Below are 144,179 nucleotides of genomic sequence, written 5' to 3'. Positions count from 1 at the left end.
TGTCCCTGTCCTGTCCGTGTCCATCGAAAAATCATAATCTTATTGTGTTTGGTTTTGTTGTGTTTTGTGTTTGGGTGTCCTAAAAAGGATCGTAAATCGATGTGCTGGCTGGTGTTGGTTTTATATTAAGTATATCTTAAGTGAAACCTTTATCACTCCTGATGATTTTATTTCCAATATTGCTGGATGTTTATGGGGATTCGATGAGGAAGGAGCGTAGAAGCCAGTGATGCTCTTCTTCCGACAAAGGAGGTATGGAAGTTTGTGGCTTATGGTCCAAAGTATAGCAAAAATGATAGTGTAAGAAATTATTAGCACAAAATCGGTGTTGTAAAGTTATCAAATATGGCAAAACAATGAAGAAAATTAATGTGTTTTATAAATAGTTTGAGTTTTTTTTGTACAGAAGGATAACAAGCAGGATAATAATTTACTACAGCCATAACACAGTCTGTACGGTTGTGTGGTTGAAATTTTCCTTTTTTAATTGTGCTATAGTTAGGATCACATTTTAATTGAATTTAAACTAAACACATTAAAAGGCGTACAAAAGGTTAACAAAAATCAACAAAAAATCATAAACGAAAGTCGTAACGTTTAAATGAATTTTAAATAAAAGAAATCCCAAATTGTTATTTCTTTTGACCAAAAAAATTTTTAATTTGGCTTTTATGACGTTGGGGTTTTGCTCTGTGACATTTATTTTGGGCATTACGACGATTATGATTTCTATCGTTTCTTATATCTTATCACCCTATAAAGTATAACCCAAACTTTAACATGACATAAAGCCTTATAAGAGAAATGTTGTAGAAAACATCACGAAACCCAAAAACAAACAAATATAATATCACAAAATGTCAAAACAATGCTTCGTGTAAAGAGTGAAATGTCTATGCGTACTTTTTTGAAAATGGAAGTAAGACAAACATATATTTCTTACACTTCGTTGGCTTTTCGACTTTTTGGGCAATTTGAAATATTTCTTGTTTAATGGTTTCGTTTGCGCAATAAAAATAAAAAAATTCTAAATGTCGTAGTGTCCAAAATGAAAACATTTTTTGTCAGAATGCCCAAATGATGAAATGCATGACATCTTTTGGGCGATATGTCAATAATTAATTTGGGCGTTGTGATATTTTGAAAATGATGTGGGCAATATGACATTGATTTTGGGCTTTGTAGCATTTTCTTCTGAAATGTTTTTTTGAGCGACGGAATCATTTATGGGCGATTTTACTTTTTTAATATATTGGCGTTATTTATTGGGCGAAAACAAACCAACCTCTTCTTTTCTTTTGGGATTTCATAAAACGAAACAAAGATTTAAACGTCCAAAGGTTCGGTGATATTGGTCGAATTTTACAAAAAAACGTTAATAAAATAGTTTTGTGGCGTTATGAAAATGCGTTTTAACTATCAAGGTGAATAATCTTAATTTCTCAAAAACGGCGTAAAGGTAAAAAACCCATTGATAGTTACACTTTTGGTCATGAAAAGCTTTGGGTCTTCAAGATATTTCGTAAGCTTATGGTGATAGCTACATCACGAGGGAAACAATCTTCTTACATCAATAAACCCAAAACATTTCGTACCAATTTTGTGAAACTCATACGTAGAATCTTGATGCACATGCTTGTATATTTATTTACCATATATTTTAAAGTACGAAAAATTACCGTATTTATGTAGTGCACGAAAATTAAACAAAACGTAAGTGCAAGTACAAAACACAGCTCTAAAAAAAGGAAGTGCTCGCCGAAGTGAACCAGAGTCACCAAAACTAAATTAAAAAAGAGGCTGGGATGCGACCCACACTGATAATTTTCCAACCCGTCTATCGATTTGTCATGCTTAAAAGGTTTGTAGGTTTTCGTGTTTTGTTAAAAAAAGTTGTCAGTTGAATTATTCTTAAAAATTTCAAAATTGTTCCGTATGATGTAATACTTTGATTTCAAAATTTGGTTTAGTTACAGAATTTTGTAGCGTGTTCCAAGCTGAAATCCTGGCTATAAAAGAAGTCCTATCATGGCTTAGAGAAAACGTTATATCATCTTATGATATACGTATCTTCTCAGATAGCCAAGCTCAACATTCACCTTTTCTGGGAGCCGGGCCATAGAGATATTCGAGGAAATTGTAAAGCTGACGAACTTGCAAAAAGCTGAACAACTTTACCTCTGCTGGCTCACAATGCTAGCATAGGTATCCCCTTAGCTACATGTAAACTCATGCTAAAGCAAGATACCATAGGGAAAACAAACTTCAGGTGGAATAACACCACCACCTGTTTAGCGACAAAATTAATTTGGCCGAATCTTAGCGCCAGGCGCTCAAAACAATTAATCTCTCTGAGTAGATTGCACATTAGCTACGTTATAGGTGTCCTGACTGGACACTGCTTAATAGGAAGCCATGCTATTCGACTTGGAGCCCCTGCAAATTATTTTTGTAGGAGTTGCATGAGCGAGGAGGAGGAGGAGAAAATCTCTCATCTTCTGTGCACGTCCCCTGCCTTATCACAAAGACGTAGAATCCACCTTGGAGACTACTACTTCAACGATACCAGCGATCTAAGAATTCTGACATTATTGGTCTCCAAGCTTCATTTGGAGCTCCAATTGGTTCGACGAGTTAAGCTGATCAACTGATCCATTTGGTATCACAAACACAACGAAGCATACTTTGGTCTAAGTGTGTTGGACTTCCCAACCAACAGCCACTTTAACCTAACCTACCGAAATTTTTAGTCGAAAACCAATTGTTACAAATTTTTTGAAGCCAATATTTTTAAATTTTGAAAAGATATTTCATTCGAAAGTACATTTTTACCAGCTTTGAGTAACTGTCAATTCGGTTTTTTCAAAATTTTACTGAACAATTCAAACAATATTTCTTATAAAATTCAATTAGTTTTAAATCATATTCTCAAATTTTTGAAAAATTATTTGAGTCGAAAATCAATTTTTAGAAACTTTTAAAATATTTTTTTTAATGTTTTTATTTTCTGTAAACATTTTACCGAATGTTGAAAACAATGTTTCTTATAACATAAAATTAGTTGGCAGCCAAAATTTCAATTTTTTTAAAAGATATTTGAGTCGAAAGTAAATTTTTTCCAACTTTCAGTAGTGTTTTTTTTATTTTTTTATAAAAAACACACTTTAAATTTGATATTTAATAAAATTTTAACAGATGTTGAAAAGCCATTTTTCGTTGCACACAATTGTTTTGGAGATAAAATCATTTTTTTTCGTAAAATTTTGAAGGTTTTTTTTTGACAGAAGGAAATCTTCAAAAGACACTTGGCAGTATTCGACACCAAGTAGTGTGGGACTTTTAACCACTAAAACCACCTCTTCATCAGGACCAATCTTGAAGCATCGACTTCCGATTTTTCTTTCTTAACTTTGTACAATCACTTTGGGGGAAGTTTAAACTCATGAGGCTTGGTTCTTCTTAATCTCCGAACATAGTTTCTTATAGTCAAGACGGACTCAATTTCAGAACTAGTATGACTTTGCAGTCTCTGGTTATGCGATACAGCGTATTTTTTAACAACTTCTGTAACCATTTCTATTTGTAAGTCACGTACCAAGGTGCATTAACTTTTCCATGAAGGACTTTGTTTTGGAATTTTTGGATGATTTTGGTATTTGTTTTCTTTTTACAGGCCCATAATTGGATTCCATAGATCCAAACAGGCTTTAGTACTTGATTATACAGCATTATTTTGTTTTGGATTGATAAATCAGAGTTGTTACCAAGTAACCAGTATATTTTTCTATATTTCAAGTTTAGTTCTTCTCATTTCTTTTTGATGTGCTCTTTCCACTTAAGCTTTGCATCCAAAGTCATTCCAAGCTATTAAGCCATATTAGCGTAAGGTATACAGCTTGATTATTAATGATCATTAGAATATTGTTTATCTTTTTATTTGTAAAGTTTATATGTGAAGATTTTGTTTCATTGAGTTTGATACGCCATTTTACGGTGTAAGTTTTACTGCTACCTTAGAGACACATTTGTCGGGTACCAAAATTGCGGTATCATCTGCAAAAGTAGCCATTATGGTGTGATTACCAACTGGAATATCCCTTGTGTATAGTAAATACAGGGTAGGACCTAGGACACTTTCTTGTGGTACACCGGCTTCTATTTTCTTCAATTCCGAGTATTCTTGATCGTACCTTACACTAAACAATCGGTCTGAGATGTACGATTTTAATATTGTCTGGGAAGATCCCTTTGCAGTTTGTACTTAAGTCCCTCAAGCCAAACCTTGTCAAAAGCTTGAGCAACATATAAGAAAATAACTGAACATTTTTCTTCTAATGTTCTTTCTATTACATCCGATATTCTATGAACTTTGTGTATCGTGGAATGTTTATTTCTAAAGCCAAACTGATGGTTTGGGATTAACCTTCTTTCTTCTATGATTTTTCTAAGTCTCTTCAGAAGCAGTTTTTCAAAAAACTTTTTCCATAATTGGTATAAGCGATATTGGTCAGTAAACCGTAACTTCTCTAGGTGGTTTACCTTGCTTTGGTATAACAATTACTTCAACAATTTTCCAATGGTGGAAGACATACCGGTGCTTAAGGCATGCATTTATTATATATTAGAGTTTTATGAAGGCATTTCTTTCATAACCTGAGCTGTAATTAGATCGTAACCTGGTGATTTTTATTTGATAGTTGATGTAAACACATACTTTTTATTTCTTTAAGTCTTACAATTGGTTTTTCACTTTCATCTATCTTACCAACAAATTGTAGGCTTTTTAGCCGCGTTTGATGAGTATGGCTTAAAAACATTCACAAGGTTAGCTTTTTCTTTCGGGTTAACGATCCATTTTCCGTCTTGAGATTTCAAGGGCGAGTTTTGTAACTGCGGTCTTTTCAGGCACTTGGCTGCTTTCCATAGAGAAAAATCGGTTGAATCATCAGTCGTTAAATTCCTTAGGAATGTAGTGAGTGAATCATTTTTTAATTTTGTTTTTTAAGATTATTACTTTTACGGTTAAACGTTGTTTTATTATTTTAAAGGTGACAAATATTTTTTCCAGTTTTTTTTATTTATAAGAATAATAGTTACTTGGATTTTTTTTTCAAAAAATATATTTGTTTTGTATCACGTTACAATATATATTTTAAAATTTAATTCAAGTCTCTAGCGTTATTGTTTCGTGAGATATTATGCGTTAGCCAATATTTTTAAAATAGGTTTGGTAAAAAAAACCAGCCACTCAATTTTTTGAGAGCTCTTTCTTCATTTTTATCTGTATAACAAAATGTATTTACAGTAAAATCTTCTTGAACTATGGACGATGAAAAAAAAATCCCGAACGTACGAACGTGTGCACAGACATCTCTCTAAAAAAGACTCTAGGGGCCTTGAAACGTCGAGAAATGTCAACATTTTCAATTCGTCAAATCGAACCAAGTACAATATCTTCCTATGGGAAACAAAAGTTTGCTTTAAACAAATAGATTAAAGCTTCCTTTAAAACCACTGACAAGATATAAGAACAGTAAAGTTCTTCTGATGGAATTTTTATTTTCGTCAACCGTCCACTCAATTTGACATCTGATCTTATCTGTTTCTTGGATAAACGGTTTATTTGTTTGTCTTTTGAAAAATGGTTAAACAATTTTCATAGACTTTACTGTTTCCTGTGTTCTTTTAAACACCTTTTAAAGATTTTGATAAATTTTTTGGAAATTCTTGAGATGTTACTTTCTCAAAAAAAAATCGCTAATTGCTACAAATTTTTGGTATCGCATTTGTTGTACTGTTTCAAATTATATGAATACGTAAGAGATTTTATCAAAAACAAAAGGACTCGTAATAATACATTTATTCTCTCAATAAACAACCGTTGAAAACATCCTTCAACATGCAATTACATCTACATTACATTTCAAAACAACAACAACAACATCCTACAAAACATCACCTTTACCATCACCTTACTTTCTTCTAAAGAGCAGCACTTACTATGAGCCTTTCTACATTCTATTCATCAAGTTGTGTGTCTCTCTTATAACCAAATTCTAGGTAGGTACATACTCGTAAGGCATAGGTATACAATAGAAATTGCAGGTTAAGTGAAACACCAAAAACCCATTTGTACCACTCGATGTTTTTGATGAGAGATCTTGGCCTCTATGGCTATGGTTATGGCTATGGCTTCGCTATGGCATATCCTGAGCAATGAAGCAAAAGGAGCTTCTCGTGATGGGCCTGATGTGCCACCACCTCCTATGGTAAAACACACAAACCATCACCATCATCATCATCATGCATAGATAAGTGAGTTGTTTGTATAAGTGTGGAAAATATGCGGCACCAGGTAAACGGTTTATTTATGCAAATTACTATGGGCTTAGTCGGATTGTACGGCTTTGAGGTTAAGGAGAATTTCAGCAAACTAAAATTTGGTTTTGTTAAAGATTCCCAGTGTTTTTATATTGAATTATTTTACTTGTGAAATTCCCATCATCCGGATATACGTCAGACGAATTTCCCACTTCTGACTTTTGTAGGTATGTTGCCTACGTACGTACGTACATCCTGGCGTGTGCCTCAAAAGTTATATAAGCCTACACAATATGTTGGCTTTTTTGTTATGCTAGGCGAAAATGCTTTATTTTATTATTACCCTCGTTCCTCTTCCCCTTCCCCCTTAAAAAAAAATATACCTGCCTACCTTTGATTTGAATTTGGATAGACTCAGGTTAAGGATGGTGTGTAGTCTAGGTGCTGGAGGAGCTGAGAGGATGAACGTCAGTCAGCCATCAACCGTCCGTCGCTCGTCGTCGGTTGTCGTCGAGTCATCACTTTGTTCATCCCTCACATCAGCAGCATTGGCAGGCCCTCTAAACTCTACAGGGAATCAATTAAATTAACATTTTATATCGTTCGTCTACCCTGGCACCTGCTGTGATTTTGGTCTAAACGAGATACCTGTGTCTCACTCTATACACAATATTGTTTGAATGAGTATATAAACCGGCTTCACAACATCCAGGTTATAAATTGTTCAATGGCACATGGCTCATGCCAGGCTAGTCCCCGGCCAGGCTAGCTTGAAATTAGATTCTATAGAAAGTACTATGATCCTCCTCTAATCACGTGCGGTGATAATTGGATAAATGGCTGGAAATTACTTTCAATTATTTTGTGTATTCAAAGCGGGCTTGATTCTGGTGGTGGTGACGAGGTGGTGGCGTTTCGGTCGGTCGGTCGGGGAGGACTGATGGTGGTTAGGTTATGTGTGGTGGCTATTTGGATCCTTGTTTCCTTGTTTGTCTAACTGCTGCTGCTTAACTTGTTTTCGAAACAAATAAAATAAGAAAAAAGAATTTTGTGAATAGAATGCCTAATGATATGAGTATAGTAAGGAATAGTTATATAGACCAATTGATGCATTGCGGAGTTTCGTTTCTATTTCCGAATATGATGAGACCAATTATGTTTTATTGTTTGTCTCTAGACTATAAGGGGACTTATTTTTCAATTTGATGGGATATATGTATCGGTGATATAACGTGGAGATAATGTTGTTTAGGGCTTGGGATATGTGAAGTTTTTGGTATTTAAAGCAATTTGCAATAAGAGGTAGGCAGCTGTCTCTTTCGAAGGTATCAGTTTTGAAATTTGACAAATTAAGACTATTTAATTATCGCGAATTTTAAGATACGATCATTAACCATGCAATAAAATTGTTAAAATTCACTACAAAAGTGTTCAAAATTTTGAAGCTACGGAAAATTTAAGAAGTTTGGCTCGGCTTGAAGCACGAATCTTCTTATGTGATTTTAAGAATGGAAATCGTGTGCATCGCTTAAAAACAACTGAGAAAAGTGCTCCATGTAGCCCGAAATGTTAATGAAAACCTTAGTTCCTATATTCTTCGTTGATCTTTAGAATAAGTAGTTACACTAAATTTTTCATAAAGATATAGAAAAACTTTGAAATTTTTGATGTTCTATCAATGCACAAGAACTCAAAATAATCTTAAGTGATGTGGTTAATTTTTACTGCGGAGGCTACATCAACACACAGAAATGCTGTATGTAGGGCTCGAAAATTCAAAATTGATTATTGAAAAATCTCTTAATGTTCAACGTGCCACTCTTAGGTGCAGTTTTTGGACAGGTGGTGTAATTGCACCTTATTCAGTGAGGCTGAGTGAATGGAGCTTTGATTAATGAATTTTTATGGCCCAATGCTCTAATGATTTTTTAAAAAAATCTAATTAATGAAGGTTTTTTGAGAGACAAGATGGCATTTAAATTTTTGAGAAAAACTTCCTTCGCAGGTACAAATTCAAATGTTTAAATATAGGGAATATTTGTGAAGAGACTTTTTTGAAGAAATAAGAAAGTTCTAGCGACTCAGTCATGCATTATATTTCTTTCAAAATTGATTTTCTGTTGAATAAAACTGTCAAGATCTCAAATGATTAAGGAGATCCACTTTTTAAAGTGAATTTGCTTTAGATGTTCTAGAACTGAGATTTAAGTATGAATTTCAAGAACATGAATGTCCCAAAAACAGCAAAAGTGACTTTTTGATTGAAAACACAATGAACGTTTTATATCTGTTAGTATAAAAGCTTTGAATCTCTTAAGAACTGAAGTTAAAATGCCTTATATCGATGTGCTTTGAGGATGCGTGATAAACGTTGTTTTTAGATATGTTTATTGTTTATTGCACTCTTGTAATTGCATTGCAAAATAAGTTTTTGATTCCAATTAATTAGTTCTCGTAATAAAGATTGAAGCCAAATTGCTTCTTGAGATTTTGAGGCTAAGGCCATATACTCTGTGGTGGGGAGAGCGAAAGGAGGAAATATGTCCTCCTTGGTATTTAAAGAGATAACCTGTAGTTGATTTTCTGTCATCTGAGTCACTAGCCCAGTCAGCATCCGAAAATCCTTCTAAACATCCTTCAATGTCTCGAGTGTATTCTAGCTTGTAATTTATTGTTCCTTTTATATAACGGAAAAGTCGTGTAACCGCTATCCTATGAGATTTTGAAGGATTATTATTGAATCTTGATAAAGCCTCCACTGCAAAGGATAAATCTGGGCGACTTACTTGTGCTGCATATAAAATGCTTCCAATAACTTCTTGATATGGAACGGTTTTCATTTAATCAGTTTCGTGTTTGCTTTGTTGATGTTTCTTTTATAAGCTTTTGGTTAATATCTAAGGGTATGTCCAGGATTACAATCATACATGTTGAATCGCTTGAGAATATTCTTTAAATATGTCTGTTGGTCTATCCATAACTTTCCCTTTTCTCGATCGCGAGTTATTTGCATACCAAGCACAAATTTATAGCTTCTCCAAAATCTTTCTTCTCGAATGACTTAGCCAAATTTTCTTTGATAATTGTTTTTTCATCTTTGTTATTTGTAAAAATCAGTTTGTCGTCTACGTAAATAGCGAAGAAAGTTGTATCTGTTCTGTTTGTCTTATAATAAATACACGGATCGGTTTTTGATTGTTTAAGTCCAATTTTCTTTAAAGTTTCATCCAATTTCTTATTCCAAACTCTACTAGCTTGTTTGAGACCGTACAGTGATTTCTTGAGTTTACATAATTTATTTTGAACATTATCAAAACCTTCAGGGAGATTCATGTAAATTTCTTCGTTAAGTTCACTTTGCAGGAAATCAGTCACAACATCCATTTGATCGATATCCCAATCATATCGTACCGCCAAACTTAAAAGTACCCTTATGGACGTGAACATTACGATGGGAGGAAATATTTCTTGATAATCGATCCTTTACGACCAATCTAGATTTATATTTTTCGACATTATTACTTGCATCTTTTTTCGTCTTAAATGTCCATTTGGAATTTAAATCTTTCTTTTCTTTTGGTAAAGAAACTATTTCAAAAGAGCTGTTTATTCATCGTTCATTGCTTTTTCCCAATCAGACATATGTTCGCTCTTCACTGCCTCAGCGACTATCTTTGTATCTTCATCATTGTTGCTGGCCACGTACGATAGATAACCGTATCTTTCAGGTGGATTTCTTATTCTGGTAGATTGTCTTATTCCTCTCTCAGATATGTCTCCTTCTGAAGATTCTTCAACAATGAAATCCAAAAAACTGTTTTCACTTGCCATTTCGTCACTTATTTCGATTGGTATTTCATTGCTTGCTTGAATTAACTGATGGAATTTCGTCTTCATTCCCCATTGAATCATATTCTGTAAAAATATCACAATAAGATGTATCGTTTGTCTCACCATCTTTTGGAAAAATTTGCTCATGCAAAACTGCGTCTCGACTTATTATGACTTCTTTTTTCATAACGTCATAGAAGCGATATGAATTTAAATGTGTGCAGTATCCGATAAAAATGACTTCTTTTAATCTATCATTGAGTTTCTTCCGCTTTTCTTTTTGAATGTGAATAACTGCTTGACAACCAAAAACTTTAAGATGCTGCAGATTCACTCTTCTTCCACTCCAGATTTGTTCAGGTGTTTTTTCTTTTGTACCTTTGCAAGGTGTTCTGTTCGTTAAGTAAACTGCCGTATTTGCAGCTTCAGCCCAAAAACGTTTGTGTAAACCAGACTCGATGAAAAGACAACGCGCTTTTAAAATATGGTTCTATTCATTCTTTCTGCCAACCCATTTTGTTGTGGAGAATATGGAACCGTTGTTTGATGTTGAATGCCTGCATCTGCTAGAATCTTCTTCATCTTAAAATTGCAACATTCCTTTTTCCATTGTCTCTTCTAATGGCCTTTATTTTGTTACGAGTCTGATTTTCTAAAAAATTTTTGAACTCAAAGAATTTTTCCCCTACCTCTTTCTTGCTTTTAATGAAAAACCCAAAGACTTTCCTGAAAAATCATCAATGAATAGGAGCATGTACTCTGAACCTCCAATTGACCACAAAGATCTGTGTGTACTAGTTCTAATATTAATTTTGCTCTAGTGCCAATTGAGTTAGATGGCAGGCGTGCCATTTTACCTTTGATACATGTGATGCAATTGATTTTTGAACTATCGCAATCAATATTCTGCACCACTTTCGGAATCATAAGCTTGTGTGGTTTCAATACTTGGATGTCCAACACGCTTGTGCCAAAGTTCAAAGTGTGAAGCTACATTTTTTGTAAAATATGCACTGGTTGGGTGGTCTGTTGAGTCGGAACATATTGTTCACCAAGCTTGCAGTTGCAACAATATTTCCCCTTTGGTCTTTCACTAAACATCCATTCTTGGAAAAAATTAATCAAAGATTAATGCATAAGTCAGGAACGTAAAGGACTTCTTAAAATTCAACCTCACTTTGTTTGAAATTTCCAATAGATACCTTCATATCGACTTTACCTATACCTTAGACTTGCATTTTTGAATTATTTGCAACAATTACCTCAGAGTTTAGATTTTCCATCTTACTTGAAAACCATATGTGAGCTCACGCTCCCGAGTCGAAATACCATTATCCTCTGTCAAGAGCCGAGACGAAAAAACATCCTAATATCGCATTCTTCTTTTCTTGATGGTTCTTATTCTTTTTTGGACATTTAGCAGCAATATTTCCAAATTCGTTGCAGTTGTAACATTTAGGACCATTAAAGTTCTTTTTCCCAAAGTTTTTCTTGTTCTTGCCAACCACAGCAGTATCTTGACGTGCATCCAAATTAACGTCTTGAAGAAGTTCGGTCTTAATACTGTCTCCTGGAATAAGAATCCCAGAGCTTTGGATTCCAATTATCATTGGCTTGTATTCTTCGGGAAGACCAGCTAAAAGCATTGATCCTATCCATTCTTCATCTAGGTTAAGACCAACAGACCTGATTGTACGATGTATTTAAAACATCGTTAACGTACGCATCTACTGTAGAGAAATCTTTCAATTTTGTAGAACAAATTTTTTGGATGACCACAATTCTCCTCACAAGACCAGAATCTTGAAAAATTTTCTGAGAGAATCCCAAATCTCCTTAGCGGTTTGCAATGTCTTATATGAGGATAAATGGATCTTGCAAGAAGCAATATAAGCTCCGATTTTCCGTTTAAGAGCTTTGTTGCATCCTTCTATGTCTCACTACCATCAAAAACAGCCTTCCATAGACCTTTCATTTGGAAATAAGCTGCAATGGGAAATTTCCATTCTTCGAAGTTTTCGCTTCCCCGAAGCTTTTCAATACTGAATTTCTATTCAGAAATCTTTTCTCAATAAAAATTTCCTTATTATTTTGTATTTTGATCGTCATAAGGCCCATTACCTGATGTTTTAAGATTCTGAACAGTAATAATATTTATTTTCAATGTTTTAACAATCCAAATCCACCAAGTTTCCTCCCAACTTATTTGTTTGCCTTAATTTGGTTTTATTTAATTTTTGGGAAATTATGTCTTAAATTAACCTATTTACTTAAATAAAGAAACTTAACATTTTTTCTCTCCAATTTTTAGTTTAGTTGACCTTTAAGATCAAAATATTTTTAAGCATCGGCTCCAATCTACGAGTGAGCAGACTGATAGCGATATAGTAATACTACTGAGACCGAAAAAAAACTACGTGAAAAAAGCCAAACAATTCTTAATATTAGATTCTTTCTTTTTCTCTCTATTAAATTTTTTAAGCGTTTTTGCATTAATATAAATGGCAGCAAAAAAGAATATATTCTTTTTGGAAAAAGCTAAGTATCAAAACAATTTCTTACATTTCTCTGTGAAAGCAACAGAAACCCTCAAAACTATTGAGTTTTGGTCTTAAATATGGCATATTTAGAAAACTCTTGGAATCTTGAAATGCTTTCATATGTAATATAATAATATGCTTTCAAATTAAATAGTTAGACTACACCTAGCTAGACAATAGCGTTCTAAAATAATTTAGTGACTAAAGTTGTCACTTTAGCCCTTGAAATGTGTACATTTTAGGTAAGGATACACATTACGTTATTTAAATTTTGTTAGCCTTCTTTACAGTACATTTTTAAGCGGTAGGTAAAAGCTCACTCTAGCGTGTGGACCCTCCTGATTAGAAGTCTGGGTCCGCTCTTTATGTACACAAATTCAAAAATGTAATTTGTTATGAAAATTTCATGGAAAGAAAATCATTTAAAAACACAGAGGTTTAAAAAAGGATATTAATCTTATTGTACTCAAAGCCAGAGCAAAAAGTCTGCGCAAAAAAGTAAGATCATATTGTCATTGTGTTTAGTGTCATACATTTTTGTTGGCTTTATCTAAACCTTTGTCTTTAAACGGTTTTATTTTATTTAATTTATATAGAACTCAATTTGGGAGCATGGATTCATGATTCGTCAAATGGGAAATACTGTAAACTCTTTCAAATTCATCTTGAAACAAGCAAATTATTATTAATACTCTTTTATCTTGAAAACTTCAAAAAAATCGAGTTCACCAAATTTATCAGTGCGTTGAAGCGTTTTTTCCAAATAAAATGTAATAAACTCTCTCCTTTTAAGTTAAGAAAAATTATGTTTTGTGTATCCCTTTGTAAGCACATATAATTTTATTTTTTATTTAAAAAAATAAAATATATCGATATCGAAAATGTCCTTAAAGATATTTACAAAAAAATTCGTCAAAGAAAATAAATAAATAGAAGAATTATTATAACTTTAGTCGAAAAACCACAAAACTGATTTTCAAAAATGGAAAAATAAGAAAATACATGAAACTTAAAAAATAAAAACATTTTATATTTTTTTGAAACATATATAAAGAAAAATAATGCACTCATGTGTATTTTCTTGTGAGTTCAAATAATTCAAAGTTTGTGTATGTTATATGAAGTGTGATGAGGTAAAAGCAAAGCCCGAGGAAAAGGAAATTCAATATTAATATTATCTTATCTCTGGATGGAAGAAGAAGATTTTCAAAAAAAAAAATAAACTTTCAAAAAGCCCCTCCCTTACACGATATGATGGTTATAATTTGAGAAATGAAAATGTTCCGGGAATAACATATCTTTCTTGTATCTTTACATGTACGTGTTTTTATTCTACATATCGCTCCATATTTACCATCTGGAAGATGCTGTAAAAAGGATTTGAGTTAGACTTCATAGGTATACCCGTATATATGGAAAAAATAGCAAAGGGAATACACAAATACCCAAAAACAAGTTAAGCAAATATGAGAACTAAAACCAACGCCGCCGCCGCTATCGACGACCCCTTGCACACTGGGAACATCAATCCTTCAAATCCTGCCAAAGGGATAACATCATACAGATACACGCTACATGCATAGATGAACCAAAGGAACATTTTTGCTGATTTTAACAGAATATTCTTTGTCTAGAGTTTTTGGTTTTGTTTTGGGTTATGTTTTGTGTTGTGGTAAATGAGGATACGCGTGTATCATGTCGGTCGAAGGGAAACGGAAACAGGAACAAAAACAACAAAAAACTGTTCTTAAGATAATGTTTCATATATTTTTTTTGGTTTCTCTTAAAAACACATTTTCTTATTTTTTGATAAGAACATCATACATCTCACCATAGTATAAAGTTTTTGAAATGTAAGTTTATTGATAGTAATTTTCCATACACAAAAATGCACAGAATGTGCAAATATTTTAAAAGGATTGCAATAAGTCAAAAGAAATGTCAACAAAGTAAAACCAAAGAAAAAAGCAAATTATGATCCAATTAATTTAAATTTTAACCAAAATCTTTGAAGGTGGTTGTTTTAAAAAACTGAAAAAGAAAGTAACATATTATATTTTGGCATAAAACTATAGTAGACCGAAAGCTGGGAGATTATTTTTCGAGTGAAAGAATTTAGTTGATACAAAAGTTAGAGGAAGTCCTGGTAAAGATGATAACAGAAACACCTATTTCCAAGAAAAAATGCAAGGTTTAATTTCACTACAAAAATAAGTTCTCAGCTTTAGGGTTATAAGTTATTCTTGTCTAAAAACCAAAACTTGAACGAACATATTTATTAAAAAATACTCGCACACAGGAATGGTTGAGAGTTGTAAGTCACTAGGCCCTGGTTCACAACGGACTGTTGCGCCACCCCATTTGATTTGAGTTTGAGAAATAACAAGGCCGAAAGTTTTCAAAATGGCGATTGTATAGTTGTTTGTGTGGCATGTAGCCCAGTACCTTCTAATTGAGAATAAATGTTGGGAACATTTTTGAATTTCATCCTTAAAAATCCTTTACCATATCTCCATTCATAATAAGAGGCTCACCAACCTTATTTTAATTTGAGTAAATTCCAATAACGGAGAAGCTCTTTAACAATCGTTCTTGGATATACCGAAGTCAAAATGTATTATTCTGCTAACTAACAACTAACTTAGCCTCCTCAAAGAAAATTGGCCTCATTACTGAAGATGATTTTTTGAAGAAAAACCGTATTTCAAGAAATTAAAGAGAGAGGTTACGAAATTGCTGATGATCGATTAGATTGAGCTCTGAACTTTAAAAGCCCGTAAGCCTTAGTGTTTATGAAAAATTCGTTGAAATAGCTATTGCAGAAGGCCTATTTCCAAAGGCAAAAAAATAAAACACCTGAGGTTTTTTCAAAACTGGACGATTAAAGATTAAATAATTCACATCAATAACTTGTGGTAGCAGCTCAAATTTGTTCATAAGTTTTAAAGAAGATATTGATGAGGTTTCAAAAGTTTTTAAGGTTTTCGAACTTAGACTGAAAAATGTTCACCGTTTTTATTGCAAATTTTAACAACTTTATTGTATTGTTGAAGATTAAATTGTTCGATTTCAAATTTTTAACTGTCAAAAGAAGATAGTTAGATTTTCAAAATAATGTCACTTATTGGGTAACCCTTGTTCAAATGGTAGACATGTGCATTCAAGAGGACACAAGCGTACACAGGTTTCTCTCAAAACCAACCTCTGTCTATCAACTCCTACTCTCACCTCCCCGTGGTGAACATCGGGTGCCTAGTACCTCAACTGGAGATTGGGTTCCAACCCCAGTGGAAAGTTGTTGGGGGCAGCAAACGAACGTGGAATGTAAGGTATCTTAACAGACCACGTGCGGCCGAAGAATTAGCGGAGGCCCTAGACCGCTATAAAGCAGATATCAAAAAGAGGATGAAAACTGCGATATTTACTATGGTGACTGCTACCACAAAAACCAACATCGCTTATTTGGATGCGGCTTCGTCATTGGAGCCAGACTTAGGCAAGAAGTCTTGAGCTATAGGTGCATAGCTCAAGCGCCTAATGACCATACGCATCAAGGCTAAATTCGGCACAGCAGATAAAGACGACAACACTAAAGATATGTTCTTCGAGCTCTTAGACAAAACATATGAGCAGTGTCCTAGCTAAGATATTATAATAGTCCTGGGCGATTTTAATGCCAAGCTAGGAAGGGAAGACATCTTTGGTGGTATAATCGGGAAAAACAGCCTGCACGACAACATTTCCGACAACGGATTCAGGCTCAAAGATTTTGCTGCGGGGCGAAATGTCATGGTAGCCAGTACGCGTTTTCAACACCTCAACATCCACAAAGGAACTTGGAGTCCTCCAGATCAATCTACCGTCAACCAAACTGACAGTATTGCAATCTACGCCAAACACGCTTCCAGCATCATGGATGTACGAACTTTCAAAGGAGCTAAGATCGACTTGGACCACTACCTTGTTGTAGCCAAGGAACCTCTGGTTTGATGAGGAATGTCGGCAAGCAAATTCATCCAAACAACAGACGCGCAAAGTGGCGCTGCATAAAAGGACTACAGCTGCTCATGACCTCTATGAGCAGAAAAGGCGAGAGGCACGTCGACGTCTCAGAAGACGATAGTGGAAACATCATAGTGGATTTGCAGTCAATACTGAGGATATGGAAGGACCACTTCTGCAGACTGTATAACGGCCACGACGGACTGAATTCCACTGTCACTGTCAGGCAGGATGATCCATGCAACATAGACGAAGAAAGCCAACAATACCGTCCTCCCGACATAGACGAACAATAATAATAAAGCCGCTGGAGCGAATGGCTTCAATGCCGAGCTCTTTAAAGCAGCTGGAGATAAGTTGGTTGGGAGTATGCACCAACTTAGCTGTGAGATATGGTTGGAAAAAAACATGATGAATGGAACCTCAGTATTGTTTGCCCGATCCTGAAAAGAAGAGACCCTCTAAACTGCACCAACTATAGAGGAATCGGTCTACTTAACATCGCTGTAAACGCAGAAAACAACACCAGTGCTGAGATCAAACGCAGAATAACTCTTGCTAACCCCTGTTTCTTTGGACTAAGAAAGCAATTGAGTGGTAAAATCTCGAAGTACCAAAGTGTTGCTCTACAAGATCCTTATCATCTCCGTCCTGCTATACGGTGCAAAAGCATGGACTATGACAAAAGCGGATGAAAGCACCTTGGTTCGGTTCAAAGGAAAAAAGTTCTTCGTGTGATCTACGGTCCCGCATGCATCGAAGGGAATACCAAGGGGAGGAGAAGATGAAACGACGAGCTGTACAGCGACGTAGACTTAGCCAGAAGGGTAAAAGTCCAACGACTAAGATGGCTGGGTCACGTAGAACGCATGGAAACCAATGCTCCGGCCCGGAAAGCCTTCGAATCCACACCCACAGGTCAGCGCAGTAGAGGAAGACCGCGGATCAGGTGTCGCGCACAAGTGGAAGGTGACCTCACCCAACTTAGAGCGAAACTGGAGACATCTAGCTAGGGACCGAGCTAGATGGCGTAGTTTGTTGGGTGAGGGCCTAGTTCACACAGGACTGTAGCGCCACCTTAAGTAAGTTACAGTTTTAAATCGAATCCGAAGGGTTAATTTGAGGAAGCACTTTTTTGACAAGAATTACTTTTTGAGAATTTTTCAATTCCTCGCAAGAGGCAGTACCAGTGACACATTTTTTAAATGGCTGATCGAACCCAATACCTCTGGCATGACAGTCCAACGAACTAACCATCATAATTTTTTAGTATCGAAAACTATCACCATCTATAAATTTATAGAAATTCAAATTCAAATATAAGATAGTTCGCACAGAAAAAAAACTTAAGAACAACAATTTTGATATTTGGACAAAAATATTAATGTCATCAAGTATTAAAAAATAATTTTTTCGTTTGGCATTATTTTTTCATCGTTTTCTTCCTCAGTAAAGTTTTCAATCGGAAAATCCTAACAAATAATTGCATAAGTATCATTCCTTCAATTCCCCAATCAATTTCTGGATGAGCGTCTTTTTTTTGTCTATTTCCCCCAAATCTGAGTTGAGCATGAGAAGTGATCGAAATTTCTTCAGTTCCAATCCATTACAATAAATCCTCGCATCCATTAGATAAAATCCATCGTATAATAAACGATTGCACCATACCGGATTATCCTCGGTTCTTGAATGTGCACAGACATACAGTTTTTCTCCTCCTCCTCCTCCATCTCTCAAAAAAACTTAGCATTTTAAGTGTCTTCTGTTCCTTAGCGAGCGCAATGTGCAGGGAACAATCTTTAAAGAACCAACAAAAAAAATCAAGAAAAAAGGACGAAATTGCAGAAGAAAACAGAAACTCAAGTCATAAAATGTATCCTGACTAAAAAGCTACACATAGGAGTAGTGAGTTTTCTTATTCTATCTTTGAAGCAATAAAATACCAACAACTCGGGTTATGCACCGTATACAGTTAGTAGTTCCTGAAACCCCAAACTGAATGGCTAACAGGATATACGCGGAAACTTTGGGTTCGGCGTATGCGGCGGCGGCGATGGTGGCCCTGGTTGAAGTGGTGGGATCCCGTTTGGCGCTTTACTCCTAATGTTATTAAATAAATCGAAAATGACATCTAGAAAATCCTTTTTAAATTCACATTTCACATCCTTTTGCTACGTTTTTTTTCTGTTGTTGTAATTTCCGAATGTTGTGTTGGTGTTGGTGGTTTTGGTGATGGTAGTAGTGTTGTTAAGTTTGATAAGTGGCAAAGCGTCATCGTCTGCAGCAATGAAGAAAAACCCTAAGAATATAGTTTTTCTGTTTCGCTTTTTTTTCGCCTCATTTTCTGGCGTCCATATTAGCGAAATGTTATTAAATTGAGCTGTGTGCAGAGCAAAGGAGGTTATAAAGTTCACCCTAACTCTGACTGATTGACTATGAAGGATTATTTGGCAATTTTGCATTGAGCAAGAGGTTTTTTGGGATAAAACTTTCAATGACGGGATAAAGTTTTGTTTTTTTTTCTTCTCAAGATATAAGAATATAGGATTTTTATGAGAATTTTTGGCATACGTACCTTGCGTTGCTCGTACATATAAACTTTTTGTAAGGAGATTTTCGTGCATTTAGGTGTTATACCAAAAGTTCAGCCTTTTACTCCAGATGGGTTCTAGAATATTGTGGTGATTACTTTTGTTTTGTTCAGAAGTTAAACGCGAGTTTCAAAGAATGAAAACGTGAGCAATTGAAAGTGATTCGGGTTTTTCTTTTCTTCAAATAACCAAAAAAAACATTCAAACTTTCAACTTTAAGACTGAAAAGGCACCATTTGTAGGCATTCAATTGATAGTTCAATTTAAACTTTGGCAAGCGGGGGTATTTATGACATTGAAAATCATTTTATTTAGAATCACAGGTCTTGAAGGTTTGAACACTTTATGGCGAAAATTGAAATCTTTTGTAGTTATTTATTTTTTTTTTTCAACCAAGCGTTTATAGTTTCCCTTTAACTTTTAAAATTGAAATTTTAAAATCTTAGACTTGTTTCTTCAATATTTTATTTTGAGTAGGAAATCTTGAGCCTTGTAAATCATTCGAAATTCGTTTGCAAAGAAAGAATCAATGTACAACAATAGGTCCAATATTAGGCTCATGGGTAAACTGATGAGCATTCATAGAAGAACGTGTTAATTTGTTTGAGGGCAGGAATAAGACTGGTTCTTTTGCTACAGCATTGTTTGCGAAAATATGTGTCCACACCTAAGTGGCTTTAGGAGAGAGTTTTGGCTGAAACACAAACATGCTTCAATTCGGGCTTTGTCTGCGTTACGTTGGGCCTGCTTCGAGGTTGCTTTGAATGACACTTCCAATATGACATTTCTTAAATAATAACCAATGGGAATCCCTCCAAAAGCAAATGTATTTTGTTTGTTGACTTTTTACAGCTGTTGAGCTGTCACACAAAGCAAATGTTCAGCAAATTTGAACTTGAACTTCCACTTGGAGTCACATTACGCAACATCATGTTATTTTCTTGAGATTGTCAAATGAAACGTGAGGTCGAAACTTCATTGTGATAACATTGAATTCCTATGGCTAAAATCGTAAACATCAGGCGAAGCCGAAGCTGAAGCGTGTTTGTGTTTCAACCATTATGCTTTTGTGACTGTAGATGGTATTGGGCTTACGAAGCGTCACATTTTAAAGTTAGAAGTTTCAGACAAAAGATCATTTTGAAAAACGTGGAAGAGTTTTGGACACACAATGAAGCCCTGGGGCACACCAGCTTTATTTTGTTAATAACGATACTTAATTAAGCGTACCGATAGCTAATTTCTTACCCAACAAAGAAGAGATTCATCAATAACAAATGCACGAATTTTTAACTAAAAGAGCTTAGTGCCAAACTGTACCAAATGCCTTTCAAATATCGAGTGCAATAATTTTACTTTCTCCAAAACGATGAAAAAATGTGTTTCACTGTTAGGATAAACCATAAGATTTCCAGTCGAAACATACTGTCGATGATTAAGAAGCTTTTGTTCTTCAATATATTTTTTAAGCTAGAAGTTTATCAGTGATTCTATGATCTTGGACAGAGGAGACGTAATAAATCTGAAGATTGTTAAGGGATAAATGCTTCGATCCATTCACTCGGAAAACACCTATAGAGTAGGACAGATTTAAGAGTTTACGCAGTGGATTTGCCAGCGATAAAGAACACCTCTTCAGAACAATAGCGAAAAACTATATGGGCCAGCAGATTTGTGAATGTCGAGATTTTTGAGTACTCTAGCAACTGAACAAGTGTGAAAGAAGATTCATCCCATAGAATTGTTTACAATTTAAACTACAGGAGGAGTTTTGACACTTATTGTTAGCATCGGATTCACAGCAAACTGTTCTTCAAACAAATAAGCTTTATTAATCCAGCTTACAAAAGAAGAATCATTGTAATTCTTCGAGGATTTCGTAGAGTTACGTTAAATTTTTCAAATGACCAGAAATGTGTGCTGCCTTTGGGATATTGTAGTACTTTCCGTAATGTTTGGTGAAGAATGTTTTTAAAAGAAGTTTCTTTAAACTTGTTACTTAAATGAACTTTTTCATTTAAATTTTAAACGTTTTACAAAACTCTCAACTCCCGTATTTAACTAAAGATACCATAATATTTTAAACCGAATCTTTCGTTCCCTCATAAATCTTGTTCCTGGGCCATTCCTATAATCTTAAAAGCTTTTCCCTTAAAAAAAGAAACAAAATTGAAAATCTAGATAGAGAAAATAAGCTACCTACATACATAAATGTTTTATCAAAAATACCAACCCATACTTTTCATGGTACACATCACTCAATATATGCACTTTACATGGTACTTAACATATCAAACGCCTTTTTCGCCAAAAATTTGCATAAAATTTACCAAATAAATACTCATTTCCCTCCTCAACAAGAACATCTTCTTTGCATTTTTGCAATAAACTAAAATATACAAGACCTATCCCCCTCCCACCTCCTTTCACTCAGCACTTATTCACATTTGAAAAAATAGATGATAATCGTATCTATAGTGTTTTAAACCCTATCTAAAGGAGAAAAAAAAATATTGAAGAAAATAACACCAACAACCGGTGAATGAACAAAACCAAAATCCTTCTATCAAAGATCTACGTCGGTCGGTCGTTTATTTAAAATGTTCTTCCACCTAACGAACAATGAAATGCTACCTCGGCTATCATCAGTTCGGTTTGGTCTTCGTCGTGCGGACGTGCACACTTTCGTCCTTGGTTGAATTCTTGGTGTAGCACTTTTTATAGTGCACATGAAGAGCTTCAGCAAGGCAAAGCCAACACAGGAGGACAGGCTACTCGCCTCGCCATCACCATTGCCACTCGTTTATAGGAATGTAGAAAGGATATAGAGCTTCTTTTTAGAGATCGCCCATAACACTCTGTTTATAGCTTTAGCTTTATTCATATATAGCTTTTTTTTCTTACTCAAGGAACGCCTTATACACACTCTCCGATCCGACTATATCCCTTTTGTATGGCAGCCGTTAAATTTTAGCTGACCTGGACAAAGTGAAATTATTGCTGGTTTACATGATTTTTTGTAGTTATTCGCCTTTTGGTCAGGACTCAGGATTCAGAACTCAGGACAGGGCCCAGGAAACGCATACAGTGCATTGCTTCAAAAATATATCCCGGCCATATATTTCTTCTTTACTTGAGTATATTCGTTTTAGGCTTTTATACGAATTAAATCATTCTTTTGCTCCTATCTTTCCACTCTTGTTTCCGTTTTCATTTTGGTTTGAATCCTTTTTTGTGTACTTCATTCGTCCTTTCTGTTGCACTATTACACTTGCAGGATATTTATTTGTTTTTTTTTTTTGTTTTTATGTGAAAACAAATAAAAATCAACCTTAAAACGTTTTACACAAAAATAGCCTGAGGAAGGATTGAGAATTATTTAAATGTGGGGTGAATTGAGCTGTGAAAAAGAATACTTGACCCGTCAAAGATAAAGTTAAGTGAAATGATATTTCATTTAAATATTTTATTATAATGAAAACAAGAAAACTAGATGTTGATACTTACGTTGGGTTGAATATGCATAACTCTTATGGGGGCTTAATTATTATTGATTGATGCTGAGTTAAATAAATTCTTGTTTTTAGGTTGCTTAAGAAATAACAAGCCCAATTTTTAAAATATTTTATTTTATAAGAAAGTTTTTCAAAAAAAAAACATAATATTCAGAAAAATGCATAAAATTTTTATTTGAATCGATAGCAATGTCCATATAATTTAATGCATAAATATTATTTCTTACAAATGTTGACCTTGACTGAGTCTCAAATGGTCCATCTACTAAGTCCAATGTTGGCATACTCTTTTCAACATTTCGGCTGGTTTCTCGGGAATAAATGCTTCAAGGTTGTCTTCAAATGCGTCAATTAAAGAGGAGTTGTCTGTATATCCAATTACAAGCCCATTATAAAATAGTCTAACTTTGTTAAATCACTAGATTTAGACGGCCAGTTGACTGGTCCCGAACGTGAAATAAAATGTTCACCCAACTCGCCTCTCATTAAGTCCATCGTTGCGCGTGGTGTATGGCATATGGCATCATCTTGTTGAAACCACATGTCATGCAAGTCAAGCATTTTGGGCAAATATCATCTCACGGTAGCGCTTACCAGTTACGTAACGATTCGCATCGTCTTTAAAGAAGTACGGTCCAATGATGATACCAGCCAATATCTAAAAAGACAATATCTAAAATTTACCCTTTACTTTATCAATCACAATGTTCTTGAGTAAAGACATTTATCTTTTATCTTGTTGCTTTAACTGAAACAGTGATATTGCTTATCAACTCCTTCCTAAATATGGTTTATGCTCACATTATTTTTTTTCAATCGATTTTAAAAGCACAACGTTCACACTTGTTTCTTAATTAGAAGTCCAAACCTACATAGAGTATTAATTTCTGGTGAATTTGATGCTCTGTCTGATTCCATCATTCAAAGAATTGTTTTTTTCATTTCCTAGCATCTAAATTTGTTATTACGGCTGTTCCTAACTTCTACAATCGGGTCATTCAACACTCAAAGGATTGTATTCTCAGATCCACCATCACCTTATTCAGCAGACCAACGAACCCACTTGAATCTGAAAAATCTAAAAAATGTGTTACATCTGCTAGTGTTTCGTGCCAAAACCCTCCAATTTTTGAAAGTGCTCTTAAAAGAACCGTTTGATAATATAAGGGAGTTAACCTGCACGACCTGAACAATTATTTCAGGATCTAACGTTGATTTAAGAGCTGATATGATCACAAGTTTGATTCTTTTTGGAATGATAATTTTAGTCACAAAAAAGGTTTAAAGAATCAGCACCAAAGATAACGCATTGTTGATTTGAGCTGCAAAGAAGTATTTAGGACTAATGGCGTATATTTATGTTTCTACAAAGCCAACCGGAAATTGTTCAAGCTAGCCCAGGACGGCCCATATTCGGCGAACCAAATTTATATTTAAACTAAAATTACTAAAAAAAAAAGAGGCTGGGATGCGATCCACACTGATAACTTCCCATCCCGTCTGTCAATTTGTCTGTTTCAATTTTTACCAAATTTGCGTACAATTCTTTGTAGATTTTATTTTTTAGGAAAAAGCGGACTGTTGGATTTTTATATAAAAATTACTGAATATCGAAAACAATATTTTCTGTGAAATAAAATAAGTTTGAAGCCAGTATTTTTAATTTTTGAAAAGCTATTTGACTTGAGAGTAAATTTTCACCAAGTTGGAGTATTGGTTTTTTTTAGAGTTTTATTTTTTGTAAGAAAACTGTCCATTCGATTTTTTTCAAAATTTTACCAAATGTTGAAAACAATATTTTTTATAAGAAAAAATTAGTTTAAAGCCAATATTACAATTTTTTGAAAAGATATTTGAGTCTAAAATCAATTTTTACCAACTTGTGTTGATATTTTTTTTAAGGTTTTTAATTTTTTGTACAAGAACTGTCAATTGGATTTTTTTCAAAATTTTACTGAATGTTGAAAACAATATTTCTTATAAGATAAAATAAGTTTGAAGCCTAAATGTCAAGTTTTTGAAAAGATATTTGAATCGATATTCAATTTTTACCAACTTTGAGTAATGTTTTTTTAGATTTTTATTTTTTATAGAAAAAAACTGTCAATTCGATTTTTCTCAAAATTTTATCAGATGTCAAAAACATTAATCTTCGTTGCACAAAATTGTTTTGGATATGAAATTATATTTAAGTCGTAAAATTTTGGAGGTGACAAATTTTTTTTTCATTTTTTTTTGATTTATAAAAAAAACGTTAAATGAATTTTTTTTAAATATACTTCTTTGATATCACGTTACAATAAATTATATAAAATTTAATTCAAGTCTGAAGCGTTTTTGGTTCGTAAGATATTTAGGGTTAACCAAAATTTTCAACTTTTTTTCAAACTGCTATGGTAAAAAAACCACCCACGCAATGTTCTTGAGAGCCCTTTATGCATCTTTCTGCTTTTTTATCTGATTAACAAAATTTATTTGAAATCGATATCGCTTCTGGTTCTTGACCTAAGGACGACGAAAAAAACGTCGCGAATGTACGGACGTACGAACGTACGTACACACGCACGCACAGACATCTTTTTAAAAAACTTTTATTTTCACTCTAGGGACCTTTAAACGTCGAGAAGTGTCAAAATTTTCAATTTGACAAATCGGACCCATTACAATAACTTCCTATGAGAAGTTAAAAATACTACAATGTGGCAAAGTCTGTGAAAATTGTTGGTCATTCTTAAAAGACACGAGGAGTTATTGCTCTTCCTTAGTTTCTACGCTCGTTTTCTTCAAACCTCCATATATTAGGTAGTTTAACGCCAATTCAACGCTGAGAGACAGTATTATTACTCCTTCTGTACTTGAGGGCTTAAATGATTTGAAGGGACCAATTTTCTTTTTTACTCGTATTGTAGCTAGAATTCTTAAAGATCTCAACATTCACATATCCCCTGGCCTGAATGGTATCTGCGGTATTGTCGTAAAGAGGCGTTCTTCAAAAGACACCGCATAAGATTTGTCATCTATCCTTCTTCACAGGTCTCGTTCCGAGTGGATGGAAAACAGCATTTTTCAACTTTATTGAAGCATGCACAAAAGGACGAGTTTTGCAGGGATGCCGAAACTATAGACATGGCTCCATACAGTTCGTCTTTTTGTATTAATTTCTATAGTAAAAAACACCCACTCACTTTTGTAAAGTCCTTTTCGCATCTTTTCATGCAATTTATTCCAAATCAATAGCTCTGCAGTTCTCGAGATATAGCGGACGAAAAAAACTTAACCCGAACGACAAGTCGGACCGATATATAATTTATCATAAGAAGTTAAAAATATTCCAACCAAAAATATGATTTTATTACATTTATGACCAAATTTTCACTGCCTTAAATTCATTTGACGAAAAGAGTGTATAGCTTGTCGAAATTTGTATGAAGTAAGGCCATTTTTTAAAATGGATACATGTTTTTGTGTTTTTCTAATTTTTTACAATTTTGATGTCTATTTTATTTTTAATGTTTCACCAACGATACTTATATCACCTTGTGTGCACAATTTTAGATCAGAAAATAAATATCGATTAAAAGTTAAAACTTATTTCACCAAAAATTCATTAAAGCATAATTTTCCGTTTAAAAATATTCCTTAAAAAAAATATGAATATAAATTATTATTAAAAGCAACCCCATTAATAAAATTCCACACCCTAAAAAGTAAAAATAATAAACAATTCCTATTTTAAAACCACACGCTTCCAATAAAACCCATTTTAATGTTATGTATATTCCTTAACCATACAAGTTTGAAATTAAAAAGAATTTTTCGAAATTAAAATAAGGACCCCAGGGTCGTTATATTGCAACAACATTCATTTCATCTGCAGAGTTAGATATGTGGGTTATGTATTTTCATTTCCCTACTGTAAATATTGGCTAAACGAATACCTACTATATGAATAGGTATATAAGTGTGTCACATTATGAGCTTTACGTTTACACTTAACAAGGATAATTAACGTCAAGTCCTTGCAGCAAAATATTTATATACCATCCTATAAACGAGCAGTGGATAGGAAAGGTACTTATACAAATTTGCAACAATTTTGGAGTCCTTTTTATTTTTATTTTCAATTTTATTTTTAAACTGAGAGTTTTAGAGGATACAGTTTTACGGGATACAGTGTTGCCAAGCAAATGTTTGTCGTCTTTAAAGGCAAAACGTAAGTTAGTTTATCAATTATTCGGGGCAAATCTACCTTCGAGTTGATTTCGTAGTGATTTCGTAGTAAAAAGGGTTGTTAAAAAAATTGTAGTACTGAATATCCCACTATTTTGCCAACTGTCACTTTTGACGTTGGCTCCCTTCATCTTAAAACACTTCCATTTTTAAACATGGAAAAATGCATTCTTTAAATGTTCTTTCATTACAAAAATTTTGAAAACTTTAAAGTTAGAGCTCGCAGTTTTGCAAAAATAGTTTCTGAACAATTTTATTTTTAACAGAATGCAACTTGTCTTAAAAAAGAATGCAAGAAAAAATTAAAGTAACTTATTTCAAAAAAGTAAATAAGCTGTTTCACATTTTACAAAATTTCAAACCTCAATAACTTCTTCATTTTTTAAATATAAATATTGAAAATAGCCTAGAAAACAATTACTTGCATATCTGGTAATGCTGTTAAATAAAAAGAACATTCATTCTTTCTTTTATAAAGAATCGTGGTTGTGTGCGCTTCATACAAAAAATGTGGAAAGCGAAATTTTATTGTGGTATATCAAATGCAGATGCTGTTAACTTGTTCTTTAACTTGGTTTTGCTTTGGGTAGGAATTTTCGAAAGAGCTGGAAGTTGTGGGTTACCAAATACACCCAAGCCACCATTCCAGCCAACAAGTAGTGAGAATGAAGTAATTGCAGTGCAATTAAAACAACAACATAACAAAAAGCAAACAAAATAGTGCACATAAGTTACTATATTCAAATTGTTGTTTAATAATATTAAGAAAAATTACATTCATATTCTAATATTCAAAATATTAGCATACAACAACTATCGCTCATAGATTTAAGTTAAGTTAAATTATATTAACGCGATTTTTGTTTGTTTTTAACGGTTAAGGAATTTAATATATTCAAATTATGAAAATATTGAAAAAACATTGATTTTTGTTTTGTTTCGAAAAATTCAACTAAATTAAATGAGATGTTAATTTTTAATAACAAACTTTATGTTCTTGAGGCTTTTTTGTATTAATGATTTTTGATGACACTTTTCCAAGTTTTGCAAGCAAAGATATTGGAGTTTTGATTAACTATTGATCATCAGCTCAAGAAATATCACGACGACCGAAATTTCCTTGAAGATGGCAATTACGGCTTTATCAGAAATAGGTTCAGTAGTGATAGCAGTGGCTAATTTCGCCAAACAGTGATAGGGTTAGTCTCCTCACAGAAGATAAATACATTGGGTATTGATGAAGCACTTTTTAGATGGGTTAGAAATTACATTTCGGACTATTTAATGCAATCAGTATTGGACAAATCTGATTTCTACAAAATTAAAGCGTGGTGATCTACTATCTGAAACTTTTAATTCCCTTATCCTATTTATTCTTTTTATTTGTGACACAAAGGAACTATATGGAAAGTATTGCATTTAATTAAACGTGACATTCCGGTGGTAGAGAAGTGATACCGTTCATCAGGTGATACTGTCCATCTTTATCTATCTGTCCTCATTTCTACTGCCTTAATCTTTGCATCAATTAAGTAAAAACATTTAAATCAAAAAGAGGCTGGGATGTGACCCACACTGATAAGTCTCATCCCGTCTGTCGGTTTGTCTTGCTTAAAAAATGTAGGTTTCTGTTTTGGGTTTAAAAAGTTATCAGTTGAATTATTCTTAAAAATTTTCAAATTACTAACAATATTTTTGATATAAAATAATAGTTTAGTTTGAAAATCTAGTTTTGTTAAAAAGATTTTTAGTCGAAAACAAATTTTTACCAATTTTAGTAGCATTTCTTAGATTTTTACGAATTGTATGAATGAAATTAATTTGAGCGATATCAAGAACCGAGCATCGATTTTTACCAAGTTTTAATTTGGTTTTTTTTTTTGGTTTTTATTTTTTGTAAGAAAAACTGTCAATTCGATTTTTCTCAAAATTTTACTGAATGTTGAAAATATAGTCATAGTCTCAAGGTTTTGAAAAGATATTTGAGTCGAAGTTCAATGATTACCAACTTTGAGTAATGTTTTTTTAGAAAAATAACTGTCAATTTGATTTTATCAGATGGCAAAAATATTATTTGTCGTTGCACAAAATTGTTTTGAATATGGAATCATTTTTTATTCGTAAAATTTTCCAGGTGACACATTTTTTTGATTTATAAAAAAACCTTTGATTGGATTTTTTTTTCCAAAAATATACTTGTTTGCTATCACGTTGCAATATATAATATAAAATTTAATTCAAGTCGTGGCATCATTGGTTCGTGAGATTTTTAGGGTTAACTAAAATGTTCACCTTTTTTTAAACTACTATGGTAAAAAAAACACCCACGCAATTTTCTTGAGAGCCTTTTTGCATCTCTCTGCATTATTATCTGTACAACAACATTTATTTAAAGTCTATATTTCTTCTGGTTCTTGAGCTATGGACGACGAATAAAACTTCGCGAACGGACGTACGGACGTACGAACGTACGTACACACGCACGCACAGACAATGTTCGTAGAAAAATCCAATTGGTATTTTTACTAACAAGTTTTGCATACGTAAACAAAAATTTAACTTGAGATTTCAATCAAACATGACATTACGATGGTAGAGGATTTGGAAAAAGTGGGTACCGCGATTCCGGCCGTCTTTCTGTCTACCTGTTCCGGCCCCTACAAGTCAATCCATTAGATTGGGAAACTTCACAAAAAAATGTTTGTATTGCTCGAGAAGGGTACCCCCATAGAACTATTATTTTGTTTTTAATCAACCGATTTAAATAATTTTATTTCTGCACAAGCTCTTATACTGTCTTTATAAAATTTGGTGATCAAAAATGTCTTATTGTTTTCATTTTTATTTAAAAATAAATATAAAATATTTTTTTTTTTCGAAATTTGATACCTTGAAGATGGGGCAAGACTTTTTTACGAAATTGAAATTAAAAACGTACGAGTTTATTAAAAATGCTTTAAATAAATGCATACCAATAATGTTTTTAGCTAAAATTGAAATAATATAAATATACAAATTAATTTAAGAAAAAAAACGCTTTAATTTTTTTCAAATACAAATTTCTAAAAATTTAAGTTTTTTTTTTGAAAATTCAAATAGCGTTTTAATTTTTGAAAACAAACTTTTTATGCAGGTACATTTCTAGATCTTAAAATACAGTAAATATTTTTAAACAGCCTATTTGGGTTCATGAGCCAGATCGTACAACCCAGTCGTGCATTTTGATATTTACAAGAAAAAAAACTTTCAAGAATTGCTACAGAAATTGATAACAATATATTTTCGAATACAAAATTAAAATCAAACTTTATCATATGCAAAATATTGCTGTTAACTTTTAGTCAATTTTTTGTACAAAGCACAAAAAACCTACAAAAACAAAAAATTGATAAAAAAGTTTTCGACTCGAGTATTAACAACTATGCTTTCGTTCTACTCGACAGTTCTGCACACACGTTGATTTTTCAACTCACTCCATAAACAAACACAAAGTTGTCCCATGTTGATTTATTCATCGCTGATCATTTAAAAAAATGTGAGAACTCGGGAAAGGGATACACTTCATATTTCTCAGCAAATATTTGCAACGAATTCATTGATAGAATGAGGAAACAGGTCCTAATAAAAATTTTAGGTGAAATAAGATCGGCAAAATATTTTTCCCTAAGTGTTGATAATACACCCGACCAGTGGACTTATGTATTTCAGTATGATAAAAATTTTGTTCCTATCACAAGGTTCTTTAAATTTATACCTATTCAAGAGCATAAATCTGAATATTTGATGATGATATTTCAATAAAGGATTGCAGAGGACAAAGCTATGATAATGCGTCTAATATGTCTGGAAAATATCATAGTTTGCAAGCAAGATTAAAGGAAAGGTGCGAATTTTCTACCTTTGTACCTTATGCAGAATATTCTCTTAACTAAGTATGCCTTAATGTGGCTGGTTGTGTGCAGGAGGCAACAAGTTTCTTTGAAGTGGTTCAAAAAATATACAATTTTTTTCAGCTTCTACCCATCGCTGGAATAAATTGAATGTATGTTTAGGTTCACATAGAGTTCTTAAAAACCTTTCTGAAACAAGATGGTCTGTACGAGCTGATGCAGTTAACATATCTAAGAAAATTTCAAAACTGGAGTTTCTCATTTTAACAGAAATTGGTAGCACAATATTAGAAAGAATTCATAAAACCGGCAAAAGCCTTCAAAAAGAAACAATAAAGATTGACGTTGCTTTCAAATCGCTTTTTTCTTTCATAAGTGATATAAGGGAGAATTTTGATAAATTTTAGGCGTGTGCAAATTTTTGGAAAAATATTTGAATCGAAAATCAGTTTTTAACAATTTTTGTTAAATTTTTTTTTCGATTTTTAATTTTTTGTAAGAAAACAGTCAATTCGTTTTTTTTTTAAATACTACAGAATGTTGACAACAATAATTTTTAGAAGATAACAGTAGTTGGTATCTAATATCTCAAAGTTTTGAAAAGATATTTCAGTCGAAAATCAACTTTTATTAATTCTCTCGTTTAGGTTTGTCAATTCGATTTTTCTCAAAGTCTTACCAGATGTTATAAACGTTATTTTTCGTTGCACAACATTTTTTTGGATATATCTCATTTTGTATTCGTAAAGTTTTCGAAGTGACAATTTTTGTTTCAGTTTTTTTGATTTATTTAAAAACCGATATTTGGATTTTTTCAAAAAATATACTTGTTTGGTATCACGCTACAATTTATTACACAAAATTTAATTCAAGTCCCTTGCGTTTTTGGTTCATGAGATATTAAGGGTTATCCAAAATGTTCCCTTTTTTTATAAACTGCTATGGTTAAAAAAAACCACCCACGCAATTTTCTTGAGTGCACTTTCTGCATCTTTCTGCCTTATTATCTGTATATCAAAATGTATTTTAAGTCGATATTTCTTCTGGTTCTTGAGCTATGGACGACGAAAAAAAACCTCGCAAACGTACGTACACACGAACGCACAGACATGCTTCTAAAAATCTTTTATTTCGACTCTAGGTACCTTGAAACGTCGAGAAATGTAAAAATTTTCAATTTGAAAAAACGGACCCATTACAATAACTTCCTATGGGGAGTTAAAAAACACAAATTAATTTTAAAATGATAATAAAGACGCCTCTGATTATTGTGTTTCACCACCTAGCCTCTTTTTTATTTTTAAATTTTCTATTGAATTAATAAATTATTAAATTATAATTAATATAAATGATTTTTGACGTTCCAAATTTTTTAGTTTTTTTTTGATTTTTGAGAAAAAAACAAAAAGGTTTTGCAAATGTAATAAATAAATAAAATAAAAATTAATTTTAAACAAAATCAAATTTGAAAAAAAAATAAATATATTTTTGAAAAGTGAAATTTGAGTTAAGTTCAACGCTCAAGGAATTTTTCATTGAAGACAAATCAACATTCTAGTACTGGCGCATACATTAATAATCATTTGTTGTTAAGCTAAATGTCGACAATTGGTTTTATGGCATCATGTATTACGAACAAATTTTAATAAAATTCATTAATTTGTATTATTGAAAATGTCGCTAACCATAAAATCGCAGACAAATTTTGAAGCTTCTTAATATAAAATGTGGAAGACTAAAGAGACTAGGAAAATTTATTTGGGCAATTTCCATTTTTTTTCTTCAGTAGGTAGTATAAATATTATCATTTTTTAAAAACCTATTACAAAGATAAACATTACCTATTAAACATTACTTTAACGAGTACATCGCATAAATAACAAAGTTATGGAATTTATTTACAAAACAAGACATTTCTTCTAACAATCTCGTAAAATTGTAGAAAAATTGACGAAACAACTCGCTTCGTTCAACCCTCATATTCAACTGAAATCCGACTGTTTACAAAACTTAATACCAACTGTTATCTTTGGTACAAATGCCGGTAGGTCCACGTGTTTCGGAATGTCTCAACTATGCCATAACCAAGCATCTGCGCAGTAACATTTTCCTAAAAATACTCACAATATTTTTCGGAACTTAATTTCCCCAACACTTTGCCTTCGGTTATACACTCTGAGCCCACAAAACCGTAGCGAGGGATTCAAAAGGGATTTTCCCATCGTCCAAATCTCAAAAATACTGGGTTTTCGGAATCACACTACTAGAATCTTTGGTCCGAATAATAAATCCTTACAATATCCTTTTGTACACTTCAGTCACACGTTGGATTTACATCGTACCGCAACCAACCCAAAACGAGGACTATAAAGAGTGTTAACGGAAAATCAAAAAAAAAAAACAAGTAAAACGTCTAAAGCCCTAGGGAATAAAAAAAGCCGGAGTGCACCCGGAGTGCATCAAGCAATTTCATTAAATAATCAAGATCTATTTTATTTTACTCTGAATTTTGACAGATAGAAAAAAAGTCCTCGACTCTGGGTTGTTTCGGTCGGGATTTTCGGATATCGAGATATCATCTTCAACGTTAGATACGGTAGATATATTGTGAACGGATAAGTGGATTAAGGAATAAATTCAAAAAAGAAAAACTGTAAGGACATTCAAATGTCCTTTCAGTCTATAGTGTATAGTGAATTATTAATATCCTCTCACCACTCTGCTTCTTTTCGAAAAGGGGTCACCAATCTGACATAGTAGAAGATAGAAGATAGTCCCCTAATGATGTGCATCCCACATCAATAAAAAAAAAAGAATGTAGGAGATAAACCTAGAGAGGAAATCGAAGTCGAGTAACATCTGCTTCCGTGTTAATCCTTGATCAATAGTTAGATATAGGGTTTTCCAAATAGAAAGCAAAACGTAAAAAAATAAAATTCGAAATAGTGCAGAATACTGTTCTAGTGTGTCCTTGTCCCGTTTTGCATGATTTGACAACACACCTGGCATTGCTCTTCCACCTCCATTCATCCATTTATCTATCACAGACGACGACGAGGACGAGAACGAGAACGAGGACGACGACACCACCGCCGCCATCACTCGTCATTGTCACATGCAACACGATGAATGAATGATTTGGCATCAGCCTTTGCATTTCACCCATCATCATCATCGACATCGACCACCGGGATCGGGATTCAGCAGGTTGCTCTTGTGTCCTGTCGTCCTGTCACCCTGTCCTGCTGCTGTTGCTGTTGCTGTCATATAGCGCCGTCAGTCATTTGAGTAGCATCAGGTCCTGCTAGTGCAAAACCACCCAATATGCATCAAAGGACGACACCTGGTCTGCTCACATGCACTGCAATTGTACTCCTTTGTAGTTCCGGTAAGTTTTTCGTTTGATTTTTATTTTTATTTTGTGCTTTTTTTTCTTGTGATGTGATGCAGTTCGAGTGAATCCTGATTTTAATTGAAAAGGAGAAGATTGCTGCAGCTAGATATGGAGATGGGTTATAGTTTACAGTGCAACTTGGAAATTGTGAGATTGATGTTCTGTAACAGAAAAGTGGTGGGAGTTTGTTTCATGAAGTGCACATCCGTACTATCCAATTACTATCTATTTGACCCTTAAAGAACATTTCATATGTGTTACAACTTGTGTGTATAGACCTTCATTTTATACTGTGCATACACCTACATGGTTGAATAAGGTCACACTTGGAGAAAATAAACCATATGTAGGTCGGTTTCTGGTTGGTTTCGTAGTTTCATTGAAATCCTTATAGAATTTTAGGTTGCATAAAAAAACATACATAGGTCAAAGTTTTGATATTTCAAAGAACTCTTAACTATCAAATTTCCAACTGTATCAGATGTGGCAGCACACACAAATGCGTAAAGTTTATTAAATTAAAATGTTGAAGTTAATTGAAGGAAAAACAGAGGTAATATCCTTAATTCCAAGAAACTTTGAGTCCAAGTCAATGATCAAGTGTTTTTTAATTTAGGAGTGGTTTTTAGTAATTCTCTGTATAAATATTTTTGTGATAGGGATTCGAAATGTATATGTATTTCATTTTCAAATGAATTCAAACGAAGTTGGAAAATTCATAATGTCAATTAACATTAATTCATTGGTTTAAAAAAAAACGCAAATCTTGATCAGGTATTTTGTATATATACCAACGTTTAACAATATTAAGTCCTTTTTCACATCTTTAACTAAAAATAAAATACCCAATTTAAGTTCTAAGATCAACCAGCAATCTCTTTGGACAGCGAACTCATTGTCGGTGATGGAATACCACAAGGTAGTCATTTAAGGCTTACACTAGTAATTTATTAAAAAATTTACTCACTTGTTTTTTGTATTTATTGCAAATTTATTTAGTTTCGTATCTAAATGTTCAACATTAAATATTTTAAAAGAAAGGGAAACTGTTTACTTTGATGAATTTTATGATTAAAATATAACAGACAAACTTAAGTAAATAGATACAGATTTATAAAGAAGTACAGTAAAATCTACATACATAGCATTTTCATGGTAATTGTCGTCTGCTAAATTGAATGTTAAGGAAAATTAATGCATTAAGAGTTTAGCTATTTTTTAAAAATATAATGTTTATCAATAATAATACATTATTTTATTATTGTTCACATTCATAAATCTTCGTTAATTATAGCATTTTTATATGAGTGCAATTTTACATGATTATCTTATGGATAATCTTTTCACTACCCGTGAATCATTTATTTTAAGAACGTTAAGTACGAATCTTGTTTGTATCTTCAATTTTCTATGAACTAAGGTGAGAGCTAAGCGCTTGGTATGATGCTTAAGTTTGGAGTTAGTAGTTTTTCAACCGAGTTGTATTTTCTACAACCTGCGATCCATGTAACCTGCGTATTCCTGCGATCCATTTAAAAAAATGTTCTCAGCTACTACTTCCAAGGCTTCAAATTTAATACTTTAAGCTATAATCTTATTGATGAAGCTACTCCTACTGCCTTTTTTATATATTATAAAAAGATATTTCAATTAGTTGTCGAATTTTTCAAAATTTGTGTAAAAAATTGTATTGACTTATTGTTTGAATAAGAAGTGTCATTTGATCAGGAAGATCAAGTGTCATTTATCCCTAAAAACGCTGATGTGAGAAGGCTTAATCCCTCGGATCTGGCTATAATTTAAAAGCTATTATTCATCGAAAACACTATCGCAGTCATATAGGTCTCTTAGGAAGCGACCACTGTCTGACTGAAGAATATCTTGAGCATTGCTGCAATGTTTCATGTATACTCAGTTGGACGCAATGTCAAGTACAAAGATGTTTTCTTCAGCCGCAGTGCAAGAATGTGGAATGCTTTATCTAGCTCAATATTCTAATTCATTATAATGTTAAAACATTAAAAGTGCATCGGACTGGCATTCATAACCCCTTGAGTAACGCACAATATTTGAAATTGTACGACTGGGTCAAATGAACTTGCTCCTGTAATCAAAAAGTCTGTCTTAAAATAGTAACTGCCTTTTATAAAATTTGAAAATATACTTTAATCAGTTTTAACATAAGACAATGAACATTAACTTTCAGGAGCAACAAAAAACTGTTTTGTATAATAAAATCCACAACACTTAACATTTTGAGTATAATTAAGATGCATTTAAAAACCGCCAATTTGTTCGTCTTTTTTTGAGTCTTGACCGGTTCTTAAGTCTTTAAAGTCGCTTGACTTATATCGTTTCTGAAATAAACAAATTTTTTGGTGAAACTTTTGTTTTATTATAAGCTTAAACACAACACCAAATGCTTACAAAAATGTAAAGAAAATAAAAAATGTATCCTTTTCGCAAGTTGACCAAGCAAAAATCTCATCATAGTACTCTTGAATGTTAACGTCTCCTGGTAGATACGATTTTAGTTTTTTTATGTCATTCATCTTCTTAATATTGATTGGCACCTTTCCAGAGGGATAAGCAAGGGCTTGCGGTAGAGCTACCAGTTCATCCCTTTGAAGGTTTCCCAGGTTAAATGTATGATTTGTACAACCGTTAATAAAGTCTCTCGCAACAACTGATTTATCTTAACAATCAGAGTGGGAAAACTGAGTAAATTTACTTATAGTAAAAGTATACTTATTTTCTCTAGCCACATGTCTTCCAAAGGACTCCATTGAAAGCATGTTTCTTTTATAAAAGCGTGGCCACCAGTTTTTTTAGTCGATGATGTAAGCCTTTTTTGGTAAAATGACTGTAAATTTGTTTAATACTCAAAAAGACAGTATCAAATCTGGATTTTCCTGAACAGTGTAATTCTATCAATTTTTTTAATCTTACGTTTTAGGACTGCGAAGTCTCTATCACATGGTAAAAAGGAATGTAATCGTATAGGAAAATACTGTTCAATAGTCTTAAACTTTTTTAAAGCTACTAAAGATGACAAAAATCTTATCATTGTGTGATTTTTATTTTGACCACCACAGCCATCCGAAAAAATATGCAACTCCTGGACATCCTTCATGTTACTTTCAAAAAATTGATTTAAAAAAGAGCACACTTCATTCGGGCCCTTTACCCTTCATGGTAAACAAAAAAAGTGGCTGTGTTTTCTCGAAGATTGTGTATACAAAATACGTTAACAGTAATTTGCCTTAAGTAGATCGTTTACGGTACAGGTATATATGGGATTTGAAGATTTTGCATGTAGTCAATACATATTCCGCCTAAATGTTTGTTTTATCCAACTGCAATTTTTCCTGAATTCACTTAATGGTCGAATAGAACTAATAAGCCCGTCTTAGATGTACGAGTAGTAGTATTTTTTCAGCAACTGCTGTCCTTTTTGACACATCGTTCAAAAAGAGCGAGAACTGTTCATTAAATATCTTGTAATAAAAGTTGAAACTCTAGACATCGCTTTTGGAACATTTTAAACATCATCTTGACGTTTAATTTTTCACTCAAATAATGGAGTTCACCAGATGTACAATGCCCCATTTTTTTTGGAAAAGATTTGATATGATTCCTTATTGCATTAATGACATGACCTATAGTTGCGTTTCCAGAAACATTTGTCCACGTTTTTCGTTAGGATTCTTACAATGAGCAAGAAGAGAACAAAGTCTTATGACGCGTCCAGCGATTATTCCATGCGCTCTATTAAAACCAGATTTGCAATCTTTAAAATTTCCCCACAGTAGTTGTCAACTCGTACGAGTAAGTAGATCCTCTTGATGGCCTAGTTGACTGATCTTCAGGCTTTCGACGCCTCCTTTGAGTAACAGGTAGAACAGAGATGAGACTCTTCAAATAACTGTCTTGTTCATTCTCAAAGTGAAGCTTATAATCTTGGTGAAAACTTCTAATTTTCAAGAATCATTCAAACTGTTGAGGCATTTATTTTACACCTATAAAAATATACATGATTGGGATTATCCTTCTATATAAAGCTTCTAATTGTTAACTTACATGCACAGTACACTCAGTTTTCGTACTCAGAGGGGTGTGACATGTGTAGTATCTCTTCAAAAGACGAATAACTATTCAAAAATGCAAAATTAGCAAAACAAAAATTGTGAAAAGCTAACTTATGTTGTTTCTGAAATAACCGATTCACTTGTAAAATAGGTTTATTAAATTTTTTGATTTTTATTGTAGGTACAAATATTACATTCTTTCTTTATTTTGAATAAATATTGCACAATTTTAAGAGATTGGTATATAATCTACTTTACTACTGCCTAGCTTAAATAAGTTTTAACACAAGATTGAAAGATAAAGTGTTGATAGAGGGAAAAGCTCAAAATGGGTTTATCATTAAAAATTTTAAATTCATTTCATTTCCCAAAAATTTTGTTATAACTTCACTTTAAGGATCTCAAGTTCACAATATTTCCAAAAAATATTCCATACACATAGAAACAAATGCTTCAGTTAAACAGTTACATCAAAAAATAAGAGTTTGAGTTTACAAAGTTGAGTTTCTGCTATATTATTTCTTCCAGTTTTTATTGCACTTTCAAGAATATTTTTCGCAACAAATACAATCAGAATTTCCCTATGAAGCTACCACCTCCACCTCCATCAGGTAGCGAAAACCATCGTAAACATTTTTTTTTAATACCTTCAAGTGCAACTCGCCCTCGGACATCCTCACAGACTTGTTTTTATTTTCATAATTAAATTAGTTTTTCCTCTCAATTTACTTGCAGTTCCTTCGTTTTATAATACACTTGTATTTCATACAAACAATTCGCGATGAACAACTTGAAATGTTTTCATTTCCAAAATAATGTTTTTCTTTTTTAAAAATAACTACCTATAGGAATAGGATTTGCCTGAACACTTTTAGCTTAATGAGATAAAGAATAAGTTCAAAGAAATCATGGTTTTTTCCTGAATCCTTGGAACGGACAAATTAATTGAGTTCAATGTCCCGCCAAGAACTTGAAATGAAAGGTGAATTCCATTGAATTATTTTCAATCAATTTTAATCCGGCTAGACGTGATTCCTATCTCCTAAAATAACAACCATTCAATTAGTATACAAGCCGGATAAATCCAAAGATCATAATCACACAAAAAACAAGTACAAAAAAACAACAATATTTAAGTCTACGCCAAAACCGTTGAAACACCAAACAATTTGTAAACACTGGATCCAGGCGCAGTATTTTATCACTACAGCTTCACTATACTCAATAATTCATTCATCTAGTATTTTATTTGGAAACATCCTGCGAGTAATCCACTTTGATCCTGTGAGCGAGGAGAGTGAGTGTGATGTGAAAAAACCCTTGACTCTTGGCCATAGACCAAGCTTATAAATAAAACAGCTATCGATTCCAAAAGGATATCCATACACACACTATATAGGATAGAGACGTTCACTTCATGTTGCTATAGACATTTCATTGTATGTAATGCCCATAATCCTATTCATTATTAACATTAGATTTGACGCTATGGTGTGGAATATCCTTGCTTGCTCCTTGCTTAGACGACATAATCTCCTCTGTTTCTTCCAAAACAAGAGATTGACTAGATGACCGACCGACCAAGGACAGGCAAAGGACTTGGTATGTTTAAATGAACAAGGAAGCCATAAAATGGTTCTATTCTTCGAGGATTTTTGTTGCGAATGTTGACATTTATGAGGAATTATGTTGTTTGGACAAACAGAACAAAAAGAGAGAGAGAGTGGGGCTTGAAATTGTTATTATATAAGGCTTAAGAGCATTAGTATTATAAGCCTCATATATGATTTATGATTGTTATGTCTAGGTTTCTGGGGTGTTCTTTTGTCAGTAAGAAATTGTTATTGGAGTCAAAAGGTGAGTGTACGACTTCTGTTTTGTCAACAACAAACAAAAAAAAATGGATTAGAAATAACACTATATTCATTTCATATCTGATTACGATGTTTTTAAAGTACTTTATTTAACTTTTAAACCTTTTAAAGAAAAAGGAAAAAAAAACTATTTTAACTGTTGGGCGCCTTTTATAAAAGGTGAAGGTAGGTATAGAAAACTTTTAAAATGGATTTGACATGAAATTTTGCTTTATTTAAATGAAAACTTTTTGATATTATATTTAACATATCATTTGTGGCACGGCTGGCTCGGAAGTCTAATCTTGAAGTCCAACTTTGGGTGACTTTTTGCAACATTAGAGCCCATAAAGTTGCGAATGTTATGTTCCAAGTGGTCAATCGATTCGGGCTTATCGGTGGTCCAGACTAGAGACTTCACATATTCGCACAGAAAAAATCAAGCGGCGTTAAACCGCACAATCTTGAAGGCCAATTACAGGTCCGTTACGAAAAACTATGAGGTTACTGAATTTTTTCCTTCAAAACATCAACCGTGGCAAGAGCTGTTTGACCGCTACCGTCTTGTTGAAACCACAGTTCCCTTGCATATCTAATTTGTTTACGTGTAACAAAAAAGTCAGTAATCATTTCTCTTTAGAGGTTCCAATTGACTGCAACGTTCCGGTTAGCATCGTTTTTCAAGAAGTACGGACAATTTATTCCATCAACAATTGAAGATTATCATAACTCCAAATACTGAAGTTTTATTTATTGACCTATCTGTTCAACCAAAGTGCAATTAATCGCCTAATAAAATTTACACGATACGTGTTTCGAACGGAGCTATGATTTTCAAAATAAATTTCCACAGTCAGTATATTTATTTTCAAATGTTGCTTAATTTTAAGCACTATACCTAAAAAAAAACACACTTTACTTATCCGACTTATGAAATTATCGAAGATGATAAAAAAGAAGTTGAACTTTTTCAACTTTTGGGCGCCATTTAAAGCGTTGATTGGAAATATTGATTTTGAATGTTGAGACATTTTCAAAGACTTGTGATTCTTGTTATTATTTTGATAATAAAGATTAATTCAATTCGACTTTAATTTCAAAGTTTATCCTCATGGAAGTATTACAATTGTTTTCCATAAATAGAATAATTGTGAAGAGGTTCTTTCATATCGAGCTTTTTCTATAAATACTTTTTACTGAATAAAATAATCTCAAATGTAAAATGTTCTATTATAGTGAGGGAGTTCCTTTAATACTTTTATAACTTTAAACTTTTTCATTCTACTTAAATGTCAAGTAAAGTCTTGAGATAGATGAAGTTTTTCATATTTGATTTGAAGTTCTTAATCGGATTGAATTGAAATTTTCACGAACGAACGTCAAATGAGTTACTGCCATTTTGAATTTCCAAGCCCACTCATCATGGAATTGTGGTAATTTTATTTATAAAGACTGCAATTCTATTTTATTTTTATACATAGAAACGACAGCTGATGTAATTTTTTTAATTCAAAATTAAATATAGCTCTAAAAGTTACTATTTTTAATTGAATTCTCAATTCAACTCCTACACCAAACAAAATTGTACTTTTATTAATTTAGATTATTCATATGTTTTCATATGAAACCTACAAAAATTAATGTATAATAAATAAGAAACAAGTAAATTTGCTTTGATACAAAAATTTAAGTGTCATTAAATTCTTTAAGAAACACCATAGCTACAAATATCTTGTTTAAAAATATTTAAAACGGTTTTATTTTATAAAAATATGTTTTTATAAATATTTTAAATTTGAATGTATGTTTAGAAATATTTTTGTTATTTTTATTAATTAATATCGTTTTATATATGCTTTTCTAAAAATATTATTATCCAAAATTCAATATTTTTTAAAAACTCAGTACGATATCAATTATTTTTTGAACAATATAAGATCTTATTCAATCTTATTAACTTGACATAGGAAGTTATTGCAATGGGACGATTTTTCAAATTAAATTTTTGTACATTTCTCGACATTTCAAGGTCCCTAGAGACGAAATAAAAGATTTTTAGAAAGATGTCCGTGCGTGCGTGTGTACGTACGTTCGTACGTCCGTACGTCGTTGTCCATAGCTCAAAAACCAGAAGAGTTATGGACTTCAAATAAATGTTGTTATACAGATAAAAAGGTAGAAAGATGCAGACAGGGCTCTCAAGAAAATTGCGTGGGCGGTTTTTTTAAATATCTTACTAATTAAAAACGCTAGAGACTTGAATTAAATATAGTATAATATGTTGTAACGTGATACCAAACAAATAAATTTTTTGAAAAAAAATCAAACTAACCTTTTTTTAATACATAAAAAAAAAAACTGAGAAAAAAAAATTGTCACCTCGAAAATTTTGAGAATACAAAATGATTTCATCTCCAAAACAAATTGATGCAACGAAAAATAACGTTTTTCACATCTGCTAAAATTTTGAGAAAACTCGATTTGACAGTTTTTTACAAAAAATAAAAACCTTAACAAACAAATTAATAAAAGCTGGTAAAAATTGATTTTCGACTCAAATTTTTGTTCAAAACTTTAAGATATCAGCTTTATACTACTTTTATCTTTTAAAAAATATTGTTGTCATTGTTCAATAAAATTTTGAGAAAAATCAAATTGACAGTTTTCTTACAAAAAATAAAAACTTAAAAGAAAATTAAACAAAAGTTGGTAAAAATTGATTTTCGACTCAAATATCTTTTGGACACTTTGAGATATTAACTTAAAACTAGTTTTATCGTTTCAAAAGTATTGTTTTCAACATTCAGTAAAATTTTGAGAAAAATCAAACTGACAGTTTTCTTACAAAAAATAAAAACTTAAACAAAAAAAGTTAATAAAAGTTGGTAAAAATTGATTTTAGACTCAAACATCTTTTCAAAACTTTGAGATTATGGCTTCCAGCTAATTTAGCTTATAAGAAATATTGTTTTCAACATTTAAATACATTTTGAGAAAACTCTATTTGACAGTTTTCTTACAAAAAATGAAAACCTAAGAAAAAAAACAATACTAAGACTTGGTAAAAATTTACTTACGACACAAAAAGCTTTTAAAAATTAAAAATATTGTCTTCAAACTTTTTTTATTTCACACAAAATATTGTTTTCGATATTCACTATTTTTTTTTTTATAAAAATGCAACACTTCATTTTTCCATAAAAATATAAAATCTACAAAAAATAGTACGCAAATTTGGTAAAAATTGATGTTCGGTTCTTGATATATCTCAAATTAATTTCATTTATCCAATTTGTAAATTGGTAAAAAAAAACTTTGAGACTCAAAATCTATTTAAAAATCGATTTAACAAAACTAGTTTTTCAAACTAAATTATTTCTTTATACAAACAATATTTTTGGTAATTTTAAATTTTTGAGCATAATTCTATTGTCAACTCTTTTAAAAAATCTTAAGAAAGACAAATCGACAGACGAAATGGGAAGTTATTAGTGTGGGTCGCATCCCATGCTCTTTTTTTTAAATATAATCATTAGTTCCAAAGAAAATTTAGAAACAAAATCACGATTTTATTAAAGTACCATTTTGAATACAAATTTTTTAATGATATTTTTTTATATTGATAAAAGGCAAGTTCATAAAACACATTAAGGGAATATTTGTTAAGAATTTGAGAAAATTCGAAAGTAATTCAGTCATGCAATTTCTTTTGTTAGATCGTTTATGAACAAGTATATAGAAAGGCATTGGTCCAATTATGTCTTCTTGAGACAACCGATGGCACATTTATTATTAACGTTGTTGATTTTTAATGTGAGCTAGTATTTATAAGCCCAAAGGAACAAAATTTTTGTGTAGTCCCTTATAATGATGAAATGAAAAAAAAAATAACTTATAACTTACACGCTACGGTGGCAGCAGGTTTATCTTTACAAAAAAATTTGTATGACCAATTCGAAAACTCTTGGTGTGATATTAAGGATTCTCATGCTTAAGCTGGAGGAACCCACAATCCTTGGCATTGCTTGTACACAGGAATAGATGAGATTTCTTAGTCACTAGGTCCTGGTTATTTAATTCAATCAATTGTGGACCAATATAGCATAGACGTGATCTCTCACGTAGTCCCAAATAAAAAGTGTAAGTTTGTACTCACCTTTTCGAGAATTCATGCGGTCAGAAAAATTTGCCTAAAAATTGGAATTGTTTTAATTGCTTGTGTGGTTTATAGTTCCACTGCCAGTCAACGTCATTGCCATCGCAGTCTGGTTAAAAATCATCGTCTTTATTATTGTTATCCAATTCAGTTCATAGAAAATCGCTAGACCAAAAACCTTATACACTTATGTATATGATGAAGAAAACATTTTCCAATTTTCATATGTAATGTTTTTATTACACTTCAGATTTTTTTTAATACACTTCAGAATTTTTTTATTACACTTCAGAATTTCAGAAAGTAGTAAGCTTATAGCAAGCGTCAAACTACGATCAGAGGCTCATCATGAGTGCATGTGTTAGTTGTTAGTAAAAATTAATACTAGTTCTAAACAATAATTTCAATCCCACCTTAAGATTAAGTTGTATAAAATGCTCATTCGACTTAAAGCTTCATTCCCAGAGTTGCCACATTCCCACAGTTAGTTCTATGGAAGTCAATATGTATATAACCAAATGTGCGCAGGTGATGAGTTCCGCCTCGGTAATTCAAATGTCCACAAGATATCAAATAAGGTGCACCAATTTCACCATTAACGAGTTGATGAAAACATACTAACTCATTATTAACACGCCTTTGATGGAGAGATTGCATTTGAAGAAGTAGAATACGATGTTCATAGGGAGGCAGATCATAGGGATCTTCCCAAGGAAGACCTTTTAGGGCAAAGCGAATGAAATTATGTTGAATTGATTCAATACGTTTTCTATAAATTTCGTAATAGGGAGTCCATACCTGCGAAGCATATTCAAGATGAGGACGAACATGGCAATTATACTAAGAAAGAGTAACATAGGTATCATTGAACTCCTTTGCCCAGCGTTTTATAAAACTAAGCATAGAACTTGCCTTATTAACAAAAAAATTAATGTGATGTGTAAACTCTAAGTTGGAACAGAAATGTACACCTAAATCTTTAGATGTGGAGACACGACAGAATTTTTGCTGTGATATACAGTAGTCAAATACGTTAATGATTAGTTTTTTAGTGAAAGTTATAGTCTGTCATTTGAAAGGTTTGAGTAAAAGGCTATTTTTCCCACACCAAATTGTGAAACTATCAATGTCGGCTTGTAAAAGAATACGATCATGGTTGGACTTTATTATGAGAGTTCACTTGAGCCTAGACATGACGATACATCGTTAATAGATAGGATGAACAAAAAAGGTCCAAGATGGCTTCCCTGGGGAACACCAGATTGAGCAACAAAAGGTTCAGAATGACAATTTCTAAATTTTACCTCGTAGGATCTGTTTTTAAGGTATGACTTAATCCAAGCTAAGAAATATGGTGGAAAACCAAGAGCCTTAAGTTTAAATAAAATAATTCCGTGGCTAAGTTGGTCAAAAGCTTTAGAAAAGTCAGTGTATACACAGTCAAGTTCATAACCTTGCTCTAAAGCGTTTGAACATAATATGTTTGAGAATGTGAGAAGATTAGTAACGGATGATCTTTTTTTTCACAAAACCATGTTGCTGTTCGCAAATGATATTTTTATTAAAAAATGCTACACTTTCACAAACAACTTGTGTAAATACTTTAAGAATGCAAGAAAGCTTTGCTTATATCCGACTTGTCCCCTTTCTACTTAGTAATGTAGCCTGAATAGTGGAAGTAAGCCTTATCACTGAAGACGATTTTTTAATAAAAAGTCTGATCAGTTTGATGGATTTCAAGATTCATTTAGCGAAATGCAACAACACCGACGCACTCGAATTTGTACAGTACTTACGAAGTACTAGTAAGTCTTTATACAAATACGATATAATTTCTTTTGTAGAATGTCCAATATCAAAAGTTTGACTAGAACTTTACAAACTTGAATTTAAGCCAACAATACGGGCTACAGCAGCAATCTACCCAGCAGTTTTTCAGCGACGAACACATTTCCAATACTCTTCTTAACATCACTTACTTTTTTCATAGCAGCTCAATTTTCGTTTTAGTTTTTGCGGAGTTTAAGTGAAAAAATGTTAACGTTGTTAATTCGTGTATTGTTTTATTTTTAGTGCAAGTGTTGATTTAACTTTAAAAAAAAGTAACAGCTACCTAATAAGTGGGGATTTGAAAACAAAACCTTAACAAAAATTTTGTACTCAGCCAGATTCCATACATTTATAGATCATTAAAAGTGACACCTTTGTGTTATTGTGTTTACTTATTTATGGAGATGATCCACCCCAATATTTATTCTGTGTTATTTTGAAACTTATTATTTCCAATAATGTTCTATTTTCTTAGAAGCCGACGATTTTCCAGATTAAAGCATTAACCCCATACAAAATTTTCACAAAACTCAACTAAAACTTTTCATTGATTTTCAGAATACCTGAATATCTGAATAATAAGTCAAATCTTTTATTATGACTGAGTTAAGAGCAACATAGCCTACTTCCAGGCCATCACATGAAGTTCCATAACGTTTTATTGATGTTCTTTCATTTAAAAATTTAACTTAAAAAACAAGCCCAACAAGTAACAAAACCAACAAATTTACTCAAACTAATAACAATGTTAACTTTTAGTTCAAGGACATTTTTATGACAGGATGACAGGTGGTGGTGGTTACTGCGCTGTGGTTAACATTGTTGGTTACAGAAACGTACATAGGCATAGTTTAGTTGAGATTATTATTATTTTTGAATGATTCACGTTGCCTAAATTGCGTTTATGAAACATTGTGTTATGTTTTGATTACAAGCTCGGATAAGGATTGCGTGTGCAAGTTCTTGGAATTCAAAAGAATTCAAGTGAATTAAATGAATGGGTATGAAAATAAAACGAAAGCTTCATTGTGTAGTTGTAGTACACTGATTTTTCCTTTATTTTTTGAAAGAATGGTGGGTGATAAATATTTCATAATAGTACATAAATAGTACCACCAATATTGAATAAATTAATTGTAACTTGTAATAGGCCAATTAGGTAATTAATTTCAAAAACATTTAATTTCAAGTTAAGGGGGAAAATGGTTTTAACGAAACGGAAGGGAATTTATATTTTTAATCAATCAATAAAATTAAAAACAAAAATAAATATACGTTGGGATTATTATGCTTTTACGTTTTTGTGGTTTACGCATTTTTCAACGATATTATGATCAGAAAAAAAAACAATTAATTTCCATTTTTTAATTACAAAAAATTAGAATATGGGAGAATTAAAAAAGGATTGGTTTATCAAAAAAAAAATAATAATGAATTAGGAGGTTATATTTTTACTCACGTTTTTTTAGATGTTTTTTAAATTGATTGCTTTTATTGATATGGTATTTAGAGTAATTTCATCAATGTTTGGTTATTTTTTAAATCACTGGCTTATTTATCTGACTTATTTTTTTAAGCATAATCGTGGACCAATTTGACGAGGAAATAAGTTAAAATTGTAGTTAAAATAATTTGAGTTTAAAATCAGGGATTTTTTGTGATAACTTCCCATCCCGTCTGTCAATTTGTCTTGCTTAAAGGTTTGTAGGTTTTTGTGTTCTGTTAAAAATTAACTGTCAGTCAAATTATTCTTAAAAATTTAAAATTACCAACAATATAAATCATATACAAAAATAGTTTGGTTTGAAAATCTAGTTTTGTTAAATAGATTAAAACAAATATTTACCAAAATAAATACAAATAAATACCATTTATTAAATTTTTACAAATTGGATGAACGAAATTCATTTGAGAGACATCAAGAACCTAACCATGAAAAAACGGATTGTTTCATTTTTATAAAAAAAAAAAAAAAATAATGAAAACCGAAAACAAAAAAAAAGTTTAAAGACAATATTTTTAATTTTTGAAAAGCTATTTGAGTCGAAAATCAATTTTTACCAACTTTGAGTAATCTTTTGTTTTCGATTTTAGTTTTTATTTACATAAAAATACTTATTTTTCTTAAAATTTTGCCAGTATTTTAATTTTTTCCCACAAAAATATACTGGTTTAGTATCACGTTTTAATATATGATATAAAATTTAATCTAAGACTCTCTTGGCATTGGTTTGTGGTATAAAAAATGTCCACCATTTTTTTTTTATTTCTATTCTAGGGACCTTGAAACGACGAGAAATTCCAAAATTTTCAATTCGACAAATTGGATTGATAATTTAAAATGTTTGCATTTTTTATTTATAAATTAATATCTTTTAATTAAAACAATATTTCTAAAAATTAATTGTTTTTTGTGAAAAATGTTTAACGAGATATAAGACGATAAACAATTGATCGTGATGTTTAAGTTTTTTGTTTAAATCCTAAGCTTTTTTCGAAGCATACCTTGATACTTGTGATCATTAGTTTTTTTTATTTGAAAAACATTCAGTTGATTAATAACATTAAAAACTTTTATTTGAATCGAAAGTGATATTTATTTGTCAGATATTTCAGAGCAATTAAATTTCCCAAAAATACAAAAAAAAAAAAACGATTATTAATTTTTATAAAATATCCTTTTTTATAACTTCCAATTTTTTTTTAAATTGTTTTATTTTCGCGACTTTTATATCTGCCTGTTTTTAACGTATACAGTGGTGGCCAAAATAATTATATTGAAATTTGTTACTACAAATTTTATTAGAAAAGTCTTTTTATAAAAAAAAAAGTATTAAAATAGTTACATTATTGTAAGGCCGCAAATTCACGACACAAAATAACTGCGAAACTGTGGTTGTTTGAGCGGTTTGTGCAGTTAACTGTGTAAAAATTAAAACAATTTTGATATTTTTGCTCAAGTCTTAAATTTGTGCAGTTATTTGTGTCGTGAATGTCAAAAACTGTGCAACCGCTCAGTATACAAATTTTATTTACGCCACTATACATTGTTTTTTTTATAATGGCTGATGAACATAAGTTCTCGGGCGAGTTTCTCGAACTTTATAAAGATCATCCGGCTCTATGGAACATATAAAGCCCGGAATATAGCAATGAATAATGAAAAGTAAGGCCTATGAGTTTTTTTTTGCACTGAGTTTTCATTTTTTTTATTGCAATATATAAAGAGCTAATTTTGAACTCATGTTCAACGAACGAAAACTTTTTTAAATTGAGAACTTTGCAGTTCACTTGTATCGTGTTTTGCACAAACCGACTTGAGTAAAATTTCAGTTTGCGCAGTTATTTTGTGTCGTGAATTGGCGGCCTAAGTTAATATAATTATTTTTGTATTGTTAATATGAAATTTAATACAAAATGTTCATGCGTTTTTTTTCGGCCACAAAAATATGAATAAATTGAGTTTCTTAAAAATTGCTTCACACGTTCTTGGCATAAAGTCAAATATTTTTTCACATATTTCCAAAGGTGTTGTATATGATTTTTCTTGGGTTTCTTTTCGTACTAGTAGTCTTTTTGCATTTCTCAAAACGTTGTTTTAATTAATACTTATTTACATTTTTCAACGACTCTGAGAAGTTTTGAGAGCAAATCCAAAAAGAACCGTACTTAAAAAAAAAATTGAAGGCTATCACGATAGAATTTATGGAATCAAGAAAATTTGTTGATTAACTCATTTAATTTTGGTCAATACTGTATAATAAAAGGTAAATCGAACGTAGACATATGTCACAATTTTTTTAAGTTTTTTTTTGTACTTAAATCGTTTTTAACTTCCCATACGAAGTTATTGTAATAGGTCCGATTTGTCAAATTGAAAATTTTGACATTTCTCGACGTTTCAAGGTCCCTAGAGTTGCAATAAAAGATTTTTAGAAAGATGTCTGTGCGTGCGACGTTTTTTTCGTCGTCCATAACTCAAGAACCAGAAGAGATATCGATTTCAAATAAATTTTGTTATACAGATAATAAGGCAGAAAGATGCAGAAAGGACTCTCAAGAAAATTGCGTGGGTGGTTTTTTTACCATACCAGTTTGAAAAAAAGGTGAACATTTTGGTTAACCTTAAATATCTTACGAATCAAAAACGCTAGAGACTTGAATTAAATTTTATTATATTTTGTAACTTGATACCAAATAAGTATATTTTTGGAAAAAATCCAATCAACGTTTTTTTTATAAATCAAAAAAACTAAAAAAAAATTGTCACTTTGAAAATTTTACGAATACAAACTGATTTTATCTCCAAAACAGTTTTGTGCAACGAAGAATTATGTTTTTGACGTTTGATAATATTTTGAGAAAAATCGAAGTGACAGTTTTTTTTATAAAAAACAACAATCTAAAAAAAAACATTACTCAAAGTTGGTAAAAATTGAGGATCGATTTAAATATCTTTTCAAAAACTTGAAATTTAGGCTTTAAACTTATTTTATCTTATAAGAAATATTGTTTTGAACATTCTGAACAATGTTGAGAAAAATCGAATTGACAGTTTTCTTACAAAAACTAAAAACCTAAAAAAATTAATAAAAGTTGGTAAAAATTGATTTTCGACAAAAAAATATCTTTTCAAAAATTTGAGATAATAGCTTCTAACTAATTTTTGCTTATAAAAAATATTGTTTTTAACATTAGGGCAAATTTTGAGAAAAATCGAATTGACTGTTTTTTTTTTACAAAAAATCAAAACCTAAAAAAAATTAATAAAAGTTGGTAAACATTTAATTTCTAACCAAATAGCTTTTCAAAAGTTATAAATATTGGCTTCAAACTGATTTTATTTCACAGAAAATATTGTTTTCGATATTCAGTAATTTTTATATAAAATCGAACTGTCCGTTTTTTCATAAAAAGTAAAATTTACAAAAAATAGTATCTACGCAAATTTTGTAAAAATTGATACGAGTACATATAGACAAACTTTTAAGCAAGACAAATAGACCGATGGGATGGGAAGTTATCAGTGTATGTCGCATCCCAGCCTCTTTTTTAAAAATTATTTTGAACCCTTACTTGGCATTCAATTTTCCGTGAAAAAACCTTAAGTCACTTCAAAAAAATATTGAGCCAAATGATGACAAAATAGATTTTTTTTTAAATATGAACTAAATTTATTTTAAATGATAATTTATAATATAGTATAAATAAAATTTGATCAACATAAATATTTTGACAGAAATCGATTCAGTTTTTCAAAAATGATTCTTTGAAAATGAAATAAATGGGAAAAAACTACATCATTCCTTAAAAAACTGATAATTTTAAAGAAAATCAATTGAAACTTATTAATGGAAAATGTTCATTTTAAAGCAGACATTTTTGGAAAATTGCCTCGAAAAGAAGTATTCCTTTTAAAATGTTTTTATAGTTTTAAACACTTTTTCAAGGAAATATAAAATTAATGCGTATTGATACAAATTTATTTAAAACAGAAAAAACTCTACCTTTATGTTCACATACAAAAAGTTATAAGAATGAAGTTTGTTTAACCTTTCAGGTTAAAAATATTAAAACTCTGTAATCCCACTTCTGATTTTATTATAAAACTCCGTTTATATATTCTTTTCTCTTTGTTTCAATAAACAAATATAAGTATAAAATCTTATCACATCTCGACCTAGTAAAATGATGAATTTCCAAAGCTTCAGCATGAGTGGAAATGGCAATTTCACAGCTTAATTTATTTTTCATTAAAACAATTAAAAACCCCTGAGAAGGCTGATGTTGTCTCCACCAACCATTTCTTTGTATCACAGAAAAGAAGTTTTACATTACCATTCAGGGAATCAGACTATTATCAGCGAGCAGAGTTCACAGAGTCCAATAAAAACGAAATAACATTTTACCCACTTAATACTTATCCACCTACCTACTCGTATTTAGTATGTCAGGACCAAAGGAGATGAAAAAAAATCATTTAATTAGCGTTCAAGTGGCCATAGTAAGTAATAAAATCCTTCATCACAAAAAGGACTCTTTTGGTTGTTTCATTTTCTTTGCTTCGAACGATGATGCTAAAAAAAGGAAAGGAAAAGAATTACATTTTTTAAGAGAAGAAGTCTGGATGGATTTTTGCTTTTTGTTTTTTTTTTTATTTTGTTTTGTAAGTCGTCCAAGGATAACATTACCTCATATATCCATTTAGTATCCTTCATCATATGAAACCTTGTGTGTAAGCTAAAAGAGCAGCGATAAAGAAAGATACAAAAAATAAATACTACACCACCGAAAACCGACCGCACCACACGACGAAAAGGACGAGGACGACCATCACCACAGGACAAGGGTGTAGATGAAAAGATCGGGTTTCATGAGATTTTAATTTCCGGGCTAAAAACTTTGTCTAGTCTCTGCCGTGGCCGTCCATCACCATCCGTCCGTCCGTCCGTTTGTCGCCGATGGTGTACACTATACGGGGGATAGTAGTGCCAGAATATGTAGACGTAGAGTCTTCTTCCCGTCCAGGACGAGGTTAATATTGTCATGATGTGGTTTGGCCGTGTACTCATTTTCTCTGTTGTTAGTATCTCAAAAATGTATCTCGGCAGCGGCAAAGGCAGGCAATGGCGCTTAATCCTCCAATGAATTAAGTTTTAGGTTACGAACTAGAAATGGAAATTTTATTCAACCTGCAAGTTGTATTTGTAGGGAGGAGGTCCTTACTACTCGTGGTCGTGGTCATGTTCATGTAGAGATACAGATTAAAATTTGATTCAAATGTATCTACAAATATAGTTTCACATAGGTAACAGCAATTTAAAAAAATAAAATGCTGGACAGCTCATCATTGCAATTGGGTACCTTCCCTACACACACCTACATTTGGAGGACTCGTATTTATAATCCTTACTCCTGTTTGTCAAGCGAAGGCAACCGAATGTGATTGAAAAAGTTATCATGTATGAAATATTTGTTTTTATTTTTTAGATTTTTCTTTTATTAGGTTTTTGTATATAGGGAATTTATAGAAGTTACTTTTATGTCCTTGTTAAACAATGGAACAATGTTAAAAAAAAAACTAAAACTTTTTCGGTGACGAGATTTAATTAAAATTTATCAGAATGTGGCAGCTTAGTTATACCATAAATAAATTGACTGATTTACAGTTAAAACAAATATTTATATGTAAGGACAATGGAAATATGGACATAAATTCTGTTATTTCTATTATGTGAGTAACAATAGGGCCTGGTGTATGGATTTCGTGTGAAATCATAATCTGAGAATTTAATTAAAACTCAAATACAAAGAGGAACTAACTATGGCTACTAAAATGCAAAAGTTTCGCGAAAAAAAGGATTTCGTCGTTTGTTGCGTAAGGCATCCTGTGAATGGGTCTATCATTTGAGCTGTAATTCGATTTGGAGCTTACTAATTTCTTGTGAATTTATTTTTCCCCACGAAGCTATTCTCTCTACCGCCTTTGACATTTACAGGTATAATGTTGAAACAATGTTGGCTAATTGTTTAGCTATTAACTTTCATTAGAAAATATAGTAATGAATAATATTGTTCAAATAGAAAATATTAACATCTCTCCACGTCACTTGAATTTAATTTGTTGGTTTTCAAAGTCTATGAGCGTGTGAGTATGTTTGAGACGTATTTTTTGGTCATACGTAATCTCAAAAACCAGCAAATCTATTGACTTTAATATAATTTAATACAAAGAAGAATGAGATTTTTGATATTTTTTAAAAATTTTGAAAGTTTTTCTTATAGAAATTAAAATGTCTAAAAATATAATAAGAATCGGTAAAAAATGATTTTCAACTCAAATATCTTGGGAAAAAATAAATGCATAAACTTGAACATAATTTTATTATTTTTATTTTTCATTTATGAATTAATATTTATGAATATTCTTCAAAAATAAAAAAAACGTTTTTGGTCAACAGATGTTAAAAGAACAATATATTATAAGAGCTTAAAAAAAAAACATTTTAAACCGTTTCATTAGTTTTTCTGAGGATTTAAACTACTATTCTAAAGGAGGTTGTTCTGAAGCAAAGCAAAAATATTAATATTTTTTATATTTAAAAAAGAAAAGTTAGACAAATTGTTGTTGATAAAATATCATACAAATCTATCTTGCCGTTATAAATTTCGATTTTTCCCAAGAAATTTTTAAATGACTTCTTTTATTTCAGTGTTGGGAATATGAAAAGAAACGCCTTACGACTAATTTCCAGGTTTGAACTCAATCTTAGGCTTACGCTGTACGGAAGAGGTCGGTTAGATCGAAAAAACGAGTTTGGGCGTCACAAAAATTCTGTTACTTATCTAAAATATATTTGAGTAAACTTTTGAAATACAAATATTTTTTTTAAGTATGTATATACAAATTTTGGGAACGAATAGAAATCACTGCGTAAATAAACCTTGGTAAATTTTCTAAGTAAATTTAATTTCATTAAACAGAAAATATTAGGCTTTTTAATTTCAGAGTTGACACACTTACTTTTTTAACTTCACGTGTGAAGTTATTGTAATCGGTCCGATTTGTCGAATTGAAAATTTTGTCATTTCTTGACGTTTCAAGGCATCTAAAGTCAAAATAAAATATTTTTACGTCTGTACGTTCGGGAAGTTTTTTTCGTCGTGCATAGCTCAAGAACCAGTGGAGATGTCGACTTCATATTAATGTTGTTATACAGATAATTATGCAAAAAGATGCAGAAAGCAATTTCAAGAAACTTAAATGGTTGGTTTTTTTTACCATAGCAATTTAAAAGAAAAATTGGCATGATGGTAAGAGCGTTGGACTGTCATGCCATAGGTCTTGGGTTCGATCCCTGCCTATACCATCCAAAGCTTTTTCACGGATACTGCTTCTTGCGTGGAATTGATGAATTCTCCAGGAGTAATTCTTGTTATGAACAAGTGCTTTCTCAAATTTGCAATTCGGGTTCGGCTTAGAGCTGTAGGTCTCCTCCATACCTGACAACAGTACTCACACACAGGAATGATAAATAGTTATAGTCACTAGGCCCCAGTTCTCCACGGACTATTGCGGCACTAAATTTATTTATTTTTATTTAAAAAAAGTTGAAAGTTTTGGTCAACCTCAAATATCTTACGAACCAATAATGAGACTTGAATTAAATTAAACATTTTACCAAAAAAATCTGAAAAAAAAAATATTTGTCACCTCGAAATTTTACGACCAAAAACTGATTTTAATTTTAAAAATTAATTTTGTAATTTTGTGTAAAATAACGATTTTAAGTAAAATTTTGAAAAAAATCGAACTAACAGTTTTTTTAATCAAAATAAAAATCTGAACAAAACATTACTAAATGTAGGTAAAAATTTACTTTCGACTCAAATTTCGACAAAATTTGTCCTCATATTGAAAACAATATTTCTTATAAGATAAAATAAGTTTGAAGCCTAAATTTAAAGTTTTTCGAACATATTTTAATCGATATTCAATTTTTAACAACTTTAAGTAATGTTTTTTTTTAGATTTTTATTTTTATAAAAAAACTATCAATTCGATTTTTCTCAAAATTTTATCAGATGTCAAAAACATTATTCTTCGTTGCACAAAATTATTTTGGAGATGAAATGATATTTGAGTAGTAAAATTTTGGAGGTGACAATTTTTTTTCAGTTTTTTGATTTATAAAAAAACCGTTAAATGGTTTTTTTTTTTCAAAAAATATATTTCTTTGATATCACGTTACAATATATTCTATAAAATTTAATTCAAGTCTCTAGCGTTTTTTTTCGTAAGATATTTAGGGTTAACCAAAATGTTCACCTTTTTTCAAACAGCTATGGTAAAAAAACCACCCACGCAATTTTCTTGAGAGCCCTTTCTGCATCTCTCTGCCTTATTATCTGTATAACAAAATGTATTTGAAATCGATATCTCTTCTGGTTCTTGAGCTATGGACGACGAAAAAACTTCGCGAAGATATCTTTCTAAAAATCTTTTATTTCGATTCTTGACACCTTGAAACATCGAGAAATGTCAAAATATTCAATTTGACAAATCGGACCCATTTCAATAACTTCCTACGGGAAGTTAATAAACTTCTAAGCAAAACATTACTAAAAGTAGGTACAAATTTATTTTCGACTCAAATATCTTTTCAAAAATTGGAGATAACGAATTCAAATTAATTTTATCTCATTTAAAAAATTCAGTTTATAGTTTTTTTTACAAGAAATAACCTAATCAAAACGTTACTAAAAGCTGGAAAAAATTGAGGCTTATGTTATTTTCGAGTCAAATATCTTTTAAAAATTTAAGATTATGGCTTCAAACTAATTTTATTTCATAAAAAAAAAACATAGTTTTCAACATATTCATCTTACAGAAAATATTGTTTTCGACATTCAGTAATTTCTTTTATTAATATGTAAGTCAGTTTTTTCATACAAAATTTAAATCTACAAAAAGTAGTACGTAGAAAAATTGGTAAAAAAGTACGTTCGGTTCTCGATACCTCATGATTAATAGAAGACATTGACTTTTAACTAATTTCATTCATTAAATTCGTGTTTTTTTATACACGAAATAAAAGTTTTTAAGAAATTCTACTAAAATTGGTAAAAATTGGGTTTCGACTAAATATCTCGTTAACTAAAACAGATTTGGAAATGAAATTATTTCATCATATGAAAAATATTGTTGGTAGTTTAATTTTTTTTTTAAATAATTCTAGTGACACCTTTTAAAAAAAACACCAAAACTTAAAATCTTTTAAAAAAATGACAAATCGACAGAAGGGATGGGAAGATATCAGTGTGGGTCGCATCTCAGCCTCTTTTCATATTCGTTTAAAAAAGTAAAGAAATTTTATTGATTTGTTTTTCGACCCTTTAAATACAAGATTGTTCATTAAAGTACATAAAATAGGTGATTTAAGTTTGGTTAGAAGTTTTAATTTAAAATTCAAAACTGCCTAATTAAATAACAAGAAGAAATACACTTTATAGGGTTGCTACTTTTATTTGTTATGTTTTTGAATAAATATTCAATATAAATCAGAAATCCTTTGAGAACTATAAATACCTACTGTTTTAAGTTTGTTTGAAAAGTAATTTTTAATAATTGAAAATAGTTATGCTTTAAATAATTCTGGCAAAAAAGAATAAATTGGAATATTGTACTTATAAGACGATAATTTCTGAAAAATTTTTGCAAAGTTTGGAATATTCTGCTGAAGAGAAAATTCTACAAATCAAGTCTAGAAGATCTTCAAAAAATCCAAGCAAATATGAACGAAACATTTTTGCACCATTCCAACAACACTCTGTGATTTTTTCATTAGTACGAAGCTTGTAGAAGGTTCTAGAAGCACACATTTTTGATTCCTTCGTTTGTGACAGGAAATAATCTTCATCAAATCTTTAAGTTGTCTGGTCTAACTTTTCCTAGAATCGATCACAAACATATTATAAGGTATGAAAAACATTCTCACTTATAGCTGACCATGAAATTTTTCTGGCATGATGTAACCTAAATATTGTATGGATTGTTTTGTTAAGTGTTTCCTCAGCATCATCTGGAAGCTGACCAATTGGTAATATCGAAAAGTTTTCTGTGATTTTCTCTCCATGAATCAATATTTTTTCCACGGAATACTAGCTTAATGTGCATACTTTATAATAAAACTGTTTGAGATGTTCTAAAGACATTGTTTTAGAAAAAAATATCAAAGATCAAACTTTCAAAATCAGAAATGCAATACAAAACTACCAGTTGGAACTAACAGAGAAAACTTTAATTGAATACAATAAAAAACATGACAAATATTCTAAAATAAATTAGCTTTTTTAAAAAGAGGAAAAAACAAGCTTTGAAGATATGACACGCACAGACATCTCTCTAAAGATCTTTTACTATAACTCAAGGGACCTTGAAACGTAAAGAAATGTCAACATTCTCCAAATCGGACCGATTACTTTAATTTTCTATGGGAAGTTAATAAGACGAAACGCATAACACTACAGGTTACTTAATAAATTTGGATTTAATCACTATTTACTTTGTTCTTCTGTAACATCTTTGCAATTTATTTAATTGAAACGTTCAATTCAAAAATGTAAGTTTCTCATCATGAACTTTGACATAACATACTCGTATCTGTAAATTTGTTATTTAAAAAAGAATTTATTTAATATTTTAAGAAAATTAGCACCTATAACTGTAAACTAAAAGGAAAAGTATTTTTTGAACAGAATACAATAAAATAATAAAACCCTAAAAGTCTGAGGATGTTTTTAAGAGACTAGACCAAGACTATTATTATTTTTTATAACAATACAAAAATCAATTGAGGGGATTTTCGTGTAATGTTTACCTTGAAATTTATTTATATTAATAAAAAAAAGATTAAATTTGTATAGAAACTTACATAAAGCGCGTCTCGTGAAAATTTTTTTTGAATAGGCCTTTTCCTATAAAAATGAAATGCTTTGAAAGCGATGACAAAAAATAACTCTTTTATAATTCTTCTTCCAAGAAAAAAAAACATTGTTCAGAAAATGTATATTTTTTTGTATTCACTTCCATTTCCAACACTGTTAAGTTTAGTGGAAATTTAAAATATCCACCGCCAATGAGGGTTGCCATTCTTGCACGACTGGAAAACACTTACTTTTTTTCTAAGCAGAGGAATTAAAATTGGGGTCATGATTGTCAAACGTGCAGCCACCAAATCCCTACGCAGCAATTAAATAAAACACAAAAAAGGTGCACCTCAATAGAATAAGCCCCTTGATAAGATATACAGATAGCTATGAGTACTTAAAAAAGAAGGAAGTCAAGGTAACTTACATCGGCTATGTTGTGTTGGCAAAAAGGATGTCAAAGGACACGCCAAATATAAAGGGAACACGACCGACGCGGCACAACCTCAACATGACGATGTAAAAAACCATTGATAGAGTTTTCATTGCCTGGAGCCTTTAAGGATATAAATATAAGTTTAAGTATAACAAAAAGCTTCCCCGGGAGAGACAGAGAACAGGCCGCCACATAAAGAGGTTAGGTTATGTAATGGGAGTTTAAATCGTGTCTAGGTCTAGACATTTTCGCACTAACTTACACTCTCTCCCTCTTTCTCTATCAGTCTCCTTATCTATCTATCTCTATCTTAAGGGTCGTGTTCTGGTTTCTATTCTGTTGCACAAAATGTAATTAGTATTCTTGGCATGTTAAATGAATGAATTTAATTTAAGTTTGTTATTTGATTTTCGTGTTCTTTGAATTGTGTGAAGTGATGGAGAACATGGGAAATTTTTGATGTATGTATGTAAAGTTTTATGAGATGTAGTCAGGACTCACGAGTCTAGTCTATACCTTTACCTTTGCCTTGAGGTGTCTATTGGATGAGAATTGTGTGAGAATTGTATAAATTGTTTTGTGTTTTGAATATTATGTTTCAAAAGAATCTACACACTCATTTTAGTATTGGGATTTGTTTACATTAAAATATTTACTTGAGTGTTTTTAAAGATTTGTGTATTAGATTTTATGTAAATATCTGTCTCAGAGAAAATAACCATAGAAGATCCTTAGACTAATCACTTGTTCGAAAAAGGAGTCTCCATTGTGTCAATTGAGTTCAACCTTAAAAATCAAGCCTTTGAGCATGTTCATGTTAGGTGCAATTTCAATTGTTTTTTAAAGACCAAGATTAACAATAATCCCCATTATTTATAATGCAAATAATGCAAATGTACCAAAAGTGAGAAACAAGTTACCGTTGACGATGACGATAAGAGAGATATGCTGGATTATCGGACATTTTTTTTATCAGAGTTTCATATTGTTATTCAAGGTTTAAGAGTCTTGTAAAGAAAGTTGTAATTTAATTTTTATAAGAAATCAACTTATTTTACTTATGATAAAATAAGTTTTATTTCAATATTTGCTTTTGTTTTCGAAACGGTTAGTCGAAAACTGATTTTTATCAATTTAGGTAATACGAAATTTAAGTGATACTAAATGATGTAAATTGATGTAGAAAACCACCTACTAACTTTTAATCTAAGTCCTTTCTACATTTTTTGATGCTATTATCTGTAAAACTAAATTTATTTAAAATTGATATCTCTTTTCATTTTTGACCCATGAATGACGAAAATTGGTATCCGGAATGTCCGATCGTACAATAACATTCACACAGAAACCGAATCTAGGGAACTTGAAACGTCAAAATTTGTCAAAATTTTCAATTTGACAAATCTGATTACAATAGTTCCCTATGGGAATTAAGGAAAACTGCATAGCACACTTTTTTTCATTTTCGATGGTAATATAAATGATATTTTTATTGGTTGGATTATTTTAATGTTTAAAAAAGGTTTTTCATAAGGTCAGGTAAATGTTTAAATGAAATAAAACAATCTGTGTGTGAGGTATTAACAAAGTTATTTTTAACTTAACATAGGAAGTAATTGTAAAGGGTCCAATGTGTCGAATTAAAAATTTTGGCATTCTCGAGGTTTCTAAGTACCTAGAGTTGCAATAAAAGATTGTTTGAAAGATGTCTGCACGTGCGTGTGTACGTAAGTTCGTACGTCCGTAAGTTCGTGACGTTTTTATTCATCGTCCGTAACTCAGGAACCCAAATAAATTTTGTTATACCGATAATAATGCAAAAAGGTACAGAAAGTACACTCAAGAAAATTGAGTGGGTGGTTTTAAAGGAGGTGAACATTTTTGTTAACCCTAAAACATTACTCAAAGTTGGTAAAAATTAATGTTGGACTCAAATATCTTTTCAAAACTTTGAGATATTAGCTTTAAACTACCTTTATCTTTTAAAAATATTGTTATCAACACTCAGTTAAATGTTGAGGAAAATCTAATTGAAAGTTTTTTTTTACAAAAAATTAAATCCTAACAAAAAAGCAATACTAAAACTTGGTAAAAATTTACTTACGAATCAAAAAGATTTTAAAAATTAAAAATATTGTCTTCAAGCCTTTTTATTTCTTAGAAAATATTATTTTATACAGTAGTTTTTCTTATAAAAATCCAACAGTCCGTTTTTTTATAAAAAAAAATAAAGTCTTCAAAAAATGGTACGCAAATTTGGTAAAAATTTATGTTCGGTTCTTGATATTTCTTAAATGAATTTCATTCATCCAATTTGTAAAAATTAGGAAATGCCACTAAAATTGGTAAACAATTGTTTTCGACCAAAAATCTATTTAACAAAACTAAATTTTAAAAGTAAACTGTTTACTGATAAGGAAAACATTGTTGGTATTTTTAAAATTTTTAAGAATAATTCAACTGACAACTTTTTTTACCCAACACAAAAACTTACAAAATTTTAAGCAAGACAAGTCGACAGACGGGATGGAAAGTTATCAGTGTGGGTCGCATCCCAGCCACTTTTTTTTTTATTAAAAGGCGCATGTTTGCCATCAAGTGTGGAATATTATTTTCATAGACCTGCGACTTTAAGAATCACAACAGGAAGAGAATCGTTTCTGCAAAATTTGGGCCATAAGGAATTATTTTTGTTAGTTATATAGCGCTTGCTGTTGACGGGACCGCCTCACTAACGTCGTTTTCAAAAAATTACGGACCAATTACACACAGAACAAAATACCCGCATAGGGCGCCAAAATCGACCGCCCTTATTGTTTTTCTTACACATTTTTGTTTTCTCATAAGAATTTTAGATAAATAAGTACAAGTAAATTATCAAGTTAAGTTTACCAAATTTTATTTAAAGAAACAATAAAATCATTGATAATGTCCGAATACTATTTATTTAACTGAGAATTAGACCCTAATTTTGTCTTAAATAAGATAAGCGAAATTTAATACAAAACGAATCCGAATTTTATGTCACTCTTACTGTTAACTTGTTTATATTTAAGAGATACGTGCTTAGCCTTTAGCAAAAAGTCTGAAATCAGTACTTTAATAGAATTTTGGTTTTGTTTAAACAGCGGTTAAGAAGAAATCTATTATTCATGTATTTTATTTTTTCAAATCCTTCTTTTTTAAGAATTGAAAATAACACTGGTCAACACTGGTTTTGCCACACTATTTCTGTTGAGAATGACCATGCACAACCGTTCACTTCTGGTAAATGTGTTGACCAGGACGATGACTTTCAGTTTGAAGGAATTGCAAATAATCCACATTTCAAAACTCAAGGAGACTTAAATGATTTAGTTCTTGATCACAGTTTGTTCAAAAAACAATATCAGGACTATTTGGATCTCGTCTAATTTGCATGGAAGGCTTTTAAAAATGTTGTTGCAAATTTGTTGGGTAACCACAAGGGTGATAGCTACAGGGAGTTGGTTACCGAGCTGCTAATGACATATAACGCTTTGGGTTTCATCATGTCACTTAAGATCCACTTTTTAGACTCGCACCTGGATTTTTTTAATGACAATTTAGTGCCTGTCAGCGACGAGCACGGTGAGAGGTTCCATCAACACATTTTGAACATGGAGAAGCGGTACCAGGGCAAATGGAACATAAATATGTTAGCGGATTACTGCTGGACAGTTAAAAGGGAACAACCAGAAGCGAAAGAAGTCATTTATAAAAAAAATACAGTTTTGTTTAACGAGATCTGTGTTATTTCTCAATATTTGAAATTACCCAATGAAACAAACAAATTTTGTTTAACTATTTATTTTTTCTTAAGATCACCAACTCAAGCAAAAACTATCAAAAAAGTCCGTGTGGCACAAAAAAGTTAAAATTTTGTTGACCAGTGAATTAAGAATTAATTTAATCAACAAACGGTCAAATGCGTACTTTTTAGTATTTAATTAAATTTAAAACTGGAAAAAAAAGGAGATTATATTATTCACCTCACTGATAACTTGCCAAATTGGTGCCATTTGAAATTATTATTATGATTAATTTTATTATTAATATTGAATATTAGCCAAATTTCGATTAACAGAACTTCGAAAGTCAACCTGCTTTTGTCGAGATATATTTGACTTCTAAAAATTCTCTAAAACGTCCAGAAACATTAAAAATTTAATTTTGAGAAATAGAACCGCTTCTAAAATGGGAAGTGAAAAAAAAACTAACTAGTTAGCTACGTTTTTTAAGAAGAATTTTACTTGGCGTTAAAAAGTATAAAATTACACAATCTAACACAAAAATATCTCAGTGAGATCTTAAATAAATAAAAATAAATTGGGTGGCGCAACAGTCCGTTGAGAATAAGGGCCTAGTGACTTACAACTCTCAATAATTCCTGTGTGCGAGTAATGTTGTCAGGAATGGAGGGGATCTACAGTTTATATGCCGAATCCGAACGGCTAATTTGAGAAAGCACTTTTTGTAAATTCCTCGCAAGAGGCAGTTCCTATAAAAAGACTTAAGATGGCATAAGCAAGGATCGAACCAAAGAGCTCTGGCATGACAGTCCAACGCACTAACCATTATGTATTACGAGATCTTATATGTTCTTCTTAAATTCAATGTTTAAGGATTTTTAAGTGATTTTCTCAATTAACTGCATAAATATTTTGGGAATTTAAAATTGCAGTGATTAATCTACACCAAAAAACATCTTTTGATATACATCTCTACTATTGAAACATAAAAAGCTACTCCAAAGAATTTTGTATCAAACACACAACAATTCGAGAAGAAAGTTTTTTTTTTTAAAGAATGAGTAAATTCATCCTTTCAAATTTAAAAACCAAAAATAACTAATGATCACCTTTTCTTAATAGAAATAACAATAAATAAAAGAAGATACTCTTTTTGTTTTTCTTCAAAAGTTAGGGCAGTAAAAATTAATGTTATTCTTTATCATTTGTGTTGTTGTTGTTAAACTCACTTTTCACCACAAAAAAATAAAAATATAAATAAGAATAAATTATATCCCTGTTCAACAATATCAACAAGTTTTTTTTTTGCATGAATATTTTTTGTATTTATTTAAAAAAAAAAAAACAGGAAAAAAAGGATTCACAGGAAACAAAGACATTTATTTTGGTACACAACATCCGTGTACTTTACAGAACACAAACCAACCAAAAACGAAACTCCAAAAGAAATGTTCATTTCCGCAGATTTAAATGGGCAACAAAATAAAAGGAGGAAATCAAATCACTCATCCACAAGAAGCACCGTCTTCCCACAATTTCCCAACCTAATCTTCTCAAACAAAACACGATTCCACCGCAGCAGTTTGGTGGTACGAGGTGCTCCTGAAACCAAAAACCTCCCAAAAAAAAGAAAAGCACCAAGGAACACACCAAAAGAATTTATAACCTTGGATCCTGAATTCGGCAGATTTTTTCTGTTTTTTTTTCGTTGAAAAGTTTGAACAATGTAAATAAATTTTGATATCAATCTTCAGGCGAAGACAACACCAATGGTGCTTGTCAATGTTATTCTTTTTTATTTTATTGTTTTTTTTTTCTCTTGTGTTTCATTTTTGTTTAAATTTTTATTTTGCCTTTGATTTTATTTATTTAGAGATTGTTTTGTTTTATTATTTTTTTTTTTAAGTCAGCGGCAAGTCATCTGTGAACATGAATAAGAAAATCTTCTGAGAATTTATAAATAAAGGTCGACGGACAAATATTTAAGAATGAAAAAGGTGGAAGCTTTTCATCACACAATGTCCTTAAATCACTAGTTCTTAATCATTTAGTTTAAGGTTAATATAAGTTGTTTAGTTTAAACATTTTAATAATTAGTTTTTGCTATCAGAAACTTTGTTATCTTATTAATAAAAATGTACAATTAACTTAAAGAAAAACAAGTATACAGTGACCCTTATTATTTCTCTTATTCTTCTTTTTTTACTGCAAGTATTTTAAGTTATGTACTGATTCTAACGTCCTCTAATCATAAAAAAATGTGGGCCATAAGACAATTACTGAATATAAAATATACAAAAAATAATAAAAAAGAGTCTGGAATGCCCTCATAGATAAGTTTTCATTGAAGCTCCTTAAAGGAGTAATTGTTTTGCAATAAGCCAAGTATGCTGAAGAAGGTTATCAATTATTGAAGTTTATGCTGTTTCTGATAAAGTTTGACATTTTTTGGAACGATATTATGAGAATATATCTCAAGAATCATTAGATTTTTTATACAGATAATAATGCAAAGATGGACTTTGTATTTCCTTGTGAAGAGAACAAGGTCGGTTTTTTTGTGGGTTAACGCCTAGTCCACACCGATTTGTCCATCTGGTGAGCTTATTTAAAGCGTTTTGTAAGAGTTCTTTTAGTGTATTGGAATGTTTACCCGTTACTGCAATAGCAACATCGTCCGCATAAGCAAACACTCTGTATCACTCTCTTTCTAGAGTAATAAGTAATTCATTTATTACTAAGTTCAAGAGGAGAAGGAATAGGAAACTACGTTGTGGCGTACTTCTGCTGACCCCCCCCGACATTTTTAAATGCACCTTCTATATCTATAAGAAGGCAACTAAGGTGTACTCTTTATGATGGAGGGAATATTATTAATATTCGATTGTACGTACTATACTGTGTAGAGCCGTTTCAACTGATTTCCCTTTGAAGTATGCGTGTTGAGCCTTTGAAAGGAGGGACTTATCAATACTTGCCCCTAAGTGAATATCGATCAAACGTTCAAAAGTTTTGAGAAGGAAGATGATAAGCTGATAGGTCTTAGGTCTTTAGGGTTAACGTGGCTGGATTTTCTACTTTTTGGAAAAAAAACGACTTTAACTTGTCTTCAAGACATCGGGGTGTATGCCATTTGAAGACATACCTTGAAGATGTTTTCTAGGATGCGTTTTAGAAAACTTGCATTTTCTTGCAGTTCAGCTGGAATTATACCATCCGGGCCTGCAGATTTATATGGCTTAAAGCTGTTAATAGCCCATTTGAGTTTTTCCCTAGTGATTGTCACAATTATTTGGTACAATATTATTAATCATATTAGAGCTTCCAGGAAAAAGAACGTCTAGTAACAAGTTGAACGATTCTTCACTTGAATTGGCTCAGAGGCAAGAGGGTTTTTTCAAGCAGCTTGACATGATTAGATTTTTGGAGAGGATTTTGCGCAGCCTGGATGCTTCAGAGCAATTTTCCACGTTGCTACAAAAGTTTCTCCAGGACGATCGTTTGGTTTTTCTAAGTTCTTTTTTATATATCTTCAGTGATTCTTTATATGAAACCCAGTCAGGAATGTCTCTAGAAAGCTTTCGCTCTGTTAAAGAGTTTTCTGCATTCTTTTCGAAGTGGATCTAGCCCTGAATTCCACCAGTGTGATTTTGTTTTACCTCTTACTTGTATTTATAAGAGGACATGCAGTATCTAGAGCTATGTTTAGGGCTAATGTTAGATTATTGACTTTGTCGTGAAGATCTTCAGTGTTGGAGCAGGTATTAAAGAGTTCAGGTTTTACTAAACTATTAAACGTTCTTTTGTATTTTGGCCAATTTGTTCTTTTTGGATTTCGAAAGATCGGTTGGCAAAGTTAAATTGGATGTATCTATGATCAGAAAAAGAATGATCTTTAAACACCTTAAAGTTCAAAATATTATTATTAATAAAGTCGGAGACAAGAGTTATATCTTAAACTTCTTGTCGATTTTTAGTAATAAAGGTTGGCTTTTTGCCAACGTTACTTATGAGTAGATTTGTGTTTAGAATGTAGTCGAAAAGAGACACACCCCTGTCGTTTATATTCGTGCTACCCCACACTGTATGGTGGGTGTTCATCACTTCCGATGATGAGGCCGATGTTGAGCCTTTGCGCTTCAGCTGTTAATCTCTCCAGGGTGACACCCTGGAAAGGGCCAAGGTGGTCGTGGCCGAGATACCAGATAAGTCTTTTGTTTGTGTTTTTTGTTTAACAGATAATAACATCAAAAGATGCAGCAGTGACTCTTAAGGAAATTGAAATTTGTATTATAGCAGTTTAAAAAAAAATGATTTTGAAAATATTTTTGTCAACAACTAAAAACAACTGAAAGAAACATATTTGTCATCTGAAAATATTAAAAACAAAAAATGAAATAACCTTCAGCAGATTAACGTTTCAGGAATCTGTTAAGACTTTGAGGACAATCAATAAAACGGTTTCTTTTTACCAAATTTAAAGACAAAGCACTACCAAAGGTTGGTAAACCTTTATTTTGGACTCGAATATGTTATCAAAACTCAAAGATATTGCATTTAAAAAAATTGTATCTTATACAAAATATGGTTTTTAACATTTATTAAATTTTTGTTTAAAGAAAAACCCAATAGCTAGTTTTTTTTTATAAAAATATAAATCTACAAAAAATGTTACCCAAAATTGGTAAAAACTGATTGCCTTTTTGTTGTTAACTTAAGATAATGTGCTTAGAAAAATGTAAACAGTAATTTTTACAAAAAAAAACATGAAAAACTAAAGAAATTTAATATGAAATGGATTTCGACTCAAGTATATGAGAATATATACAATTATTTTATTAACTTACTTTATATGTAATGGGTCCGATTTGTCAAATTGAAAATTTTGACCTTTCTCGACGTTTCAAGGTCCCTAGAGTCGAAATAAAAGATTTTTAGAAAAATATCTGTGCGTACGTTTGTACGTCCGTACATTCGCGACGTTTTTTCCGTCGTCCATAGCTCAAGAACCAGAAGAGATATCGATTTCAAATAAATTTTGTTATACACATAAAAAGGCAGAAAGATGCAGAAAGGACTCTCAAGAAAATTGCGTGGGTGGTTCTTTTACCATAGCAGTTTGAAAATTTCGGTTAACTTTTTTGGTTATAAAATATATTGTAACGTGATATTAAGGATGTATATTTTTTGAAAAGATCCATTTAATGGTTTTTTTTTATAAATCATAAAAACTGAAAAAAAAGGTTTCACCTCCAAAATTTTACGACTAAATATGATTTCATCTTCAAAACAATTTAGTGCATCGAAGAATAATGTTTTTGACATCTGATAAAATTTTGAGAAAAATCGAATTGACAGTTTTTTTTATAAAAAATAAAAATTTAAACAAAACATTACTCAAAGTTGGTAAAAATTGAATATCGATTCAAATATCTTATCAAAAACATTAAATTTAGGCTTCAAACTTATTTTATCTTATAAGAAATATTGTTTTCAACATTCTGAAAAATGTTGAGAAAAATCTAATTGACAGTTTTTTTACAAAAAATTAAAAACCGAAAAAAATTAACAAAAGTTGGTAAAAATTGATTTTCGACTCAAATATCTTTTCAAAAATATTGGCTTCAAACTTATTTTATTTCACAGAAAATATTGTTTTCGATATTAAGTAATTTTTATACAAAAATCCAACAGTGAGTTTTTTCATAAAAAATAAAATCTACAAAAAATAGTACGAAAATTTAGTAAAAAATTGATACGAGTACATAATATAGACAACCTTTTAAGCAAGACAAATCGACAGACAGGATGGGAAGTTATCAGTGTGGGTCGCATCTCAGCCTCTTTTCTTGCATAAAGTGTTGCTATTAATATTAGATACAGCTTTTATAAAAATCGACAGACGATCACGAATTGAAAAATGTGGGTCGCATTCCAACTGCTTTGTTCCTTTAATTACACTAGTAAAGAAAAATCCCCACTAAACTTTCTTGAAACTCCTTTATTCATATTTTGATGTAATTATCCGTATTCAAATATTTAAATATTTTGTATTGATATCTCTGCTGGTTTTTGAGATATGACGTACATTATTACAAAAATGCACAAACATCTTTCTGAAAACTATGGATTTCAATTCTAGGAACCTAGGAAATTGTTCAATTTCAAAAACAGGAACCACTACAATAGCCTTCAATGGCAGACTAATAATAATTAAACTAAGTCACTTGTCGGTGACAATTTTTAAATACTTAAATAAATTTTATAAATTTGATTAGTTTTAAGTCTTAAGCTATAACATTTTAGAGATTTTGATTGATTGTGTCTTAAGAAAAGGTCATTCCAGTAAATAAAATAAATAAAAAATATTTAAATTAAAATTATTATTTTTTTGTATAATTCTTTTTCTTTTCCTGGAAGTATCTTAGCAAACAGAACAGAGAAATAACAGAATTAAACACTTTCAATTTAACAGTTGTTTGAAAAAAGAAGTTCAAAATGTTTACAAAATTATTGTTAACATGTGAATGATACTTGTTTTGAGAATTATGTACCTACTTATGTAAAATATTGTAGTATTCTGTTAACAATATTTTTGTTGTCAAAACGTCTCGAAAAAACTTAAAAAATTATTCAATATACTTCATCACTTTAAACATTTGTTATATTTTCAATTTTTGTTGAGATTTTTTTTTGGTATTAAGTCCTTAAAGCCATTAAGCAGAGAAATCACGTTGAGGATTTTATTTCATTTACCAAAAATAAATCTGTCATGTATGAATTATTTTAATAATTCCATAAACCTCTGGAATTCTGTTTTCATGCTTCATATTTATTCATATTATTTTCAAAAAAAAAAGTTACCTAAAACACTTTCCTCTCAAAAGTAAAGTGTCATAGCCACTTAAAGAAAGCATCACTTTATCTATTTGCCAAACAAACATTTGAAGTCAGTTAGTGCGAGTGCCAGAGTATTTTAATTACTTCCATAAACAAGTTGACATTTTTTGTCTCTCCTTGAAGTTAGAAACAGAGAGGCTGCTATGGCGATGGCATGGCAGTGGCAATGGCCATCATCACGGACTTCAATTAACATACTAAACCAACATAAACAGGAAACACACTCATCTACTGATCCTGCACAAGTGACTATCACTCTGGTTTTTTTGAGACCATCTGCCTTCTATTTATGTGTGTTCTATACGGGACGAATATCTCGAGCGAGCATAATTCCTACTCCACACTCGCCCTCTCTTAAGTTTTCAGGAATTCCATATCCGGTCTGGGGTTGGTGGCGGTATCCCGTTCTCGGTGTAGGAATAAGTTTTTCGTCCTTAATGGTTTTTTCTTGGTTTGCCTCTTTTGCCCAATTTACCAACTCGTATTTGTTTGTGCCTGGGTAGAGTCCTCACGCAAGTTTGACAACATAATCTACACTCCTTTCAATGGATATCGTCTTTTTCCGCCACCCCCATTTGCTCGATTAATATTATTTCGTCCGTTTTCGTCCTTCCACCACAAGCTTCATACATAATGTTCTGACACACCACACAGGCTGTGAGGGGGCAGTGTGTGCATAATGCCACAATAATATAAGCCAAAAGGTCAAAAAATATACTTCGACCATAAATGCTATGTCTATAGAAGGACCAGAGTCCGAGTCCTTTCCGAATCGAAAATCCAAATTCGTCCTTTTTGTGTGTGTGCAAAACAACTGCCAGTAGTTGGGCCGCAATGTTGTGACTGTTATGTAGCAGTTTTTTGATTTTTTGTTGGTATAGTGGTTGTTACATTCCTATCCTTGCTGTTGGGGTTATTTTTGTGTTGTTTGTGGACTTTTCAAAATATTCACAGTCCCTTTGCCGTCTTCGTCGTCGTCCGTTAGTTCGGTGTGTATAGTCCTTTAGTCAGATCCCTTCTGGTCCTAAAGTATAGAGTGTGCTTCCGTTAAATGTTGGCAGCTCATAATGGAGGAGGGTATCACTCTGTGTGCGAAATATAGATGGAGGGAAAAAAGCATTCAATTTGATGGCGATGGCGCCTGACTGACTGGCTGCTGATGGCTGATGTGGCTTCCGTATTTTTTCCGTCATTTTTGTTTACGTTAAGCCGAAGTCATGTCTGTGTGGGAAGATGAAATGAATCACGAAGCGATAAAAATGTGGAAAAGTTGCAAGCTCTCGCCTTCATACAATGACAACATTTTTTCGGTCTGAGTTATGGCAATTCTTTAAGGGCTATAATGTACGTACGACGACGGACGGTTCGCATTCGTATGTTATGTTGGTTGACGGAAACGCATGGAAATGGAAATAGATGGAAACAGGTCCGTATTTCGGATATTGTTCAGATTGGGAAAATAAAAATAAAGTGGTATTGGATTTTTATGAGGAGGGGAAGGGGGGTGTATGAGGAAAAAGGAAAACTATTTAAATAGCTATGAGGGAGCTGAGACTTAAAAATATGTATTATTTCACTGATATGATATTTTTTTAAATGTATTGTAAGAATTTATAATTTTTCAGCAGAACTTCTAAAATTATTACAGACATTGATAGTAATTTTTTCAGTTAAAGCATTTTTGTAAAGTTATAACGAAAGGAATATGTTTTTAGTTATTTTTATGGATGCCAAAAATTTTAAACAAAAATAGCTACTCAGTGTAAGACAAGTCACGTTAGCACTTTTTAAAAATATTAGTTTTGATTTTTGGGTTTGAAAATCGTGTGTATTTTAAATTATTTAAGTGGAGTTTTGTGTTCGTTTGCATTATATGTAGATAGGTAGTAAAATTTTTTTAAAACTCTATGCTTTCAAACATTTTAGACTTATCTTATCTTGAGTCAATACATTATGAATAATTTAAAACAAAAGGCTGGCAAAGAACGATTAAATGAGGACATCGTCAAACAATTTTGTTTTTTTTATTCTATCTAACATTTTAAAAATAATCGCATTTTAGACATCCGGCAATTATCTTTAAAAACATTTCCAAATTGTTGAAATTATTACTATTGAGAGTCACGTAAATCTGATAACATATTAAAACTTCATTTATAGAGCTTTTTATACAAAGTTATTGATGCTCTTTAAAAAATCGACTAATAATAAATCTGTTTATTTTACAGTAAACATTAAAAATTAATTTGTATGTTCAAGGAGACTAAAAGCGTTTAATTATCAGAACAGAAACTCGTTGTTTATTAAATTACTAAATTACAAAAAATTTGTTGGACACGATTATTAGTAGATTAAGTTACACGTTGTTGACCTAAAGAGTCAAATAGCAACTATATATTTGGCATTCATAAAAGTTTTCGAACTCGAGATTTAAATCCAACATCAAATTACGATGTTAGAGAAGTTGAAAAAGTGGGTCTTCCAATTCCGTCCGGCTGTCTGTCCTAGCACTCTACAGCCGAAACTATTGGATCGATGGAGTTCAAATTTGCTAATTAAGCTCTTAGGCCCATTCACATTAGGCGTTTTTTAATATTTTTCTTAAAGACTAAAAATAACAGTATGGTCAAAAATTCGACTTTATTCAGAAAAAAAATGGATTTTTATTAACTTCCCATAAGTTATTGTAATGGATCCGATCTGTGAAATTGAAAATTTTGACATGTCTCGAAGTTTCAAGGTCCTTAGAGTCGAAATAAAAGAGTTTTAGAAAGATGTATGTGCATGCGTGTGTACGTATGTTCGTACGTCCGTACGTTCGCGACGTTTTATTCGTCGTCCATAGCTCAAGAACCAGAAGAGATATCGATTTCAAATAAATTTTGTTATAAAGATAATAAGGCAGAAAGATGCAGAAAGGGCTTTCAAAAAATTGCGTGGGTGGTTTTTTTACCATAGCAGTTTGAAAAAAAGGTGAACATTTTGGTTAACCCTAAATATCTCACGAACCGAAAACGCTAGAGACTTGAATTAAATTTTATATAATATATTGAAACGTGATGTCTAAGAAGTATATTTTTAAAAAAAATCCATTTAACGGTTTTTTTTTTATAAATCAAAAAAAATGGAAAAAAAATTTGTCACCTCCAAAATTTTAGGACAGAAATATGATTTCATTTCCAAAACAATTTTGTGCAACGAAGAATAATGTTTTTGACATCTGATAAAATTTTGAGCACAATCGAAATGACAGTTTTTTTTGTATAAACAATAAAAATCTAAAAAAAACAGTGCTCAAAGTTGGTAAAAATTGAATATCGATTCAAATATCTTTTCAAGAACTTAAAATTTAGGCTTCTTATAATAAATATTGTTTTTAATATTCGATAAAATTTTTAAAAAAATCGAATTGACAGTTTTTTACAAAATATAAGACTCTAAAAAAAAAACAATACTTAAACTTGGTAAAAATTTACTTTCGACTCAAATAGCTTTTCAAAAATTAAAAATATGGGCTTCAAACTTATTTTATTTCACAGAAAATACTGTTTTCGATATTCAGTAATTTTTATATAAAAATCCAACAGTCCGTTTTTTCATAAAAAATAAAATTTAAAAAAACAGTACGCAAATTTGTTAAAAATTGATACGAGTACATATAGACAAACTTTTAAGCAAGACAAATCGACAGACGGTATGGGGAGTTATCAGTGTGGGTTGTATCCCAGCCTCTTTTTTATGATTTTTTAAATAGTTTTTTTTTTGACTACCATTTTTAAATTTTAAAATTTTAAACTTTAAATTACAATTACTATTTGTAACAGAGTGTTTCATACATGAGTCATTTCGAACGATTCAGTCGTGCACTTTAACCCTTAAACAAATTTTGAAGTTATGATTCTAGATAGTGACGTAAATTGACTTTGTCAAATTGCAAAACATAACAATTTTTTTTTAGATTTTTGAAAGAGTTGGTATTAAAAATATGTGTGTTTCAATAAAATTACATCGAACATCAGAAAATAATAGTTCTTCTGATAATCGACATTAAAACCGTTTGTTGAGCAAACATTAATTTAATATCTTGTTTATGTTGTATTATAATTTAATTTTTTTTAAATTTTTGTATTGAGCCTCAAAATTGTAGCCAAAGTAAGGACATAAAAGATATAAGAAAATACAAACATATTTCCAAGAGAACAATCAAAAGAATCAAAAACAAAAAAGTACATACAGTGGACGTCCAATATAACGAATGCCCGATATAGCGAATTTGCGATATAACGAACGCTTTTGAAATTTACATTAACATCTCTAAATAACGAACGATGATAAAAATTTGCTATCCGATATAACGAACGCGTATATATTTGCCTTAAAATGATTTTTTTTCTTGCCATTGTGATCTGTGCATATATTTTTATGTCAACACATAAGTTTATTCTCGTACATATGTATGTGTGTGCGCCAAAGGTTCAAACCGTAACAAGCTTTCTGTTTTTCGTTTAGTCTTCGCATCGCCTACTAAAACATTTTTGTAAGAATTCTTATTTTTTGGTTTGGCTATCGCTATGCAGTTTTGAATTTTATGTACGGTCTTACACACACATATTCAATGACACGACGGCAAGATAATGTTTAAAGTCTCGTCTGGTTGAAACGCTCCGTAATAATTTTGTAGATTTAGTTTTGTGTACAAAATATTAAAATGAATACAAAATCTCAACGTACTCGGCTTTCATTAAAGGACAAAGTTAAAATTATTGATGAGTGCAACAAAGGCGTTTCACTTAAGGAAATTTCAATAAAATTCCGTGTGCCAAAATCAACAATATGTGGGATTAAGAAAAGTCGCACAAACATTTTGAAGAACCTGAACTTGACACACAATGGCTCTCTATAACTTAAAAGTCAGTTCTGAAAGTGAAGATGAGCAAGGTTATGGCAGCAATAATGTGGGAGATCCAATAATACACGTTGACGCTGCCAGTTCTTTGTCGAATGTGTTACAATGGGGACAACAAGTTAATATTGATATGGCTGATATGTTCACTTTGAGGCGGCTTCAAGAAAAAGCTTAACAATTAAAATCTCAACTTGAAGTAAGACAAAGTCTAATAAGTGATTTCTTTTCTTCAAACTTATTTTCAAATTTTGTATACTATAATGGCAGGACCATTCAATTTATCATTATCAATAAAAACATATTAATAAATAAATTAATAAATCAACCACTTACTTAAATGTAAGTTTGAATGGAAAAGGCGATCGATATAACGAACACTCTCGATATAGAGAATGACCTCGAACATTATATCATTCGTTATACTGGACGTCCACTGTAATTGTTTTTAATTAATTAAAATTGTATTTAGCTTTAACTAAATTTTAAAAGCAAATGCATGAAAAAAAAAATATTTTTTTATATGAAAATAGTTTGAGCTTAGTCTGAGAGGATTAATATTTTCAATGCATAGTGCCAGTTGTTTACAGTTATTTAAACCAAATTTACGTCCTATAAATACCTCTCAAAAAGTCACAAGAAACTGTAAGACTTAAAAAACTAACTTTGGTTTAACTTCTTTAGTATATTATAAAATTATTAAAATCTAGAAGTGTATTGTTCCTTCAATAAATTTTGCCCTTTGAATCCCTTTCAAAGACCTTGCATCACAATCTCAATTAACTTAATCACAAGTAAAAAATTGTGACATATTTTAGATGATATCATTCCCAATTTTTGACTTCACTTAATAAAAACCTAAAAGAAACCACGTCCCGAACAGGGCGTTTCACTTTTTGATCCTGCAGTTCTTTCAGAATAATAAAGCAGTACGGGGCAGTACAGCAAATAAAACAGGAAATTTGTATACATTTCTTTTATTATATTAATATTATTTCTAAAAACATTTATTAGGATCTTTGTATTATTTGAAAAAATAAATAAAATTGTACTGCAAAACTCAGTAAATTACTATATTCTTTTATTTCATTACGTTTTCGAATATTTTTTTAACAAATTTGGTGAAGGTTGTCAGTTTTTATTAAATTAACACTTGAAAATATAGAGCAAGTAAATTTCCAATAAAAACCTTTAAGTTTGGAAAACGGATTTCTCCCAAGCCATTTTTTGCCAAAAATACATCGTGCCAAAAATTTTCCAAATTATGTTCTTTTGACATCTCATTGCAGTTTAAAATAGCCCTCCATTCAGAGTCCAAATCTTCTACTTCTAGATCACTAGCAATGCTTGGAAATAAGGCTATTAAGTCAACTAGACTTCCACCTAAATTTTTGGGGTTAAGTTTTTGCACTTCAATAAGCACTGTGCCATCAAAATCAAACAGTTTCTTGATAGCTTTACAAAGACTTATATAATAAATCAAACAATTAGATTTAATTTCAAAACATTTATACTAGAATTATTGTTTGCTCTCATCAGTATTTCGGCTTAAGAGCCGATGTAGATATTTTCAACATTTAAATTAATATTTGTATCATTGAAGTCAACGTCAATAGAGCGGTCTGTTAAAATATTTCGTTTGATGAAGTTTGACAAGAGGTTTTCATAGAAACCTTTTACGGTGCTCATTAAAGTATGAATTCTAGGCTTTTCAGCTTGAAATTCCGTATTTATTTTATTTGTTAGTTTTAGTACATAACTTAAATAAGTTAAATATATTTTGTTTGTGTCATAAAGTTCGGAATTAATTGATTTTGCCAAATCAGAATCCCCTTCGAAATCAGACTCAAGAAAAAAATGTTTAAGAGGCACCAAATCAAATAATATATAAAATACAACAAAACTTTCTTGTCCATGATATTTTTATTTTAAATAGATATAGGTCTAAGTAATTATATATAAGTTTTTTTCTTTGAAAAATTTGCAAAACGATACAAACAAAAACAATATGCAATTGACTTGAAATTGAAAATGATAATGAAGTTTGTGTATTTAAGTTTACCGTTGCAGAAAATCCCAAAACAACAAGGAGATAGAACGGAATGACGATAACTGATAGATATGAATAGTGATCGGACTTCTCTTTTAATTAAAATGTGGAATTTTTTTTTGAGCGTTCCGGGTTGAAAGAAAAAAATTCTGAAAATTTAAGCTGGATGAGTTCGGAAACCAAGCAATTTGGTGAATTTAAAAAAAGCAGTACATTTGGCATGTGAGCAGAAACAAATTGCAGTACAAATACTGAAATGCACGTGAATTTATCCATAACATTGTTTTGCCTTCAATTCAATATGAAGTTAAGTTCTTAGGGAACTAACTCCTACATCTCCCGTTTCAAAAATAACTTAATCTCTCACTTGCTTCAAGGCCAACTCAATTATTGGTTCTACTACTGGCTTATTCAGTAATTATTTTATTTGATTCGTTTCATTATTTCATCATTCTGCACCGTGCTGCCATATTTAAAAAAAATAGTAATACATTTGAAAATAAGAAAAAATCATCATATTTATGGACCTATTGTCTGTGGACATAATAACTGATTTTAAGACAAATAACATCCATTTATTGGATATTACTTGTGCTATGGAACGGACAACGTTAAGTCATTTGTTGTTACATTTTTGTTTGTAATAGGACACGGAAGAAATAATATCCTTGGACCTATTGTCCCTTCTTCTTTGAATAATATGACATAAAATATCTTCGTCAACTTCTTTACAATTTTTAAAATATGACGAACGATCTAAATTTTATAATTTCATTCAAAGAGGTTAATTTTATATTTATCAAAAATGATTCAACGTAGTAAAATCCTTGATGAAGAATTAAGTCCCGCTGAAAAATGTATTTTAATTTTCACCAATAAATGGTAGTTAGCTCCTTTGGTACTTGCACGAAAGGAAAATAAATTGGTATCAATATCAGGAATGATTTTGTCTAGGCGATATTTTCAAAGAAAGTTCCTTTCAGAAATTTGTATTTACATATTGAATATTTCTGAAATTTTAAAAATATTTTATGAAAACAAAATTTAACTGTGTATGAAGATCAAGACTAAGAATGTCCTCCTTTGTTTTTTGTAATATTTCATCCTTTTTGAAACTATATTAAATTTCTCAATCGAGATAGTTACCTATTCTCAATCTCGTCTATCTAATAATTTGATATTATTTTATACAGCTGCATAATTTTTGTCTTAAATAAATTCTTCAAATTTTATTAAAGTTCACTAAAAACCAAACCAATTTCGACAATAAAGAAGAAAAATAAGAAAGCTTTATAATCTTACGAACACCTTTTTCCAATTTTAAAAATAAATTCGGACCTGATTGGTACCTATAAGGACGGGCGAGCTATGTCCTGTGAGTGTGTCTCAAGAAGGATGACAAAGAATTTATGTTTTCTTTTTATTATTATTTTCGTCTCCTATATACTTTCCATCTCTATGTTCTTTATAATCCATACAAGAGCTTGGAGCCCCATTGTCGACCAAAATCTTGTCGAAAATAGCAAAAATACATCCTGGAACGAATTCAATTTTTGTCCTTGCCACTTCCGCTAGTCCCTTCCCTTCTTCTTCCATCACCAATACTGTAGATCCGATTCCATAAGATTTAACGGGGACAGTTATCTTCTCAATAGATTCTTTTTTTTTGTTTTTGTTATCCTTATTTTTTCGTTGTATTTCTCTTATACGAAAGAAAGAAGATAGAGTGTTTTTCTGGCGCCAGACAGGACGGCGGCGGCGTCCCGTCGAAATTGAAAAGTTTCCTTTTTCCATCTTTTTATTTTTTTTCTTCGTAACACATCCTATTTAGTGAGTGTGTGTGTGTATATGAATGTAAGCTTCTTGTCTGCGTTATTTGGCTGATAGCACTTCTCTCCTATAGAACGTCGCATCCTTTTACGCTGCCAGCATCCTTATTCATTCTCTACGCTTGCTTCCAATCGTTGTGTTTATGAATCTTGATCTTTATAATCTGATTGCTCGCTTTTCTCGAGGGTAGAATCAGTAGCATTTGTATTCTTTTTTTGTTGGAGATACTGTGAAGAATATTTTTATATGGATAGAATGTCCTTTCAAAAAAAATCCTTGATACAGTTGACAACAGCAACATCCAGTGACACTGTTGTCACTGATGTGAGAAAAGAAGACTTGGGGGCATGTCGCTCGTCGTCGTCATTGCTCCTTGTTTATATTTATAAATTTTATTTATGTACACTTCAAGGATGTGACTGCTTATATCAAGTTGGTTATTTTTGTTGTGCTTTTGTTGTATTTTACTGAAAATAAAAACTCCGTATTGACTCTCGGACAGAAGGATAATTTATTGGATAAACAATGTCACTTAATTAAAAAGACATCGTTCGTAGGTATTATCCTTTTTTCGCTGTCATATCGACTTTAAATTTAATGCACGTCTGGAAATAATGGAATTTTGCTGATTTGAAGTTTATGTTCCTTAAAGCGTTTCTCACAAAAAAAGCACCCCCAAGTCATAAATCACAAATAAAACACCAGGATAACATTTAACCCCATCGCATTGTGTTGCATATTTATTTCTGTAGAGCCAAGCTGACGCCAACTTCCGACTACCATCGCCACAACCGTCGCCGCCGCGGCTCTGCCGTCACCGATGACACATACGGTGGTGGGGGAAGTAGTTGCTGATAGATCCTAGACCAATGAAGGATACAAACAACAACAAAAAAACAGGACTACGTCAGTGTTTTGCTTTTAGCTACGTTTATTTGTGAATTCAAAATAATTGTTCTACTTCTTGTTTTATTTTTGAACTTTTTTTTCTTGTTTGAAACGGTGGCATTTTGCAATGCAACGTTTGTGGTCATGACGATGACTTAGGCTTCGAAAATAGTTGATTTGACTCGACTCGGATAGTTAAAGGATTTACATATATTTTATTTATTTATTTTTGTGTTTGAGTTAAAGTCCGTGCCTGTTGCTGTTGAATCGAATTGTTGCGTGCATTGTTTTAGAAATGAGATTTGTGTTAAAATATAGGCGTAGGAAGGGAAGTAAATTTAAATTTTGTTCATATGACGTCTGACATAAATTTTAAAATAATGGTTTTTTGTGTCATGAGGTGTTGAATATACACGGAATATATAAAAATCACATTTCCTATGTTTTTGATTGAAACTATTTTTGAAAGGCGTCACGATTTTATATTTATAGTTTTAGATTTCTTATAAAATATGGATTTTTTCAAATATGAACTATCGTCACGATTTAAAGGACGTTTAATTGGATTTATCATCCCTAAGCAGATAATTCATTAGTGGGTGTTTTTGTTAGAGGTTAGTAATGCAGATATGACTTAAAGTTGGCAAAGTTATTTCAACTGGAGGCCATTCTGTCAGCTGTCAAGTGATTTATTTTAAGTTTAGTTTGACATTCCAACATAAACACATTGATTTCAACAAAATAGCGGTGATAGATCACACAGGTCATGCCCTTTGATTTATTGAAGAAAACATTTCGTAACCGCATAGAATTTCAAGTTACGGACCCGTGAATTAACCTCCAATATCGTGCGAGATTTAACGCCGTTTGATTTTTATCTGTTTGTGAATTAATTTTTTTTTTAAGTTCAAAATTCTATGTCTCTATAAAAAGAAGCACCCTATAGATGGCAATAGATGATAAGCCAAATAGCTAATAGTTACGAAAAGTGTTCTTATGAATTTTAATTTGTTTTTGTTGTCTTTAATTATTCGTAGTTTTAGTTTTTAGTGGGAAATTTAAGATAGATTCCGTAATAGCTTAAAAACAAGCAAATCCAGAAAAATATCTCTTAGATCTGATTTTAATGAAAAAAGATTTGAATATTATGCTTTAATTTATTCAACTCGTGGCTAAATATTTGTGTTTTTAAAAAATTATGACATAATAAGTTTATTATGAGGAATTTGCAGACAAACAACTTTGCATCCACTGGAATATTTATATATTATCCTTGAAAATGTATTTGCTTTAGTGATTCTTCCTAAAAATAAATTAAAACTAACCACACATACAAATTCCAACAGTGTCCAATTGCAAAAAATTTGTTTTCATAACCACGTAAGTTTCTAGAGACAGCTCTCTGTTTACGTTCATTATGTTAGAATAAATTAAAATTAAAATCTTTAGCAATCTTAAAAAATAATCAGTTAAAGACTTTTGTTAAATTTTATCAACTATTAAAATTTGGTTTTGTAATTAATGATAAGTATGATTGAAAATGAGGTAAAAGGAAATTATGTGATTTTAAAGTTGCAGGTAGTTTTAGCAAAGGTTATAATAAAAACGATAGTTTTAAAGCACGTAGTTTAGTATTTTATAGGAAAAGTGCCTAAGAAGTAAAATTTTTACTAAAATAGAAATAACGTCCGTTCCATTACCTAAACACTAGACGTTTATTAAAACACCGATTTTATATACTTATTCAAAATGTACTCAAAGTGGTAGTGGGTTGATCAGATAATTCTTCAAAGAAAAAGGACATTTTTTTTTTATTTATTGAACCATAAAAATGTATATACATTTGGCTTAATTCTAACATAAATAATATTTAACAATAACTTTAACTAAAACATTTGTTGGCACAAAGGGGGCCTAACTTTATACATTGATGAAATTCAAAATTTAACACGTGTTTAACATGAAGTCGATGGCTAATAAGAAAAGTGTTGCTGGCAAGGTTAATTTCGGGTTGTTCGGTCCCGGTTGTCCTGATTAAGGTTGGTTGGGTGTGACGGTGTTCAGCCGCTGTAATATGCCGACTACAGGCCAGCATAGAAGGAGACGGTGGGGAGTTTGTCCAAGATATCCATACCACAAAGGTATCTCGGGTACGGGTGTCGTTCCTAATTGGCCATCCTTCTCATTAATTGGTTAAGGTGGCTGGCGAATTTGGTGATTATCTTCCTTGCTGCCTGTGCAAGGAATTGGTCAAGTGGCTTGATTTCAGCTTCTTCGTAGACTCTACTATTACTATAAAGCTTCTGTCATTGACGGTCGAATCGTAGATCGGTGCATATCCTTAGTATCTTCCTCTCGAAGACATTAAGTCTTTCCATTGCAGTTTTTGATATGGTGAACCATATGGGAAAACCGTAGGTGATAACCGGTCCTAGCAGTTGTTTGTATATCAACATTTTCGATGGTTTACTTAATCCAGTTGTCTTCTTTAAGAGAGGATGAACTCGATGGAGTGCGATGTTGGCTTTTGTTATCACAGCCTTAGAGTGAGGGTTGAAGCGCAACAGCTCCTTGAAGTGAATTCCCAGGTATTTGTCGTTCTTCTTGATCCATCCGGGAAAGTCAGAACAAGGTTTCGGGCCACTGCCACCGGTCTACAGCGGCTGTTGTTTGTGAAAGGTCTCCGGAAGCATACCAGTTCCGATTTGGAGGTATTTATCCTTATTCCCCACTTCTGGTAGTACTCGTAAAGTCTGCTTATGTGTTCTTCTACTCTTCGGGCTGCGATCGTAGAAAACATGGAGTACGAATAGGTGAGTGAGTCATCCGCAAACAGCAGGTTCTCACAATCCGTTGGCACTGGCTGGTCCGATGTCATCAGGCTGTAGAGGACAGGTCCAAGTTTCGATTCTTGGGCGATTCCAGCCTTTACGTCACTAATCGTTGACAAAATTTTTATTATTGGCTGTGGGATATTAAAATTTGGAGCTTATGGATGAGGGCCTCAATCCATACGCTGTCGAAAGCTTTCTCGATATCCAGAAAGCATCCAATTGTGGCTTGGTGGCTATTGAGAGCAGCGGTGACGTCAGACTGAAACTTTAGAAGTGAGTGAGCCTGTCGGAATCCAAACGGCATGTCGGGGATGATGCTATGCTCGTTGCAGAATTTCTTCAGTCTCCTTAAAATGACTTCTTTTAGAATTTTGCTGATGTTGTTGAGGAGTGAGACAGGCCTGTAGTTGGAGATCATATTTGTACTGCCTTTCTTCGGAATTGCCACTACTTTGGCTGTCTTCCACTTTTTTGGAAAGTAGCCGTTGTTGATGCAGTTATTTATGATAATAGTCAAGATTATCAAAAAAACTTGAGGAAGTCTTTTCAGGATATAGTTTTAAATCCCGTCCATTCCAGTTGACTTCTTCGGCTTCAAGTTGTTAATGATCTCATCTATCTCCTCAGGATTGCAGAATTTATGGGTATTAGCTGGTTCATCGGTTTTGCAGTTGTCGTCAAATTGAACTTCAATGTTTGGCTGTTGAATCAACTGGATGGAGATTTCTACTTCGTTGAGGAAGGTTTGGTCCGTTGATGGTTTTGAAGGGAAACTCTGTTCAAAATGTTTGGCAAAAGCTTCCACTTTGTAATTCGTTCAAGTTAGCTCGATGTAAGAAAAAGGACATCAAAAAACGTAGAAATATTAAACAGAAACTAAAACGAGCTATTTGCATTGTTAACTAGTTTTTCAGATTTTTCTTAATGCTATTCCCTCTTGTAATGAAATACAAAAAAGGTTGGGATGCAACCCACACTGATAACTTCACATCTCGTCCTTCGATTTGTCTTTCTAAAAAGGTTTGTAGATTTTCATGTTTTGTTAAAAAAAAATTCAGCTGAATTATTTTAAAATTTAAATTACCAACAATATTTTGCACGTGATGAAACAGTTTGATTTCAAAAACTTTTTTTGTTAACGAGATTTTTAGTCGAAAACAAATTTTTACCAATTTTAATGGCATTTTTTTTAAAGTTTTTATTTTGTTTTATAAACAAACACAGAAAACAGAATTGGTTTTTCTAAGAAAATTTATCTTAGAATGAAATCATTTTGATTTCGATACTTTCATTTATTCCAGAGATAATGAGAACCGAAATCAATTTTTACCAATGTTGTGTAATTTTTGTTTGATTTTAATTTTTATGAAAAAAAACTGACTGTCGGATTTTTATAAAAGTTTTACTGAGTGTCAAAAATAATTTTTTCTTTAAGATAAAATAAGTTTGATGTCAAAATCTTTTTTTAAAAAATATGTTTTAGTCAAAAATCATTTTTTACTGACTTTTAGTAAAGTTTTTTTTTTGTTTTTTATTTTTTGTAAAAACTTTTTATTCTATTTTTTTAAATTTTCTCAAATGATCAAAACAATATTTCTTATAAGAAAAAACTAATTTAAAGCCATAATCTTTAATTTTTGAAAAGATATTTGAGTCGAAAATCATTTTTTACCAACTTTTGTTAATTTTTTTTCCGTTTCTAATTTTTTGTTAAAAAAACTGTCGATTCGACTTTTTTCAAAATTTTTGAGAATGTTAAAAAAAATATTTTTAATTTTTTGGTAAAAAAAACTGTAAATTTGATTTTTCTCAAAATTTTATCAAATCTCAAAAACATTATTCTTTGTTGCACAAAGTTGTTTTGGAGATGAAATCATATTTAAGTCGTTAAATTTTGGAGGCTACAAATTTTTTTTTTAGTTTTACTGATTTATAAAAAAAACCGTTAAATGGATTTTTTTCAAAAAATATACTTCTTTGATATCACGTTACAGTTTACTATATACAATTTAATTCAAGTCTCTAGCGTTTTTGGTTCGTAAGATATTTAAGGTTAACCAAAATGATTACCTCTTTTTCAAATTGCTATGGTAAAAAAACCACCCAACCCATGCAACTTTCTTGAGAGCCCTTTCTGTATCTTTCTGCCTCTATATCTGTATAACAAAATTTTTTTGAAATCGATATCTCTTCTGGTTCTTGTGCTATGGACGACGAAAAAAATGTCGAAAAGGTACGGACGAACGAACATACGTACGCACGCACGCACAGACATCTTTCTAAAAATCTTTTATTTATTATTATTTATGACTCTAGGGACCTTGAAACGTGGAGAAATGTCAAAATTTTTAATTTGACAAATCGGACCCATTACAATAACTTCCTATTGGAAGTTAAAAATATACCTGCAAAATAAGTTTGTCGTCAAAAATTTGCCATTTGATTCCTTAAATAAAACTTTAATTTTTCACATTTTTTGATTGATAATCGTTAGAGCGGTTTTTGTTTGGAAGGTGCATGTATGGCAATTTTGTAGAATATGACATCATTCAAATGCTTGCCTCAGCTTCTTACGGTGGCACGGTTCCTAGTGGTCCAATTTTCATTGACACCGGCTGAATTTGGGCGATGGCTCTTTTTTGTTCACCTTTAGGGCATTATGATTTATTTGCATAACCTGCGAATTCAAGAAATCCCACAGAAAAAGTTTAGCGGAGTAATGACTTCGGTGTCCAATTCACATCACCCCTGCGAGAGATAACCTTACGCTCAAATCGTTCGTGCAAAATGTCAACCGTGGCGTTTGCTGTGTGACACGTAGCGCCATCCTGCTGCTCCATATGGTTCAATTTGGGCCATAAGAAATTAGTTATTATCGTTATGTAGCACTCGTTGTTGACGGTGACGCCCTCACTAACGTCGTTTTTAAAAAAGTACGCACCAATTACGCCGTCGCTGTACCAAAATCCAAAAGATGATTTTACAGCCGAAATTGGGGTCTTCTTTCAAACGATTTGCAGCCCAGTCCCCAGTCGGTTGGATCTTTAATGGGTGTAGGCCCAAGTCCCGAATCTTAACTTGACGATCTTAACTTATAAAGTCTTACGATCAAACCACCAAATCAAATGTGATAATAAATCTTCTACTCTACAGATTTCAGTTCAACACCCCCCCTTTTCGAAAACACCAAATCTTATACCAAACTTTGTTTCTTCCAGTTCCAAATTGTATGCACCTATACCAAACCCTTGCATATAATGTATCTAAATGAAAAGATATATCCTATAGAAATCTTAATTAATGATTATAATTTTATCATTATCTGAAGGTTTTTCGAACTTTAACACATCCATAACATAACAGTTTTCTTCGTCATAATGAAATTTCTGGATTTATGGACCTGTCAAACTATTTGCCAATCAATATATACAATGTCTATGTGTATATAGGTATAAAGTTCAAGGCAGGAAGGTAGGGTTATTCTTTTCTTTTTGACCAACCAAGCTGTTCGTATTTCTATTAGCACGTGACATAAGGAACTAATGTTCAAAACAAAAACAACAAGAAAACCTGGTATAGATATACCACCAAACTCAAATTCCAAATAATGGGTCATGGGTGGATGATGGTATCCCATTAAGATACCGCAGTCTCATCGATTTAATTGATATATTTCTGCTAGGCCACTCTTCACTCCTTAAATACACTATACCACATAAGTATGTATATGTAATATCCTTTTCCATATATATGTATATGTATACAGAAACACCCTACATAAACAGCAAAACTTTCTACATCTAGGTATTGTGTGCTTTTATTGGCTACAAAAGGGATTTATTGCTTCCGCTGTCAAAATGCTTGTGATTAATTTAGTAACAGAGGAGATCTCGTCCTAAAATAAAATCAATATCAAACCGTAGTCGTCGTTTCTGCAACCAGCCCTACCCGTCTTCCCCCGCACTTATTCCAAAAAGGATATCTTCTACAATGAAGTGTGAATCAAAAAGGACGATGATAATGATAATGATGACGAGGTCATTGCACTGCCCAAAGCAATGAGTGAAAAAAAACACAAAATGAAAAATAATGTGGTAATGTGTTTTTTTTCATTTTCAATTATAGGCTTTAATTGCCTTAATTAAATTATAAACTGCTATTGTGAACAGTTAAATGGGGGTTTCAATTTCATTTTCATCATTATCTTTATCTGTCTATATAAAATCCAAAAAAAATATACGAAGGTATCACGACAACTTACAGACCATCGCACAGGATTAAGGCAACAACAAAAAAAACACCCCTTTCTTTAGCTGCGTTTAAGAGCTATGTAACCATATCGGCTCAGCTAACATCACAGACAAGTCTGGAAAAATCATCGTTGGCGGCGATGACGACCGACGGCGGCGGCGTCTCTTGTCGGTCGTTTTCAGTCGTGAACAGAAGGATTAAAACATTTAATGTAATTATAGACGTAATTGTTGGGAAAAAGAATGAAGTCCTTTCATTTTCCTCTTTTCGTCCTTGTTTTGGTTTTGCAGAAGGATTGGGGTTGTTAAGTAAGATTTTTGGAATTTTTCTTAGTAATTTGTCAATAGTTTATTATTTTGTAAGAAATAATATCAGAAATTAAAATTGATTAAAATTATTTTAAAGAAGTTATTATTTAGATGATGTTTAGGTATTTATATCAGATTTATTAATTAATTGTGAAGATATATAAAATTAGGACATAAATGACCCATGGAGAGTCACAAGAGATTTCCATTTTGTAGAATTTTTCAGGTGTGTTTTAAGGCGGAACGGTTAGTTTATGGTGTTTCAAATAGAGGTTTGATTTAGATATTAAAAAAGAATCAGTTTTTAGAAGAAATTAATAGATAATGAAAACGACATCTAGATATACCGTTGACCCACCATAATATCCGTAGAGCAATGGCATCTTGCACGTAGCCCCAACGAAAAAAATCTCAAAGTTATTAATCATAAGATCTCGGTGTCCGATTGTAACTACCTTTTCAAGAAGTTAAATGATCACGAAACTTTTCTTGCGATTACGTTGGTGTTTTGGTAAATAGCATCAGAGTTATGAAAATAGGTACCTCTTTTTAAAAAGAAAATTGAAATTAATAACTGTCTGATCAGTCCATATTTGCTGTCGGTAATCTACTTCAATATATCAAAATAATAGTCCAATGTTTGCTGAACAGCTTAGAATAGAAACGAAATTCCCATATAATTTGAATGAAAAGTCATGGACATCTCTTAAGAATATAAAACAACAAATTAATTTATTTCAACAACAAATTTAAGACTGCAACCCAAAACAACGCAACTTCGGAAATCGAATGGAGCACGGTAAAAATTAGTACTAATTTAGCATCGACGGAACTTCGAAAAAACGCAAAACGAAACAACGAAAATCAAGGTATTGGAATTTACTGATTTTTGACGCCGATGTGTGAGGAAACGAAAATGGCAAAGGCGTTGGAGTTTAGGCGAATTATTTAAATGTTTAATAGGAAGTAGTTTTTGTTTGGAATCTTCTTTTAGTTGGAAATAACAGTGACTTAAGAAAGTGCAATTTAATGTCTATTGTTTTGTTAGTTAAATATTAAATGTGTTATGATCAATATGTTTTGTATGTACATACATTTTATTTGTAATTACTATTAATATAATTCCATATCAATTTAAACATGGTACAGTCTAATCGTAAGAAATTATTTTATTTGATTTCCTTAGAACAGCTCAAATTAAAACTAGTATTTCTTTTAATGGAAAAGACATTTTTAAACAATAAAAATTAAATTTATTAATATGTTCTGAAAAAAAAAAAAACAAATATTAAGTAAAAAAATCTATTTGAAGTTTGATTTTTCAAAATGTTTATAAACTACAAGAGCGAACAAAACTTAATACGAGAACATTACGAATTATGCAGCTGCATTGGATCAATTTCAATTCTTTCGCAATTAAAAAGAAAAATAATTAAAATTTGTCACGGTAAAAATTACCGCGACAAGAACCATTCTCTCCGTCATCCAAATACTTGTTCCTCCCTCCTCCATTCCTACAGGTGTTTCCTTCAATCTACTGAGAGAGAGAGGGGCAGCCATGGTCCATCAGCCATCGGTTCACTCTCTCAGTACTTTGGAAAGAAACATAATCATGGATGTCGATTTTCCACTTGAACTAAGGTGACAGACGGGCGGTCTGGTCAAATACTAAGAACGGGTGACATCCAGTCCCCAAAGAATGAGCATAATTACCACCATAAGTGTCAGACGGATGGTCTGACTGCAGCAAACCAAAATTGGCACGGTCGACACTTGGTCTCCAAATGCCGAAGTTACTCCATGGGAGAATGGCTTCAAGCCCAACTTTTACACCCTCATTATAATTAAATGTACAAGATGGAACGATAACGTAAGTCCTTATTTCCCAAATCTGCGCGAAAGTCAAACGAAATAACTTAAAAACGCGTGTAGCGAACTTCTGCCACATTTCTCTTCCCACAATTGGTTTTATTCGAAACTTATTAATTTCCATCAAGTTTCCACAATTATATTTGTTTTTCTGGGAAAGATCGGTGGGGAAAAATGCAAAGTGTGAATAATCAAATTTCTTGAGTTCCAAGATTTTTCTTTCATTCAAAATTGAATCGGGGATGTTAGGTGGCTGAATGCACCCACTGCATTCCCGCACTATACAAGTCAGAGTAGAGCGCGGCGAATTCAGGGGTGACTTGCATTAAGCTGGGGAGATTAAAGTGCGAGTAAGAGAAGACTACTGGGTTTGCAACTGCGTTGGCACACTCACGCAAACAAGCTGAGCGTTGCTGAAAAGATGACGCGACCGAAACCCAAGTCGCTGAGTTGCTGAAAGCACTGGGTATTTGAAGAAAAAGGGTTCATCCAGGCTTGGAAAAAGCCTGGGAACTCACTTTTTGGGAAGCTACGAAATCGAAGAGATCGAAATAAAAGTAAATTTTGGAAGAAAGAAATTTGATTGAAAAAAAATAATAATAAAATTCGAGGAAGTGTTTTGAAAATTTGAAAAAAAAATTAGAATAATTTTGGAGATTTGGTGGGAGATACAGGAGAGGAAAATTGGTTAAGGAAGGAAGGGAAATCTGGCAGGAGAAAAAAAAAGCTAAGTATAATAGTTTGGTTTATTTGATTAAAAATTATTTCCGTGGAATAACATTATTTCGTTGTCGAGACATTGTTCAAAAAAAAAAAAAATTATCGTTTGGCTTTGGCTGTTCGCTTTATTTCCGAAAATTACGGAACTCGTGACCCGCTTAAAATAAAACCGTTAACTTTTTTTTCGGGACTAAACGTTACCGGTCCATCTTATCTTTCCAGAATAACAATTTGTTTCTTTGTTTAAAAGATCCTGGGTTTTAGCCCTACTTAATTGCAAGGTTTCCCAGGCAATTTACTTAAAAATAAATATTTTGAAAATTAATTCCAAGACTTAATCTTTTATTAAAACTTCTTTCACCGTCGGTTTCGCTCCGAAGGTTTGCAATTTCCTTAATTATAAAAAAAAAATTGCTGGCGCCCTATTTCTCAATTTCAGGATAGACACCCCTGTGGTCACCGATATTTTTGTATTCTCATCAATTTAATTGATCACCTACGATATCATCTCAATCAGGATATCAATTTATTCACTGAACCCACCCTAAGCTGAGTGGCCGGAGATATCAGCATCATACGTGCTGAATGTGCTAAATTTTTTTCTACCTTCTTTACGTTATAGGTTCTAGTCTTCGTCGTAGGTTCGTTCGAGATCGTCGTGGTCGTAGTCGTGGTCGTCGTCGTCGTCGTCGTCGCGTCGCGTAGAAAAAAATATAGTAACAATTTGTCGCCCAACGTGGGGCTTTATAATCTAATAGTAAAACAAAAATACGGTGAAAGGAAGAAGTTGCATTGTGAAAGAGTTTATTAACAAAAAAATATAAATAGCTTAAAATCGAATACCTATTGATAGTTGACAAAGAAACAAAATCGTGTTATACATAGGAGTGCAATTGTGTTTTTTTTTCTGGCTATAATTTTTTATACATAATTTTAATATAATTGTTATCGTGGAATTCATGTAAGTTGTTCCATTGGTTTTAATTTAAATTTTATTATACATACATAAATTTGCGTTCACACAAAAATATATATACATATAATTATACAATAAATATTTTATCCCATATTTCCTATTATATATAACGAAACTAACTTCTTGTAAAATCAGTTAGTTTAAACGGTAAAGCACGGTTAAGTTTTTTCAAGGGGAAATCGCATTCGCAAAAACAAAACTACATAATATTATATACATACATACATAGTTGTTTCTTTGAACAAGATCGTAATTTGCACGTTATATCGTTTGTTTTGAATTTTTTCTTGTGTGTTTTTGCTTTGAGGAATTGAGTGAGAATCTACAAAAAAGGTGCTAGTGTAGCTTTCATTGGAAAAAAATATTTATTCCTGACGGATTTACTCCTCATTTATTGTACCTTAGCTAAGTGAAAATAAATTAGTGAAAAAAAAAGATCTACCTGTGTTTTAGATTGTGAATTATAGGAAATTTAGATTTCGGTACAGCTCGGACGGAGCTGTCAAAGTGAAAATTTTGTTTATCTTCGAAGTGGAGTTAGGGTGATAATTCTACTTCGAGCCAATAGGAAATTTTTTTGTTATCGAATAGGTACCTAGTTAGTTGAGTGTTTTTTTTGTTGTTTTGATTTTAAAAGTGGCTTTTGGTTGTAAATTGGTTTGACCATATTATTGTGGTGAACGCATTAAATTTTTCGATTCTTTTTTTCTCTTTTGTGAAAAAGTGGTAGTTTTAATTGAAAATATTTTTGATACGGATTTTTCTAAGATTGGTGTGACCAAATTAGTTGAGTTTTGTTGTTTTGATTTTAAAAGTGGCTTTTGGTTGTAAATTGGTTTGACCATATTATTGTGGTTAACGCATTAAATTTTTCGATTCTTTTTTTCTTTTGTGAGTGAGTGGTAGTTTTCATTGAAAATATTTTGATACGGATTTTTCTTGGCCAAATTCCTGTGGTGACCAAATACGACGTGTATGTTCAATTGATTTTTGTTTTCTTTGATTGAGTGTTTTACTTGGGAATATTTTTGATAAAGTTTGCTTTTGCTAGATTGGTGTGACCAAATTTCTGTGGTGACCAAATACGACTTTTAGGTTATTTTTTTTTTCCTTTTGATTGAGTAGTGTTTTACTAAGAAATATTTTTGATATATTTTTTTCTCTAAATTTGTGTAGCCATAATTTTTTTTTGGTTTCGGTTTCTTTAAATCCATTTTAATTTTGGTGAGTAAGAACTTCAAGATGAACATTTATCGGTTGGCGAAAGACGAACTGGTCTATGAGATCAGAGCCCGAGGGTTGAAGGAGGGTTCAGTTGAGGATATGAGAAAGACGCTTAAGGTATCGTTGATGTTAGAACTTAATCATACGATTGGAACGGAACAGTACAAGTACCCATTTACTTATGAAGAGGATTTAAAAGCAATTAGAACCAAGATAGTAGACATTAAAAATTTGTTAAAAGAATCTCCGAAAAACCCAAAATCAACGGATTATCTAAAGATTAAAACAAAAATTGAATGGACTATAGGTAGAATTGGTAGGGCAAAGGCGGAAACTACAGAGGAGGTTAATGAAATGGCTGATTTGAGGGGAGAGGTATTGTTACTTATGGCAACATTGACCGAGGGGGAAGATGAAGAGTTAGATAAGGCAATACAATCAACGTCAACACCAGCTCCAATAACGCCACCAAATATATCGGCTGTTATACAAAATGCGAGTTCAGAATGCCAACCGCAGGTCGAAACCTACAACCGGCATTCCGAGCGTATGGAAAAAATTGAAAAGTGGGGAGTGAAATTCTCTGGTGAACAAAGTGGTTCATCGGTGAACTCATTTTTAGAAAGGATTCAGGAGTTAATGGAATCCAGGGATGTTTCAGAAGCGCGACTTTTTAAATCGGCACCGGATCTTTTTACGGGAAAGGCTCTTTTGTGGTTTAGGGCAATTAAGGATTCAGTTTTTACTTGGCAGGAACTTGTTAGAGAGTTAAAATTGGAGTTTCTTCCTTCCAATTATGATGACCTTTTATTAGATGAAATTAAAAAACGTACTCAAGGCGGAGGGGAATCTATGGGTATGTACATCGCGTTGATGCAAACTTTATTTAAGAGGCTCTCCGAACCATTATCCGAAACTAAGAAGTTATCAATCTTATTAAAGAACATTGCACCCTTCTACCAAACTCAGCTTGGGTTGGCCGATATCAAATCGGTCAAAGAATTGGTTGCGTTGGGTAGAAGGTTAGAAACTATTAGGACCAACGTCGAGGCATTCGTTCCTCCTTCTAGTAGCCGGTCTCGACAGACTTTGGAACCAGATGTCGCATATGTTGCTGCAGTACAGGAAGCAACAACAACAGTTAATAGGGATTCCCAATTGAATAGGTCAATTCGTTGTTTCAATTGTAACAGAGAGGGTCATTATTCAAACCGCTGTACTGCTCCTAGACGTTGTTTTGGTTGTGGGGCTTCCGGGACAACGCGAAGAGATTGCCGCAGATGTTCGGGAAATGGGCAACGGTCTCTTGGGCCAGCAGGGCAAGAGCGCCGTCGCACTTAAAGAAGTCACCTGCTGACGACCAGCTGGTAGACCGAGTTCAACTAGGTTTCACATTAGATTCAAGTGGGGACGATAAACGTCCGTATTTAGGAGTAAACATTTACGGGGTAAAGATTTTAGGACTCCTTGATTCAGGAGCATCCAGAACTATCATAGGTAGGGACGGTTGGAAAATTCTTAAAGATGTAGGATTACAGTTAGATACAAGTAATGTAAGGCAGGTTTATTTAGCAGACGGTGCGGGAGTAGGAGTTTTAGGGGTAGTAAATCTACCAATAGTTATTGAAAATAGGTCAGTTTTAGTTGAGTGCTTAGTCATACCTTCACTTCCTAATGCGATGATATTAGGTGCCGATTTTTGGGCACAATCGGGAATTGTCCCGGATCTTCGATCCCGCATGTGGAACTTTTCGAATCAGGCAACCGTGGCTTCGGTCGGAACCACGTCGATTATAGAAGAATCGGATTTAAACAACGAGCAAAGAAGTAAGCTAAGTACTCTTATTGAAAATTTGTTTAAAGACATTCCAGAGGGGTTAGGAAAAACAAATAGAATAGAACATATAATTAAAACTTCGTCAGATCCAGTTAAACAAAGATACTACCCTGTTTCACCGGCGATGCAGGTCCACATTGACAAATCCCTTAAGGAAATGTTGGATGATGGTGTTATCGAGAAATCAAACAGTCCTTGGGCTTCTCCCATAGTGCTTATCAAGAAAAAAGATAGTTCGTTTAGGTTTTGTGTTGATTACCGTAAATTGAATCAAGTAACGGAAAGGGATGCGTATCCTTTACCGATAATTTCATCTATTTTAGATAAGCTTAGGAATGCAAAATTCTTAACGTCATTGGATGTCAAGTCGGCTTACTGGCAGATTCCAATGGCGGAAGAATCTAAGAAATATACTGCCTTTACGGTACCAAATAGAGGTCTTTTTCAATTTAATCGAATGCCGTTTGGTTTACATAATGCACCTGCCACTTGGCAAAGATTCATAGATAGCGTGTTAGGTCCAGAACTCGAGCCATATGTCTTCGTTTATCTGGATGACATTATTATCATTTCAGACTCGTTTGAAAAACATTTAGAAATCCTGAACGAAGTTTTAAAAAGATTACAAGAAGCAGGGTTAAAAGTAGGGCGTGACAAATGTCATTTTTGTAGACCGTCGCTTAAATTCTTAGGATATGTGGTAGATAGGAATGGATTACATGTTGATCCAGAAAAGGTAGAAAGCATGGTCAAAATACCTGCACCAAGAAATGTAAAAGAAGTTAGGAGCTTTATAGGAACAGTTTCATGGTACAGACGCTTCGTACCAAACTTCGCTAGTTTAGTTAGGCCCTTAACGGATTTACTTAAGAAATCCAAAAAATTCATATGGACTAAGGATTGTGAAGATAGTTTTAGGAGAGCGAAAGAATGTCTTATTACAGCACCAATTTTGACCTGCCCTAATTTTGAACTACCTTTCGTAGTACAGACAGATGCGTCTGATTATGGTATTGGGGCGGTCCTTTCGCAAAAATTCGAGGAAGGAGAAAAGGTTATATGTTATTTGAGCAGGTCATTGAATAGGTCAGAGAGAAATTATTCCACTACGGAAAAAGAGTGTTTAGCAGTCCTTTGGGCAGTTGAGAAGTTACGACCGTATATCGAAGGAATTCGATTTACAGTCGTAACAGATCACTACTCATTGATTTGGTTGAGTAACCTCAAAGACCCACAGGGACGATTAGCGCGCTGGGCTGTAAGATTACAGCAATTTGATTATGAAATAATCCATCGCAAAGGGAAAGATCATGTCGTGCAGGATATGTTATCTCGTGGAGTACCGGTGGTGGCCGGAATCTCAGATGAGGATATAGACCCTTGGGTGGGAAAAATGATATCAGAGGTGGAAATAAACCCGTTAGCTTACCCAGCGTGGAGAGTTGAGAATGGCCACCTGTTTAAGTACGTTAAATCAAATCACTTAGTAGTTCATGAAAATAATGAAGAATGGAAACTAGTTATAGGTAGGAAAGATAGATTAGGTATTCTTAAGGAGTGTCATGATAGTCCGTTAGCTGGACATATGGGGGTTAGGAAAACGTTCGCTAGAGTAGGGGCCAAATACTACTGGCCGAAGATGAGAGGAGACGTTACTAGATACGTTAGGAAGTGCAGCACTTGTCAATCAGTGAAACCAGTTAATGATAAACCAGCCGGTCTTATGACTGAGAGAATAGGAGTTTCTACACCATGGGAGATGATCAGTATAGACTTAGTGGGTCCTCTACCCAAATCAAGTAAAGGCTTTGTCTACATTTTAACAGTAGTCGATTATCTAACTAAATTTCCACTTTTATTTGCTTTGAGAACCGCCACCGCGAAAGCAATTTGTAAGGAATTGGAGGACAATGTTTTTCTTTTATTTGGAGTACCAAAGATTTTGATTTGTGATAACGGTCCTCAATTTCGTAGTAGGGAACTCAAGACATTATGCCAGGGTTATTCAACAAATATTAGATTCACTCCACATTACCATCCACAAGCCAACCCAGCAGAGAGAATCAATCAGATAATAAAGACTACTTTAAGGGCTTATGTTTCAGAAAATCATCGCATTTGGGATACGCAATTAGCCAAGGTAGCTTGTGCTATTCGAACATCTCAACACGAGGTCCTAGGAGTGACACCATATTACGCTAATTTTGGAAGAGAGATGTCGACCGATGGTCGAGAAAACGTTAGACCTAGCAGTAATTCAGTAGACACCAATAGAACCGAATCAGAAGATATAGGCGAACGTTTTAGGAGACTAAGAGTAGACATAGCAAATAAGATACAGGCGAATACAAAAAAATCAGCAGAAACCTACAATCTCAGGAGGAGAGACGTTCAGTACTTTCCCAACGATGTTGTTTGGCGAAGAAACGTCGTCTTATCAGACGCTGCAAATTATTATGCAGCTAAACTAGCTCCAAAGTACGTAGGTCCTTTTAAAATCCGAAAACGGTTGTCTCCTTGGACTTACGTCCTCGAAGATGAAACCGGAAAAGAACGTGGCACTTGGCACACGAAGGATCTTAAGCCGTATAATTCTTCTTCGGAATATAATTGAGTCTAAAAGTCCCAATAAAAGTAAAATAGTTTTTGTTAATTTTTTTAACCTTTTCATTTTGGTTATTTAGTTTTTTTAAATCTTTTATTATAAAATGCCATCTTTGGCCTGATGGGTTTCCTTTGTTGTGTTGTTAACCTACATTACCGACAGAAAATGGTTTACTTTTCCTAAAAGTAAACGCATTTTCAAGGAGGAAAGGGTGGGATTTGTCACGGTAAAAATTACCGCGACAAGAACCATTCTCTCCGTCATCCAAATACTTGTTCCTCCCTCCTCCATTCCTACAGGTGTTTCCTTCAATCTACTGAGAGAGAGAGGGGCAGCCATGGTCCATCAGCCATCGGTTCACTCTCTCAGTACTTTGGAAAGAAACATAATCATGGATGTCGATTTTCCACTTGAACTAAGGTGACAGACGGGCGGTCTGGTCAAATACTAAGAACGGGTGACATCCAGTCCCCAAAGAATGAGCATAATTACCACCATAAGTGTCAGACGGATGGTCTGACTGCAGCAAACCAAAATTGGCACGGTCGACACTTGGTCTCCAAATGCCGAAGTTACTCCATGGGAGAATGGCTTCAAGCCCAACTTTTACACCCTCATTATAATTAAATGTACAAGATGGAACGATAACGTAAGTCCTTATTTCCCAAATCTGCGCGAAAGTCAAACGAAATAACTTAAAAACGCGTGTAGCGAACTTCTGCCACATTTCTCTTCCCACAATTGGTTTTATTCGAAACTTATTAATTTCCATCAAGTTTCCACAATTATATTTGTTTTTCTGGGAAAGATCGGTGGGGAAAAATGCAAAGTGTGAATAATCAAATTTCTTGAGTTCCAAGATTTTTCTTTCATTCAAAATTGAATCGGGGATGTTAGGTGGCTGAATGCACCCACTGCATTCCCGCACTATACAAGTCAGAGTAGAGCGCGGCGAATTCAGGGGTGACTTGCATTAAGCTGGGGAGATTAAAGTGCGAGTAAGAGAAGACTACTGGGTTTGCAACTGCGTTGGCACACTCACGCAAACAAGCTGAGCGTTGCTGAAAAGATGACGCGACCGAAACCCAAGTCGCTGAGTTGCTGAAAGCACTGGGTATTTGAAGAAAAAGGGTTCATCCAGGCTTGGAAAAAGCCTGGGAACTCACTTTTTGGGAAGCTACGAAATCGAAGAGATCGAAATAAAAGTAAATTTTGGAAGAAAGAAATTTGATTGAAAAAAAATAATAATAAAATTCGAGGAAGTGTTTTGAAAATTTGAAAAAAAAATTAGAATAATTTTGGAGAATTTGGTGGGAGATACAGGAGAGGAAAATTGGTTAAGGAAGGAAGGGAAATCTGGCAGGAGAAAAAAAAAGCTAAGTATAATAGTTTGGTTTATTTGATTAAAAATTATTTCCGTGGAATAACATTATTTCGTTGTCGAGACATTGTTCAAAAAAAAAAAAATTATCGTTTGGCTTTGGCTGTTCGCTTTATTTCCGAAAATTACGGAACTCGTGACCCGCTTAAAATAAAACCGTTAACTTTTTTTTTCGGGACTAAACGTTACCGGTCCATCTTATCTTTCCAGAATAACAATTTGTTTCTTTGTTTAAAAGATCCTGGGTTTTAGCCCTACTTAATTGCAAGGTTTCCCAGGCAATTTACTTAAAAATAAATATTTTGAAAATTAATTCCAAGACTTAATCTTTTATTAAAACTTCTTTCACCGTCGGTTTCGCTCCGAAGGTTTGCAATTTCCTTAATTATAAAAAAAAAATTGCTGGCGCCCTATTTCTCAATTTCAGGATAGACACCCCTGTGGTCACCGATATTTTTGTATTCTCATCAATTTAATTGATCACCTACGATATCATCTCAATCAGGATATCAATTTATTCACTGAACCCACCCTAAGCTGAGTGGCCGGAGATATCAGCATCATACGTGCTGAATGTGCTAAATTTTTTTCTACCTTCTTTACGTTATAGGTTCTAGTCTTCGTCGTAGGTTCGTTCGAGATCGTCGTGGTCGTAGTCGTGGTCGTCGTCGTCGTCGTCGTCGCGTCGCGTAGAAAAAAATATAGTAACAAATTGTTTGAAGTTTAATATTCAAATGTTACTTCTATGTCATGGAATTGCATAATTCTATGACCAGCTAAGAATAAGGTCTTAGGCTATAAGATACTCGTAAGTAGTTGTCAACAGAGACTTCTTTGTTTGTTTAAAAATAGATTAATTTAAACAAACAATGACAATGACAATTTTCATGATCTTGGTTTAACAATAGGAACTTTTATTTTGGTAGAAATTAAAATGGAATCTTCAATACTTCTCAAGCAAAGAACATAATTGAAAAAATTCTTAGAGAAACCATTTTCAAGAATATCGTTTTTGTAGAAGCTAATAATAGGCGTCCTGCAGATTAAAAATGAACACACAAGTATCGAAACAAATAGTATACTCGAACCTTTAGCGAAAACCGATATTCAATATATAATATAACCAATATTATATATAAATTTTGTTAATCCTGTTTGCTTTCTTCCGGTATATCTTTCGCAAGAAGTTACTCGGATGTGGATAGCATAAACACTCTAACCACAGTTCAGAGAAAACACAAGCTAAGTGTCTCCCATTTGCAATATGTTATTAAATTAGCTACCTTTGGTCAGACTAGGAAAGACGAAGCTTTAAGTTTCCAACATAACTTTCAAAAAAATCGTGCGGTATTAAAACGTCAACAGTTTTTAAAGTTTTTCAATTGCTATACAAAATGATAGAATCCTCCAGAGTTTATAGCTTTGTCTTTAATAAAAAAAAATCATACATTTGCTGCATTTATCGATGTAAGCTCAGGGCGGACTGCAGAAAATTTAAATAAAACGAAAACTTAACTTAAACTTCCATGAGAAACTAGCTAACCCTAAGATCATGAGCAAGAATTGCCACTGGAGTATTACAGAATTGTTCATATCATGAGGTCAATTTTACTTATTTAAGTTTCAATCTTGGGATCAATAAACGAAAGAATTCCCGAAAACAGTTACTACCTCGAATACAATCTCGTATTTTCGGGTCCCGAAATACATTTGCCCCATTTATTCTTCATTCACTTCTTCTAAGTGTATGATGGACTAAGGCTAAGGTCACCGGTTTATTCTCTAATTTGTTACTAGGGATATGGTAGGGACCCCAGGCCCAACCGTATATTGTGTGGTAACTTTCTTTCCTTATCTTCATAGCTTGTTACAGCGAGATAAAAGACCGATTATCTTTTGGATTTCTGACAGGGATATGAAGGAAATTTAGACCCGTTTATTTTATTCTACCGTTCACTTCTTCTTTTTAATGCCTTATGGACAGCTTAGTTCGACCTATTATTTTCTAGCTTTTTGTCTAGGGACAGGAAACGGAAACGCAATCCCAAACGATTATTCCGTGGTTACAGTATAAAAGAACCTCGCACAAGCCTAGCGTCATGAATAGTGCTCCGCTCCCTTTCCTCAGTTAAGAACAATATCCGTCTCGCCATAAGAATTATCTTATAAGTTTATATAAAATTCGGTCTTATTTTATCAATATGCGAAGTATTATGCAATAAATGGTTAGTTTTAGTGGTAAGAAAAATAAATTATACATATATAATAAAAGCTCAAAGCCACGTGCTTTTCTTTCTTTAAGAAGATCGATCTACCATCACAACTTGCCCTAACGCAGAATTACCTAAAAGGACTTTAGTTGTATGTGTTGTGATTTTAAAATGTATCAACATTTTTTAAGTGAATTTAAATGCGTTATTTAAGTTTTTATAGTTCCATTTTTTATTCTGGTATATTTTTTAAATTTGTACTTGTCAAATGCCAAAACATTACAGCCTATTAAGCCTTTTCTTTAGCAAAGTCCTGAGTGAAAAACTGGATCCCGTATTTCTCCCGTCTATGTCTTCCCGCTTCTACTGTTTAAAACATAGAATTTATTATGTTTAATTTTTGATAACCCGTGGCTTGATGGTTAGTGCGTTGTACTGTAATGCCAGAGGTCTTGGGTTGGATCCATGCCTATACCATCCAAAGCTTTTTTTCACGGGTACTGCCTTTTGCGAGGAATTGACAAATTCTCCAAAAGTAATTCTTGTCATGAAAAGTGCTTTCTCAAATTAACCGTTCGGATTCGGCCTAAGAACTATAGGTCCCCTTCATCCTCGACAACAGTACTCGAACACAGGAATGGTTGAGAATTGTAAGTCACTAGGCTCTAGTTCTTAACGGACTGTTGTGCCACCTTATTTATTTTTCTCAAAGCGATTCGATAAATTTTGTATGACATTTTTTCTAAACATTTATTTTTTAGCTTGGCTCGTTCCAACAAAAAAATTATATGTTTTTATATTTCTCCAGAAGAGTACCCTCAAGAAAACCTTTATTTTGTTTTTTTTTTCTTAATCTCTGTCTAGAGCAAATTAACCGATTTGAATAATTGTCTATCTGATCAAACTCAAATTTAACAATTTTTAAAAAAAATTAAATAAGATGTTTCATTATTAAATATTATTTAAAGTGTTTAAATTGAACAATAATATAATTTAAATTCTAATGATACTTCAAAAACTGCCATATTTTTAAACGTAAATTTATAAGCACAAAATAACTACAAAAATATTTCTAAAACAAACCTTATAAAACAACGATCTGAAGATTTTCAAAAAATAAAAATTAAGATTTCTTTGAGAAATAATGTTGCGTTTATATTTAAAATTTTAAAACTTAGGAACAGACTTTTTGGATAAAGGAACAAGTTCGTGTGACCCTGTCTTGTTCTTTGTTTTTGCAAACAATGTCTATTATTTTCTTTCAAACTTGTCCACCCTTTAGGTTTTTCATCAAAGATCGTTTTTCTTAACAAACAATTTTCCAATGAATATTTAAAACACTTTAACTAATTTTACGCTGATGTCCGTAAAGCATTGATTTGAAATGATTTTATAATTTTTTTAAATAGTAATTTTGAAAATGTTAAAAACAGTTAGGATATTTTGACCTGTTTAAAACATTATAAAAAATTCTTTGGTCTGCTTAAAATCAAATTTGTAAAAAAAAATTAAGAACTTGGAAAATAAATGTAAAATTATCTTGGAATCATATTTTTGAAAGAAAAAGCTAGGACTCAAGGATTGTTTTGGAAAGCCTAATAGCTTATTTAGTCGTCCATACATTTTAAAAATTTATTTAAGACTATTAAGTCAAAGGTTATAGCTAAACTGGTTTGTTTATGAAAATTCTAGTACTTCCACGATAATGTTTGAGTTGTTTTTCTGAAAAATGTATGCCTAGTAAACATTGCTAAGTATTGCTTCAACAAATATAATTTTAAACCCTGTCTACATTAAGGGTTTTTTTTTGTAACTAAACAGTAATGATAAAACTATTTTTCAATATCCTTAAACTATTTGGAAACCAATTTAAAACTATATAATTTAAATACTCCCTTCTTAAAACATTTGTACAACTTCAAGTCTATAAATAATAATTTAAAATGTATCTAATGAGCCAAAAAGTTAAAAAAGCGTAATTAAACCTATAGGTACCTATAAGCAACCCTTAACTTTGAATATTTAGATAACTTTTTCTTAAACAATGACCCGCGCTGACATTTCACTATAAATTTAAAAACAAAGACTTAAATTACCCAAAATATGGGTTTTCATTACCAAAAATATATAAACTTTCACCCTAATGTGAGAAATAAAACTGCTGTTATACCTATACTAAAGTTCAGATACTTGAAGTTTTGTCAAATTATTTATTTAAACCCTATTTAACATTTCAATGAAAAGTCATGGACGAATAAAATTTTATTCAAAAAAAAAATCCAAAATAGAAGAGTGTTTTCTTGAAGAATACAGTCTTGACCTTCATCAACCAACTGAACCGATAAAATCCATAACAAACATAAAGGTCTGTTTTAAGTTAGAATTCTATTACCTTAGTTGAAGTTGAACTTAAAAAATATCATAATAAAATAAATAAATCAATTTCCATCTACATTTCCATAGAAGACCTACAACAAAAACATTCAGCAAAAGTTGAACTTTTAATGTTTTACACTTTTTATACCTTCTGATGAGGATGACTGGTATAACCTATGTTTGAAAAATGCTCGAACTTTTTGACTTTTTCTCTGTCAGATTCATGGAATGTGAATTTTTTTGTGCCCATGATGCCGAACGCAAATTAAACTTGCTTTCGACTTTTGTTGAATATCATATCTTAGGGCAGATGTTAAAAGTACCTTCGTGGCCACAAATCTTAGTCAAAATATTTTCAAGAAGTTAAATATAACATCCCTATCCCAAATCTTCGTCTTCATTTTTATAGTATGCCGCATAGCCCCATCCACCGCCCCTTTATTCCAACATAAGCCTGATAGCTCGTATAGCTATAAATTTTATATCTTACTGATGATTTATATTGATTGTAGGGAAGTATTCATCAATCCGGATCTGACTTATTTCTTCGGATATAAGCTCAAATCACCACACAGATTGAAAGAGGCATTCATTGCCGCCGCAGCATGCCAAGTAGAGAGCTCATCCAGAAAAGCAGTCAAGCCCGGTGAAGCCAAGGAAGGCACATACAACTCCAAACACCGAAACACAAAACACCGAACATCGAATAGCACCCAACATCAGAATCAGACAACTGAGGGCTGTGGGCTGGATTCTGAAGGCTGAGGGTATATTACAGAGATGGCCGTTTCATTTACCACTTTTGGAATTGAATTTTGATCGATTTACTGCTTGATGGCTCTTCGAAGAGTAAAACAATTTATGTGACTAAAAGAAAACGAATGGCCGTTCTTAGAGATATTGATATCCTTGAAATGCTTAGGTTTTTCTTATCCCTCCTCACTTTTCTTCATAGGTATAAGATAACTACTCTAAGACAGTGAGTGTAGGTTAGATATATGTACGTGTGTGTTTGTGCGAAGGGATGATGGTATTGATTGCAATATTATTTCCTTGAGAAAAGTATTTCGTTCTACGTGATTCGCATAAGAAAGAACAGTTTTTTTTTTGCACAGGGTGTTTTGTTTTTGGGAACTTACTTTAGAGTATGGAAAAATCAATCAGAAGAAACCTTGTGATGTATCATTCGGTCAAATTAAATGAATTGAATCTCAACCTTGTTTAAAAACTGGAGAATTGAAAATAAATTCAAGGTTCAGCAACATCCCATTAATTCAAATGATGGCGACATTATTTTTTAAAAAATATTATGTTTTTCAAATTTTGCTGCAGTAAAATCCTTATTATCCTTTTAATAAATAATTGGCATTATGTTGTGGGAATAATTAATTTACTTTTGGGGTTGCATATAATTTTGAAGGTTGCCCATTACATTTTTTGAAATAATGGCTAACTATAATTGAGCAACGTTTTCTTGAGTTTTCGTATCTAATTACAAGACAATTTTTTTTTGTTGAAGTATAACATTACTTACTTACTTACTTAAGGTGGCGCTACAGTCCGGGGTGGACCTGGGCCTCAACCAACAAGCGTCTCCAGCCAGCTCGGTCCCTAGCTAGCTGTCTCCAGTTCCGCACGCCAAGTTGGTTGAGGTCCTCTCCCACCTGGGTGCGCCACCTGAGTCGCGGTCTTCCTCTACTGAGCCGTCCCTCGGGATTGGATTCGAAGACCTTCCGGGCTGGAGCGTTGATGTCCATCCGCTCTACATGACCTAGCCATCTAAGCCGTTGGACTTTGATTCTGCTAACTAGGTCAGTGTCGCTGTACAGCCCGTACAGCTCGTCGTTATATCTTCTCCTCCATTCTCCATCTATGCGTACGGGACCAAAAATCGCCCGAAGAATTTTTCTCTCGAAGCATCCTAAGACGCTCTCATCTTTCTTTGACAGGGTCCAGGCCTCAGCGCCATAAATGAGAACCGGGATGATGAGTGTCTTATAGATGGTGATTTTACATGCTCGAGAGAGGACTTTACTTCTCAATTGCCTTCTAAGTCCAAAGAAGCAGCGATTTGCAAGAGTTATTCTTCGTTTGATTTCAGCGCTGGTGTCGTTGTCTGCATTAATAGCGGTGCCTAGGTAGACAAAGTCCTTAACTACCTCAAAGTTAAAGCTGTCCATGGTGACGTTTTGTCCAAGACGTCGTTGTTCAGTGTCCTTTTTTGATGACAGCATATACTTGGTCTTGCCCTCATTGACCACTAAACCCATCTTCTTCGCTTCCTTCGCAATGCTCAAAAACGCTCCACTGACATCACGCTTTGATCTTCCAATTATGTCAATATCATCTTTGGAAGATTGTGCCTCTAGTGTTGACGGTTGAGTTTTGCACAATTCTTTCCAGAACGATGTTAAAGAAGTCGCATGACAGTGCATCGCCTTGTCTAATACCTTTTATGACATCAAAAGCCACGAATAGGTTTGACAGGGATGCCAAAACTAGACATTGCTCGGTAGAGCTCTTCCCTATTGATGCTGTCATACGCGGCCTTAAAATCGATAAAGAGATAGTGGGTATCGATTTGAAGCTCCTGGGTTTTTTCAAAGATCTGCCGTAGTGTGAATATTTGGTCGATAGTGGACTTTCCAGGTCTGAAGCCACACTGATAAGGACCAATCAGGTTGTTGACGAATGGCTTCAGACGTTCACATAATACGGCAGAGAGGATCTTATACGCAATGTTAAGAGACTGATGCCTCTGTAGTTGGCGCAGTTAAGAGGGTCTCCTTTCTTATGTATCAGGCACACTATGCTGAGATTCCACTCATCGGGCATGCTTTCTTCCGACCATATTTTGCAGATGAGTTGGTGCATGCTCCGTACCAAGTCATCGCCTGCTGCTTTGAATAGTTTGGCAACGATGCCGTCAGCTCCAGCAGTTTTGTTTGACTTAAGTTTAGATATAGCTATCTTCACTTCGTCAAGGTCGGGTAGGCGGAATCGTTGATCTGCGTCGCCGAGGTTGAGTGGTTCTATCTCCCTTACAGCGGAATTCGGTTCGTCATCGCCGTTATATAATTTGGAGAAGTGATTTTTCCATATTCTCAGCATCGACTGCGGTTCTACTACGATGTTCCCCTGATCGTCTTTACATTCTTCGGTTCGTGGCTGGTACCCTTGGGAGGTTTTTTTTACCTTTTGATAAAATTTACGAACCTCATTCCTGTTGTGACATCCCTCTATCTCCTCGATCGCGCTCTTCTCATGCTCTCTTTTTTTCCATCTAAGAAGCCGGTGCTCCTCTCTCCTCTTCTGCTCGTAGAGCTCGCGAGTAGCTCTAGTCCTTAAGAGGTTATAAGAGACTCGATCGGAAAAGGACATGGCAGTCTCTTGCGATTGTAGCCGTCTAACTTCGAATCTTCTCACAGTACTTCCTTGTTCTGGCTTGAATCGGGATATCCGTAGACGTACCTTGGCTTCAACGAGGTAGTGGTCCGAGTCAATGTTGGCCTCTCGGAATGTTCGGATATCCTGTATACTGGGGAAGTGTCGTGCGTCAATCGCAATGTGGTCAATCTAGTTGATCAGTAGATATGTGAACTGCGTACGAGCTACCAGAACGTCTCGCCTCGCAGCAAAAGCGATCAGCTTGAAATGGTGTCGTGCAGGCTGTATCTCCCGATTATGACACCAAATATGTCTTCTTTTCCTAGCTTGGCATTAAAATCTCCTAAGACAATTTTAATGTCAAAGCCAGGGCACTGCTCATATGTCTTAACCAAGAGCTCGAAGAATATGTCTTTGGTGTCTTCATTTTTCTCCTCTGTTGGGGCGTGCGCACATATTAGGCTTTTGTTGGCGAATTTAGCCTTTATGCGGATTGCCTTGATGTGCTCGCTCACACTGTTGAAACTCAAGACTTTTTGCCTGAGTCTAGTTCCAACAACAAATCCACTCCCAAATAGACGCTGTCTTTGTTCTCGGTAGCAGTCACCGTAGTATATATCGCAGTCTTTTAGTTTGCGTTTGCCCGGTCCATCCCATCGCACTTTTTGGATGGCGGTTATATCTGCCTTGCAGCAGTTTAGGGCTTCCGCTGATTGTTCGGCTGTACGTGGTCTGTTAAGGGATCTAACATTCCACGTACAGGTCCAAAGTTCGTTGTCCTTATTTCGTTTGCTTGGGTGGTCAACAGTGAATCCGTCCGTATCCGAGGCTTGTTGGTACTTCGCAACTAAGATAAAAAAATATTTTTCAGTATCTTTCCTTTTTCTCAAAAAACTTGAGTCGAAAACAATTTTTTTTCAGTTTTTTGTTATTTTAGTGTATTTCTTTTAAATTCGTCGATTAGATTTTTCTAAAAAAATAGCTAAACTTAGGCAAAAATATTTTGCATATAAAAAAAATTCTAATATTAAAATTTGAGGATTGGATTCTTCTAAAAACATTATGTTGCATTAGAAACAAAATTATGTGTAAGATAAAACAATTTTGAAGTTGATACTTTTATTTATTGAGCTAATTTTCGACCACTTTTGGACACACAGAGGGAGGTATCTTAGCCATTACTTTACAAAAGCTGGTTTTTAAGCGGTGTCAAAAAGCATGATCTGATTTGCCATTAGATATTGCCACAACGAGACGTAAGGCGTCCAGAAAATGTTCCGATATATTCGTATTCTTCAATAGCAGGTAAAAAAGTCGGCTATGACCATGTTCCGAATTGACGAAGAAGTAAGGTCCAATCACACCTCTTTATCAAAGAGCGCACCAAATGGCGACTTTTCGTGGATGTAATGACCTCGCTTCAATTACTGGAAGATTCTCAGAGACCCAAATACGACAATTGTATTTATTTACACACCCACCTAGTGAGAAATGTGCTTCGTCACTGAAGAAAATTTTGTTAGAAAAATCGCATTGGATCTATATTTTCATTTCAAATTATATATCAGGTTCTAAAATCGAATGACAAAGATATAGATTAGATATTCAACAAAATACAAAAAAGCTAGAAAAATATTGTTCTTGTTTTTATATCTCATATCTGGATTCAAATATATTCACCATTTCCATAATTTCCATAATGTATTTGTTAAACTCTTCAAAAAATGTTAAACAATAAAAAACAATTATTTTTAAAATCTTTCCAATATTGATCAATTTCTATTATTTTTAAATTGTTGAGATTGGTTACTACCTCAAAGTGCCAAACAACTTTCATAAAAAGTTTAAGTTTAAGTGCAACAATAACCATTTATTTATTTATAGAAATATGGTTCAATTCAATATTTGCTCAAACATTCAAAAACCAAAAACATATTGCTGTTATGTATACCACAATAACATCTACAATATTTTTTGAAGCATTCATTTTTCATCTCTGTTAAGGATTTTATTTTGTAAATTTACAAACAAAATTTGAAGTGTAGATCACCCAAAGAACAAAAACATTTTGCTATTACAAATTGTTCTGAAGTATGTAGTAGATAATGGAAATAGAAGTATTTTCCTATCATTTAAAAAAGGACTTATCAGAAGTACTAACTCAAGAGCCTAGTGCACTACCTATATATAAGCACTTAGTTCGGTCCAGGGCAGATTTATTTGAGTTTTTCAGTTTGTATCTTTTTTACGTGCTTTATATTTTAACTTTATGGAAAGTATTGCATTTGTACAAGATTTCGAAACCGAGATTTTATTCAAACATTATATTAGAATGATAGAGAAGTCGAAACAAGTGGGTCTTCCGATTTCGTCCATCTATATATCGTCTGCCTGTCCTCAAAAGAAAACAATAGATTTTTATTAAATTTTCTCAATTAATTTTCTTTTAGCTTGGCTTCTTCAAATAAAAAAATGAATGAAGAACCATTATTTCATGTTTTCTAATTTTTATCAAGTACTACATGACGGAATTCAGTAATATTTTTTCGAACAAGCTCTTATAAGTCTGAAGAATATTTGATGATCCAAAATGTCAAATTTTGGTTTTTGAAATTATTATTCGATACCAAACGTGTCAATATTTTTTTTTAATTTAAACTAAAACGTAAAACAATAAGTTAGTTAAGAATCTGCATACTTTAATTATTTTTTAATCGTAATTTTAACATTTTATAATACAAAATTAATAAAAAACACAAATTTCGAAGAAAAAATTAATAAGTCAAGTTTTTTTATTTAATTTTACAGAGTTTAAATTTTTGAAAACAAATTTGTAAACAGAGTATTTGGAGGATATATTGCTATTTTTAAAAAAGTCAAGATTATGGTTGACCCAAAATACCTCACGAAATTGTATGTAACTTGTTACCAAATTAGTATATTTTAGAAAATAAACAATAACCTTTTTTTTTTTTAATAAAAAAAGAGGCCCACATTGATAAATTTCTATATCGTCTGGTGATTTGTCTTGCTCAAATTTTAACAAAATATTCTTAACAACTTTTGTGTGAAATAAATACTTTTATGTATTTCTTATCAGTTTTTGTAGGTTTTCATGTTTTTTCCAACAATGTTTTGAATATGATCTGTTTGACGCGATTTTTATGAATGTTAATATTTTTTTAGAATGTTTTTATTTCTTATATACAAAAATACATATTGTTTTTTTTTCTAAGAAAATTTAACACAGAATGACATCATTTTGAAGTAAATACCTTCATTTATCCACAAGATATCGATCTTAATTTTTATGAAATTATGTCGAAGACAAAATTTTCAAATTTTCTATAAAATGGAATTAATTATTAGAAAGACATTTAAATTCAAAATCAATTATAACCAACTTTTAGTAATGTTTTTTTTTTTATTCGAGAAATGTCACAACTTGCAACACGACAAATCGGACCGATAAATGATTCGATTATCTTGGCAAAAATTTAAAATATTGCCTTCAAGCTAATTTTATCTTGTAAAAAATATTGTTTTTATCATTTATTAAATTTTTTTTAAATGCATTAGAATCTACAAAAAAAATATTTTAACAAATTTGAAAAAAAAAACTTTCGCTTTATTACGATATTTCGAGACTAGATGAAGGCATTGACTTTGAAATTATTTCGATCGTTACAAAACTTTGTTGTTAACTCAACAAAGTGTTCCTAGAAAAATCCAGTAGCCATTTTTTTTATAAAAAATACAAATTTTCGAAAAATCTGCTAAAATTCATACAAATTGGTTTTCGACAAAAGATTTAGGGAACAAAAACGGATATTGAGATTCTTTTATAACCGTATGTTAATTTTTAGAAAAAAACAATTAATAACTTTTATTTATAAAACACAAAAACCTACAAAAACAACGAAAATCTGATAAGAAATGATTTCGGCCAACTTTAAGAAACAATAAACATTTAAACCGAAGAAGATTAAGAGAAAATAATTGATAGAATGGTGAAGAAGATCCCAGGCACCAACTGCTAAACTTAATGTAGGTAAATATGATAGAACCAATCCCAGTCTGTAATAATTTAGATCAGTTTGAGTCTAGCAGTTAAGCTTCATAATGCATATGATAAGGAATGCATTGTCTGTTCAAAAGAAATGACCGAAGAGGCGAAGATCCACGAAATTTGTTCAGCAGCAGAAGAGGCAATAAAAGGACAGGGTTCCAAACTGCTTTGTCTATTGTGTTCAAAAAATTTAGTAGTGCAAAAAAAACCGCCATTCTGCTAAGAAAAATCTACAACCACAGGCAGGAAAATTGTTAAAAACAAGTGACAGATGTTTCCTTTTGTGTCCAAAGGACCTTTTGTAAGGGTTTTCTTACCAGAAGTCGACCGAGGACGTGGTGACACCCAAAATATTATAGGGGTAATCTTAAATAAAACCGAAAACAAACTTTATCAGATTGGAACAAAGAATGAAATTATAAAACAATTGTACTCTAGATCTGAATTCAGCGTGTGACCAAGAGGTATTCTGGATACTAAAGAAGTACCTAGTACCGAAATTTCACTACGCTCAGTTGCGAATATCCAATCAACTGGGACTGGACAAGGATTAAAAAAATGTCTTGGCATAAAGGGTTGTAGCTCATTAAAATGTGGGTGCTTCAAAAATAAAACATTATTTTATACTATAATTGTCACTCCAGCTTTCCATGTTAAAATAAATAAAAAACAAATAAGTTCTTTCATTTAAAAATAAAGTAATACAAAACTAAGAACAAATCTTTTTATTTCATTTTTAGTTTTCAGCAGCGTGTTGTTAAGCAGTTGTATAAAATTCCTAGGAAATATGTATTTAAATAATCTTTTGTAAATCTTTTTACACATATCCTTAATAGACTCTACACTGTATAAATGTCCTAGTAATTGCATATAATTCCTAGGTTTCATACATTTCTGGTAACATACATATATAAAAAATACTTACTTTTTACTTATTAAATGACATTTAAATATTTGAATATAAACTTATTTTGCTGTTTTATTTTCAATTCTTAAAACAATTTTATTTTACATAAGATTTTATTAATTAATTTCGTTAAAGATTAGTCACAATTTAAAACTCGTTGCGTATATTTAAAATATGTTAAAGTACTTTTTTATTGTTTAAAATTTGGCGTTCTGTATGCGGTTAATTTATTAATGTGTAGTATTGACGGATGTGTATGTTTTATGAACATTAATTAATATCATCACATTTAATAGTGAATCGAATCCACTGTCAAATACTTATTTTCGAATACGTTTGGTCTTATCTCTCTCAATATTTGACATTGCCCTAGAAAATGTATGCCTTTGGTTACAAAGTTCACATTTTTTTTTGGTTTTTGGTTTTGAATGCCTGCATATTGTATAATGAGTGGAAAATATTGATTCTGGTAAAGCATTCAACATTCCTGTAGTGCGACTAAATATAGAATTTTTGTACTTTACAGTACTTCCGAAATTGGAGTAAAGGGTAAACTGATGGACATTCCTAAAAGGACGAATATTAAGTTTAAATTGTTTTAGGGAATTGATGCAAGTTGCTATTTTATGAAAAACATTGTTTATGAAAATAGTTATACAATAAGGGCAGACATGAAACCTTACGGCGCAGTGTTCAAGAGATACAAAAGTTTCAGTTAAACAACAATCACCTATTATTTCTAGAGCTCTTTTTTAATTTTTTCCAAGAGACTCAAGTGTGTTATTGGACCACCTGCCCAGATATAGGAATTATACTCGAGTTTCGAGCGAATATAGGTTTTATAAATTATAGCCAGATCAAAAGGCGTAAAAATCTTCTTCCATCGATGGAGAAAACTTAAATATTTAGCAGCTTTTTTGTGGACTTCATATCTATATGTGATCACTCCACAAGAGATGGTTTGTGATGAACATATAGTACCTAGAACTGAAAGCTGTTCAGTCTCCTCGATGCAAGTACTACTTATGAATAGTGGCATTGGGAGAGAGTGACGCTTTTGTGACAGACGACAGCATTGAGTTTTCGAAGAATAAAATTTTACGCGGTTTTCGATTCCCCATTGGAAAATGCTGTCAAGATCAGAATTTAATAAGCTTATCATACGCTTCCGTTGATATCTCACATCTGAAGAACAATTATAAGAATGTAAAAACAAATATGAAATACTGAGGCTACCGTTATCAGCGAAACAATGTAGTAGGTTAGAAGTTTCAGACAAAATATTATTTATAAAAATAAAGAATAGTGTCGGAGACAAAAGGGAACCCTGGGGTACACCAACGTTTATTTTGTGGATATCAGATTTAAATACAACTTGAATTTAACGGTCTGAAAGGTAATTTCTAACCCATCGAAGAAGGGATTCATCAATACCAAATGGACGTACTGTCGATAAGAGAGCTTGGTGCAAAACTCTATCAAATGCCTTTGAAATATCAAATGCAATAATCTTACCATCTCCAAAACGGTGTAAAAATTTGTTCCACTGTTCTGTTCGGTGAGATAAACCATGAGATCACCAGTGAAGCTTTTTCAACGAAAGGTATACTACCGGTCATTAAGAAGCTTCCGTTCTTTAAGATATTTTGGAATTAGAAAATTGATCAGCGTTTCCATGACCTTGGAAAGAAGGGATTGCAATTGGACGATAGTTAGATGGTGAGGAGGATTCGCTTTTTTTAGGGACAGGCTTGGTCAAATGCAGTTTTCCATCCACTCGAAGAGAGACCTGTAGAATAGGACAGATGGAAAAGCTTACGCAGTAGTTTTTCCAGCGTTTGAGAACACTTCTTCAGAATAAAAGCGTAACTTAGATCCAATAATTCCAATCGTAGTCGGAAAATCAGTGAGATTTTGGCTCTGTTGGTCTCATCTTTATAATTTGTCCTAAGAGGACAATCAAAACGGTTATAATTTGATCTTAGGAAGAAGCTTCTAGCTTCTTTTTTATATTTAGATCAATATCTTATTTTTGCTTGTGTGATCAACTCATACACCAATGGCTTCCAAGTACTAGGTTTCTCTGCACAAAAATTCAGATCCATGTAGCATGTTTCTGCTAGCTCCTCAAAACATCCTCTTCTATTGAGTAGCAAATGCATCGCGATCCTATTAGGAGGACGGTGATCTGATATATGTATAACACTAAAAATATAATCAATTTGAAGTTTAAGGGCCTTGATGAACAGTGGCGCTATTCTAGTTTTCAACGTTGTCATACCGTTTATATAGTCGAGTTTGGTGAAAGATGAAAAGTTCATTTGATGAATAACCTAAAAAGCTTTTCAACTGCTTCCCATGTCTGTGCAGCATGAAAGACTCCACAATTGTTTCAAAAGCACGATACTTGCAGCTATGGCCTATTTGGCTGTTATTGAAGCAATTTTTCCAGGTTGTATTTATAGCAATGTTTGCCTTTTTAATTTTTAAAGATATTTGTACTCCTTTACAATTTCAACAACTTCGTGTTAGCAGTTCATCTTTCACCTCTCTTGTTTACTTTCATGACTTTGGATTTGTCCAGATTAACCACTAGGTTCCACAGATTACAATATTCTTTAAACTTGTTATTCATAAGTTGTAGAGTTTCCGTAGAATTTTCCACCATCACTACATCATCTGCAACTAGTAAACCTTTGATTTGCAGTCCTCAATATTCAATATCACCAGGTAAACTGTTCACTAAGTCATTAATGAAAAGCGAACACATCTGGACTAAGAGTGCAGCCTTCGGATTACGTTGCAAACCATTCCGATTTATTTTTTCCATTTCAAACTGCTGACTTTGTGTCCTTTTTATAAGTATTGAATACTAAGAACATAGGTATTATTTTTTAACAGACTTTTTATATCAAATTCTCGTGATTCCGTGCATTTTATTTAAACTTTACTTCACTTTCCTATTTTGCAGTGTTTAAGAATAATTTTGATTTTACCTCCTAAGAAATAGTTGAAACATTCATTAAGCACTTCTGCTTATTATAAAGGTGTGAGAAATATTGCTGAAACAAAAAATAGTTTTCTTAGAAAAATCACTTGATAAATATTTGTTACTCAGAAACTATCCGAAACATCTGCAACCGGGATCATCAAAAACGTGTGTCAAAAAACAGCTATCATCGTTAAATGAAAAACACCAATTTTGAGAAAAAGTGCTATGAAGTCAGGTTAATCCCTTTTTTTCTGCATTTCCTGCTTGATGGACTTAATAATTGAAAAATGTTTTCGGACGAGTTCAGAAAAAAGAACTGAAATTGTGGAGTTACTTTGAATATTTGCGTTATCCCTACAGAATTTTTGGGTTTTTGTTTTTTTACAGACAAAACTATCCTCCATATACGAAGGAAAAAATTGAAAACAAAAAAAGAAAATAACAATTTTCTGCAGCAATTCGCCCACTATTTGTTATTTGATATAAAATTGTTTATTCATTTTATTCAGAAAATAAAAATTAAAAAAAATAAGAATAAAAACAAACGTTGTATATTTTTGTGTGTGTTTATTTTCATTTCAGGAATAAAAGCAAGCTGGGAGGAATGGTGGACGTATGATGGTATTTCCGGTGAGTAATTAAATGTGCCAGCCGCATTCTCGTTCGTTCGTTTATGTCCATTCGTTCGTTTTCTTTTGCTCTTATTTTATTTCCATTTAAATTCAAAATCCGTATACGTGTATCATTCATTGTATCTGGCGGATTTCTTCCTTTTCTGTTTTTGTTGATTTTTTATTTTATTTAATTTTTGTTTTTTTTTGAAACGTTTTATATAAACTTGTGTAGTTCGCTATGTAAATTTACAACAATTCTTTATTTTATCTAGCGATTTTACGAATGATGAATGATATACAAAAAAAGGGAGGAAGCTGTGTTTTATATTATGTTCGATTTTAGGGTCAAACACAAAAAATTTGGGGGGTTTTAGTATTTTAAATTTTATGCAATCCAAAGTATATTGATCTTTGGGTTGGTTTTTTTCCTTATTTTTATTTGTCCATTTTATTTTTTAGTTTAGATTATCAAGTATTTTATGGATTAAATTGTATCTGATACAAGGGAATGACAATTTTATTGAAATTGGTTTTAAAATTTCGTTTAAAATATCTTCTTACTTTTTTGTTTTGATGTTGAAGCTTTTTTGTTATTCTTTTTATTTTTGAAACAATAAATAACACGAAATTATTTGTGTATTTATTACTTTTATAGGACCTAGCTTTTGGGGCCTTATAAATCCACAATGGAATATGTGTAATAAAGGACATCGTCAATCGCCTATAGATGTAGTTCCAGATAAATTATTATTTGATCCGTATTTGCGACCTTTGCACGTCGATAAGCACAAGGTAAATATATAGAATTTATTATCAACAAACCTTATAAAATATAACAAATACAAACAAAAAATATTATTTCATGTAGGTTTCTGGTACGTTACACAATACTGGCCAATCATTGGTCTTCCGTGTCGACAAGGATACAAAACAGCATGTGAACATCTCTGGTGGTCCACTTGCATATAAATATCAATTCGAGGAGATTTATATTCATTATGGTACAGAAAATAGTAAAGGTTCAGAACATTATATACAAGGATATAGTTTTCCTGGTGAGGTGAGTTTATTATGGAAATTATTTTACTTACCATATTTGTATATGTATGAAACTTCAACACAATGTTGTATATGTGCAATATGGATAATGTATTTTGATAGCTACTTAATTAAATTGTTTGGTAAGATGATAACGTAAGTGAAAACTTAAAACAAACACAATATACATTTTTTTCAAAGAAGACTTACGTTTAAGCTTAGCAAGTGCCTACTTTGGGTATAGGTTAAGTGTCGCTATAAATTAACATAAAATACATTTACTCAATGAAATGTGTAATTTAATTACAGGTCATTCTTGAAATAAATGTACTTTATTTTAGAAAGATGCTTCAAAATAAACACTAAATTCGAGTTTGTCATTTATTTATTAACATTTTGGTAATCATTAAAAAAAGTAATACGTATGCATCATCAAACGAAAAAATACAAAACTTACTCTGAATTGTTGCATTATTTCTTCTGTCTTTTTGAGTCCGAAGTCGACTTAAATTGAGATTGAAAATCATTCAGTAAAAATGAGTTTTGTACGTACATCTTATATATACAAATGAATCACAAAATGTGTTGGTTACCACATAACTGAACAACGCCTCGGCCAATTAGGTCAATTCTTTTATTTAAATGTATCGTCATGTCTGCGCTCAAGTGAACTTTTCATTTTTGCTGACGATATGAAGATTTTCAAAATAATAAAGTCCAACCATGAACAGCACAGTTAAAGACGACACTAAGTTTTCTTTTGCTTTCGAAGTCAAGTTTGCAGAAAATTTCGCAACCGTAAGTGATTAAAGGCAGAAACAACGTTTTTATTAAAAGAACTCTGATTTTTATTGGAATTAAATATTGAGATGGCCAAAGCATACGAAGGACACTATAACACTTACCCACAGTTCTATTGATATGGTCCTCCCAAGTCAGGGTCATATTGAACAAAACACCGAGGTTTACAGCTTTGTCGACATACATGATGGGATTTTCTTTGAGAGCAACTTGAGGAAAATATGACACATCCATTTTATTCCTAGCGATGACGATGCATTTCGATTTTATCGGGTTAAGTAGCAAGCAATTTTCAATTGACCATTGATCGATTCTTTTTAAATCTTCATTAATACATGCAACGTAGTGTTCAATCATCCCTAAGGGACAACTTAGGTAGAGCTGAGTGTCGTCGGCATACATGCGAATGGAACAATTTTTTACAATACTAGGCAACTCGTTCACATACATTGAAACGAACAAGGGACCTAGTATTGACCCTTGTGGAACACCATTCGCAACAGGTAAGAAGATCGATTTTTGTTGTTTATGTTCAACCGTCTGTTCACGTTCTGTTAAATAAGAAAACAATAGATCGACTGCAGAGGAGGGAAAATTGAAATAATTTGAGAGCTTAAGGCAAAGAATGTTGTGATTTACCATGTCGAAGGCCTTAGAGAAATCGAGAAGAATTAGGAAAGTAACGTTGTCCATATCAATTGCTTTTCTAATATCCTCAGAAACACTTAACAAGGCAGTCAAGCAGCTATTTTTCTTTCGAAAGCCAGATTGTCTTGAGGTCAATAAGTCAAACCATGATAAAAACTCGTTTATTTGCTTTTGAAGTATTCTCTCGAAAACTTTCGACAAAAAAGGCAATATCGATATACGTCTAAACTCATCTCCTTTGGAATTTTTTGGTATAGGAATAACCTTTGCTTTTTTCCATAGAGAAGGAAACTCACGTGTTCTTAAAATGGAGTTAAAAATGAGTGTGATGAATGGTAGCAAGGTAGGGAGAACAATTTTTAAAAACTTAGGGTGCATCATATCGAGTCCTACAGCGTTAGATTTTATCGATAGAAGGGCCTCAACTACATCCTCCGGGGTAATGGGAGAGAAGTCGAAAAGGGGTGTATTAGGCCTAGCATTTGATAAATTATTCTCCGATGAATTAACCCGGTCTGGAAAATGCGAGATAAGTTTAGGGCATTTATGTCAAGCAAATCTGTAGATTTGTTATCGAATTTACCAATTCCTATGTTTTTCAGATTCTTCCAAATCTCTTTGCTTCCCAATACGGCATTGAAACGTGTTGAATATGTCTGAGCTTTGGCCTTGCGTATCTCCCGAAAAATTTTGTTTCGCAGTTTGGAATAATTTACATAAAAACTGTCAATGCGAAATAATTTCCAGCGTTTGAAGAATAAATCTCTTTTTTTAATGAGAGAGAGAATACTTCTCGTTATCCACGGTTTGCTATTTGGACTGAAAGTTTTAGTGCTTAGGGGCACATGACTATTATAAAGTTCATTAATTTTTTCAGTGAAAAATTCTACCTGCATAGGGGCGAAGATATATCTAACAAAGAGTTCCAACTAATAGTATTAAGATTTTGTTCCAAGGCGGCGTAGTTCAAATTACGGAAATCCCTGTATTCGATGGTATGGTTTTGCCTATGTCTTTCAACGTGGAAATCATAAACTAAGAAAATAAGGTCGTGCTTTGAAAAACCTGGAGCAGATAGTTGATCGTAGTGAATAACTTTATTTCGATCACATACTAAAAAAAGATCCAACAATGAAGGATTACCATTATTAGGGAAATGTGTAGGCTCAGACGTGTTTACAGAAAATAGATTAAGCGTCAGAAATTGGTCATACACGTTATTTTCCTCTAAGATATTGCAGTTGAAATCACCACTTAGGATTATGTTAGAGTACGAAATTGAAACCTTTTCTAAAACAGAGATAAGAGGAGAAATACAAATGTTTCTGTTGGGTCGATATACTGTTCCCACTAAACATTTTGCTTGACCATTCGAAATTTCTACGAAAGGGAATTCCATTTCACTTTCGTTACAAGAGACAGCTATCTGTCTTGATTTTAATGTTTCTTTGACATACATTGCAACTCCCCCACCTCTGCAGCGTACTCTATTTGAACCATATACCTTATAACCTGTGAGAGAGCATATGTTGTTGTTTTGAGATTCAGAAAGCCAAGTTTCAGATACACAAACCACGTCAACCTTAGAACCTTCAAATGTAAAGCGAAACTCGTCAATTTTACATAGCAAACTTTGTGCATTGATGTGAGATACTCTAAGGCCAGTTTGATGTCCACTCAAAATATTAATCATGGTGCGCAAATTAAGATCACCCATCGCAAATGAAAACAATAAAATTCAAAGTGCACAAAGAAAAAACAAAGAAGATTTACTGTATGCTAAAAATCCTTGAAAGATAATGTATTGTATATATAATTGAAGTTGTAAGCCTTAGTAGGAAGTTAAAGACAGTAATAAAAAATATGATGAAAAATTAAAAAAAAATTATAGAGTAAAAGCAGAAATTAAAAAAAAAAAAAAAAAAATAAATAAATATATATTATAAGTAGGTATTTAAATATTAAACATTATATTTCAGAGTTGGCAACCATATTCAAATCCTCCAAGCAGTCGATCAGTTGAGCTTCTTCATTCATAAGTCGCTTGATGTAAACAGCTCCTCTCGAAACAAACACAGTGCATAGTTTTTTTTTGCTTTCTCAGAGCCATTGCGTGCTGGTATATTGACAGGTTGTTTTTCGTTAAAGCCTCTCGCATAAACAGAGCACTTGTGGAGTTTATGTCAATGTCTTGCAAACATAGCTCTCTATTATTTACTTTTCGAAAAAGAGCAACTGACTTCAACACATAATTTCGATCATACGGTGTAATGAATTTGATTAGAATCGGTGTGTCTTTAGATTCATTTCGAGGTCGCGTGCGATAAATATTTTTAATCGTATAGGTGGTTTTATCGAAAGTGCATTAAAAAGCAAATTAAAAGTAGACTTTAGATTTTCGTCTTCAAAATGAGGAATACCGAAAAGAAAAGCATCATTTGCAACGGCGCGATTTTCCAAAATTGATTGTTTTTTTTTTACACTTTGGATTTCGGTTTGAGTGATTGTGGCTTGTTTGTTTACATCGCCTACAGTTTTTTTTAATTCACACAGTTCAGATTTTAAAGTGTCGATCGTTTTATTAGCGCTCAAAAGTGCAGTTTGAAGTTCAGTAACTTTAATATTAGTGGCGTTTATGAAGTTTTGCAAGAATTTAATTTCGTTGCTTATTTTATCGGATATTCTTGTTTCTGAGTTAATAATTTGTTTTGATAAGAGATTGATAATATAGTCGCTTTGTTCTTTACACTGCTGGCTAATAATATTACACTCTTCTTTCGCACTGATTACAGTTTTTGAAGGGGTTGATTGAGAATGATTATGTGGTGTTTTCGGTGTGTTTGTAGTTTTACTTCGCGTGCTAGCGGCAGGTTTCGCTGAGTTTGAGTTTGACATAGTTCGATTCGATTTCTTTATATATTTTTATTTATTATGTCTGAACAGAAAAAATAATTTTTTTATCAAATATCAAATGCAGTTTTAATCAAATAAATTTAACAAAATATTCACTGTCACTGAAGAGGCAAATCAAACACAGAGCTCTTGGTAAGTTTTGATTTGAGTTTTAACTTGTTACACTTGAGGTATAAGAAATAAAAGGTAGCCGAACTCTTATATACGTCTACTCCGTAGCCATATGAATTATGTTCTCAACCCTTTAAAATGCCAGACTATAACTTTCACTAAAAAACTAATCGGTAACGTATTTGACTACTCTATATCACAGCAAAAACTCTGTCGTGTCTCCACATTTGAAGATTTAGGTGTTTATTTCTGTTCCAACTTAGAGTTTACACATCACATTAATTTTATTGTTAATAAGGCAAGTTCTATGCTTGGTTTTATAAAACGCTGGGCAAAGGAGTTCAATGATCCCTATGTTACCCTTTCTTTGTATAATTACCATGTTCGTCCTCATCTTGAATATGCTTCGCAGGTATGGACTTCCTGTTACGAAATTCATAGAAAACGTATTGAATCAATTCAACATAATTTTATTCGCTTTGACCTAAAAGGTCTTCCTTGGGAAGATCCCTATGATCTGCCTCCCTATGAACATCGTATTCTTCTTCTTCAAATGCAATCTCTCCATAAAAGGCGTGTTAATAATGACTTACTATTTTTTCATCAACTCATTAATGGTAAAATTGATGCACCTTATTTGCTTTCTTGGGGACATTTGAATTACCGGGCGGAACTCATCACCTGCGCACATTTCATTTTATACATATTGACTTCCATAGAACTAACTATGGCAAGAATGAAGCTTTAAGTCGAATGAGCCTGTTCATCGATAGATTTAATTTAAGGTGGGATTAAAATCATTGTTTAGAACCAGTGCTCCACTATCGTAAACGTTCTCATTTTATTTTTTGTTCTGTAATAGTTAGTTAGTTTGTATTTTGTGCGTGTGTTAGGCTATATTTGTATTATTTTTTACTAACAACTAACACACGCACTTATGATGAGCCTCTGATCGTAGTTTGACGCTTGCTTAAAGCTTACTACTTTCTGAAAAATTCTGAAGTGTAAAAATGTTCGTTGAAGTTCAAGGATGGTCACGGCGAGAAAAATTCGAATGATTGCCGGAAAACCTATAAAAACAGTCATTTTCTTTTTCTCATACAAATGTTTTCTAAATAAAACATAGTCCGCTTAAAGGATTTGACTTCAAGTCATATCACATCAAATCAAACAAAAATAAAAAGTGTTGATGTCGAATTTCCGATGTAAAAGTGATAAACAACTGAAACAAATTCGTATATCGTGTTTTGTGCAGAGTGTTTAGTTAGTTTTTAGTAACAAAATAATTTATTTTTGATATACCTCCTATAAGACTAAGCAATTTGGGTAGAAGAAGCCGAAATGTTACAAAATCAAGCCAATTACCGATCTGATTGAACGTGAAAGAATTCGGATATCAGAAAAGCGTAAAGCACAAGCGCGACATTCAACTAATAATCAGGCAAGTTTGAATTGAGCTGCTTTCAAAAAATTGTATGATCTCAACACTTTGAAAGAATGTTGAATGAACAACAGAAGTATGTATTTGATACTCTTATGAAAGTAACAAATGATAAAACTGGAGGGTTTTACTTCTTAGATGCAGCTGGTGGCACAGGAAAAATATTTTTGATTTCATTAATATTTGCAACAATTCGCTCACAAAATAAAATTGTACTTGCACTCTCTTCTCCGGGAATAGCAGGAACTTTGTTTGAAGGTGGTCGAACAGCCCATTCAGCACTAAAAGTTGCATTAAATATGCAAAGCAATGAAAATCCAACCTGTAACATTTCCAAGAACTCTGCTATGACAAAAGGTTTTGCGGCAATGTAAATTGAATTTTTGGAATGAAAGTACGATGGCAGCTAAAAAATCTTTGGAGGCTTTATACAGAACATTAAAAGATCTACGAAGCAATAATATCTTATTTGGTATAGTGCAATGATTTTATTAGCAGGAGAATAATGTCAAACTTTGCCAGTGATTCCACGATCAACGTGATTCTGAAATCAATGCGTGTCTGAAGTCCGCCAATGTGGACACATGCCAAAGAACTTCATTTGAGCAAGAATATGCGTGTCGAGTTTTAAAATGACCAGTCTGAAAACATATCCATTAAACAACTCATTGGCACTGGTAATGGCAAATTTAAAGTTGTTTTGTCAGTTAACGCAATCAAAAGATGAACTTATTCAGAAGGGGTTTCCAGATATTTGTTAAAATTACAGAAATTGTTGAGGGAACGAGCTTTATTGGCTGCAAAAAAACATGTAACAATAACAAATTACAGGCTAATCGAGTATATAATATAAATAAGCTGATTCGGCTACTAACCAAGATGATTAAGTTGACTATGCATCGCAATTTTTAAACTCGCTGGATTTGCCAGGATTGCTACCTCAAAAGATATTTTTATACCGCGTATCCCAATGACTTCGACTGATATGCCATTTGAGTTCAGTGCGGTTTGCTTTTGCCATGACCATAAACAAGTCCCAGGGGCAATCATTAAATGTTTGTGGTATTAAACTGGAAAACTCATGTTTCTCACATGGTCAATTGTATGTTGCCTGTTCCCGTGTTGGAAAACCATTAGATTTGTTTGTCTATACGCGAAATAATCAAACAAAAATAATAGTATATCTCAAAGGACTACAATGATAATAAAACTGATTTCTTAATAATTATCATTCACATGATTAACAATAAAGCGATTACTTACTTTTAAATCCTTGTATATGTTTCATTTAATTAATTTTTTTATTCACAATGCCCTATCAAGAGGGTGACAGTTTTGTTCAATAGAATTTTCAGCCACGACTTTAAAATACATAAGAACATAAAACTGCCACACTACAAATCTTTATGACAAGACGAAGTCGGTCGGGTACGCTAGTCTGGAATCTTTGATAAATTTGTTGAAAACATTTTTTAGAGAATTTTAAATTGGTTCAAGATTTTAAGATTTTGTTGTTTTGTCTTCTAAAAATTAAATTAAAAAAAAAGTTAAAAAAAACAAGGTTAAACAAATTCTAAAAACTCAGGATAACTAAATCAAAATACAAATGCAGTGAATTTTAGAGAACATCTTGAAAAAGAGGCTGGGGTGCGACCCAAACTTATAACTTCCCCTACCGTCAGTCGATTTGTCTTGCTTAAAAGTTTGTCGTGTTGGGTTAAAAATTTGTCTGTTAAATTATTCTTAAAAATTTTGAAATTACCAACAATATTTTTCATATAAAGAAATAGTTTAGTTTGAAAATCTAGTTTTGCTAAATAGTTTTTTAGTCGAAAACAATTTTTAACAATCTTAAAAGCTTTTTTAAAATTTTTAAAAATTAAATGAATGAAATTAAGTTGAGATATATCAAGAAACGAACATCAATTTTTACCAAATTTGAGTACTGATTTTATTTTTATGAAAAAACGGACTGTTGGCTTTATAGAAAAACTACTAAATATCGAAAACAATATTTTCTGTAAAATAAAAAAAGTTTGAAGATAACATTTTTAATTTTTGAAAAGACTCAAATCGAAAGTATATTTTTACAAAGTTTTAGTATTGTTTTTATTTTTTGTTAAAAAACTGTCAATTAGATTTTTCTCAAAATTTGTCCGAATGTTTAAAACAATATTCCTTATAAGATTAAATTAGTTGGCAGCCATAATCTTAAATTTTTAAAAAGATATTTGAGTCCAACTTTAAGTCCTGTTTTCTTAGGTTTTTATTTTTTCTTAAAAAATTATTCTTAAAATTTTACCAGATGTTGAAAACATTATTTTTCGTTGCACAAAATTGTTTTGGAGATGAAATCATTTTCATTCGAAAAATTTTCGAGGTGAACATTTTTTTTTAATTTTTTATATTCACAAACCAATTGGATTTTTTTTCCAAAAATATACAAATATATATAGGGTAAAGTCAGGAGGATTTGACAGGTTAACATTTTTTTTTTTATTATTTTGAGATGCAAGTTTAACTGTTATTTAAGCAAGAAAGAACCATCATAAATTTGTCCTTATAAATATGTTTTCGAAGTAACAATCTTTTATGTATTGCCTTTCGAAATGTCGATTGCTCCTTCCCTGAAGGAGGATTTGACAGCTTCGCAAGGAGGTTTTGTCAGTATTTAAAAAAAAATAAAACAACAAAATATTAGGTAGTAATAATATGAAGAATTTATTTTTTTTATTTAAATTGTAAGAAATTCAGTCTTAATTTCTGTTTTTTTTTTTAATCTTCTTTGATTCAAATAAAAGTCTTATATCTAAAAAAGCTTAGATGCAAAACAAATTAATTATTAAAAATAAAATATACTTCGTAAACATTTACATGATTAAAATAACGCAGTAACAAGGTGATGAAATAAATAAACAAAACACAAAAATTATTATAAAATTAATTGGAACGTAACGTATCAGCGAACATCGCATTGCTCAGAGTTAACGTTAAAAAATATATTTTGGCCTTGAGCTACGTGGAAGATCAATTGGCATCGGCAGTTTCACTGAAATGTCAGCCCACAAGGCCAAGCCTACATACATCCTCTACAACTGGTTCATAAAAAAAGTTTTGGAACATTTGGCGACGATAATATTTAACTGTGTAGGGTAGGGCAAGGAACTTGAATTGTCAACACTTATAATGATACCTACATAATAAAAAAAATGTTTGGCATAGAATTTCATAAGGACATAATACTTAATTTCAGGATTAAACCTGAAATTGAGTTTCAAGAGGTTGCATTGGTTTGGTGTAGGATTTTCTTCCTCGCTTGATACTTGAAACGTATCGGAATTATCTTGAAGACTCATTGCACCCTCCTCAGAAGATGATTCACTATCAAGAATTCGTTTTACAACTGGATTGGGCAGCTTGGACCTACTTTTAGTTTTTATTGCTTTCACGATTCTTTGTGCAGCTAATGCTTCCAATTTATCTTTATCAGGTGTTTCTGTATAAATTTTGGACGTCCCAGCATTATCACGGCTCTTCTTTTTAGACATTTTCGGATATAGGCGAACTTGTTCCGGTGTGATATGATCGGATCACGAACCGTAGCCGAGGGGGAATTTTTAGGACCCCTATATATATATAGTATTTAGAATTTCAGTTTCAGTCATCAGTCATGATCGAGCTGAACACATAAATGGTTTGTAGTTTCTATTTCGGAAATTACTATTGGCTCTTTAGTATAAGCTTCATTATGTTCCTCCAAATATTTATCGTCCGAAAATATAATGTCATTGTAAGGAAAGATACTAGTTGCCAGAAATCCCGATGTAATGTTCTCTAGGTTAAATGATCGCTGAAATGGTTGGCTTGTGAGATAAGCTACATCACCGATGTTGATAGATCTACCCGGATTGTTTATTAAAAAGTTATTGAATGCCCTTTTCAACAGTGCTTTAAAACTTGAATAAATGGCTACATCTAACGGCTGTAGTTTATGCTATGTATTTGGGGGAAAAGAGGGCATACTAACTCCATTTTCCCTACAAAATATGATTGATTCAAGACTGCTGTGAGGAGTATGATTGTCAAGCAATAACAAAATTGGATTTTTTAAATGACCCACAACGTCCGGAAATATTTCAGCTTTCATCCATCCACTGTCAGAAAGCAGACCAATTGATCCTGCTACAGAACCGGTCATAAAACTGATGTTCATTCGTTTTCGAGGAAATACATAAACAGGCGGAACATGATTTCCTGTGGCATTGACAATACCAACCATTTTTACTAAACTGCCTCTTTCTGCGGAAGTAACTTGGGAAACAGTTCTTTTTCCCTTTTCAGCAATTACTTACGTGTAAAAGTTATTGTTTTAACAAGTTTTTTTTTATGGAAATAAGGATTAATTTTCTTAATTGGTTACTCCGGTCTCATCCAAGTCGTAAATTGTATCCGGTCCAAACTTATACTTTTCATACAGCCGTTTGAGATTTTGAAAAAAAAACTTTTCTACAGACAGGTGCTTTTTTGAATCCATGAAGACGGGCCATGATGGTGTTTTCGTGCTTTCGAAGACTTAGTGAACTGTTGCGGTTCATAAAACCAGCAAGCCAAGCCCTTCCAGCCTGCTCATTTGTGTTAAAACTTTTTGGGTATGGGATTTTGTTTATTTTAACATATTGTAAAACGAACTGTTTTGCTAGCTCATATGTTAAACCGAAATGAAGCTTACAACATTTTTTTAAAATAATCGCAAAGATCCTTTTCTTGAAATGTTGTTCCTTTTCTTGAATTTGTTTGTTGGAATATTTCGTGATGTTTTCTGTATTGATTGACTATCCTTCACGTCTTTTTTTTAATCGGTATACTATTTAAAGTCTTAAATTATCCTGAATACTTATCTTACCTTAAAAATATTCGATATCATCAGGTTTTAAATTATAAAACTTTTAAGTGTTAAAAACAACTAAAAATATTTATTTCAAATAGTTTTGTATGTTCCTCTCAAAAATCGTTTTAGCATAAATGGTTAAATATATAAATTACTATAAATATTCAAATTGAATTTTGACGATAGGAATTTGGAAAGCCATCAGGAATTTTATTGAAAATAAAAATAAAATCATGCATTTATGTAGCCTCTTTTTGTCTTCGCATTTTTAAAAGGGAGTTTTATCTAAGGACCATGAACACCAATTGAAATGGTGTAATTTAATTAACTGTTATTCGACCAAACATTCGACACGTAATTTAAATTTTTAAGACTTAAATTTATGAAATTTCTTTTAAAATTTTAAAATGTCGAAGAATGCTAACATTTGAACTTTAACGAATCTTTGTAAAGGCCAAACGTTTAAAAAAATATTTTTCAACTGATTTCTTTTCATTGAATATTTTGACATTAATAACTCAGAATTTCGAAATCTTCCATTTAAGTGTTACAAAAAATAGCAAACGAACGGAAAATGTATAGTATTTATATTTCAAGAGGTTATTTATTGTAAACTGTAAGAATGAAAATAATTTTAACAGAAACAATGTTTTTCATACGTAAAATTTAGACATTTTCCATTGAATTACAAGGCCTTTGTGTACCATTTTATGTGCCCTCAACCTATAATTTTACCCTTTTAAAAATGTCAGTTTTGAGTTCATACTCTAAGACATATTATGCAATAGTATTTCTGAACTCATTGATTGGCATATTGTGTCTTGTTAGTGATTCCGAAGTATTGTGTTTTAATTATCATAAATTGTTTGTTAAAACTGCCCATTTGTAACAAAGATAATAAAACAATTTAAGTACCCCTCGGCCTTGGGTGAACCTTTTTCCTGATATTCATTTATGAAAATAGAACTTTGATGAAACTAATTTATTTCAATCTACCTTCATCACATAATATCTATACCTTCCCTGTGTGCTCTGTCTCTTCAATTTTGTGTAGACTTTGTAGTTTGGTCAACAGGGTATTGATTTAAGTTTGAAAATACTTGCAGTCTTAAAATAAACTCAATTTAAATCACTTTGGTCAGATGGAACCTATTAAAAACAGTCTCAAAAGTATACTTAAGGAAACTCTATTATAAAACATACAGACAGATGATATAATTATGTAGGTATAGGTAGATACATGCAACAGAGAAAATATTATTATTCTCTGGTAGAACGTAAATATTTAAGTTCACATTTGTCTCTTTGTCTGTGGTTTCCTTAAGGCGATTATGCCTTCAAAAAGCCTTTTCACACAAAAGTGAAAAGTAAATTTATCTTCAAAAACGAAAACATCATTGTTGAAAATTCCTTACCTACATAAAGATACACATTAGGGTGGTTTTATTTGTTTTTTTCCGGTCCAATTGTGGAATTCCCTGAAAATTTTAGCCCTTAAAATTGATGTAATAAACTTTCTTTCGAAATGTCTAGAAATTCAATGTTTTTAAACGACTACTATCTCTCAAACTATAAATCTTAGTGGTATTGTAATAGTAACTTTTTTTTGGAGGAAATTGAATTGTTCTTAACAGTTCTGAAAAATTAAAAATGTATAAAAAGCGTGGTCCGTACTACCATGTTGTTAAGAACTGAGGATAAACTGCAATGAACCCTTTAAAATGCCGTTTAACTCAGAGAAAACACCTTCTCTGGGTGAAATATAAACTAATATTATGAAGCTGGAGAGTTTGTTTGTTTGTTTGTCTGTTTGAACGCTTCTATCTCAGAAACTACTGGTCCGATTGAAGAATTTCTTTCATTTTTATATATTTTTTGGGTAAGGCTGTAGGCTTTTATAACATCACGCTTAGACTATACGAACGGGGGGCCAATAAGGATTTTTTCACTTTGACAGCTTGTTTTTTTTTTTTTAGATTTTGAAAAAAAATTCAACCATGGAACCAAAAAAAAAACAAACATTTCTAAAAAATACCGCGCCCTAATACACACATTCAAAGATTCAAGGAGGAATCCTGGGTGGGATCTGAGTTTTTGGAGAGCAGGTGGTACCGACTGAACATAGTCGTCTTCCAAAAAAGGACAGCAAAATGAAGCCACTTTAAAAGTGTTTTATATATTTAAAGTGTGTCATTCTTGTTTTAAGCACTCTCTATCTTTCCCTTTCCTAACCTTCCTTTTCGGGTTTTTTGAACCAAACAGCTACAAAACAGCTATTAGAACAAAAAATGTGTATTCTAAAACAATAATAATTTGAATGTGGTCTCATGTTGAACAACTTGGTGTTTCTATGTATTCTTTTCACTTCTGTTTCGAGAACATTATGCGAAAAAGAATCAGACCATCATTGAAGAAAAACCAACCCAACACCAACATCTATCCAAAACACAATATCAAGGAAAGATGGATTTAAAAGTTTTTTGAAACTTTTGAGACTTTAAGAGGGCAAATTCATGCTTAATGTTCGTTTCGGCCCAACAAGAAGCTATTTTTAGAAGTCATACTTCAGATGTTCAGATGATGATGATGATGACTATTATACAATAATAATGAGTTTTCCTTCATCCCCCCACCCCCTCGAACTTATATACAATCCAACATACAAAGCTACATCAGCCAGAGAAATTGGTTAATCCCGAAAGGATTTGTTTTGACATTGTTTCAAAGCTACTTTAAAGTTCGTTGTTTTTGATGTTTCCAAAATGAAAAATAAAAAAAAAACAATAACATTATTTGAAAGTTCTTAAATTAATGAGTTTGGCGGAGATTTTGTGTAAAAGGAGCTTATAGCGAGGCGCTGGGTGATTATCGGAAGTTAATCTTAATTCTTAGATGAAATTATAGTGGAAGTTTACAAAATTGCTCATTTCCTGTTACCATGAAATAGGTCGATAAACTAATAAGCTTATAAGAAATGGAAATTAATATTTTAAGGGAACTGAATACAATTTGAGGCAGAGCAAATTAGTTTAAGTTGTTCAAAACCGTTAAAATACATAAATTACAAGTCAATAGGCTATATCAAAACTGTTCCAACATATTAGACATTTTTTGAACTGACAAATATTAGAAAACTATTTTTACGACAACGAAGGTGTTAGGCAAAAATATTTAAACAAAAACTTGCGAAAAAAGAAGCAATATGAAAGATTGGAAATTCTAAGAAATTAAATATAAATAATTGGATTAAACAATCAATCTCAAGTTTCTAATCAGACTTAAAACTGTGTGGATTTGAAAATTCGGTGGCACAGCAGTAAGTTGAGGACCAAAGCCTAGTAGGACCTTCAGTTTTGAGCTAAATCCAAACGGCTAACTTGAGAAAGTAATTTTCATAACAAGAGTGTTACTTTTGGAAGATTTGTCGATTCCTTGCAAAAGGCAGTACCCTGAAAAATGCTGTGGATTTATACGGCACAAGCAGAGATTGACCCACAGACATCTGGCATGGCAGTCCTACGTATTAACCATCACACCACTGTTACTACTATGTCGATTATGAACTTTGAAAAAGTGCGACCCTTAAATCTGCCTATTTGTCAGTATTTTGAAATACAAACTTTGGACGTCAAATATTCTTTCTGCAAGCTAGGTTAGGTTGAGTTGGAGTGGCTGTGCAGATGTCATTGGCTCACCTAGACCTCAAGGGTCCATTGTGATAACACTAATGAGGTTACTCATGGGAGAGTAATGAACTTAAATAAACCATTTTGTACTTTTAATGAAGTTAGAGAGACATTTTGTGTCAATCGTTGCCAGTTCACTGGTATTATCGAAGAAGGGATTACCGAGAAAGTTATTCCTTCTAATGGAGAGTGCTATACATGTACATAGAAGGTGTTGGACTGTTTCATCTTCCTCCTCGTCCATGCAGCTTCTACAGAAGTCATTTGTGTAGACCCCTAGCCCCAGAGCATGTCTTTCTATGAGCCAGTGTCCTGTTATTACTCTAATTGTAGAGCTTATACTTTGTCTGCACAGGGATATCAAGCCTTTTGACCGTTTTATGTCTATGCTTGGCCATATTTCCTTGATTGCTAGGCAGGTGGTACTCTGTGACCATCTAGCATTTGTTGATTCTAGAGCATATTGTTTGAGAAGATATTTGCATGTAATAAGTGGTGTTCCTGTGTCATGTTTTTGTCTAACATTAGGCAGAAGTGTTCCGTTTTGGCGATCTCATCGGCTTTGCAATTTCCCGGAATGTCTCTGGTGCCCGGCACCAAATGAATATTAAACTGTTCCGTCATCTCATTCAGGTATGATCGACAATCGTGGACTGTTTGAGAGTTTGTTGAGGCAGAGCGGCTTGGCCATCCGAGAAGATTCGTATATCCTTGCAAAATATAACGTTTTCTTTGAGGAAGGATAGTGCCTCTTTAATCGCCATTACTTCTGCCTGGAATACACTACATTGATTGGGAAGTCTATAGGATAGACTGAGATTCAGATGTTTCGAATAGATACCACTTCCAACTCCGTAATCGGTCTTGAACCGTCTGTATAGAAGTGTACCGCATCGTCTTCCAAGGGTCTCTCTTCTTCCCAGAAGGATCTTGAAGGGATGGACACATGGAAGCTTTTACCGAATACCATTTTTGGAGTGGTATAGTCTAAGCCATCTGGGATAGATCTGAAATTGTCTAGAATAGTAGTATGTCCAGTATTGCTACTGTTCCATTGAGAGGTGGCTCTAAGCCTCACACATGAGTTTGCTGCCACCATTTTGGAGAAGATGTCAAGAGGTGTTAGGTTTAAAAGCACTTCCAGTGCTGCGGTTGGTGTTGAGCGAAGAGCTCACATACCTGCTGACCGCTGAACTTTGAGGAGCTTATATAGATTTACCATCTTGTCCAGTGCGGTCCACCATACGAAAACTCCATAAATGAGTATCGGTCTGATGTGCGTTATTTTTGTGGAGAAGCCCCATTTTGATCCTATGGCCTTTTTACAAGTAAAAAGCGCTACAGTAGCCTTTTTGACTCTTTCATCAATATTTGACTTCCAATTTAGTTTTTTGTCTAAAATTAGGCCTAAATATTTGCCTTGGTCGGAGAACCTTAATGGTATTCCTTTAATCTTGGGTGGGCTAATCTGAGGAATGTTATAGCTTCTCGAAAAGAGTATTAGTTCTGTTTTATGTGGATTAACGTCCAAGGCCATATTGCTTAGCCCATTTTGTTAGCCTATTTAAGGCAATTTGTAGGAGTTCCGAGAAAACTTGGGGGTATTTCCCAGATACAGATAATGCAACGTCGTCAGCATAGGCAATCACCCTTAAACCCTCTGCTTTCAATGATGTTAGTAGATCGTTTACTACCATGTTCCATAAAAGAGGGGAAAGGACCCCAACTTGGTTGGTGCATCGATTCACCGATCTGGTGGTAGTAAAACTTCTAATACGAAAAGTTATGGTTCTGCTTTTGAGCATGAGACCTCTAAGTCAGATCAACCTCCACCACTGTTTTATCGGCGTTTTCATCGTCTGAGGAGGAATGAAGAAGGTCATCCTCACTTAGAGTGGTGCCTAAGGTGGCGTCTTCAGTATCCATGTCGGAATTGCTGTCGACTATAGGTTTAGCCTCCACGTCGGATGGCTTGTTTGGGGCTGTGGAGGTCGATGGTTCCACTTGTGGTGTTGCATTGACTTCCATTATTGGTGGTAGTGAAACTTTTCCCTACACTGAAGGGGCGGTTTTGCCGCCCTTGGGACAGCCGAGCGTCACAGCTGTTCCAGTGACGGGTAATTCCTTCAAGTTAAGGTTACGGCTAGTAGAGGGAGAAAGACTTCCGCTACTAGTGGCAACCACAATGTTGACTACCCGTTCACACCCCTGAGTTGTCTCGACAGCTTTTTCAGGAGATGTGAACGCATTGACAGCCATGGCGCGATTTTTTTGTTTAACTATTTTCGGCATATTTTCGGCTATTTTCGGGTAGTACCCGTGGCATGATGGTTAGTGCGTTGGACTGTCATGCAAGGGGTCTTGGGTTCAATCCCTGCCTGTGCCACCTTAATTTAAAAAATTAATTTTCGCGGGTACTGCCTCTTGCGAGGAATTGACAATTCCTTCAAGAGTAATTCTTGTCATGAAAAAGTGCTTTCTCAAATTAGCCTTTCGGATTCGGCCTTAAATTGTAGGTCCCTTCCATTCCTGACAACAGTACTCGCACACAGGAATGGTTGAGAGTTGTAAGTCACTAGGCCCTGGTTCACAACGGACTGTTGCGCCACCCCATTTGATTTTTTTTTGATTTTGATTTTCGGCGACCCAACTCAACCTTAACTAATCACCATCCTGCCAAAAACGTACAGGACTACTGTGGTGATCATTGCCCGCCTGGCACCCACTTGGAGGGTTTGAATGAGGATTTTGCCAGGCTTCTGTGAGCTAAGAGATTACATTTTTAGTAAAATGTCCTGACAAATTTCGGGTAAAAGTTTTTTGATAGATTGGTTGCGTCGTCGTAGGGTATAAAACTTCTCCACAAAAATTGTATTTTGCGCTTCAAATCTCGACCACAAAACCACCAAATTTTTAAAATCGCCAAAGCTTTGAGCACATTTTTGATTTTCGTCAGATTAATGAAATTTTAAAATTTTTTCAAGCATTCATTTTCGACATTCAAATAAAACGAATCTTCTCTTTCTCACCCATGGTGGCAAAGTCGAAAACTTAGAATACCACAAAAATGTTAAGCTTCAACTACGAAACAAAAAAGGGGATAGGGATGCGACCCACACTTCCCATCCCATCTGTCGATTTCTCAACAAGCTTAAAAAGTTGTAGGTTTTTGTGTTTTCTTAACAAAAGTTGGCAGTTAAATTATTCTTAAAAAATTACTAACAATATTTTGTATATAATGAAATAACTTGATTTCAAAATCTATTTCTGTTAACGAGATTTTTATTCGAAAACGAATTTTTACCAAAGTTAAAAGCATTTCTTAAGAGCTTTTATTTCTTGTTAAATTAATTTGAAGTCAATGCAATCACTTGATATCGAGAACCGAACATCAATTTTTACAAAATTTGTGTATTATTTTTGAAAAAAAATGTTCTATGAGATAAAATTATTAAATAAAATTTAAAGCCAGTATTTAAAATTTTTGAAAAGATATTTGAGTAGAAATTTAATTTTTACCAAGTTTTAGTTTTGTTTTTTTTTTTTAGGTTTTTATTTTTTGTAAAAAAACTGTCAATTTGATTTTTCTCAAAATTTTGCCAGATTTTAAAACCGTTATTTTCCGATGGTTCGTGAGATATTTAGGGTTAACCAAAATCTTTCACCTTTTTTTAAATAGCTATGGTAAAAAACCCAAACACCCAATTTGTTGTGAGAGACTTTTCTGAATCTTTCTGCATTATTATCTGTATAACAAAATTTATTTGAAGTCGATATCTCAACTGGTTCTTAAGCTATGGACGACGAAAAAAACTTCCCGTACTTACGGACTTACGAACGTTCGTACCTACACATGCACGCTCAGACATCTTTCTAAAAATCTTTTATATCGACTATAGGGTCCTTAAAACGTCGATAAATGTCAAAATGTTCAATTCGACAAATCCGACCGATTATAAACTAACCATGGGAAGTTAAAAATGCAGAACCCTATTTAATTGAATACAAAATCATCAAGCATTCTATTTTTATTATTTTATGCAACTAAATAAGTTTGAAGAAAAAACCTTACAAATATTTATTTTAACGGTTCCTGAATCTGTTACACCTTAAAAACTAAAAGTATTATCCTTATGTTTAATATAAAAGTTTACAAAGACCTCAATTTTATAAAATTACTATACTTCTAATTTCAGATACAAATCTATGGATTTAACAAAGAACTATATCACAATATGTCCGAGGCACAACATAAATCCCAAGGTATTGTTGGCCTGTCGCTGATGGTGCAAATAGGCGAAACTCCTAATCCAGAGCTTAGAATTATAACAAGTACTTTTAACAAGGTGCTATTTAGAGGTAAGTTGTTTTTTTTTTTCTGAGGTTCATGTTATCCTTTATTTCCATCTTGATGTTCCTTTATTCTATGTAATGTAGGTAGAAACTTTTAGGCTAGAACCTAATTTTTATATAGATACAATTTTCTTTCGTATCATGTCCTTTTTATTCAAATTTTTTTTTAGGACGAATAACTAAAGGTAGGTTCATATTTTTTGGTTTTCTTTAGTTCTTCCTTTTCGGCCTGCTGTTACATTAAATTATACTGTACTATACCCCACTTAAACCTATTTCGACGTTTACTATTTTTTGAGATGAACTTATTTTTATCAAGCATTTACCTTATAGTTATTATGTAAAGCTGATTGTGCAATAGGTATCAGAGGAGGCTATAGGAGTTACTTTTGCTATGGAAGAGATTTAAAGTTGTAAGGAACAAAAAAAAGGGAAGGTATGGAATCTCTAATTTAGGTAACAGCAGTATTAGATGGCTTCACCACACGTTCCTCCAGACAGAGTGTGTGTACTGTGTATATATCCGCTGTGCTATTACGAAAACTACAAAATGTTCTTTCTTTTTTTTCTGATCCTTTGAATTCGCTTCAGATACAAAAATGTGGGGTTGTCTTTTTTTAAGTTTTTTGAAACACCTTTGCTAAGGAATATGAAGTTCGAAAAGGAAGTTTTGCAAGTGTCTGACGCTTAACCGGAAGGAGAGAGAATCTACTGCTGGAGGTGGTGGTGGTGGTCTTGGTGGTCTTGGTGGTGGCGGTATAGTTGCAAAGTAAGGTGGTTCATGATGGAAGAAAGCCAATCATAAAAAGAGTTACAAAAAGAAAAACTGTTTCTGTGTTTTGTTGATTTTTCTTTTTTCTTTTTTTTTTCTTCAAGTATTCCTGTGGTTTTTTCTGCTCATATAATGAAGCCTTGAAATCAACCTTCTCTGATGTAGCTTGTCGAGAAGAACGAACTTACAGTTGGCTTTTTATTTTTATTTTATATTTTTTTGTTTTCGAATTTATTGTGAGTTGTGATGCTGTTGGAGATTCGTGTTTTTAGAAAACATATAAACAATAAACATAGATAATATTGAACGCTTGATGAGATAGAAATGTTTGTTTAAACACTAAAACAATGAACCGAAAGTGTTTGGTTATTTTCTGTGAAAAAGGAAAGAAGGTTGGTGTATATTTTTTTAAATTGTTCGTATTAAACTCAACCAAGCAACACTTTGAAATCTGCTTGAATCTTATTTTATTAAATGATTCATGACTTTTTAATTTTGCCGCTAATTGAATACTTATTAGTTATGAGAAATTAAATATTGTCGTGCCATGTGATTTGTGTTTTTGCCTTTAATTTCATGTGAAACTAGGAAAAATATCCAAATAACAAAGAAAACATGACACACTATACAATATTTTCTCATAGTTAATTGAGCAAGCAAGTTATTTATAGAAATAAACTATTTAATATTATGTACGTATACAAACAGCAAAACACAATTAAATTAAAATTAATCAACAACACATTATCCACCTAACCACTTTTTGTGGGATGTTAGCTTGCTAATTTTCCGCTAATAAGGAAACATGATTTCAGAAAAGTACCTAACCAAAGTCGTTAACCAAGAAGAGATTTATAAATTCATGGCAGGAATTCCACCACCCATAAGTTTCTTTATTATTTCAAAAATTTTAATCAGAAATTAAAGTTTGTTTGAGTTGTTTTTTTTTGAAAAGTTAATATTTTGTCATATATGATCGATCTTAAAATAACACCCAAAATTCTTGAATTAATTTGAAAAAGTAATTATCACACTTTTAAGGAAGATAGTAAAAGTTTGTTTTCAATTTTTCAAATGAAATTTGAAATTTTATCAGTTCAACAACTGCGATCCGGTCCTCATTTAACGAGTCTCTCTCTTCAAAGAACTTTTCACTTCTTTCATTTCATTTTCCGCAACAGCTTCTGATTTTGTGCCATCTACGCTGAATTTCGATGAGGGAAATGTGTACAGCTTGTTCGGTATTTCCGATTATATTTATTTCGTCAACATAAGCCTCTATTTGGCTGGACCTGTTCTTATGAGCCTTTTTTGAACCTTTTCGCAGACTTTTTCTCCTCTTCTTTGCTGATTGCCGGTAGAATATGCAGTGCTAGAGCCTCCACTTTTTTAGTAAGTAATTCATTAAAGTACACTTCACATCACTGCGGTATAGCTGCAAGATCGCTAATCAGATTTTTCACCGCGTCCTTGCAATGTGTGCTGTGTGATTCATGATGTCATTGGTAGAACTTCGGCGTTCACAGATCCCAAACTGATTTTATTGTCAATCATTCCGTTTTTTTGTCTTTCCATCATCAAGTTCTAGGAGTTTGGTTATGAGTAACTCCGTCAAGTAGTACCCAGGTGGCTTTGGTACATATGTATCTTTGCAACTTACAGCGACCACATTTTTAGATGCTGCCAATTCTAGGACTCGAAGTACAGTACCGTTAGTATTCTCCATGAAATCTATAGCTGAATGCGTAGCGTAGTGCTTGAATACCGGCTTCACCGATCTATTTTTGTTTCGCATTCGTATCATTAAGGAAGACTTCGACATCATACTGGGAAAGCATTGAGAGCCCTTTCGAAGTTTGTTTCTTCCTTTTCTCATGGCACTATTCCATAGGTCCGTGAAAGTTGATGAGGCTGATTCCTTGAAAAATGATAGACGACATCACTTATTCGTCGACTAGGAGGCCTAAGCCAAGCTAATGTTTTAGAACAGCAGCAGCAACACCTTGTGCATCTTATTTCTTGTAGAGCTGTTATATCAGAATTGTATTTTGTTAGGTTAACGGCTAGCAGCTTTTTAAAACTCGAGCTTTATAGAGCGATCTTACGTTCGATGAGAAATTAATTCTTAATTCGTTATGACGGTTGTCGTCGTCCTTTTCCGAAGTTAGTTGTCCGTCTCGCGATGCGAACGATTCTGGTCACTCTTTTACAAGTTCCAAGTTGTATTGATTGTTGTTTTTTGTTTTTAAGATGAAAAAGTTTGAAGCCAATATATGTATATTTATTTGTTCTCAAGGTTTTTAGCCGCAAACCAATTTATCATACCATTTGCTAGGACTATTGAATCATACTAAAATGTTTACCAAATATTGATAAAATTCAATTAATCTGGAGAAAAAGCCAGTCGTAAAATATTGGAGATGATAGCATTAAGAACAACTTTTGGCTTTTATTATTTATAATTCAAAATTAAATGTAATTAAAGCGTATAAACCCTTTTAAAATCATGAATTTTGACTCTCAAAAATTAAAGACTAGAGATATGTCAAAAGTAGGTAACGGCCTCTTTTTTCTCAAATTCATTTTTATTTCTTCAATTTTAAACCTATCTTAAAGCTAGACAAAAATTCATAGAACTAGCCAAGTTAAAAATAACTTACAACTAACTTACTGGGCCCATACGGACACTCTAATTTAAATTTAAACAATAATACTTAGTGGTAATGCCTTTCCGCGCTGTATTGAACTTCAACTCCATTTTATTTATTTTGTATTCATTAGAAAATTTAGAAAAAACGAATATCGATATCCTTTTTCATTTTTTCTTATAAACTACTTAAAATAAGGTCCTTAATATAAGGTCCTTAAAAGAAGGCAACGGCCTAGTCACTGATAAAGCTTCATTTCCTTACGTTGCAACACACCCTTATAACTACAATAAGATGCGTTTGGCCTCGTTTCACCAACGCCCTAGCGAGAGAACTTCGTTCGAGTGACTTAGCCCCACCAAACAACACAAACCTGACACATACAGAGCATGTCCAACATTTACAACAGATGGACGAAACAATAAAACGAACGATGGAACGGACAATACCAAAATACAAAGAACGGAACAGAAACACGACAATTAATGCACTGCGAAGGCACAAGAGTGGCTTACTGACAAAACTCAAAAACTTGTACAGACGACTTACAGACCCACATGACTTAGAGGTTAGGACACTGAAGTCGTCAATAAAAATGTCAATGTGTTGATTAAGGAGAACTACAGGTTATCAATTAACAAGTATTAGGACCGCAAGATCCGGACAGTTAATTCGAGTGACCCTAGTATGTTCCCGAAAATCAACAAGATATTCCGGAAAAAGAACGACAATGACCTTCCGAGTCTGAAACTCCAAAGAACCGAACAAAACAGAGACGTTCTCATGACAGCGCAAATAGATCCAGAAGAAGCCATCTTTGATGATGACTTTTACATAATTGAATATCCGAAGGAAAAAGTGGAGGCGGTGGGAGATGCTTTCCAGCAAGTGTACAAGGTGAATGTTAGCATTCGCCCCAACCACGACCTGGAAAATAGAGCCCTACCTTATCATTTTTACCTCCGTAATGATACCACACAATGGTGATCTGAGAACAGAGCCCTACCTTATCACTTTTACCTCCGTAATGATACCACACAATGGTGATCTGAGAACCGCGGTTTCACCCCGTTCAATGACGACTTCTTGGCAAATGCCATAATCGCCGAGCAAACGGTACCAAGTCCCTTGTTAGTGATGAAGGTTGAGCTTCAGCTCATCTTCAATTCATTAAAAAACAAAAAGTCAGCAGATGTCGATGGTATATCCAACGTTGTACTAAGACATTTAACGATGGATGAAATTGACATTTACACCACACTCTTTAATAATGCACTGAATAATGCATATTATTCAGTACATTGGAAGACCGCTGTGGTTCATCCCCTCCCGAAAAAGGGAAAGAACAACTCCAACCGTCAAATCTTCGTTCGATAAGTCTTCGTCCAAGCATCAGCAAATTTTTCGAAAAAATCATTAATAGGGCTCTGACTAAGTGTGCTGCGGACAACAAAATAATTCCGGATAAACAGTTCGGGTTCAAGGCGGGTCATGACACAATTCATGCTGTGTCTAAACTCGTTTCTGATATCCAATGGAATAAATCAAAACAACAAGTCACAGGTGCTGTTCTGGTTGATTAGGAAAAGACTTTTGACACCGTATGGTTAGAGGGTGTTTACCTAAAACTGAGCAGGCTGGGCATAAGCAAGCCATTGTTGTGTATACTTTATGATATGCTTAACGGTAGAAAGTTTGTTGTCAAAAGTGACAATGCAACTTCGTAAAAAAAAATGGTCTTCGACAGACATATAAATGCTGCTCTGACCAGGGCCAGAAAAGCTTTCGCTCTGACGAAACGGCAGTCGGCTTGAAGGTAATTTGCTACATGGCCCTTATACGGACGATGATTGTTTATGGTGGTCTTGTGTGGTTCAACGTTGCCCCTTCCCAGATGGAGAAGTTTCGGTTGTTTGAGCGGCAGTGTTTACGACGATGTACCGGCGTATATCGAACAGACGCATCTTCTTATGTGCATTACTGTTCCAATTACTATAAAACTCGTTCGAGGTCACATTTTAAGAGCTATGTCTTTGACCAACAATTTAATTTTGGAGGCGATCTATCCGAACGACGGGTATTTTGAAAGTGCACGCTTGAGCGGCTTCATTCCACCAGAGGCATTCCTCTTTTTAGATAGATGCGGTCTGATACAGGATACATTTGCAGTTCCGCTAATCTTCCACGTAAGACGACGAACCGTGGATAGGCTACTCCTGTAAAATCGGGACGTCATGGCACAAGGCGGAGCAGTGCTCCCTCGGTTCAGTAGGGCTGTGTCCGAACGGGACCGAACTGATAGTGTGAAGCAGGAAAACCAGTTTTGGTGGCTTCAATCGGCAACTTGATAGTGGGTAGTCGGGATGGGGTCTTAAGCCTTGGCCGGCTTACATACTTGTTTTATAGTTTTAGGGTTTAGTTTAGAGTAGAATGGGCATGGTGCCACAAAAAAAAATACAAAAAAAAAAATAATACAAAAATTTTAAAAAAAACCTGAAATATATAAAAAAAAACATACAAAAAAAAGACAACAAAATATGAAAAGCTAAAAATGTTAGATAGGTATTTAGATTTGCTGCTGTGGTTGTTCTAGTTTAAGGTAGTTTATAGGTAGAATAGGTTGTTTAAGTTACATTTAAGTTTTATATTAAGAGCTATGGTTAGTAGAAAGATGGGTGGCCGTCTCGAAACCTACCGTGTGCTGTTGTCATGTGTTTCTTTCTGTCGGTTGTTCTTTGTCTTCTGTCTTGTGTTCTTATCACCTTACATAGTCTAGTCGCTCAAGGTGTTGTGTTATCTACTCTATACATTTATGTGCTGAGTAGTGTGTAATGTAATGTAGATATGTCAAAATGTTTAATTCTACGAATCAGATAGATCATAACAACTTCCTATTTAAATTTTATTTTAATATAGGTTTTCTAAAATAAATTATATATTATTTTTCTAGGATTTTCAACACCAATTAGACACATTTCAATACGCTCTCTGCTGCCAAATACAGACCATTTCATAACTTATGAAGGATCAACTACACATCCTGGCTGCTGGGAGAGCACAGTGTGGATTATTGTCAATAAGCCAATTTATATAACAAAACAAGAGGTAATAAGCCAGATAAACGGTGAAAACATTTAGGAAAAAATCATTTAAAAATTAAATCCTAGACACGAAATACCAGACATTTGTTTTTTGTGAAGAACTTACATTTGTTGGCAAGGCCCAAAAATAACGCGAAAGTAGAACTTTTTTAATTTAATACCGAATTCCAGACGTTTCTTCGAACTTCAAAAATGTATGTTTTTTATCTGAGAAATTCGTTTTTATTATGGTCCTCATTTTTCCAATTTCAAATTTTAGAAACTTGTTCAATATTTTTCGATTCGTCCTACAATTTCTTAAATTTTTGTTTAAATTAAAAAAAAATATTGTGGAAATTACCAAAATTCGAAGAAAAAAATACAAATCAAATCATAAAAATAACAAAACCCGAATTGAAGTTTTTGGGATGTAATATTTTCTTAAATTTTGAGCAAAAACTTATAAAATTTGATATTAAAAAAATGTTTTGGGGTTAATACATAATTTTTTAAATATTTTACAAAAATAAATACGAGTTATAAACAATTTTTAATCGTTCAGAAATTTAAAATTCAACGCATTCTAATAAATATTCATAACAATGCATTAAGAACATGACAAAATATTGTAATATTTTATTTTACCTATTTTCCAGTTGTATCAGCTTAGGCGGCTTATGCAAGGATCTGAAAATACCCCAAAAGCCCCATTAGGCAATAATGCGCGGCCTGTGCAGGGGTTACACCATAGAACAATAAGAACTAATATAGATTTTAAGAAATCAAAGGTAAGTTAAAAAAATGTAAAACAAAATTCTAAAATATGTATTAGTTTAAAATTATAATTTGTGAGTAAAATGTTTAAATTATTCATTATTTTATTTATTTAAAAGCAAAACCAAAACTCATGCCCATCAATGTACAAGGACATGTACTACCGGGCGAATCGATGGTCGCCAGATAGTGGACTGATGATTCGTTGACCCAGCGCTTTATACGATTACAATTTTGGCTCATTTCTGAGTGCAATTAATCTGTAAATCCTTAAAAATAAATCCTTATATATAAATATTAAAACTAAAAAATAATTCAATTAAGTTAAATTAAGGTTATTTAATATTTTGAATTCCATTATTATTATATTATTAAGGAAAAATAACAATAATTATAAACCCTATGTGTATGTGTAAACTATTAGATATTTTGTTATATAATAAAAATTAAAACAAAATAAGTATACAAATATAGGTAAAAATATGATACAAAAATAAATTATAAAATTAAGCCGTTAACTGGAGGGTGGACAATAACTACACTATACAAAATAATTTATAGTAATAAATATATATAAATATTAAAAATTAGAAAGAAAAACCAAAACTCACAATATTGCATAACCGTAACAGTATACCTAACTTATTATAATCTGAATATAGTTGCTACTGCTAAAAAATAATAAACAAAACAAATAAATCACACAAAACATACAACAAAATGCTATACAAACAATAAAATAAAAAATGAAAATATATTATGGTGAAAGTAACTTCCTAAGAAAAAACAAAAGACAGATGATAAAATAAACTGCAAAACAAGAAATATAAATTATATATTTATAAATACAAGCAAATTAAATCCATTAAGAAAACAAGATTTAACAGCATAAGAATTATAAAAGTGTAAAACATAAAATTATTTAATTTTAAGTTAAACAATTAAAACAATTATTTTAATAAAAGTTACTGCAAAGTTAACTAAATTAAAATTGTTAGAATTAAGCATTTTGGATTGGAAAAAAAAACTAAATAATACAAAAACTAATGTATAAAGAAAATAGATTATAAATTATAAATAGAAGATATAAACAAAAAACAAAAATAAAATAATTTTACTACAATATATGGTGAAACGAAGTAGTATTAATATATATCGCTTATAAAAAATAGTAATTGTATAATTTTTAGCTATTTTTTGCAAATGGTGATCTGTAAATAGATTTTTTTTATTATATTTAATAATATTTTTATAAGATTTAAATTAATTTTTCAGTGTCTTGCCAACATTTAAATTTGTTGTGTTTTTTTAGCTGTTAATAAAATCAACTGATATTCAAAATTTGAACAGGTTAATATTTTCCTTAAATTATCAATATTTCATTTAATACAAGAAATTTGAATGAAATAGAAAAAACTTAAGTTTGATATTAACATAATTTTTCTTTTGGCCTGGTAACTCTAGAAACCTAGTTAGTTCTTGTTATTTTTATAGAGTAAAGTTTATTTTTTTGTTATGCCGCTAAAACTGTTAAGGGAATAGTCTACGAGCCTATGCTATTTTCAGGCCTTCGATATTTTATAAAAGCTGAAATCTTCACAGGGCCTTACTTACTTCGTTTCTGAGACCTGTTAAGTCCGTTTGAGGACACTTAAAGGGGTCGCTTATTTCTCGTTGCCCTATGCTGGGCCATGTGCTTCTCGGTCATTCAGCTCTTCTTCCTTCTTGTGTTACCAGATACCCTCTGCACTGCTTGGCCTGCAGTGCAGTTGAAACCTTTTGGAAGGGTATGTCCAATGCATTGCCACTTACGCGTTCGTATTATTCAGTCTATAGTTTCCTGACCTGTCCTTCTATGATGGACCTCATAAGGATAATGCAAAGACGTCTATCATGAAGATTTGCAGCTTCCTTGTAATGGCTAAAGTAACCTTCTAGGTGCTGCACCCATAAAGACGTTTAGATTCAACATTTGTGCGAAACAATCGTAGCTTTGTTCTTAAGCTGATAGAGTTATTCCTCCTAATCTTCGGCAACATATCCAACGCCGCTTTAACCTTGCCGATGCGGCAGATGACCTCTTGTTTGGTTCCGCCTTTCTGGAGATGATACTTCCAAGCTTTATTGAAAGGACTCGACCGGTTCTGAGAAAATATTTATTTGAGATGATGGTCAGGTTCCGAGGCTGATCATTTTGTTTTGCAGGAATTAATGTTTAACCCCACGATTTCTGTTTCTCTCTCCGCACTTGTTGTCAATTGATAGAGTCAATGGTTCTTTGAGAGAGTAAGCAAAAATCGTCCGCGTTATCCAAGTGCTATAAATAAGATGTCAAAGTCTATTGGATCCCTCCACTACCTGACAAAGTTGCGTGCATTACAGAGCTTATCACCACCGAAAACAATATTGGCGACAGAAAAAAGCCTTGTCTGACTCCACTACGGATTTCAAAATCATCTGACAACCTACAACGACAACGTGCAGAACATGACACATGGATCCATTATATATTGCTTTTATGATAGCAATTTTCTGAGATGCCTCTCCTCCGTAAAGCTAACCAGATGTACTGCCTGTTGAAGCTATCAAAGACATTTTAAAAGTCGATGAACAGTAGGTGAAGTGGTGCTCAATATTAGACGCATTACTCAAAATTGATCCGCATTGTGTCGATATGATCAATACAGGAGGATCCAGCCCGGAATCCTGCTTATTCGACGTCGAGTGTGGCCTCAAGATGTTCTATGATGCGATCCAGTATGATTTTTGCAAATCTCCTTTTTTTTGGAGCTTGACGATCATTTACTTCTTCCACTCATCGGGGAAGCTTTCGGTGCTCCAAGCTTTTTTTATGAGCTCATGACGCAGTTCACTTGATGAAGTTTGCGCTGCTTGTAAAAGCTCTGCGGGAATGCCATCGAGACCTACCGCTTTCTTGTTCTGAAGTGCTGCAATATCGGCTACGATCTCATCTTTGCTATAGGAAATGCGATGTGGATTTAAGGATTGGTTTTTTCGG

At 32.5% G+C, this 144,179-nt stretch overlaps 1 protein-coding gene across 1 annotated transcript; it reads left to right on the top strand.

Moving 5' to 3' along the window:
- The first annotated feature begins 33,088 nt into the window (after positions 1 to 33,088).
- Positions 33,089 to 142,039, top strand: LOC129946646 (carbonic anhydrase-related protein 10). The gene is made up of 8 exons (XM_056056898.1): positions 33,089 to 34,308; positions 113,976 to 114,023; positions 114,663 to 114,799; positions 114,876 to 115,067; positions 133,730 to 133,892; positions 140,257 to 140,411; positions 141,043 to 141,174; positions 141,280 to 142,039. The coding sequence occupies exons 1-8, from the start codon at positions 34,245 to 34,247 to the stop codon at positions 141,367 to 141,369; spliced, it is 981 nt and encodes a 326-aa protein (XP_055912873.1). The 5' UTR covers positions 33,089 to 34,244; the 3' UTR covers positions 141,370 to 142,039.
- Positions 142,040 to 144,179: the final 2,140 nt, after the last annotated feature.

Source organism: Eupeodes corollae, chromosome 2 (genome assembly GCF_945859685.1).
Source record: "Eupeodes corollae chromosome 2, idEupCoro1.1, whole genome shotgun sequence".
Taxonomy (NCBI): domain Eukaryota; kingdom Metazoa; phylum Arthropoda; class Insecta; order Diptera; family Syrphidae; genus Eupeodes; species Eupeodes corollae.
The sequence above is the reverse complement of the archived record's forward strand: the minus strand, read 5'-3'. Positions and strand labels throughout refer to the sequence as shown.

Bases quoted from the DNA above. Each gene is read 5' to 3' on its own strand.
- LOC129946646 (XM_056056898.1), top strand. From the start codon at position 34,245: ATGCATCAAAGGACGACACCTGGTCTGCTCACATGCACTGCAATTGTA. The intron at 114,024-114,662 runs GTGAGTAATTAA...TTACTTTTATAG, and splicing joins GACGTATGATGGTATTTCCG to GACCTAGCTTTTGGGGCCTT. The intron at 114,800-114,875 runs GTAAATATATAG...TATTTCATGTAG, and splicing joins TGCACGTCGATAAGCACAAG to GTTTCTGGTACGTTACACAA.